The following is a 105,037-nucleotide window of genomic DNA, read 5'->3' on the forward strand; positions in this document are numbered from 1 at the left end:
GGGCTGGGTTGTGGCGGGGACAGGGGGCAGGGAGCTGCAGGGCTGGGTTGTGGGGGGTCAGCGGCAGATTAGCCCTGCTCAGGGACCACGGCCAGTTGGGGGACCCCACAAAAATGGGTGCTCCCTGCCCTGACTCCATTTCCCTAGCAGGAGCATTGCAGGCAGAAGGGGTGGGGAGGGGCCCCCACTTGCTCTGCCCCAGGACCCCACAAAGGCTTTACTCCCCCTCTGGGCAGGCAGGCCCTGGGGAGACCCAGAGCCCTGGAGGGAAGTCCTGCCATATGCAAATGATTTACTGACATGCAAATTAGCTCATTGAAATAATGTATGGAACAAGTGGCAGGTGTCTGTGGAGCCACCAGTGACACCTTGTTCCTGGCCCTCTGCTGCCCCCCTGTGGCCATCCCCAGCGCAGACAGTGCAGCTGGGTGCCCTGGGTGTGACACAAAAAGAGAAGGAGTACTTGTGGCACCTTAGAGACTAACAAATTTATTAGAGCATAAGCTTTCGTGAGCTACAGCTCACTTCATCGGATGCATCTAATAAAGCTTATGCTCTAATAAATTTGTTAGTCTCTAAGGTGCCACAAGTACTCCTTCTCTTTTTGCGAATACAGACTAACACGGCTGCTACTCTGAAACCTGGCTGTGACACTTTCTTTGGGGCAGGTGGGGGAGCAGAGTGGGGTGAGGGGTGGGACTGAGGGGACTGGCAGAGGTGGGTGAGTGGGGGGACTGGCAGAGTGAGGAAGGCAGGGGTCTGGCAGCAGGGTTGGGGGTAGCAGGGGGGCTGGGGATTGGCAGACTGAGGTAGGCAGGGGGCTAGCAGTGGGGCTGGGAACCTGGCGCAGCCAGGGCAGCTGGCAGACTGGAGGGGGCCAGGATCCCCCTCAGGTCCCCCTCAGTGGGGTCAAATGCAATGGTAGGGTCCCCTCTCCCCTCTGTGTGTGCTGCTGCCAGGCCTAGCTAGGGGGGACCAAGAGTCAGGGTATGGCAGGCTGGATGGGCCCCTTGCTCTGCCCCTGTGTGATGCGGGAGGGCTAGGCCCAGGGGCCTGCTCCAGGCAGTGGGGGGTGGGCACTGAGCTAGGACCCTGTTCTGGGCATGTCCCTTCTTGAGCCCCACTCAGCCACATTTCCTGAACCTTATAGAAATTGTATGTTTGTAGATGGTTCATTGAGCCTGACAGTCATCTGTACCCATGCTGGAGCCCTGGGCACCATCTGCCCTGCCTCAGCCCCCTGCACCTTCCGCCCCAAGCCAGCGCTGCCGGTGCCCTCCCTGGCATCTTCCTGACCAGCCCCACCCACCCTGAGCACCATCTGCCCTGTCAGAGCCCCTGCTAACTGGGGTGCATAACCTATCGCTTAAATCAGCCTCTGGACCACAGAACTGGAAGATTGACAATTTTTTAAAAGGCTCTAGAGGCAATTCTGGCAATTACAGGTCAGTGAGCCTCACTTCAGTACCGGGCAAACTGCCTGAAACTACAGTAAAGAACACATAGAAAAACACGATATGCCGGGAAGAGTCAACACAGCTTTTGTAAAGGGAAATCATGCCTCACCCATCCATTCAAATGGTCTGAGGGAGTCAACATATATGAGGACAAGGATGATCCGGTGGCTAGAATTTACTTGGACTTTCAGACAGCCTTTGACAACGTCCCTCATGAAAGGCTCATAAGCACATGGTATAAGAGGGAAGGGCCTCTCATGGATCCATAAGTGGTGAAAAGATAGGAAACAAAGGGTAGGAATAAATGGTTAATTTTTCAGAATGGAGAGAGGTAAATAGTGGTGTCCCTCACGGGTCTGTACTAGGTCCAGTCCTATTCAACATATTCATCATTGATCTGGGAAAAGGAGTGAACAGTGAGGTGGTAAAATTTGCCGATGATACAGAATTACTCCAGGTAGTTAAGTCACAGGCAGACTGAGAAGGGTTACAAAAGGATCTCTCAAATAAGTGCAAAGCGATGCCCACTGGAAAACATAATCCCAACTCTACGTCCACAGAAATGGAGTGTAAATTAGCTGTTTCCACTCAAGAAAGAGACCTTGGAGCCATAGTTTCCTGAACACATCCACTCAATGGGCAGCATCAGTCAAAACCATGAGCAGTGTTAGGAACCAGGAGGAAAGGGAGAAAATATGACAGACAGGGATGTGTTATTCATCCCTTCACATCACACAAGAACCAGGGGTCACCTGATAAAATTAGCAGGCAGCAGGTTGAAAACCAAACAAAGGGAAGTATTTCTTCACACAACACACAGTCAACCTGTGGAACTCCTTGCCAGGGGATGTTGTGAAGGCCAAAGCTATGACTGGGTTATAGAATAAGACAAGGTCATTGGGACAGAGTGGGAATTTTCATAATATTTTGGATGACTCTTGAGCGTGCCTCAGTTTCCTCTATGTGGTGCATGCTGAACTAGGTTAGAGAGGGAGGTGGTTTACTCTTTGCAGAGACCCAGAAATACAGGCATGACTGAGGCCTAGCTGCTTGGGGCCTAGGCCCCCTGCCCATGGAGAATCTCAGAAGACAATGGCCACTCCAATTGCCCGGACATTTGGCACCTAGCAACAAATGACCATGGATGGCTCACCCTCCGCAGGAAGCCAGCTGGGTGTGACCAGCTGGAAAGCAAAGGACCGGGGAGGGGTCAGGTGAGGTTGTTAAGTGTGGGCTGCTGGAGGGAAGAGAAGCTTCTGGACTGGGCCTACAGAGGGGTCAGAGGAGGGCTCTGGGTTGACCCAAATGGACGTTGCTGTAACTTTCTGTTCTCCATGTTACCTAAGGACTTTCTACGCTGTGTTCCAGACATCCAATAAACCCTCCTGCTTCTCCAGCACCGGTGGAGGGTCACTCTCAAGGCAGGGAGTCGGGGTGCTTTGCTCCCTTGGGGTGTGTAAGTCTCCCCAGGTGTCCAACTCAGGTGGACTCACCGCAGGGAGCTCAGGGCGTGAAGCGGGGGGCTGAAGGCTCTGAGGCTTGGTCCCAAGGGGCGGTGAAGCTACAGGGCTTACTCCTAAGAGGGCTGACACACTGAACGGGTCCTCCCAGGGACTGTTCCAGACCTAGACAAGAGCACCGAACCTGTGGATCCATGACAGTCATGGAGGATAGGTCCATCAATGGCCGTTAGCCAAGATGGTCAGGGAGGCAACCCGATGCTCTGGGCGTCCCTAGCCTCTGCCTGCCAGAAGCTGGGACTGGATGACAGGGGACAGATCACTCGATAATTGCCCTGGTCTGTTCATTCCCTCCGAAGCTCCTGGCATTGGCTGCTGTCAGAAGACAGGACACTGGCCAGATGGACCATTGGACTGACCCGCTGTGGCTGTCCTTATAGAATCATAGACCCACAAAGTTAGAAGAGACCGTAAGGATCTAATCCCAAGACAGATGGATCCCCAGCCTCCATGCCTGGGGGGGGGGACTTTACTCTCTCTTCTGGGGGCTGTGGGAGGCATGGTGGCAGCGTGGCCAGCAGGCCCATTGCCAGGCTTCACCAACTCCAAAATGTGATGGTCAGAAGGGTTCATTAGGATAATCTAGTGCCAGTGGCTCTCAACCTTTCCAGCCTACCTCAGGTGACAGCTTTCTTCTGTCCAGGTGGGTGCTCTACCCCTGCTCTGCTCTGAGGCCCCACCCCCACTCCTGCCCCCTCCCCCAAGGTCCCACCCCTGCCCTTCCTATTCCCACCCCTACTTCACCTGCCACTGAGCATCTGATTGGCAGTAACCGGCAGGATCCACCAAAAAACTGATCCATAGGTGGGTGGTGGGTGCTGAGCTATGGGTGGGTGCTCCAGCTATGCAGCCTACTCTCCCCCTTTCAGGAGGCTGATTTCAAGTGCGGTGAAACTTGGGGATACAAAACGACTTGCTCACAAAATCAGACATCAAAATATCAAAGTGTCACAGCCACACTGTTCCTGAGAAATCGCTGACTTACTCATTTTTACCACATCATTATAAAATAAATGAATTGGAATATAAATACTGTCCTTACATTTCAGTGTATCGTATATAGAGCAGTACAAGCAAGTCATTGTCTGTATGAAATCTTAGCCTGTACTGACTTTGCTGGTACTTTTTCTGTAGCCTGTTGTAAAACTAGGCAAATATCTAGATGAGTTGACGGACCCCCTGGAAGACCTAGGCAGACCCCAGGGCTACGCATGCCCCTGGTTGAGAACCACTGCTCTAGTCTGGCACAGCACTGGTCACAGTGAGTCCAGCATCCCACTCAGCACTTCAAGCACATCCCCCCCAGCGGGCCTTTCACAAAGAAGCCCCCAGCCTGCGTACAAAGCCCCAGGTGCTGGCAAATGCCCCAGGCGGGGGAGGGGGGCGGTCTGCTCCAGGAGCTCATTCCCATCCCTCTTAAAGCAACACCTTATTTCAAACCTAGATTTGTTTTGCACCATCAGCTCTGGGTCTGCTGCTGTCTGCAGAGCTCTCTGCTCTCCGAACCCTGCTCCCCAGGGTGGCGCTGGCAGGCCAGGAGCCTTGTGCCTCTGACCCTTCTCTGGGACAAACTACCCAGATCCAGCCCCTTCAGCCTCATCCAGCCCTCGCATCCTTCCAGTAGCTCTTCTTCAATTTATCAGTGCCTTGTCTGACATGTGGCCACCAGAGCCGGATGCAGGATCCAGTGATGGTCTCACCTGTGCTGTATCCTCCCTGCTCCTTCTCATCCACCCCTGGCTCATCCACCCATGACCCCCAAGTCTTTTGCAATGTCCCTGCTTCCCAGGACACCGCCTCCACCCTGGACGTGTGGCCAACACCCTTTTCCCTTTGATTATGACCTTGCCGTTGGCTTTTAAACCTGTTTGGTCCCAGGGCACCAATAGCCCAGGCAATCCCGATCACTCCATGAGACTGAGCTGTCCACACCACTCTGGATCGCTCTGCGTGTCCTTTGTAACCTCGCCAGCAGCCGTCAGATATTTTCTTCCAGATCATCGATAAAGTCCTGACCTGCATGGGGCCAGGAGTGGAGCCCCGCTGGACCCCACCAGACTTGCCCCAGGGGGTGACGGCTCCCCATTCCCAGATCAGGGCTGGCTCTAGGTTTTTTGCTGCCCCAAGCAAAAAATTTGCCGCTCAAAGCTCCGAGAGTGCAACTGCCAAAGCCAAAAAAATAAAAATAATTTAAAAAGGGTGGCCCCTGGAATTGCCCCAAGCACGTGCTTGCTTTGCTGGTGCCTAGAGCCAGTCCTCTCCCAGATGCTCTTTGCTCTTTCCCTGAGTCAGGGTTCGAGCCCATCCATGGGGGCAACCCTGGCTTTGCAGAGTGCAAATGCTTTCCTGGATGTGTGTGTGGGACCCAGGCTGGCTCTGTTCTGCCCACTGGCTGGCCCTGAGGTTATTCGGCCAGTGGCAAGTATCAGCCCAGGGAAGCACCGGGGCACACAATAGGCCAGTGTCTCATGGATGCCCATTATCTCCACGATGCTGCTCCGCAGCAGGAAACTAGCCAGAGGGACTTTATTTACTGCTCAGGCACTTGGCAGACAATAGCCCCAGCTGTTGGCTCGCCAGCCCCAAACAAGGGCACCAGTCAGTGGGGCATAGCTGGCCCGAGGCCAGAACAGCTCCCTGGTCCTCTGCCCTGGCTCCCAGACAGATGGACTTGCGTCGGCTGAGATGGGGGAGACGTGGCCCTGGGGAACGAAGCCACCCCTTGGCGCTGCCAGGGGCATCCTGCAGGGACAGGTGCTGCCATGGGGATCCTGCATGGGACGGGCGTTGCTGGGGGGAGGAATCCCACAGGGATGGCACCCAGGCAGCTGAGACCCGCATCTCCAGGTCCTGTAGTCACGGCGCCCTGCACCGTACAGCCTGGCCCCTTGCTGCAAATCCACTCCACTCTCTTCACCCACTGCCCCGTCATGCCTCAGGCCTGGTCTACACTACGAAGTTAGGTCAACATATGCCGCATTAGGCTGAGTTAACAACATCTGTGCCCACACTACCGCGTCCCTTCCACCAACCTAAAGCGCTTGTAAAGTCGACTTCTGTACTCCACCTCCACGAGCAGTGTAGCACTTCAGTCGACATCCACGGGTCAACATGGGGATAGCGCGGAGCCTGTAGACACTGCGTCGTATAATTCAAATGAACTGGTGTCCCACAGTGCTCTGCTGTGACCGCTCTGGAGAGCGCTTTCAATTCCACTGCACTTCAGCCAGGAACAGAGGAAACAGCCACCCCCCCATCAAAGCCCCGACTTTAATTTCCTGTTTGATGGGGCCGGGGGAGCAGCTCGTCTGCACAGAGGCCCATGGATGCTCAAGGTCGCAAACGCGGCCCAGCATGGAGCGCACAGGAGGTGCTGAATCTTATCGCTGGGTGGGGAAAAGATCCTGTGCGGGCAGAGCTCCAAACCAGCAGAAGAAACGCTGACATCTATGTGGGGCCTCACAGAAGGGGTGGAGTCGCACACCCACAGGAAAGAGGGGAAGTCGGCGCCTATGGGCCCGGGAATCCTCCCTTGGGATCTCTAAGAAGCTTTCATGGAGGAACTAGGCAATCTTTGCGGAAGGTTTCTGGGAAGGGCTGCCTTATTTCGTCCACCGCGGTAGGATACTTTCCCGCGCCACTCCAGTATTAACTCTTCTGGCATCACTGCGGCCCGCAGCATAAGGACCAGGTCTGTGTCCAGACACCTGCAGCATCTGCTCCCTTTCCGCCTCTGTTACCCTCAGGAGAGCGACATCGCATAGGGCAGGGGTGGACAAACTTTTTGGGCCGAGGGCCACATCTGGGTGGGGAAATTGTATACAGGGCTGGGGCGCGATGTGCAGGAACAGGCTCAGGGCAAGGGATTGGGGAAGAGGAGGGGTGCAGGGTGTATGATGGGGCTCAGGGAAGGGGATTGGGGTGCAGGAGGGGTGCAGGGTGTGACGGGGGCTCAGGGCAGGGAGTTGGAGTGCAGGAGGGGTGTGAGGTGCAGGCAGGGGGACTTAGGGCAGGGAGTTGGGGGGTGGGATGCAGGAGGGGTTCGGGCTCCAGCCCGGCACTGCTTACCTAAAGTGGCTCTGCCCTGACCCCCACACAGTGCCACTCCGGGAAGCGGCTGGCACCATGTCCCTGCACGGCCCCTGCGGGAGGGGTGGGGCACAGGGCTCTGTGCGCTGCCCTTACCACACCTCCAGGTGCCGCCCCCGAAGCTCCCATTGGCTGTGGTTCTCTGTTCACAGCCAATGGGAGCTGCGGGGGGTGGTGCCTGGAAGCAAGGGCAATGCACGGAGCCCTCTTCCCCCGGGACCCCAGCAACGTGGTGCCGGCCACTTCAGAGAGCAGGGCTTTGGCCCAGCACTGAGGGGCTGCATCCAGCCCGCGGGCCGTAGTTTTCCCCCCTGGCATAGGGTCACCTAGGGGAAGCTTTAAATGCTAGCCCTTAAACCGCAAGCAATTTGATAAATAATCCACCCCTGTTTGGTGAATTCTGGGTCACACAACCATGCTTTCCCAAGCATGCCCTGATTGTGGTTGGAAGGGATCACCATGTATTGCAGCCAGCATTTAAAAGGTGGGGGGGAGGGGCGGCGACGTTTCCTGTTCGTCTCCCTTCCACCCCAACATGGTGCCACTTTTGTAATAATCCACCTATTTGTGGGACTTTACACTGGTGCCTGTCCTCAAGCACCATCCCAGTTGCTATGGGAAAGGGGGTTGTGCTGATGTTGCAACCACTGATTCCCAAGGATGTCTTAACAAAAACTGCAGCACAAGACCTCCCCCCCCCCCCGCCTCATGGCCTTACTCACCGTGGCTGGAGCAGCAAACTGACTCTTGCAGTAGCCAGCGGTTCTGCTTAAGTTGTATCTTGCAGGGAAGTGCATTGAGGGGTGTTTCTTTTATAAGAAGATTTAACCTTGCACCAGACAATATATGCACTAAGAAAAGGAGTACTTGTGGCACCTTAGAAACTAACAAATTTATTTGAGCATAAGCTTCTGTGAGTTACAGATCACTGCTACCCTTGTGCTTTGTATTCTCTGCAGCTGAAACCTTGTCCATAGGTGCATCCTCCACACCAGGACAAAGACTTTCCCAGTTTAGAAGGCAGAAAATGATGCGGGAGGACACATTCAATGAGTTAGTGCGTGCCTCTGAGAGTGACAAGACGGAGCTCAGCGCACGGAGGATGTACTGTCGGAGAGCCTGCACAATGACCGTGAGCACAGAAGAGCATGCAGGAAACACAAGCATGACATGCAGGACGAGATGCTGTGGATTATGAGGGAGCAAACAGACACGTTGAGGCATCTGGCTGAGGTTCAAGAAAGGCAGCTGGACGCTAGAGTCCCGCTGCAGCCTATGCTGAACCTGCTGCCCTTGTCACCAACTTCCACAGCCTCCTCTCCCAGATGTCCTAGGATGCGAGGGGCGGGGTGGGGAAAGAGTCTGGTATCCCTTGCACTCAACTCCGGGGGCAGGTACAAGGACCAGAAGGCGCCTGTTTCCCCACCTTTGATTGTTAGTGCAGTGCAATTGTAAACATGCTGTCCTTGTTTCTCCCCCTGCAGTGTTATCTTACTTTTCTTTGCTGTCTGTCACTGTGTGCGAGCATAATAAAAATTAATGGATTGTGGAGAAAAGGCTCTTTATTCATTCAGCACACAGCAGTTAGTGGGGGTGTAGTTTACAGGGGAGTATATGCAATGAAGGAGGCAGCCAGATAAGGAACAATACACAAGTGTCACATTACTGTGGGGCTTTGATTAAACTAGTTTTCAAAGCCTCACAGAGATGCAGCGCACTTCGATGTGTTCTTCTTATTGCCCTGGTGTCTGGCTGCTCGAAATTGGCTGCTAGGCGATCTGCATTTACCCCCCCACTGGAAACTTTTCTCCCTTTGTTTCACAGATATTATGGAGCTCACAGCAACAACAATGGAGATATTGCTTTCACTGAGGTCTAACCTAGTAAGCAAACTACATCAGCAGGCTTTTAAATGTCTAAAGGCACATTTCACCACCATTCTGCACTTGCTCAGCCTATGGTTGAGCCACTCCTTACTGCTGTCCAGGGTGCCTGTGTACAGCTTCATGAGCCATGGAAACAAGGGGTAGGCTGGGTCTCCCAGGATCATGATTGGCATTTCAACATCACCAACAGTTATTCTGCAGTCTGGAAAGAAAGTCTCTGCTTGCAGCTTTCTGAACAGACCAGAGTTCCTAAAGATGTGTGCATCATGCACCTTTCCCGACCATCCCATGTTGATGTCAGTGAATCAGACCCTGTGATCCACTAGCGCTTGCAATACCATTGAGAAGTATCCCTTTTCAATTTATGTACTCTTTGGCAAGGTGGTCTCGTGCCAAGATAGGGATGTGTGTTCTGTCTATCGCCCCACCGCAGTTAGAGAACCTCATCACAGCAAACCTTACTGACGATGTCTACACTGCAAAATTAGGTCAGATTTACTTAAGTCGACATTGAGCCTCTGCTTTAATACAGTCAGTTCTGCATGTCCCCACTGTGCACATTGTGTCGGCGGAGTGCATCCTCCCTAGCAGGGCTTGAATCGACTTATGGAGCGCTGTACTGTGGGTAGCTATCCCCCAGTGCATGGAGCCAAGTGGAATGTTGGGTTGGGCTTGCAATGCCTCATGGGACCAAAACATTTCCCGGGGTGGTTATGGGGTGGTTATGGGAACATGGCATTAGCCTCCCATGGGGCACTTACCTCCCTTCCTGAAATCAATGGCAAACAAACCAAGCCTTTTTCACACCTTTTTTCCTAAACCTGGGTTACCCACGCAGACGCCATAGTGTAGCAAGCATGGACCCCGCTCAGCTGTATGCTATTGTTGTGATCATTACAAACACCTCAGTGTACAGACTCAGTGTACAGATTCCAAGTGATAGCAAATCCCATGGCCCTGGGTACCTTGTTCTCAGAGTCACTTGCCCTCCCTGCAAAATATTTGCACCTTGCTTCTCTCCTGAGCTTTTCTCACATCAGCTCCAGCCATGGAATCTGGCTCTGTGGGATTATGGAGCCCACTAAGCTCAAAAGCCTCCTCCCCAAGGTTTTGCTGGCAGACCGGACTTGGTCCTCTCCAAACCTCTTTTGGAGGATCCTAGCTCCCAAAACACAGCTGTCCCTCTGGCCTAGTAGGTCCTTCAGAGGCCTGGGGGATCCATGCCCATCAGAATGGAGCTGGCATCCTGGCAAGGGAGGCCTGTGATGGGGTGGGACTCCCCATTGCGGCACCTCCTACTGGCTGCCTTGAGAATTAGCTCTGTGCCTTCTTCTGGTGGGGTCTCACCCGCCATCACCTCTGCTCCTGGACTGCGTCACCTCAAGGACTGCAGAGTGCTCTTCAGCACACACCCTCCAGCTGTGTCACCCTCAGTTCTCCCCATTCCAGGGGAGCTGCAGTCCACTCTCCAGCCACTTCCTTCAGTGGCAACTGTGACAGAGTAGGGAGTATTAACCTGGTAATGTTGCATGCGAGGTTTACTACTTTACTATCTTCTGCTAACATGCGGCGTGCCCATTTCCCTGGGGTACCGCACCAATACTAGATGATGATGGGAAATAAGGGTGTGATGTCACTGAGGGATGATACTTGACGGCCAGCATGTAAAGAATGGCGGCTGCCCTTTGTAACCTGAGCCCAGGAGGGGGTTGGGGCCAGGTGACACCTTCTGCCTAGGAAACTGGCCAGAGGAGGGACCAGGGGTGTGGCTGCTGGAAGGGGTTTCAGTTTGGAGCTGGCTGAGGGGTCCTGTTTTCTGTACCTACAAGCTCTGTGTTAGACCATGTTCCTGTCATCTAATAAACCTTCTGTTTTACTGGCTGGCTGAGAATCACACTGAATCACAGGAAGTGGTGGTGGCAGGGGGGGAGGGGTGCAGGGCCCTGACTCCCCTAGATCTGTGACAGCAACCACAGCCAGTTGTCTGGCTATTTCCTCAGTGGCAGGGAAGGGGGAGGACCTGGGCCCACCCACTACTCCAGGTCCCAGCCCAGGAACCCTGTAGATGGCAGCCATGTGCTGTGTCCCCTCCAACCTCTCCATACCTTTCCCTGGGCCACTTCATCATGGCCCCCTACACCTTCTTCACCCTTACCTCTGGGCTTCAGCTTGCCAGTCTTAACAGCCAGCCAGGAGCTCACTCTAGCTGCCCTGGTCCCTGCTGGCAGCATGCTCTGTCCAGGGGCCTGGGACTCCTTTCTGCTGCTAGGAGTCTAGTCTTCTCCCCTCACACTCCAGTCAGCTACTGACTTCTGCTCTGCCCAGCCCTTCTTATATGAGCCTGCCGGGCCATGACTGGTGGCTCCTTGCAGCCCCTCTCTAATTGGCTGCCTATTAACCCCTTATGGGCCAGTGTGGGGCAGATGCCTCATCACAAGGCCACATGCTCTGGGGAATCCCAATGGTCTCTCCTGAGAGACCCCTGTGGTGCAGCGGAGCAGCCCGGGGCGGAGGAGGCTGTTTCGCAGGCAGAGAGCTGGCCTGGCTGGTTCCTGCTGAGGCCCCCCTGCAACACATGCTACCTGCGCTGTCTGCCACTTACATGTACCACGCACCCCCCAGGGAGCAGACCCGAACCCGGTAAACAAACACTACCCCTGCAGCTGCTTCTGCTCGTCAACCCGCTCAGAACCCATCACGGCAAGCCAGCCACTAGAGGGCAGCAACACCCACAAACACATGCACACATGCCAAGAGAAGGCAGGTTTTGCCTCAGTCAGTCGCCCCCCCCCCCCCCCGCCCAACCCCGCTGTGCTCAGCTCAGGGGGTTTGTGTGCAGCCCAGAGGCACCTGCTGGGTGCAGGGGAGCTGGGTGCCACCCCAGCCCCAGCGGGGGAGGGGAATGAAGCCAGAGTGCCCCCCTCCTCCACAGAGACATGCCAGGAATCCCCCAGCCCCAGCACGGCTCAGCAAGTGGAGGGGCAGCAGGCCTCTCATGAGAGCGGTGCCAATTGCTGGGGTTTGCAAACGTTGCATTTCCTTTGCATGGACCTCTCTGTGCGTGCGCATGGCCGCGCTTGGGTCAGCATGTGTGTGAGCATGAGTCCGTCCACCTGGGGGAAGGCACGTGTGCATGTGATTGTGCATTTGTATCAGGGGAGCGTGGGTTTGCTGGGTTACGTTTGCACAGAATTTAAAGCTAGATGGGCCCATGCGACCATCTAGCCTGGCCTCCTGCGTAGCACACGGCATTACATCTCACCTGGCCCCTCTGTATTGGGCCTTGGCTGAAGCGTCTTCCCCAAAGGAGCCAGACCTGGCAGCATCTGGAGATGGAGTCTCCACTGGGCTAATCCCCCTCCCTGGTGAACATATGGGTTTATCCCCAGTGGGAACATGTCTGACAGCAGCACCTGGCCCTGGGCTCTTGTCCTGCTTCGACCGGGTCAAAGAGCGCTGTGGTGCCCGGTGTTTTCTGCCCACACGTGTGCCCGTGCCGTGTGGCCAGTGCCACGTATGTGCCCGTTCCACATGGCCAACCACACGCGGGTGTGGGCACGTGTGTGTGTGCAGGGCACGGCCTGCAGGACTCTCCACATGCCTGCAGAGGACCCCGTTCCCCCGCTGCCAGCCGGGGGCAGCCCGAGGCCGCCCCAGGCCGCCCCGGGCTCTCAGCCCTCGCCGCCCCTCGCCGGCCGGGAGCGGAGCTACTCCCTGGCCCCCGGGCAGCGAAGGGTTAACGCCCTGCGGGGTCCCACGGGCTCGGCGCTGGCGATTGGCCGCTGCGCCAGCCAATGGCGAGCGAACAGCCCCGCCCCGGGGCTGATGGACAGGCCTTGTCTCTATGCTTCGCCACAGCCAATCGCCGCCGCGCTGGACTGCCGCCGCCAGCTCCGCCCCACATCCTTGCAGGGAGCCCCGCCCCCAGCCCCCGCCCCGGAGGGAGCCCCGTCCCAGGCCCCGCCCACCGGGACAGGAGCCCCGCCCCTAGCTCCCAGCTCCGCCCCTCTCCCTCACCCCTGGGGGCAGCCCCCACACCCAGCATCCTTCTGTGCCCCCAGCCCACTGCCCCCCACCCCAGCTCCCCATCTGTGTCCCTCAGGCCTGGCCCCCTGCTCCCTTCCCCTGGAGGGAGCTCCAGCCCCAGGGTTCCTCCACGCCCCGCCCCCCCACAGGGGGCAGGGTCTCACTGACCCCCCCTCTGAGCAGCCCCACCACAGGTGGGTGCAGCCTGGGGAGTGCAGGCCCCATCGCCTGCCCCAGGGGTCTGATACCACCCTGCTCCCTGCTGGGGGGAGAGGGGACCCAGCCCTTGGAGTATTCCAAAGAGCAGGACCCAGCCACCCAGCTCACTCAGGCCTGGGTCCCCCATTTCCTGAGAGAGAGGTGACTCTCCAGCCTGATCTCCCATCACAGTCAAGCAGTTCTCTGCCCCCCCCCTCGCTGCCTTCCCCACACAGGCATGGCCCCTTCCTCCCAGGCTGGAGCCCCGCAATCAACCCCCTCCCCCACCAGGAGCCCTGCATAGGCACCCCCCCAACGCAGGCATGGCCTTGTCCCCCACAACAGAGGCACATGCCCCCACTCCGTTTTGCTCAGCCAAGAGCAAAGAACAATATAAACTGCTCTCCCTGAGACAACCCCCAGGGTCCCAGCCTGAGCAAAGCACACCCCAAAAGGCCCCCATCTTCCCTCTCTCAGTTGGTTTCCCTGTATACCCCACCGCCTGTCACTGCGACCCCACCCCCTGCATTTATACCACACCCTTACCTCCTTGGAATCCTCAAGGTCATGGGGCAGGGAGGGGGGACACACAGCATGGGACACGGACACGTAGGGCAGCACCACAGTGGAGGCTAGCCAGCAACCAGATCTCGTGGAGCAGAGCCCTCCCCATTCACCCTGTGCCCATGGCACCTAGGGAGCTGGCAACAGGCTCTGATAGCCAAGCTGGCCATGGCCGGTTGAGCAGGGAGGCTGGAGCTCAGGCATCAGGAAGAATCGTCTGGCTGGAGCGCAGCATCATGCTGCCAGCTGTGTGGACGTCACTGCCCCTGAACCAGCGCAGGGAACTAAGGATGGGCCAACAGGCCTGGTCCCGTCCAGCAAACTGCACTCCCATGCTATATGATCAGTGGGCCTCCATCCTGCCAGGAAGGGAGATAAGGAGAGTGCTCCCCCACCTTCTCCAGTTCGTTTCCCAGCTGGACTGGAACTCAGGCCCTGGCCCCCCAAACATGCCCCCAGGAGGGAGGGCAAGCCAGGCCAGCCCCAGTTACACACAGGGCTTGCTCCAAGCTCTCATACATGGCAGCAGCTGGCAGCCCCCTCCTGAGATCACTTTCCTTTCCCCACAATCCCCAGGGCATGCCCCAGAATGCAACCCAGCTGCCAGGCCCCTGGCACAGCCCCAGCTCCAGCATCTTCTCCCTTTGAGGGGAAGCTGCAGCCCCTTGCAGGCAAACAAGGACAGATCCAGAGTCTAAGGTCAGAAGCAATCACTGTGATCCGACCATTCACCCTCCTGCGTGACACAGGCCATTGGCCTGCCTTGAAGGAATCCCAGTTTGAACTACAGAATATCCCCTCTCAATTTAAAACTTATCAGGGAAGGAGAATTCACCACGACCCCTGGTTAATTCCCCTCCCTGAGGAAAACATAGGCCTTATTTCCAACCTGAATTCGTCTGGCTTTAATTTCCAGCCGCCGGATCATGTTAGGCTGTTGTCTGCTAGACTGAAGAGCCCATTATCAAACACTTGTTCCCCTTATAGGCTGTGATCAAATCTCTCCAAAACCTGCTCTTTGTTAAAATGATAGATTGAGTTTCCTCAGTCTGTTACTATAAGGCAGGTTTTCTGATTGTTCAGTCATTCTTCTGGCTCTTCTCTGACCCCTCTCCAATGTATCAACATCCTTCTTGAATAGGGGGCACCAGAGCTGGATCCAGGATCCCAGCAGTGGTTGCACCAGTGCCAAATACAGAGGTAAAATCACCTCTCTACTCCGACTTGACACACTCTGTTTGTGCATCCCAGGATCATTTTAGCCCCTTTGGCCACAGCATTACAGGGGGAGCTCATGTTCAGTTGATTATCCACCATGGGCCCCAAGCTTTTTTCAGCATCGCAGCTTCCCCAGGATAGAGTGCCCCCTCCTGGAAGTATGGCCTGCACTGTTTGTTCCTAGATATATATTTTAAAGGGTTAAAAAAAGGTGAGACACCCTGGGGTGCAGACCCAGTAAAACAGAAAATACTCACTGGGTTGTAATGATGGGCTCGCTAGACAATAATGACGTTATTAAAACACATGTTGTTTGCTTGCGCCCAGTTTTCCAAGTGACCCAGACGGCTCTGTGTCAGTGACCTGTCTGTCCTAATCATTATTCACCTCTCCCACACGTTCTGGGCCATCTGCAAACGTTAGCAGTGGTGATTTGGTGTTTTCTTCCAGGTCATTGAGAAAAACATTAAACAGCACAGGGCCAAGAACCAATTCCTACTGCAGAACCCTGCTGGAAACAGACCCACTCGGTGATGAGTCCCTAGTTCCAGGAGCACATTGAGACCTCTCCGTTAGCCCGGTTTTAATCCATTTAACTTGTGCCATGTTAATGATACGGTCCCGTCCTGCACCAGGAGGCAAAGACTGTTTCCACCCACACCCCCGTTAGCTCGGCAGGGCTTTTCCCTCCAGAGGAGCCTCCAACCAGACCGTGCCCCTTCTTCCTCCAGGAGAGGCAAACAGTCTCATCCACTCGCCTGCTGCAAGCCGCACCCTCTTGGGGACCCAATTGATCCGTCTCCTGTGCCTGCCCCAGGGGGAGAAGAGCCTCCAGCCTGGCATGGATGCTGTGACTCTCTGACCCAGCCACCCTGGGGGGGGGCAATGTACCCTGGCACACCCTGGTTTCCGTGCCTGTGGGGGCACAGTGCTGACGCTGTCCCTGGCAGTATCAGAGAAGGCGGGGAAGGAGGGAGTGGCTGGGTCTGAGGAGGCTGCTCTGGAAAGATGCTGAACTCTCCCCCCTCTCCCCCCCCAGCAGCAGATTGGCATGTTGTGGCACTGCCCTCTGCTGCCAGGTCCCTGTAGTTGGAGCTGCACCCTGGGGAGGCCATCACAGGGAGGACTGCTTGGTGTTTGCAGCTGGCTGCACTTGGGGTGTGTGCTGTTATGATGCACATCTGTCTGTCTGTCTATCAGCATCTGTCTGTCACCAGACACACCACCCCATCCAGCTACTGCTATCTATGTATTGCCATGTGTCCTGTCTCTAACCATTCTGCTTAGAGCCCGGGATATACTCCATGCTCCTCTATACACCCCCCCATTCACCCCCAATTCCCCATCCACCCCATACACTCCAATCCATCCATCCATCCATCCATTCCTGTACACACCTTTCCATCCATCCCCACCCCTATACACTCCCATCCATCCCTGTACACACCCTTCTATCCATCCCTGTACACACCCTTCTATCCATCCATCCATCCATCCATCCATCCATCCTCCGTCCACTCCCACCTCTATACACCCCTAATCCATTCCAAATTCCCCATCCACCCCTATACATTCCCATCCATCCCTCCATCCATCCCTGTACACACCCTTCTATCCATCCATCCATCCATCCCTGTACACACTCTTCCATCCATCCATCCATCCATCCATCCATCCATCCATCCATCCATCCACTCCTACCTCTATACACCCCTCATCCATTCCAAATTCCCCATCCATCCATCCCTGTACACTCCCTTCCTTCCATCCATCCATCAATCCATCCCCACCCCTATACACTCCCATCATCCATCCATCCCTGTACACACCCTTCTAACCATCCATCAATCCATCCTCCATCCACCCCCACCTCTATACACCCCCCATCCATTCCCAATTCCCCATCCACCCCTATACACTCCCATCCATTCCCGTACACATCCCTCTATCCTCTATCCACCCTCATCTCTATACACTCCCCATCCATCCCCACCTCTATATAACCCCTATCCACCCCATCCCTCCCTCCTTCTCTCCATCCATCCCCCATGTACCCCCACCTCTATCCACCCCATCCACCCCTCCATCCACCCCCATCCACGCCTCCATCCGATCCATTCACCCACTCCCATCCATCCCCATCCATCCACCCACCCTATCCACACCCCACCCTATCCACCCCTCTACCCCATCCATCCACACACCCCTATACACCCACCATCGATCCACACCCCCACTACTATACAGGCCCATCTATCCACCCCATCCACCCCTCCATCCACCCCCATCCACGCCTCCATCCGATCCATTCACCCACCCCCATCCATCCCCATCCATCCACCCACCCTATCCACACCCCACCCTATACACCCCTCTACCCCATCCATCCACACACCCCTATACACCCCCCATCGATCCACACCCCCACTACTATACAGGCCCATCTATCCACCCCATCCACCCCTCCATCCACCCCCATCCACGCCTCCATCCGATCCATTCACCCACCCCCATCCATCCCCATCCATCCACCCACCCTATCCACACCCCACCCTATACACCCCTCTACCCCATCCATCCACACACCCCTATACACGCCCCATCGATCCACACCCCCACTACTATACAGGCCCATCTATCCACCCCATCCTCCCCTCCATCCATCACCATCCACCCCATGCACCCCCCTCCACTCTCCACCCCATCCGTGCCCCACCCCGTACACCCCACCCCAACACACCCCCATCCACACCCCATCCCTATAGACCCCACATCCATCCAGCGCATCCACCCCTATACACCCCCATCCATCCATCCACCCACCCCATCCACACCCCATTCCTAAACATCACCCATCCATCCACCCACCCCATCCACACCCCATCCCTATACACTCCCATCTATCCATCCACCCCATGCATGCCCCACCCCTATACACCTCCACGCATCCCTCCACCCTCATCCCTCTACCCCCATCCATCCATCCCCCCATCTCTATAGCCACGCTACGGACCCACACCCCACTCTGCCCCCCGTAAGCATGCCAGTACTTTGTACTGCACCCCACTCCGGGTGCCGCGCTGCCCTGCGCCCGGGGGCCCCAGTGGGAAAGGCCGGGGACACGGAGGCCCGCGGGCGCAGGGGGAGGAAGGCGGGTGGGGGGGCTCCAGCCCCCCATCAACCCCGCGGGGCGCGCCGCCTGCGCCTTTAAGAGGCGGGGGGAGGGGTAGCCCCAGCCCAGCCCCGCTCGCTCCCTGACGTCGGTTCCTTCCCTTTCTTTCGCTGTTTTGCAGCCGCCCCGGCCAGGCGGGGACCCCGCTCGCTCGCCCGCCCCGATGGTGCCGCGCTGCCCGGCCAGGGCCGTTCCCGGCAGCCGCAGCCTGGCGTGAGCCCGCGCCTGGTGAGCGCCCGGCGGGCCCGGAGCGGGAGCGGGATGGCCGGAGCCCGCGGCTGGCGCTAGGGGCTCGGGTCCTTTGCACCAGCCCCCCCAGTCTCCAGCATCCTCCCAGCGGGCGGCGCCCCGGAGCCGCGGGGGGTGCGGCCGCCCCTGCCCTTTGTGCGCCGGCGAGGGGCGCACGGAGCCGGGCTCCCCGGGAAGGGACCCGCCGGCGCCCGCCGCTGCTGCCCATCCCCCGTCCTGGGCCATGAGCGCCCCCTTCTAGCCGCGGAGCCGCGCGGGTCCCCCCCGGCCAGCCCCCGGGGAAGATGTCTTCGCGCACCGCCCTGGCGTCTGGCAACGAGCGGAACTCGGACGCGGTGAGTCCCGGGGCCTTTGTCCCCCGCGCCCTACGCTGCCCCCGGGGCTCGCTGCCCCTTCCCCTGCCCGGAGCCAGGCCCCGCGGGTGGGGCGGGCAGCGCACAATGGACGGAGCCGCCGGGCAGCGCCAGGGATCGATTCGCCTCCCACCCCCTGGCCCGAGCTCGGCTCGCTGGGGAGCCGGGTGGGGCTGGGGCCGCCCCTGCGCTGGGCTGGCCGGGGAGGGGGCAGATCGTGTGCGCGAGGGAGCGGGGCGGGCTGGGGCCGTCTCCCCAGCCCCCGCTGCAGGGAGCCGGGGTGGAGCGGGGCCCCAGCCCCCGCTGCAGGGAGCCGGGGTGGAGCGGGGCCCCAGCTGCGCCCACCTGCAGCATGGTGCTTCTGCACAGGCTGAGCCAGTGGGCCCTTGCAGGGAGGGCGAGACCAGCACTGGGGCCATTCCCCCAGCCTCGCTGGCTCCCACCCAGCCCACAGCTGGGAGCCAACAGGGTGTGGGGTCCCTGAGCCTGCCCCAGTTGAGGGGAGTTATGTTGGGCTGGGGGCACACGGGGGCTGGCAGCATATGCATCCTGGGTGGGCTAAGGTCAACAATGACATTTGCCTCGGTGAGGGGGCATGTGGTGTCTCCGTGGGAAGGGAGGGGGGCTGCCACAAGTGGGGGGGGGACGGGACTCTGCATCAGCTCAGCTTGGGCCTTAGCCTGCTGCAGCAGGGACACGCCAGGAGGCCTTTGTCGGGTGGGGGGGCTGTGAGTGGAAGCAGTGAAGGAGCCTATGGTTTGGGCCTGACTGTCCCCCTGGCTGGGGTGTGGAGCTAGAGGAGAAGGGGAACAACCTCCTAGGGCATGGTGAGACCTGCCGACCGTCAATCACACGCATGCCCACTCACCACCCCTCCCTGACACACACACACACACACACACACACACGCACCCCCAAGATGCATACCACACACCTCTTGCACGCTGGGAACTGCAGCCCCCCAGCCTCACACGCTCCTCACACCCGCAGACGCAACACTGCACTGGCATCTTCCTAGGAGCCAGGCAGGCCCTGCCCGTGGACTCCCATGTCCCCCGCCTTGCACCCTGCCTGGGGTGAGGAGAGTCCACGCGCGCCCGTGTTCCTGCTGGCACAGTGACATTGCTCCCGGATCACTTCTGTGTCCTTGCCATGGAATCTCCAGAGCCGCTGTGCCCTGCACTGGATGTACTTTAAAGGGAAAAGTAGTTCCTTAGCAACTAAGGTGGCATTTCCTGGCGCCGCGGGGGTGTGGGCCCCCTCTCTTCCTGGCTCCCTCCGCGGCTTGGCACACCAGTCTCAGACACAGGGTGGCAAATGCAAGGTTTCCCGTGGCATTGCCTGTGTGGTTGGCCTTGGTAGCACCAGGATCTCTGGGCAGGGCTGCTTCGTGGCATGGGAGCCCCAGCGGAAGGCACCCAGCGTGGCCTCCTCCCGGCTGAGATGAGCCATGTCCCTCCCTCTGCCAGCCTGGGCCAAGCCGTCTGTCTGTGGAGGCTGGTGCTCTGCTCCCACCATGGCCTCTGCTGGATGCTCCCAGCATGCACCTGGCCTGATGTGGGATGCAGATACCCTGGAGCGCGAGTCAATGAGCCTCTCGCCTCTCCTCGCCTGCATGGCTCCATTGCTCCTGCTGCTGCGTATGACACTGGGCAACCCTCTCCGAGCACGACCTGGCCTGCTGGGAGCCTGATCTCCTGCCAGCCCCCTCTCCTGGCCCTTGTGTGGTGGGACAGTTCAGTCCTGGCAGCAGCCCAGCGCGCATTGAAACCCAGACATGCCGGGGCACCCGCTCCCTGCCCCTATGGCCGCCAGAGATGGGGGTGGACAGCAAAGCCAGTGTGGGCCCCATGCTGCTGTCAGCCCTCAGGAGGGAACCTGCTTTGGGGAGATGGCTCTTGAGCCCTGCTAGTCAAAGAACCGGCTAACTAGCTTGGTCCCATTGCACCCAGCAAATGGCAGTGAAGTGGCTCTCTTGCATGGGGGAAACTGAGGCACAGAGGGGCAGTGACTCAGGGTCACCCAGTGAGGCAGACAGCTGGGGATAGGAGTCCTGACACTCTGTCTCCCCCTGCTGTAGCCCACTAGCCCCCACTCTCCTCCTAGAGCCAGGGATCGAACCCAGGTGTCTTGACTCCTCCGAGTCCCAGCTCCCCCGCTCTAGCCGCCAGACACCACTCCCCTCAGGACTCCTGGGTTCTGTTCCCAGCTCTGTGACCCACAGCTCCACCCCACTAGACCCCACTCCCCATGCAGAGCTGGGGCTAGAACCCAGGAGTCCTGGCTCCCAGCCCCCCTCTTCCCTAAAAAAGCTTTGACTACATCCTTCACTCCTGGGCTGGGCCATCTTGCATCACCAGCAAATTCCCGCGCTGAGTGAGCAGGAGTTCCTAAATCCCTTCCCCCCACCAGTGACCCCACCCGCTTCCCTGTCCCTGGGAGATGGAGCAGCTCGTCCTGCTTTGGGGAAGTGGCTTTCTGAGATTGTGACAACCTCGGTCATTTCCCTTCCTCCCCACATCTGTCCCCTGCCCAGCCAGGGCACAGGTGTCAGGGCAGCGAGGGGGTTCCCTCCAGGAAATGCCCTCACTCTGCCCCCTCTGAGCACACAGCCCTGCTGAGAAGCCGGCTCCATGGCCTGAGGACTCCAGATGACCCTTGGCCACCCAAGGTCCTGTGCTCCCCTGCGGGGGGGGAGGGGAGGGCTGGTTCTGGTGCTGCTCCTGCAGCAGCCTCCCCAGGGAGCCTGGCTGCTGCTGCTGGCCCGGCATCAACCCAGAGCACCAGGCTCCCTCCACTCCACTGAAGCTTGGGTGTCAGCACCATGCAGCATCCAATCCCTCCCTGGGGGTTGAGCAAGCCCCACCTCAGGCCTTGGGAGTGCCCTGTCCTGAAGAGCTCTCAGAAGAGGGATTTTCCAGCCCGGGGCAGGCCCTGCCCCCATTGGCGCCTGAGTCTTCCCTCCTCCTCCTCCTCCTTTTGGTCCCATTCTCCTACTTGTAGAAATATTGGGCTGGAAGGGACCTCAAGAAGTCATCAACTCCAGTCCCTGCCCTGAGGCTGGACCAAGTCACCCTAGACCACCCTGCCAGGGCTTCGTCCCTCCCATGGTGGGGATTTCCATCACCTCCCTACACAACCTGGCCCAGGGCCAGAGATTAACTCCCCTTCCACAGTAGGAAGGTTTGACCTAATCTCGAACCTAGGGCCCCCTTGCTGCAGCGTAAGCCCCGTTACTTGTCCTGCCTTCAGTGGACGTGGAGAACAGTCTATCCCCTTCCCTTTTATAAGAGCCCTGAACGTATTTTACGTCTGGTCTCAGTGTCTTCTCAGGACTAGACACGCCCAGTTTTTTACCTGTCCTCACTGCTCTGGTTTTCTAAACTTTTGATCATTTTTGTTGCTCTGTGGACTCTCTCCAGTTTGTCCCCATCTTTCCTAAAGTGCAGAGCCCAGAACTGGACCCAGCCGTGCAGCTGAACCCACCCCAGGGCCGAGCAGAGCAGGACATTTACTTCTTGTGTCTTACCTACGTCACTCCTGGTAATGCACCCAGAATGAGATTGGCCTTTTTGCAACTGCGTCCCATTGTTGACTCGTATTCAGTTTGTGATCCACTTTAACCCGGATCCTGTCCAGCAGCTTTGCCACCTAGCCAGCCAGGACCCACTTCGTATTTTGGCATTTGATTTTTCCTTCCTAAGGAAAGCATTTTGCAGTTGTCTTTAATAAACTTCAGAATTCAGACCAGTTCTCCAGTTGGTCAAGGTTGCTTTGAATTCTGATCCTGGCCTCCCAAGTGCTTCCTGCCCTCCCAGCTGGGTGGCCTCTGCAGAGTTTATAACCATTGGCTCCACGCCATTATCCAAGTCATCCCTGAAAATATTGACTGACCCTGTGGGACCCCACTAGAGACCACTGCTCAGTGATCTTTGGTCTTTCAGCCAGTTGTGCACCCTCTGGGCAGTAATTTCATCTAGACCATTGTGCCCATGACACGGTTCTCAGCCTGGGGTCCATGGAGTCTTGCAGGCTGTGCCCTTCCCTTTGAAATCTTGTAGTGGTGTGCAGATGCAAAGAGGTTGAAAACCACTGGCTTATGAGACTGGGTGAAATGTCACTTCTACTGTCCCCCATCTACTAGGCCAGCAAGCCTGTCGGAGAAGGAGATTAGGTTGGCCTACAGGTCTCCCTTCCAAGCTGTGAGCCCATCCCAGCCTGCTTAGCTCGAGCACAGGAGTGACTCTTCGCCTGAGGTGCCAGGTTCATGTGGCTGCTGTAGGAACCAGCGTGGTGATGGAATGCCCTGCAGTGATGCAGGAGGTGCCTAGCTGGAGAGCGGTCCAGCAAGGCCATGGCATCCCTAGCGCCCTTGCAGGGGCTGATCTGGGCCCCAAAGGCCTTCCCAAGCAGTCTCTGTCCAGGTCAAAGGAAGAGGAAGCTCCTGTGGGATGCTGTGGGCTTGGTGCCGAGGGCATTGGGCACCTCACTCCCCTTGCTAACATCTTGCCACCGTGGAGGCAGTGGGGTGGGAAAGGCACAAAAGCTGTTCTTCCCTGTCTAGGGGGCCATGCCCTCTCTGGGATGTGGCTCCATGCTGCCACTCCACACTCAGCCCCTGCACTGTTGACATGATGCCTGGCACAGCCCCAGGGCCTCTGCTGCCCTTGTGGTGGGACACAGGTCATTGCACAGCAATTCCAGTGCATTATGTATGGACTCAGGCCACTTGGGGTGCTGGGGTCCCTGTCCCCCTACCTGAGAGGGTATGCTTGGCATCCCAGAATGCACTGCTGCCTGCCACCCATGGGACGGGAGAAGAGGTGAAGGAGTACCGGTTCCTGCGTTGGTGCGTCACTGCCCACCTGCCAAGGGTCAGGGACTGGGCCCGGAGCCCTTGCTCCCATCGCCCTCCTGCTGGGCTCCAGGTCCCACAAGTGGGTGCGGCCGGAGCACCCTAGGGACTGGCTGGGTGATATTGCTGCCCTGGGCTGTTTCTGCAGCTCATGCCACCAGTGAAATGGAGCAGGGCATCTGTCTAGTTCCCAGTGTGGTTTTCTGACCATGTCACTAATGGGTTTGTTACCGTTGGGCATCTCTGCCTTAACTGGCCTGGCAGACTGCAGGCCTCCGGAGAGCTGTGTGGCTGGGAGAACCAGGATAGGCATAGCAGGGCGCTATGGGAAGGGGTTAAGGCAGCGGTCCCCAACTTTTCTGTTGCAATAGCATATTCATGCTTCCAGAAGAGTGTGGTGGCTGCCGGATGACCAGCTGCTGAAATGCCGCCAAGAAGGGGTGGCATTTCAGCAGCGACGCTTCTTGCTTCTGGGTGGCATTTCGGCGGCAGTTTGTCCGGCGGCTGCACTCCTCGGCGGCAGGTTGTCCAGCGGCTGCGCTCCTCGGCGGCGGGTTGTCTCCCTTGTCACTAGGCGGGTGCACATAAATGCCCCGTCGGGCGCCATGGCACCTGCGGGCACTGTGTTGGGGACACTGGGTTAAGGGATACTGGCAGAGCTGGGGGCGGGGTGGATTCCAAGGCTGGGATAGCAGGGGGCTGCTGGTCAGGGTTGCGGGGCATAAGGGGAGCTGTGGGGCTCAGTGGTCCAGGGCTAGGAGATTGTTCAGGCCAGCCAGTAGGCTCCTGAATGGCTGCTGTGGGTTGCGGGGCTGGGATGCTGCCAGGTCAGAGCAGATCCCGAGGCCAAACTCTCCAGGAAGTAGCCAGTGAGTGAGGGGCTGTTTGTGGAGTGGGCATAAGGGGTCTGGGGCCCTGCCTGCAGCAGGGTGTGGGGCTCCCAGAAACGGAGCCACCGAAGTCCGTTAACACTTCTACAAACCCTGGCCTGATGATCTGTGGCTGGGCCCTGGCCCATGAGCACCCCCTGCTGGAGGCCTGGGGTGGGACCAGCCCTGCGGAGGTGGTCGGAGTGGGGGGGACACGCTGCTGCAACCGAGGGGAAGTGCTCCCTGTGAGAGCAGCCCACAGCGTGCGGTTTGCAGGGCACAGCACAGTGTGTGCCCTCTGAGCCCCACCTGCCTGGGTCAATCCCCCAGCTCCCTGGGGCAGTGGGAGCAGACCATGCCCTGCTGTGGGCCCTGCCCCTGCTTGTCTGCTGCCCAGACTCTGGGCTCCTCTTGCCATTGGCATGGTGCCTGTCTTTCCTGTTTAAAAAGCTGACACCTCCATTGTAATGTCTGGGCCTGGCACCCCCTCCCTCCCAGCTGTGCACTGCCCCCCGCCCCCAGTTGCTTTTGGACCATGTCAGCCAGCAGGCCCTAACTAGCAGGGCCTGGAGCCCCGGGGCAGGGGAGGGAGCTGTGTTTACACGTGTTGGCTTTTCGCTCCCGCCTGGTTAAATACCATTGGGCTGTGCTAGTCTGGGCGCGCTGCTGATGCCACCTGAAAGGGCACCACTGCCCCAGCCTTGGCAGCTGGGAAGGCCCCAGGTATGGCTGGGAAACATGTGCTGCCAGGTGACCTCCCCAGCCCCGGGGCAGTGGAGTTTCAGAAGGGGAGCCCGAAGGGAATGGGCTGCATGGAACTGCAGGGATCGCCATAGCTACACCCGAGTCTGGGTGCCCACACTGCCACCATACTGCCCAGGGAAGAGAGAAGCTCTTCTGCAATGCCCACGGCTGGTCCAGCCCGACACGTGCATGCTTAGCACAGTGGGCGGGTGGCAGGCTAGGGGCAAGGCGATCTCCTTGCCAGTGAGTGTCTACCGGTGCTGGCACTTGCAGCTCCTGGCTCTTCGGTGCCACCTGGGATGGGTGCTTCCTGTCCTAGAGCATGGGTGGAGGGGATCGGGTTAGATTGGCATCAGCCCAGCTTACCTCATGGCTCGGCTCGCTAGGCCCCAGCCAGACGCTCTGCACGAGGGCCGTGTGGGCATATGAGCAGCCGGATCCAAGGCGAACGATCCTGCAGCCTCCTGTCTCCTTATCCCATTCTGAGCCGGCCGGTGTGTTGGCAATGAGCTTCCGAAAGCTCAGCCTGCTGGGCCAGGGCTCCATTCTCTGCAGCCTGGCTGCGGCCTGTCTCGCCGCCACTCAGTGACCCGCTTGCCTGGGCCAAAAGTCGGCACCCCCTCCATGGCTTCTGCAGCAGGGCAGGGTACGTTACAGCTGCGCTGCACGTGGGGCCATCCTCGGGACGTGTCGAGCTTAAAGCTGGCACTCGACCCACCGGTTCTGCACGGCGCGGCCTCCCTGCACACTGGGTGAACTCGGAGACGTGCCACTAAATCCGTTAATTAGCTTGTGAGTTTAAATTAATTTTGAAAGGGGCCTTTTAGGAAGCTTCGCCCCTGGGATCCAGAAGAGCGTGCAGACGTGGAGAGACAGCTCAGGCGCCCCTGGCCGGGAGAGCTCGTGGGAGCCTGGGCTGAGGGGCAGTGGGGACTTTTATGTCATTTCCCCGATGCTCTTCACATGGGGGGGGTCCTCCTTCCGCAGGGCCTGGCTGGGGGGGCGGGATGTGTGTTTCCCCGGGAGAGCTGCCCTCTCTCACGGTCCTTGCTTGTCCCCAGCTGTGTGGCTAGTGTGGGGAGGGCTGCTCTCACCTGCTGATCTGAGGGGAGTGAGAAAAGGGGAGCGCAGGTGGCACCAACAATCAGTGGCGTTTACATGAGATGCTAGGCTCTGGCCTTGTTGGCAGGCTCCTGCCAGGCATCCCGGCAGAGCAGCAGATAAGAGGGCTCACCCCAGCCCCTAACACAAGGGGGATTAAGGCTGACCTGAACCCTGAATGCCCTCGCTGCCTTGGCTAGGGACAGCTGCAGCATCCTGTGGTGCAGGCGACCCCCAGGACTGGTCCGGCTCTAGGCCCGAACGCCCGCCGAGCAGGGCTTGGTCTGGGGCTGATGAGGAGGGGAGCCTTCCTCAGAGGCGCAGTGGGCACTGGAGGCCGAATCCAGGCTAGCGGGCCCCAGCTCTGGCTGGCAAGATGGCAGGGTGCTTGCCGAGCTAGCCAGGAGGCAGCTGGCTGTGGGCAGAGGGGGTTGGGTTACCCTCCCTGGGCAGGGCAGTGGTGCTGCCTTCTTGGGGAGGAGCTGGGGCGCTGCATCCTCAGGAGAGCCGAGCAACTGATCTCTGAGCTATTGCAGAGTTATCTGGGGAGGGTTGGCCCCCCAGCTTTGTCATGGGGGTTTCCATGGCACCAGTGCTGGGATGGGGACCCTGAAATACTGCCTCTGCTTTGGGGATTTGGCATCTGCGGCGCCAGGATTGTGGGTTGCTGTCTCTGGGATGGGGGGGTACTGCAGCTTCAGGATGGGGGGCCCTGCAGCTCCGGAATGGAGCATACCAGCTTTCTCAGTATCACCACCCCCGCATGCGAGAGCCATGCCAAGCGTCCGTATCTTTCCCTTGCTGCACCAGGCTGGAAGCAGCTGGGGCTGGAGGCCTCAGTTTACCCATTGGAGGGTGGCAGTGCAGGCAAACTCCCCTCCCCAGCTGCCTGTTGGCCAGCTCCATGCTAGCCTTGGGGCGTGGGGCTGCGGGGGGGAGGCAGTGCTGGCGGTGAAGCCGGGGTTCCTGGGATAGGGGGCAGGCTAGAGCCCCACCCCGCTTCTCTGCCCCCCTTCCGGTGGCATGTAGCCATCTGCGTGCTGTGTGGCAGCCCCGGGCTTTGCTGGGCCGTCGCTCACTCTTGTCTCAGCGTGTCCAGGCCCAGCCAGCTGCTGAGTGTAAAACACCCAGGCTGCTGCCAGCGTCGGCTCTCTCTGAGGGGCACGCTGGCTACTTCTGGCAAACTTGGGCCCCATGAGCATCACCCCCTCCCCTCCGCTCCTGTGTGGGTCTGGGGACTCCCAGCTGTCCCGGCCTGGTGTGGTCCTGATTCAGCCCCTCCCCCTTCCCCATGGGAGTTCCATAGCCCATGGCAGGAGACACCAGCACCGGAGCTGAGCACCAGGGCAGACTGCGGGGAAGGCCCTGCTCAGAGGCTGCTGCTAGGCCAATCCAGGCTGAGATCCAGCTCCCAGGGTTGGTTGGGGCATCAGCACAGAGGCCAGCCCATTCCATGGCACTGGGGCAGCAGACAGCAGTAACTCATTCTGGCCCTGGGGCTGGCTCAGCACAGCTCTGTCTGGCGGGGCACAGGGCTGGCACAGCCATTCTCTTTGCACATGGTCCCAGGTAGGACAGACACCCTGAAACCACTCGCCTGGCTGAATCACAGGCTGGGGCTGGAGGTGGCTGGCCACTGCTCACTTGGGTTTGGCTGGTTGGCACTAGTGCCCCCGGCTAGCACGGGCTCTCCTGGCTCCATGGGCCTGGTCTCAGACCCACGCCCGCATGAGCTGCACTTCAGGGCTGGGGTTAGGTCTGCATGCAGTGGCCCTTGATTCAGTAGCTCCTCCAAGGCGGGAATGGTCTCTCCTGGAGATGGATGGACGGACAGAGCGTGATCCCTGTGCCCAGCCTCTGACCGCTCTAAAGAGCCATAGGCTTTAATGCCAGAAGGGATTATCGTGTTCTTCTTGGAGTGCTGGTCCCTATCTGAATTCCACGAAGGTTATACGCAAGCGCCATGTGCCCGGAGCCAGAGAATTTGGAAGTAGCAGCATCCATTGGTCAGTGCATGTACACTTGCTCCACCTCATGGTTTCATCCGAGGTGATAAAGGGTGGGGCGGACCGACCACGCCCTCAGTTCCATCTCACCGCCGCCTGGTCTGGGTCGGAGCCTCTCGTTTCATCTCTTACTTAACTAAAAGGTCTTTCTTGGTGTGTGTGTGTGTGCATAGTTAATTTGTTGTTTTTACTGTAGTTAGTAGCTTTAGGATTTTAAGGACTTTGGGATGCCATTTATACCAGTCCCACCCTCCCGCAAGCACCCAGGCCTGGGTACTGGGTTTTGCAGAAGATGCAGGGGTTCAAGATCTGCACCTCTTGCCTGGCTCATTCTCGATCAGTGACGAGGCAGCGCTGCCCTTACTGCTTGTCAGAAGCCCATATTGCTTCCAGGTGCCATATCCACTTCTTGTTGCCAAGCCATACCCGGGCAGGTTGGGCTCTCCGCCTCAAGAACCACCTTATGGAGGTTGCCAGGAGGCTGCAGTCAGGCCCAGGCCTGGGATTTCCCTCCCCGCCCCCCAGTACATCAGCCTGAGAAACCCAGGAGTGCGCCTCCTGCCACGGAGACCCAGTGCGGTTCGGCCAGGACCAATGCTGTGGACCCACGCTGGGGCCTAGTCGTGAGGCTGGGAAGCATGCGCATAAGCATGGCAGGGAATCTTCGTCCAGGCCCAAGAAAGAACACGCCTTCCATGAGTTCCAGCCACGGGGAAGCAGCTTGTTCCAAGGCTCACAAGCACAAGAAGTCACAGAGAGTGTCGGATCTGCCAGTTCTATCCACCGAGCCACATACGCCTTGCAGGTCGGCACCCACGTGTCAAGGGAACCTTCAGTTCCAAGGCAATGCTCAGTTCTGGCTCTGGTTCCAACTGGATCAAATACCGCTGATGCTGGGGAGGCTAGAGTCAGCACTCGGGCCTCATGAACTCTTTGCTTTGGAGGAGGCGAGATGTCCACATCTTCCACTTCAGCCGGTGCCTGGGGATGTACGCTCTCCTACCCTGGACTTACCTCCTTCGGGTTGTGTTTCCCCTATGGCTTATACAGTTCTGCCGGTACCACCATCCGACTTCTCAGCAATGGAGGATTCGGATGGAGGGCAGGGACCGCTCCTCCCCTACCGTACTTATGAATATCCGAAGGCTCCACCAACTCAGTGGCAATACCCTCTGTTTCCCCAACAAAGGAGCCACTGGTGCCCAGTTCCTTGGGGACCTCCGCACCATCCGACGGATCCATCTCCTTGGCCATACTGGGGGTCCTGGCCTCAGTATCCACCTCTGGAACCTTCCCATTCAGCAAGGGAAGAGTCCCCCTTCTCTTCTCTTCAGCCAGGGGTGCTGGAACAATTTTTACAGTGAGGGGTTTGAACCAAACTGTAAACCCTGTATATGATGGGAACTATTTCAAGCCTGGGGGTGCAGCAGCACCCCCTGCACCCATAGTTCCAGCAGCTATGGCTCCAGCTGTTATTGAGTAGGCGTTCGGAACCGGTGTTGGAGGATGAGCCACTCAGCCTGGCTCCAACAGTACTGCAGGAACAGGAGCAGTTCTCTTCGTCCTCTCCAGACACCACTGTGTCTTCAGTTCCCTCCTCACTCCCGTCTGATAACCAGTTCCAGGACTGGTTACGCAGAGTGTCCGAGGCCCTCCCCATTCCACCAAAGGAGGTACAGGACAAACAGCACCACCTTCGTGACACCTTCCATGCCTTGGTACCAACCAGAGTGCCTCTACTGATCCATGATGCCATTCTCCAACCAACCCAAACTGTCTGGCACACTCCAGCCACTTGTGTACCCACCCTCAAGGGGGCAGAGAAGAGGTACTATGTACTGGTGAAGAGGTCTGAGTTTCTGTTTTCGCACCCCACCACCCAATTCCCTCGTGATACAAGCAGGCCAGGCTATAACACCCCGCTCCCCCCAGCAGACAAGGAGGGTAAGTGACTGGACCTCTTGGGTTGCAAAGTCTTCTTGGCCAGCCTTCGATTCCGGATTTCCAATTTCCTGGTAATATTTGCTAAATATGACTTTCTAACTTATGGCAAGTTGGTGGACTTTGCAGGCAACCTTCCCCAGGAGGCTTCTGCCTGCTTACAGGCTATCTTAGAACAGTGGTTCTCAACCAGGGGTATGTGTAGCCCTGGGGGTATGCAGAGATCTTCCATGGGGTACATCAACTCATCTAGATATTTGCCTAGCTTTACAACAGGCTACATAGCGAAGTCAGTACAAACTAAAATGTTATACAATAACTTGTTTATACTGCTCTATATACAATATACTGAAATGTAAGTCCAATATTTATATTCCAATTGATTAATTTTATAATTATATAGTAAAAATGAGAAAGCCGACAATTTTTCAGAAACAGTGTGCTGAGACACTTTTGTATTTTTATGTCTGATTTTGTAAGCAAAGTAGTTTTCAAGTGAGGTGAAACTTGGGGTACACAAGACAGATCAGCCTCCTCAAAGCGGGACAGTAGCCTGGAAAGGTTGAGAACCACTGTCTTAGAGGAGGACAAATTCATTGGGAGGATGACATTCCAGGCCTCAGTGGATGTGGCAGACACCTCTTCGTGCACAGTGGCTATGGGGACGTCAGGAGGAGGAGTACCTCAAAGGATCTCCCTTTTGATGAATCTCATCTCTTCAGCTAGAAAACCGACAATTACCTCCACTCCCTCAAGGATTCCAGAGTCACACTACGATTGTTGGGTATTGACACACTAGCACCCAAGCATGAGTTCTGCCACCTGCTGCCAATGATTCAGAACACCTCAGTTCTTCCATAAACTGCCAATGAGCCTCCTCGCACATAACAGAAGACCCAACGGCCCCATTCTCCAGGCTCCCAATCACAGCCTTCCACATCTCATGCTCAGTCTTTGCAAAAGCGATATTTCGGAGGGCACCAAGAGAGCTGCCTCCCACCATGCACCTGACCCACCCCGTCTGGGGACACTTAGCATTCCTTTTACCAGCTTGGCGTGCGATAGCAATGGACACGTGGGTCCTGGATGTCAATCGACATGGCTGTACATTTGAGTTCATGATGCTACCTCACTCACGCCCCCACATCAGGGACCACTCTCACGGCAGTATCCGCGCCCTAGAGGTGGACTCTGTACCGCAGAGGGGAGCAGTAGAACCTGTTCCAATGACTTCCCAGGGTGCAGGGTTCTATTCCACGTATTTCTTTGGACCCAAGAAGAAGGGCGGATGGAGACCAATCTTGGACCTGCGTCTTCTCAATCAGTTTCTACACGAGCCCAGGTTTCGTATGCTTACCTTAGCAGCCATCATACCCTCTCTGGAAAAAGGCCAGTGGTTTACGGCTCTCAATATGCAGCGGGCCTATTTTCATATAGACTTCCACCCAACCCACAGAAGGTTCGCGAGGTTCGCGGTAGGCCATCAACGCTTCCAATCCAAGGTCTTACCATTTGGACTTATCGCTGTTATGCAGGTTTTTGGGGTTTTTTGTAGTGGAGATCCACCTCCGACGTCGGGGGCCCTGCCTCGACGATTGGCTGCTAGCAGCAGCATGCAAAAGGGAAGCTCGAGCCTCAACCTCCATGCTGCTCAGACTCCTCTCTTCCTTTAGGGTGAGCGTTAACATTGAAAAATCGACTTTGGATTCCACACAGTCACTAGAATTCATAGGAGCCCGCATGATGCAATCTCAGCACAAGCCTACCTACCAAGAGCTGATTGCCAAGATGGTCACCAGTCCTTCTGTTACATTCCAGACTTGCCTTTCCCTCCTTGGCCACGTGGTGGCTTGCATGTCCGTCACCGCCTTCGCTCACTTTGCCTTCACTGACTCTAGCTGTGGCTCCAAAGGGTCTATTCTCTCTCGCTACATAGCATGGGCCTCCTGTTGACACTTCCCCCCCAGAGTTACTCCTCTTCCTCCACTGGTGGACGGACCTGGGTCACTCTGCACCCGGGAAACTCTTCCTTCCATCCTTTCAGAGCACGACTCACCATCGTCATGGACTGTGCCACATGGGCGAACATGTGACACGGGAGTTGGGCTGCTTGAGAATCCAGGATGCTCATCAACATCCTGGAGCTTCGGGCGATGTGAAGGGCGTGCCGCGTATTTCTCGCCTCCGTTTGCTCCCGTCATGTTCTTGTCATGTCAGAAGTGACATGTCACCACCATTTATTACATCCACAAACAAGGGGCACATGGCACCAGCACTCTGTGCGGAAGCGGTTTGTCTATGGGACTGGTGCATCGCCTACTAGATCCTGTTGTCAGCCGCCTATCTTCCTGGGACTCAGAACGTGATTGCAGACTCTCTGAGCAAGAAATTCATGGCCGAACACAAATGGGCACTGCACGACACTGTAGCCAGTGACATTTTTGCCCGATGGGAGACTCCAACCAGGGACCTCTTTGTCTCCCACACCAACAGCAGATGCACCCCGTACTGCTCCAGAGTGGGCCTCCATGCCCATTCCCAAGGTGATGCCCTCGTCCTCTGCCAGTTGGACCAGACCCCGTACAACTTTCCCCCATACCTGTCCTGACTCACATCCTCCACAAGATCAGGTGGGAGAGGGCCACAGTTATTCTAATTGCCCCATTTTGGCTTCGCCAGTTCTGGTTTCTCCTGCTCCACATGTCAGCGTGTGTCGTCGTCGTCGTCCCCTCCTCCCCCCCCGCTTCCACTGCCAATGTTCCCAGAACTGCTCACACAACACAGCGGTAGGATCAGGCATCCCAATCCACAGACACTCCCCCTAAAAGCTTGGTTTTGGGGGGGCATCTTCACTAGAATGGGACTGTTCGTCGGCAGGGCAAAACATCCTCTCTAGTAGCAGGAAAGGCCATGAGGCTCCTATCAGGCCAAGTGGAAGCGTTTCCCCTCAAGGGCCCAGCAGAGGGGTCTTTCCCCTGAGGATGTGGATGTTCCCCTTCTTCTGGACTGCCCTCTGTCTCTGAAGGCGTCGGGACTCACGCTCAACTCCATATGTGCCTTCCATCCCCTGTGGAGGGGCAGTATGTCTTTATGCACCCCTTGACTGGCAGGTCTTGGAAATGCTTCCTTCAGACCTGTCCACCTGTTCAACCTATCGGCCCCAATGGGATCTCACCCTCGACCTCTCACCCTCAGTGAAATCACCCTTTGAACCTCTGGCCTCCAGCTCCCTGTCTCTCCTTTCCATGACGGCTGCCTTCCTGGTAGTTATTACTACCCATCTCACGGTAGGCAAACTGGGGGCCATGACAGCGGATCCCACATTCCTTAAGGACAAGGTTTCTCTGCATCTGCACCCAAGTTTCTGCCAAAGGTTGTATCCTGTTTTCATGTCAATCAGCCCATACGCTTACCTGCCATCTTTCCAAAGCCTCGCGCTTTGGCAGAGGAGCCTTTACTCCCTTGACCATTCAGCAAGTCCCCTAGACTGTTTATGGCGATAGCCTACAGGATTAAGGAGCAGGTGATCTCCACACAGAGGATCTCTAAGTGGGTTTCGTCGCACATTACTCTCTGCTATTGGCTGTCAGGACTGTCTCTGCCCCTTGGGGTACGAGTCCATTCCACAAGAGCACAAGCATCAGCTACGGCCATGTTTCAAGACATGCCACTTACAGACATGTGGGGTGGCCCCGTGGAGCTCGATACGAACCTTCTCTTCTCATTACACCTTGGTGTGAGACTCTGCAATGGATGCCTCGTTCAGCATGGCTGTTCTCCATTCCACAGTTCTGTCCTCTTCCTCGCACCTCCTCCTGACTGGGTGCTGCTTGTTAATCACCCTCAGGGGAACACAATAGAGACCATCACTTGAAGGAGGAGGATGTTACTTACCTGTAACTGGAGGCTCTTCAAGAGGTGTGGTCCCTATCTGAATTCCAGTCCCACCCTCCTTCCCCTCTGCTGCAGATCTGTGCCACTTGCAGTGGAGAAGGAATTGAGGGCGCAGTCAGTCCACCCTGCCCTTTATCGCCTTATATGAAACCATGAGGCAGAGCAAGGGCGCATGTGCGGACCGACCGACGCTACTGCTTCCAAAATCTCCAGCCCTGATTCATGGCACATGTGTATAACCTTCAGTGGAATACAGATAGGGACCACACATCTCAAAGATCCTCCAGTTACTGGTATGTAACCTCCTCTTCATCTAGTCTCACCTCCTGCACATCACAGGCCACAGAACCTCCCCCACCCATCCTGTAATAGACCCAGAACCTCTGGCTGAATTACTGAAGTCCTCAAATCTTGATTTAAAGAGTTCAAGTTACAGAGAATCCACTATTTACATTTGTTTAAACCTGCAAATGACCCGTGCCCCATGCTGCAGAGGAAGATGAAAAACCCGCAGGGTCTCTACTAATCTGACCTGGGAGAAAATTCCTTCCTGACTCCAAATACAGCGATCAATGGATCCTGAGCATGTTCGCAAGACCCACGAGCCAGACACCTGGGAAAGACTTCTCTGTAGTAACTCAGAGCCCTCCTCATCTCTGGCTATTGGGGGTATTTGCTACCAGCTGTCACAGATGGGCCACGTGGCATTGTAAGCAGTCTAACCAACCATCCCCTCCATAATCTTACCAAGCTCAGTCTTAAAGCCAAGTAGGACTTTTGCCCCATGCTGCTCCCCTTGGAAGGCTGCTCGAGAACTTCACTTCTCTGATGGTTAGAAACCTTTGTCTAATTTCAAGCCTAAACTTGTTGATGGCCAGTTTATATCCATTTGTTCTAGTATCCATATTGGCCCTTAACTTAAATAACTCCTCTCTCTTCCTGTATTTATCACTCCGATGTGTTTATAGAGAGGAATCACATCACCCCTCAGCCTTTGTTTGGTTAGGCTAAACAAGGCAAGCTCCTTCAGCCTTCTCTCACAAGATAGGTTTTCCGTTCCTCGGATCATCCTCGTAGCCCTTCTCTGCACGTGTTCACGTTTGAATTCATCTTTCTTGAACATGGGACACCAGAACTACACAGAAGATTCCCGATAAGGTCTCACTAGTGCCTTGTATAACACTTCCCTGTCTCTACTGGAAATACCTCGCCTGATGCATCCTATGATTGTGTTAGCATTTTTCACAGCCGCATCATACATAGTCCTCCTGTGATTAACCAATACACCCAGGTCTTTCTCCTCCTGTGTCACTTCCAACTGGTAAGTCCCCAGTTTATAGCAAAAATTCTTGTTGTTAGTCCCTAAGTACATGACTTGCACTTTGCACTATTAAATATTGTCCCATTTCTATTATTCCAGTTTTCAATGTCATCAAGATCTTCTTGTGTGATATTCCGCTCCTCCTCTGTACTGGCAATACCTCCCTTCTGCCCAGAGCCCATGGCCCCGGACACTGCCTCGGCTCATGCCCCTGAGTCATAGAATCCTAGGACTGGCAGAGACCTCAAGAGGTCATCTAGTCCGGTCCCCTGCACTCGTGGCAGGACTGAGTATTATCTAGACCGTCCCTGACAGGTGTTTGTCTAACCTGCTCCTGAAAACCTCCAGTTTTGTTGTTGTTTTTTTTCCACCAAATGCATCCGATGAAGTGAGCTGTAGCTCACGAAAGCTTATGCTCTAATAAATTTGTTAGTCTCTAAGGTGCCACAAGTCCTCCTTTTCTTTTTGTGAAAACCTCCAGTGACTGAGATTCCACAACCTCCCTAGGTAATTTATTCCAGTGCTTAACCACCCTGACAGGAAGCTTTCCTAATGTCCAACCTAAACTGTCCTTGCTGCAATTTAAACCCATGGCTTCTTGTCCTGTCCTCAGAAGTTAGAGAACAATTTTTTCCCCCTCCTCCTTGTAACAAGCCTTTTATGTACTTGAAACCTGTTATCATGTCCCCTCTCAGCCTTCTCTTCTCCAGACTGAAAGAATTAGGTTTGTACAATCTTCCCTCGTAGGTCATATTCTCTAGACCTTTCATCATTTTTGTTTCTCTGCCCTGTCTCAGGGCAGGTGGGAAGGAGGCGAGGGCCAATTTGTGTCATTTAGTAGCACTGTGAGGCCATGCTGCTGGCCAGCGCAGCGGGGCCATTGAGGTTACAGATGCCAGGCTGAGGCTGGAAGGGAGAAGCCTGAGGCCGTGCTGCGGCCATGATGCCCCCTTTGCCAGCAGGTTTGGGCTTGTGGAGTTCAGATGGGGAGCCCCTGGGGAGCAGGACCCTATCACTGTCCAGGCCTGAATGTCAGGGGAGGGCAGTCTGGCCTGCCCTTCAGGGGGCCCAGCCATTGTGAGGCTCAGGGCCTGTGGATGGCAACTACGAGGCGCTGGGCATCTCACCTTGCCAGGCCTGCGTGCTCTGTGGGCTGGGGCCAGGCTGCCCCGGGAGCTGCAGGGCGGAGGGCTCCGTAGGAGCCAGGCCCTGCAGGCGAACACCTGGGCTCGCTGTGTGACCCCGAACCCAGCCCCCAGGGGCGCCGCTCGCTCAGCTGGAGTAGAACCAGAAGCTGGGGCTACCTGGCTCTCGTGAACCCAGCAGGGGAGCAGGGCCCTGGGGTCGCCTGCCGGGGAGCCTTGGGCTGGGAGCCCTTGGTGTACTGAGCCCATGGCCGATGTGAGGCTGGGGCAGGGATGGACACACACACACACACACACACACACTTTCCAAGGAGATTGCAGTGATTGGCACGGAGCTGCAGCTGCCAGTCGCTCCCACCCTCGGGCGTGTGGCCCTCACCCAGGGAAATGGCTGGTGCGGATACAGCGTTATCATTGTGCCATGCCAAGTCCCACCCTCCTAAACTCCCTCATAGGTTTCCACCACAACTTCAGCAGCCACCACCCCATCCCCGTCCTTAAAACTCTCTCTAGAATGCTCCCACACCAGCATCAACTTCCTGAACACCACAATCTGCTTCAGCAATGGAGCCCTACAGCCAACTATACACAGGAAACCCACGGATCCCCACAGATTTCTTGGTGTTAGCTACAGCCAGGCTCTCAGATACCACAGAATATGCTGTGAAGCGAGTCCAGGATACACACCTTAACACACTCAAAACCACCTTCATCAAACAAGGACACTCCACCAGGGAAGTAGATCCCACCATGGAACAGGCCACCCAAATACCCAGAGAGAACCTTTTCAGCATAGAAATAAATCCGCTCTGACCACGTACCCCTAGTTGTCACCTACCATCCCACACTGGCACCCATATGGGGTATCATTAAATAACTACAATCTGTACTCTATGGGGATCCTACCCTGAAAGAAATCTTTCCCGAACCTCCTCTTCTGGCCTTCAAACAACCCCCCAGCCTCTCCAAGCTCATCATCAGAACAAGCTCCCCACAGAGCAGGACCCACCAACTCAAAACAGCGCCAGACCCTGCCAGAACAACAGATGCAAAACCTGCAGCCATATTTCCACCACTACAATGATCCCCACAACACACCTTTCCATATCCTTGGATCCTACACATCTATCATAACATGTGCTCTAAACACCCCAACAATTACTATGTGGGTGAAACTAGACAGTCACTGCGCTCTCGAATAAACTCACACAGGAAAATGATAAAAGACAAAAACACCCGTGGCTGTGGGTGAATGCTTTTCACAGCATGGTGACTCTTTATCTGAACTCTCCTTCCTCGTTCTCAAAGGAAACTTCAACACTTTTGAAAGACAAGCCTGGGACCTTAATTCATAACTTTACTAGACACCAAAAGTCATGGTCTTGATAAGGACACTGGGTGTATGACTTACTACAATAACCTGTAACCCACTAACCTCCCTTTTGTCCTATGGCTACATGGGTGTTAACAGGAGCGGACCGATCTGTGGGGTGCTGGGGGGTGGTGCCCAGCCTGCGGGCCTGTTGGTTGCTGTGTGCTGCCCCCCTGCCTCCCCCCACCATCACCCCATGGTGCTGGGAAAGAGATGTCGACTTGCAGGGCTGTGGGGTACTGGGAAGGAGGTGCCTGGCCTGTGGGGCTGTGGGGTGCTGAGCGCTGGTGTCACGGAGTCCCCGGGCGATGCTCTGGAACTGCTCCCTACGAAGCCAGTCAGGACTCTGGGGGGAGTCTCCTTTGTGGGAGCAGCCTGTCTGCAGGACACACAGCTCACCCGGCTTCCACCTTCCTGGGTCTGACCTCGGAGCATCCAGCATCCTCTGCCCCTCCGTGCGCTTCCCACAGCGAGTCCGCACAGGCGGGGTCTTGGGGAAGCTAGAGGGTCCTGCCCCCCAACTCCGCAGTCAGATGTGACTCTCAGCCAGCCAGTAAAACAGAGGTTTATTAGATGACAGGAACATGGTCTAACACAGAGCTTGTAGGTGCAGAGAACAGGACCCCTCAGCTGGGTCCATTTTGGGGGGCAGTGAGCCAGACAACCACGTCTGCACTTCACTCCATGTCCCCAGCCAGCCCCAAACTGAAACTCTCTCCAGCCCCTCCTCCTCTGGGCTTTGTCCCTTTCCTGGGCCGGGAGGGCACCTGATTCCTTTGTTCTCCAACCCTTTAGCTCTCACCTTGCAGGGGGGAAGGCCCCAAGCCATCAGTTGCCAGCAAACAGGGTGTTGGCCATTCTCTGTGTCCAGACCCCTGCACACACCTGCCCTCTAGGACTCTGCAATGATCATACACCCTTATCCCACCTAGAGACTTAAGAACTGCCGAGGGGAAACTGAGGCACCCCCACAATATTCAGAGGAAACATTAAGAACGGTCCCTTTCGTCACAGCTGGGTAACCCCCGGTCTGCAGGCTGTGCTGCCGATGTCCATCTGCAAGCTCTTCGTGCCAAGTTGCTCTGAGGGGTCTGAGCGGGTTAATGCGATCTGCTCCTCGGGCCCAGCCTGCCCCCCTTCGCTGGGGACAGCAGCTCTGAGAGCACAGGGACATTCAGGGCACATTGTGGGGTGGCGGGGCTGTTACGGCCTCAGGCTGGGATTTGGGGATGCCTTTACTGCACTAATATAGGGAGCTTATAGCACTGAGGGGCGAGGGCTGTGAGGGTTGGAGGGGACAGCAGCACTGTGTGGAGAGGGGCTTTGTGTTGTGTGGGGGCAGTGGCAGGTCTTGGGAGGAAGTGGGGGCCAGTGGCAGGTATGAGGGGGTGTGGGGGAAGGCAGGAGGCACTCCTGCTGTCTGGACTCTGCTGGTACTGCTCGCTGCCCCCTCCCTTCCCTGGCTGGGGGCAGCTGGGGCAGGGGACAGGAGAATCGATGGTGTCTCCTTGAAGCTGCAGATGTGGCTCTCGGGGGCTGGTGCGGGCTGCAGGACACGGCAAGGGCAGCGACTCTGAACAGGCTGGGCTCTGCGCCACCCCTGCAGGCGGCCTCCCCCCCGGGGCCTGCTGCCTCTTCCCCCCACCCACCCCCACCCCCGGCTGCCCAGCACGACCCACCCCTGCTCCTTCAGCTGGGCCAGGCCCCAGAGTTCAGCAGGAGGTTCTGGCTGCCAGGCCAGGCCTGGTACCCCGGCTGGTGCCCAACCCCAGGGCTTGGCGGCGGAGGGCAGTTCTGGCTGCTGGGCTGGGCATGGTGCCCCGAGCGGTGCCCACTGGCGTGTCCCTTGCTAGGGAGGTACTCCTGATCCCGTTCCCAGTTGGCCAGTGCCCAGGAAGGGGGCTGGAGGGGGGGGCCTGGAGGGCATCTTCCTGCCCTCCCTGTTGCCGTGTGAGGTGCCATCGTCCTGAATTAGGATCCGGTTGGTTCTGGTAGCACAGTGACTCCTCCACCTCACTGGGCTTTCCTGCTCAGCTGGGCACATGGCACTCGAGACTGGGGAAACCATGGGGCTAGGCCCTGCCCCCAAGCCCCTGTGCTGATTTATCCCAGCTGTTGAGTGGCCGCAGCATGCCTTCGAACTCAAACTGGGAGGGGAGTGAGGTCTGGTGGCTAGAGTGGGGGACTGGGAGCCAGGACTCCTGGGTTCTCTCCCCAGCTCTGGCAGGGGAGTGGGGCCTGGTGGTTATAGCAGGAGGCGGGGAGCCAGGACTCCTGGGTGGCTCTGGGAGTGGGGTCTGGTGATTAGAGCAGGAAGCTGGGAGCCAGGACTCTTTCCCCGCAGCGCCTGGTGCCTTCCTGCCCTCAGGTGATGCTGTCTCTCTCCCCTGCAGCACTCCACTCTGGCCAGCAGCCGCTCGGAGAAGGGCTCGTCGTGGTCCAGCCGGTCGCTGGGTGCACGCTGCCGGAACTCCATCGCCTCCTGCACCGACGAGCAGCCCCACATCGGCAACTACCGACTCCTCAAAACCATCGGCAAGGGCAACTTCGCCAAGGTCAAGCTGGCCCGGCACATCCTGACAGGCAGAGAGGTGAGGGTGCAGGGGCCACGGGGTAGCACTCTGTGGGGTTGGAGGCTATAGGGTTGTCATGGGGCAGCGCTCCAGTGAGGGCAGGGGCCACGGTTTAGCGCTGCAGAGGGCCATGGGGCCGTGCTCTAGGGAGGGCAGGTAGGGGATACGGAGCGGCAGGGGGCCATGGGACAGCGCTCTGGGGAGAGCAGGGGATGTGGGGAATCACGTGGCAGCACTTCACGGAGGGTGGGGGATGTAGGGGGGTTCTCTGGAGTAGTGTAAACTGAGGGGGTGCACAGGGGAGATCTCCAAGGGGGGGCACTGGGAAGAGTGGGGGAGGCTGAGGTGTCAGGTGCTGCTGGAGTATAGCACAAGTGCAGATGGGGCAGGGGAGTGGAGGAGCGTATGGGGCACAAAGAGAGAAGTGGGGGGGGCGCAGGCACTGAGTGCCCTAAACCCCACCCCCACCCCCCAGCCAGAATCTGGTTTGTTTGTAGGTGGCAATAAAAATCATCGACAAGACGCAGCTGAACCCCACGAGCCTCCAGAAGGTGAGCATGAGCGGAGGGGGGAGGGATCCCCACACCCTGCAGGTGCTCGCAGCTCCATGCCCTGGGGAGGGGGCAATGTCCCGGCAGGTGCCGCGCTGCCTGGGGGCTGGGCCTGGAGGGACAGAGGTAGCCAGGCCTGTGCCTGGCAGGACGGGCAGCAGCTCCAGGCCACCCTGGATGGGGGTTGCCCCCCACCTCCCGCTGGCTGCCCACAGTGCAGCTCCGACGCCAGCGGCTGGGTTCCCAGGCTTCACAAAGAGCCCATTGTGCTCCGGGCTGGGGGAGGTGGGGCTCTGGCCCTGGCATTTGGGTTCCCCGTGCCTGCGACTTCCTCGCTGTGCTTCCGCCGCGAGCTCGGGTCCCATCCCCAGCGCCCCACCCCGCTATCCTAGGGACCCATCCCTCCGCCTGGCAGCCCCCTGGGGCACCCGCCCTGCCTTGCGCCTCTCCGCCCAGCTGACCTGGGACACCCACCCTGCCCAGCACCTGCCCCCCTTTCCCATCCGCCCCAGGACACCTGCCCTGCTCCTGTCCCCCCACCTCAGGACACTACCAGCCCCAGCCCCCACTGGCTGCCCCAGCCCCTGGCATTGACACAGGCTCTCCTCCCTCAGATCACTGCTCTAATTAGTGCCCAGAGGCCAGGCTGGTCGCTGTGGTAACAGCTGCTCCAGAGGCATCTCCAGGGGCTGCTAATTAGCAAAGGAGCTGCCCGTAGGGAGCAGATGAGAACAAACCCCTGAGCCAGCCCATCCCCTGCCATAGGGCCAGATCAGAGCTCCCCGAGGGGAAAGAACCCGTGTCCCCTTCCCTGTCCCCCTCAGCCACTCGCCCACCGTGGGCCAGATCAGAGCCAGTGACCCCCAGAGGGGAAAGGCCCCGTGTCCCATTCTCTGTCCCCCTCAGCCACTCGCCCGCCATGGGATCAGATCGGAGCCGGCACCCCCAGAGGGGAAGGGCCCCGTGTCCCCTTCCCTGTCCCCCTCAGCCACTCGCCCGCCATGGGGTCAGATCGGAGCCAGCACCCCCAGAGGGGAAAGGCCCCGTGTCCCCTTCCCTGTCCCCCTCAGCCACTCGCCCGCCATGGGGTCAGATCGGAGCCAGCACCCCCAGAGGGGAAAGGCCCCGTGTCCCCTTCCCTGTCCCCCTCAGCCACTCGCCCGCCATGGGGTCAGATCGGAGCCGGCACCCCCAGAGGGGAAGGGCCCCGTGTCCCATTCCCTGTCCCCCTCAGCCACTCGCCCGCCATGGGGTCAGATCGGAGCCGGCACCCCCAGAGGGGAAGGGCCCCGTGTCCCCTTCCCTGTCCCCCTCAGCCACTCACCCGCCATGGGGTCAGATCGGAGCCAGCACCCCCAGAGGGGAAAGGCCCCGTGTCCCATTCCCTGTCCCCCTCAGCCACTCGCCCGCCATGGGGTCAGATCGGAGCCGGCACCCCCAGAGGGGAAGGGCCCCGTGTCCCCTTCCCTGTCCCCCTCAGCCACTCGCCCGCCATGGGGTCAGATCGGAGCCGGCACCCCCAGAGGGGAAGGGCCCCGTGTCCCCTTCCCTGTCCCCCTCAGCCACTCACCCGCCGTGGGCCAGATCAGAGCCAGTGACCCCCAGAGGGGAAAGGCCCTGTGTCCCCTTCCCTGTCCCCCTCAGCCACTCGCCCACCATGGGGTCAGATCGGAGCCGGCACCCCCAGAGGGGAAAGGCCCCATGTCCCATTCTCTGTCCCCCGTCAGCCACTCGCCCGCCGTGGGCCAGATCAGAGCCAGTGACCCCCAGAGGGGAAAGGCCCCGTGTCCCCTTCCCTGTCCCCCTCAGCCACTCGCCCGCCATGGGGTCAGATCGGAGCCGGGACCCTCAGAGGGGAAGGGCCCCGTGTCCCATTCCCTGTCCCCCTCAGCCACTCGCCCGCCATGGGGTCAGATCGGAGCCGGCACCCCCAGAGGGGAAGGGCCCCGTGTCCCCTTCCCTGTCCCCCTCAGCCACTCACCCGCCATGGGCCAGATCAGAGCCAGTGACCCCCAGAGGGGAAAGGCTCCGTGTCCCCTTCCCTGTCCCCCTCAGCCACTCGCCCGCCATGGGGTCAGATTGGAGCCGGCACCCCCAGAGGGGAAAGGTCCCGTGTCCCCTTCCCTGTACCTTTGAACCAGTTGCTCCCCTGCCGTGGGGCTGGATTGGAGCCAGTGCCCCCTAGAGGGAAAGGCCCTGGGGGCTAGAGGTGGTGGGGCAGGTGAGGAGGAGCTGTGAGGCTGTTTAACACCCCCGCCCCCCGTCTCTCTGCCCCCTGCAGCTCTTCCGGGAAGTGCGGATCATGAAGGGCCTGAACCACCCCAACATTGGTGAGCTGGGGTCCAGGGGTCTGGCTCTGGGGCTCAGCGGCACGGGGATGATGGGGCCTGAGCAAATGGCAGCCCCAAATACCCCGTCCCCCAGCCACAACTGCCTCTGCCAGTTGAAGGGATCCAGACCCTGGCACCTCTGCTCGGTGGGCACTGCCCCTGCAGGTCCCTCAACTACAGGGGTCAGAGCCCTCCTGTGTGTGTGTTGGGGGGGGTCGGGAGGGTCAGGCCCCTCCCGTGATGGTGTGTGAGTGGGGGAGGGGCAGGCCCATCCCATGAGGGGGGCAAGCTTGTCCAGTGATGGGTCTGGGGGAAGGGAGAGGCAGGCGTTGGGTGGGAGTTGGGCCGTCTTGTGGGGACATTGAGTAGGAGGGCCAGGCCTGGCCCATGAGGGTGTTTGGGAGGGAGGGTCAGGCCCATCCCAGGAGAGTGTTTGCGGGACTGTGACCCATATATTTCAGAGGAGGGTCTAGTGCAGAGGTTCTGGTCCGTGGCAGTGCAGCTGTGGGCACGTCTGCCATCTCCCGGCTGGCGCGTGGGGCTGTCTGCAGGCTCCAGGGCATCTGGGAGCGAAGCGGGCGCTGGACAGGGCAGAGCTGTGGAGGCAGCAGACAGGCAGCAGCGAGGGTTAGAGTGAAAGCTGGGGACTGTGCAAACCTTCCCCGACTATTTCCAGATATTGGGGCTGGGTCACCCCAACCCTCTTTGCCCCAGCTGCCCAAGGGCAGGAGCTCCGGAGTGCAGGGAATCGCTGCAGGGCCTGGGTAGCCCCTGGCAAAAGAGCTGAGGCGTTTGCCTGGGAATTTCCTTCTTTTTGCCATCACAGATCAGAGCTGTCTCTGCAGTGTCATGGCCCCCAGCCCCTCCCTGCGGCCCCCAGCCCTCTGGAAGGGGTCCATGCTGTGCTGCAAAGGGCGTTTTCAGAGACACCACTCCCCATCCCGCGTGGGGAGTAACAGTGCCGCCCTGTCCACACCACCAGGAGCTAGGGGCACTGGGGCTTGCACAGGGAGCGAAGAAGCTTCCAGCCTCACCATGGGAGAGACCCCGACCAGGGCCCCAGCTGCAGGCACCGTGTGGGCTGTGCGGGTGGGAGTGGGGCTCACTGGGCGATGTCGGGAGCTGGGCCCTGACCCGTGTCTCTCTGTTACAGTGAAGTTGTTTGAGGTGATAGAGACGGAGAAAACACTCTACCTGGTGATGGAGTATGCCAGCGCTGGTGAGAATGCCCCCTGCCCCGCCATCTGCTCCCCCAGGCCTGTGCCCTCTGCATGCCTGCAACCCCTGGGGGTGTCTGTGCTGCACCTGGAGCTCTAGACCCCTCTGCGTTCCCGCACCCCCTCGCTGCATGGCCCCCAGATCCCTCTGCCCGGCTCCCCTCCAGTGTTCTACAGGCTACGGCCCCACCCAGCCTGCCCTGGGGTGCAGTCTGGCTCTGGGACCCTCTGAGCCTGTGGGTAGCTATGGGAGCCAGCCTGGCCCAGCACCCCAAAGGCCTCCCCAGCAATCACAGCCTGGGGAGATAGGCAGGACCCCTGCTTGGTATGTCCCCACCCCATCCCTCCTGACCACAGGTCCTGCCTTGCATATCCCCTCTCACCCCCCACCGACCAGGGGCCCCGCCCAGTGTGACACCCCCCCCCCCCGCCCACAGCTCCTTTTGACCAGGGGCCTGTCTTGGCATGATATGCCCCCACTTCTTCCTGACGGGGGGCTCTGCCTGGTGTGACTCCCCCCACATCCCTGCCTGACCAGGGATTCTGCCTGGCATGATGCGCCCTCTTCCCTCCCACAGCCCCTCCTGATCAAAGGCCCTGCTTGGCTCCCCCCCATGCTGCTATAGTTATCCTCGCTCTGTTTAAAATAAGCCAAGTCACCAGGCCCCTGCAGGTGCCACCCACCTGGCAGCTGCCTTCCTGGCCCAGGCTGGCACTGGGAGCCAGGTGGGGGCGTACACATTCCCATCCATTCCAGTGGTTCCATGGGCGGCTCCCATCTGTGCCTGTGGGCTGGTGCCACCTGGGCTCAGCTCATCCCATCGTGGACGCTGCAGGGTGCCAGTGTCGGGTGGGAGGTATGAACCTCAGCACAACCAGCCTGGTTGGCCGCTCTTGGGGAATGTGTGGGGTCTCCATGCCCCCTATGTCCTGCTGTAATGGATCCTCTGGCAGGAAAGCTGCGTTCATGAGGCTGTGGCTGTACAGCAGGGTGGAGCGGGGGGGGCACATCTGCCAGAAGCCCCTTCACCCCAGCCTCCCTCCTGGCATCGGGTTCCCTGGCACTACCCCCTGCCACTACAGACTGCTCCTGACCGCACCCCCTCCTCGCAGGCGAAGTCTTTGACTACCTCGTGTCACATGGACGGATGAAGGAGAAGGAAGCCCGGGCAAAATTCAGACAGGTCAGGACAGAATCTGGATGGGGGGAATGGACAAGAGCCCTGACCACCCCAGCAGGCGGCGCTGTGGGGAGCAGGCAGGCACTGGCTGTGGGGGGAGCTGGCAGCAGGGATTGTGGGGAGCAGGGTGGGAGTTCTCTGCATCCCTAGCCCCTGCCCTGTTGGGCACATCACTGTAGCTCTGGTCAGCTCCAGCCTGAGGGACGCGGGCTGTATGATCTGTGTGCTCTGGGGGGGGGCTGTGCTGATGGCTCTGTGGAGGGGCTGCGTGTTCTGCGTGTGGGGGAGGCTGCTGGCTCTGCATGTGGGGGCTGCGTGTTCTGTGGAGGGGCTGTGCTGACGGCTCGGGGGGCTGCATGTTCTGCGTGTGGGGGGGCTGCTGGCTCTGCACGTGGGGGCTGCGTGTTCTGTAGGGGGTCTGCGTGTTCTGCATGTGGGGGGGCTGCTGGCTCTGCATGTGGGGGCTGCGTGTTCTGTGCGGGGGCTGTGCTGATGGCTTTGGGGGGCTGCGTGTTCTGCGTGTGTGGGGGGGGGCTGTGCTGCTGGCTCTGGGAGGGCTGTGTGCTCTGTGGGGGGAGGCTGCATTGCTGGCCCTAGTCTGTGGGGCGGAGGCTGAGTGGTGTGTGTGGAGTAGGGGGAGGGGGTGCAGTGCCAGGGGAGGGGGCAGTGGATAGTGCAAGGGCTGTGCTGCTGACCCTCTTGTGCAGGGATTCTCAAACTGGGGCTCATGACCCTTCATGGGGTCAGGAGTTATTACATAGAGGGTAATGAGCTGTCAGCCGCAGCCCCCAAACCCCACTTCACCTCCGGCATTTAGAATAGCATTAAATAGAAAAAAGTGTTTTTAATTTGTAAGGGGGGTCACACTCGGAGCCTTGATGTGTGAAAGGGGTCACCAGTACAAAAGGTGTGTGGTGGGTGAGGGGGGGGGCTAAGGGCTCCCTGCTGGGAGTCAGCCTGGAAATCCAGATGGGCGCTGCCTTCCCAGCCATCGATCCCTGGCAGCAGGGCACTCGCCTTACAGGAGTCGTTCCCCTCCTGGGGGGCAGCGGGGGTGGGGGGAGCGATGGGGGGCAGAGGATGGCATCAGTTGTTTCACTGCCAGCTCTGCCCCCAGATCGTCTCGGCCGTGCACTATTGTCACCAGAAGAACATCGTGCACCGAGACCTGAAGGTGAGTCACCCCACCCGGGTTCTGCCCCTCCCCCACCCTGGGCAGTGCTCGAGCACGTCCCCCGCCCCCGGTCACTGCCCGACCATCCCCCCAGTCCCCCATGTACTTCCCCTCCCCCACCATGGGCACTGCCCGAGCATCCCTCCAGCCCCCCCATGTACTTCCCCTCCCCCCAGACAACACCAGACCTGAAGGCTAGAGCCCCCTTTCTGCCCCAGCCCAGGCCCTCTCCCAGCACCCGCTCCCCCTTGTTCCCTCCCTCCCAGGCACTGCCCCTGTCCTCCCACCCCCTCCCCCCGGCTGTGGGGGCGTGGCCGGACCCTGCTGTGCCCCCCGTCCCCCCCCAGGCAGAGAACCTGCTGCTGGACGCCGATGCCAACATCAAGATCGCTGACTTCGGGTTCAGCAACGAGTTCACGCTGGGCTCCAAGCTGGACACGTTCTGCGGGAGCCCCCCCTACGCCGCACCCGAGCTCTTCCAGGGCAAGAAATACGATGGGCCCGAGGTCGACATCTGGAGCCTGGGCGTTATCCTCTACACCCTGGTCAGCGGCTCGCTGCCCTTCGACGGGCAGAACCTCAAGGTGAGCAGGGAGGCATGGGGGCACACAGGGATGGGGGTGTCTGGGGGACACAAGAGATGGGGGTGGTGTGTCTCAGGGGCATGGGGGTCCTGGAGGGACACGGGGCTGTGGGTGTTGGGGGGGCATGGGGGTGGGGAGATGGGGGCACAGGGGGTCCTGGAGGGACACAGGGCTGTGGGTATTGGGGGGGCATGGGGGTGGGGAGATGGGGGGAACAGGATGTCCAGGGGAGCCTGGGAGTGGGGAGATGGGGGCACAGGGGGTCCTGGAGGGACACGGGGCTGTGGGTGTTGGGGGGCATGGTGGCAGGGCCAGCGCTTAGCCCGGCGGAAAGCCAGTCTCTAGGTCGGGCTGTGTTTTCTGCAGGGCCTTGTCCCCTGCATCACAGAGGAAGCTCTGGGTCCCTATAGCCAGAGCCTAGGCACAGAGCTGGGGCCCAGGGGACCCTACAGCCCTGCTAGGCAGAGCCCAGTCCCTACCTCGCATCGGAGTTGACCCCTGCTTTGTATGGGGCAGGAACCCTTTGGGGCCAGCTCCTAGCCAAATCCCTGGGGATGGCTCAGCAGGTCCCGGGCAGGCAGGGAGGCTGGCAGGGGGAACCCTGCCTGACTTGACCCTCCCTCGTCCCCCCAGGAGCTGCGGGAGCGAGTGCTGCGAGGCAAGTACCGCGTCCCCTTCTACATGTCCACAGACTGCGAGACCATCCTGCGCCGCTTCCTGGTGCTCAATCCTGCCAAGCGCTGCACCCTGGAGGTGAGTGCCCCCGGGAGAACTGGGACCTCCCAGCATTCCCTGTGCTCAGTCCCTTGGCATTCCCCATTCCCTGTGCCCTCCATCGATCTGGGTCGGTTACGGCCTGTCCGGAACAACCTATTGGCAGCCCCCAGACAGTGCGCTGCCTCCCAGCCCCGCCTGTGCCCCTGGAGTAACTGTTTAACCCTTTACATCCTGTGTAGAGCAGTGCAAAGCCCAGAGGGAAACCGAGGCACACATAATAATATTACCAACATTCCCACTTCCTCACCCTGCCACTCCTGTGCTCTGTGGCCCCATTTACCCAGCCCCCCCAACTATGTCCGTGGAGCTGGGATGTCATCTTTGGCCTCTGCTCTGCACTGTGCCCCCCGAGTGGCAGCAATCCCCACGGGGGTGAGCTCTCATTAAGCTGGTGCTGCCTGCGCAGGGCCCTGCCTGGTGCTGTTTCCCCAATGACTGTAATTAGTGTAATTGACTCAGGGGATAATTACAGGGTGTCTGAGACCCAGGCAGGCTCCGTGCAGCCCCCACAGAGCTCAGCCCCCTGCGTGGGTGGGGCCTGCAGAGCCAGCAGGAAGTCCCTGGGGGGGTGCAGCTCCTGCAGGCCGATGGGGGCTCCCTGGGGGCCAGAATTTGGGCTGTCGGGCTCCCTAACCCACAGCATCTCTAGACACACAGCAGGGATGGGGCCCAGGTGCACTGGAAGGAGTGCGCTGAGTCCTTGTCTCCTGGTCTGCGGCCCTGCCGGGGGTGGAGGGCCTGCCCAGTGGTGGGAAGACACAGCCTGTTCCCCAGCAGGGAGATGCAGGCTGCGTCCTGAGGGGCGCCAGGCGGGGAGACTCGGCCCCTGTCCCGCTGGGGGTAGGGGTGTGATGGGTGCCTGGCAGGGAGAGACAGGCCCTGTCCTGGGGCGGGGGCAGAGTGCCGGGTGCCGGGCAGGGAGACTTCCCATGGGGTTGATGGGTGTGTGGCGGGAGGAAGACGCAGCCCTTGTTCCGGGGTGTGTGTCCGGGGCGGGGAGGTTGATGGGTAAGTGGCAGGGGACAGATGCAGCCCCTGTCCCGGTTGTGGAGGGGGGAGTGCGTAGTGACATGGCCCTTCCCCCGGTGCAGGGGCATGTGTGTATGATGGGTGTGTGGTGGGAGGCAGATGCAGCCCTTGTCCCGGTTGTGTGTGTGTGGGGGGGGGGGTGATGGGTGCGTGGCAGGGGGCAGTCATGTCCCCTGTCCCCATGGGAGGGAGGGCGAGGGGTGCTTGGTCTCGAAATGCAGCCCCCTCACCAGGGAGGCCCGAGACCTCCTAATCCATCCCTTCTCTGTCAGCAAATCATGAAGGACAAATGGATTAACATCGGCTACGAGAGTGACGAGCTGAAGCCCTACAAGGAGCCTGAGGAGGATTTTGGGGACACCAAGCGCATCGGTGAGGGTCCAGGGCTCTGCTGTGCTGAGTGGGCACCACTGTCTGGACCCCGATGACCAAGGGGGGAACGCCTATTGGGGGAGCATTTGTCCGCAGTCCCTCTGAGGTTCAAGGAGGGGCTCTGCTTGGCACCAGCTTGGGGAGGGCTCACTGAAGTGGCCTGAGCTGACTGGCTGTGGGATAGAACAAGACTACGGCCCCATGGCCTGGACCCTTGTCCGACTCCCCCCCAGGGAAGCTGCACAGGGTTCCAGGGCCAGGACATGGTCCCTTCATCCCAGCCCCGACAGGGCTCAGAAGTACCTGGGCAAATGGGCACTGCCCATGGACCTAGCATCTAGCCCAGGGGACACAGGGCTTGTGCCACCTGGCAGGGGCTGGACACTGCATGGCACCTGCCCCGGCGGGGGTGGGGGTGGTGTCTGTGCCAGAAGTGAATCCAGCCCCTCTCTTCCAGAGGTGATGGTGGGAATGGGATACACCCGCGAGGAGATCAAGGAAGCCCTGAACAGCCAAAAATACAATGAGGTCACGGCCACCTACCTCCTGCTGGGCAGGAAGAACGAGGTGAGTGCAGGCCCAGGGGAGCCTGGGGGCTGTCTGGAGGTGGGGAGGACCCATGGGGAGCCTGTGACACATTTCCCCTGGGATGCAACCTGGAACTGGGGTATCGCTGAACCCTCTGTCTCACCAGCCTGGGCTCCCTTTTAAGTGATTATAAGTAATAGCATACAGATCAAAGTACATTACCATAAAAAATAGAATCGCAATCTAAATTCTCTAAACTGGATAGGATTAAACAGTTAGATAGTACAAATTGTTCACCCAGCTTCCCTACACAGCTTCCCTTTCCTGCCTGGCACCCCCCTGTTCAGTCTTTGTTCCTAAGGTGTTTCCAGGTGTTGTGTTGAGAGGGAGTGAGGCACCACCGGTTGAACTGACTTCCCCCTTTTATAATTTATTCCATGTGGAAGGAACTTCTTTCTTTCAAGCCAAGCCCCCAACTCAGTTGTGGAAAAATAAAGGCACTAAAATGGAGTCCAGTGTCCCCTTATCTAGTCACATGCCCTTTTATGCTTCGATGAATCACTTTCTCCAGACCTCTGTCATAACTCCACAGTTCAAAGATGAACAGTCCCTGTCTTTCTAATCTCTCCTCATGCATCCGATGAAGTGAGCTGTAGCTTACGAAAGCTTATGCTCAAATTTGTTAATCTCTAAGGTGCCACAAGTCCTCCTTTTCTTTTTTCATGTAGAAGCTGTTCCATTCCCCCCTTCATCATTATTGTTGCCTTTCTCTGTATTTTTTCCAACTCTAATATATCTTTTTTTGAGATGGGGTGACCAGAGCTGCACACATTAGTCAAGGTGTGGGCGTACCATTGATTTATATAGTGGCATTGTGATATTTTCTGTCTTATTATCTATCCCTTTCCTAATGGTTCCTAGCATTCTGTTTGCTTTTTTGACTGCCGCTGCACACTGAGTGGATGTTTTCAGAGAGCTATCCAAGATCTCTTTCTTGAGTGCTAACAGCTAATTTCAATACCATCATTTTGTATGAATAGTTGGGATTATGTTTTCCAATGTACATGTGTGACGTGACAGCATTACTTTGCATTTATCAACATTAAATTTCATCTGCTAATTTGTTGTCCAGTTTAGTGAGGTCCCTGTGTTTAGTGAGGTCCCTTTGTTTCCTGTCTTTTAACCAGTTAATGATCCATGAGAGAACCTTCCCTCTTATCCCTGGACTGCTTACTTTGCTTTAGGGCCTTTAGTGAGGGAGGCTTTCTGAAAATCCAGGAACACTATATCCATGGGATCATCCTTGTCCTCATGCTTGTTGACCCCCTCAAAAAATTCTAGTAGATTGGGGAAGCATGATTTCCCTTTAGAAAACCCATGTTGACTCTTCCCCAGCATATCACGTTTATTTGTGTGTTCTTTACTATAGTTTCAACCAGTTTTGCCTGGGACTGAAGTTAGGCTCGCTGGCCTGTAATAGCCAGGATCACCTCTGGAGCCTTTTTTAAAAATTGGCATCACATTAGTTATCCTCCAGGCATCTGGTACAGAGGCTGATGTAAGCAGTAGGTTACATACCACAGTTGTTGTTCAAGTGATGGTCCCTATTCTCTTCCTCGGAGGGTTGTACACACGTGCCATGCATCCGGAGCTGGAGATTTTGAAAGTAGTAGTGTCCCTTGGTCCACACATGCATACTTGCTACACTTCATGGTTTTGTCTGAAACGATAAAGGGCAGGGCGGGCTGACGGTGCCCTCATTTCCTTCTCACTGCCGCATGGTCAGAATGTGATGTACTTTCTAAAACGCAGGGGGGAAAAGATGGTTTTCTACCTGTACATGGTTAGTATTTTTGTTGGTTTTACAGTAATTTAGTTTTTAGGATTGTTAGGGACTTCAGGATGCCATTCTACCGGTCTCCTGCTCTCCCACCTCACTCTCCCTAGCAACCAGGTCTGGGTACCGGGTTATGCCGAAGACATCGGGGTTCAGGATCTGCACCTCCTACCATCACTCATTCTTGATCAGTGACGAGCTAAACACTGCCTTTACTGCTTGGGAGAAGCCCTTGTTGCTTTCAGGTGCCATATCTGCCTCTCCTACCCAAGTTGTACCCGGGCAGGCCGGGCTCTCCGCCTCAAGAATCACCTCATGGAGGTCGCCATGAGACTGCAGTCAGACCCCAGCCAGGGACTGCCCCCATAGTACATCAGCCTGAGAAACCCAGGAGTGCACCTCCTACCATGGAGACCCAGTCCGGTTCCACTGGTACCAGTGCTATGGACCCATGCAAGGGCCAAGTTGTCAGGCTGAGACACATGTGCATAACATGGCAGGGAGTCTTCCTCCAGGCCCAAAAAGGACACTGCATCACCTACAAGTTCCAGCCATGGAGAAGCAGCATGTTCCAAGGCTCATAAGACATCACCCAGAATGCCAGCTCCACCATGCCATGCATCCTTTCCAGGTCAGTCGGTGCCACTGAAGTCAAGGAAATCCTGGGTTCTGCGGAAGTGCTCCATTCCAGCTCTGCTTCCGGTTGCGGGGCGCATGCCAGTGACGCCAGGGAGGCCGAAGTCAGCACCCGAGCCTCAAGAACTCTTTGCATTGGAGGCGGTGAGGTGCCTTCGTCTTCAGGTGCAGTTGCCACCGAAGGGGGGCTGCTTTCCTACCTTGAACTTACCTCCTTTGGGTCATGTTCCCACCTGCTCTCCTATGGCTCCTGTGGTTCCGCCAGTACCACAGGCTCTGGCTTCTCAGCATCGGAGGACTTGGACAGAGCACAGGGTCCGCCCCTCCCGTAAAGTCGCTATGACTATCCAAAGGTTCCACCGGCTCAGTGGCAGTACCCGCCCTTTCCCCAGCAACGGAGCCATTGGTGCCTCACTCATGACGATCACGTGACAAAGGGGACTTGGATCCCTCAGGAATCGAGGATGCACATCAACATCCTGGAGTTTCGGGTGGTGCAGAGGGCGTCCCGCGCCACGCATTTCTCCCATCCATTCACTCCTGTCATGTTCTCATCACCACCACCATTAATTACATCAACAAGCAAGGGACGCATGGTCACCAGCGCTCTGCAAGGAAGCAGTTCCTCTGTGGGATTGGTGCATCACCTACAAGATCCTGTTGTCAACAGCCTATCTCCCCAGGAATCAGAAAGTGACTGCAGATTCTCTGAGCCAGCAATTCATGGGCGCTCCACAACACCATGGTTGCCGACATTTCCACTTGCGGGGAGACTCCAACCACCAGAGTCCTTTTGCCTCCCATGCCAGGGGGAGGGGAGGGGGGTGGGGCTCGGCACCCGCTCCCAAGGCAATGCCCGAGTCATCCACTGGTCAGACCACATCAATTGCACCTTTCCTTCCCTACTGCTCCTGCCACATGTTCTATGCAAGATCGGACAGGAGAGAGCCACAGTCATTCTGATCGCTCTGTTCTGGCCTCGCCAGTTCTGGTTTCCCTCCTTCTCTGCACGTCAGTGCTGTGACGAAGTGGAACTGTTCTTAATGTTTTCTCTGAATATTGTGGGGGTGCCTCAGTTTCCCCTATGCAGTTCTTAAGTATCTAGGTGGTGGGATAAGGGTGTATGATCGTTGCAGAGCCCTAGAGGGCAGGTGTGTGAAGGGGTCTGGACACAGAGAAGGGCTAATACCCTGTTTCCTGGCAACTGATGGCCTGGCCCTTCCCCCTTGCAAGGTGAGAGCTAAAGGGTTGGAGAACAAAGGAATCAGGTGCCCTCCTGGCCCGGAAAAGGGACAAAGCCCAGAGGAGGAGGGGCTGAGGGTGAGTCAGTTGGGGCTGGCTGGGGAGGAGGAGTGAAGTGCAGATGTGGTTGTCTGGCTCACTGCCCCCCAAAATGGACCCAGCTGAGGGGTCCTGTTCTCTATACCTACAAGCTCTGGTTTAGGCCATGTTCCTGTCTAAAACCTCTGTTTTACTGGCTGGCTGAGAGTCACATCTGACTGCGGAGTTGGGGTGCAGGACCCTCTGGCTTCCCCAGGACCCCGCCTGTGCGGACTCGCTGTGGAAAGCAAACGGAGGGGCAGAGGATGCTGAAGGCTGTGAGGTCAGACCCAGGAAGGTGGAAGCCGTGTGAGCTGTTTGTCCTGCAGACAGAGGAGAGGAGAGGAGGACAGAGAGGAGGCTCCCGCAGAGTCCTGCCTGGCTTCATAGGGAGCAGTTCCAGAGCATCGCCCGGGGACTCTGTGACAAGTGCGTCCCCCGCTTCTGCTGCCAATGTTCCCAGAGCTGCTCATACAACATAGAGGAAGGATCAGGCATCCTGATCCATAGACGCTCCCCATAAAAGCTTGGTTTTTGGGTGGGCATCTTCACTAGAATGGGACTATTTATCGGCAGGGCAAGACATCCTCTCTAGGAGCAGGAAAGAGGCCATGAGGCTCCTAACGGGCCAAGAGGAAGCATCCTGAGGACATGGACATTCCCCTTCTTCTTGACTGCCCTCTGTCCCTGAAGGCGTCAGAACTTGCACTCAACTCCATCAAGGTGCACGTAGCGGCTATCTGTGCCTTCTATCCCCTGTGGAGGGGCACTCTGTCTTTGCACACCCCTTGACTAGCAGGCCTTGGAAGGGCCTCCTATGGACTTATCTGCCCATTCTACTCATCTCTCCCTAATAGGACCTCAACCTTGTCCTCACGACATTGATAAAATCACCCTTTGAACCTCTGGCCTCCAGCTCCCTGTCTCTCCATGAAGGCCGCCTTCCTGGTAGTTATTACTACCCATCTCACGGTAGGCAAACTGGGGGCCATGACAGCGGATCCCACTTTCCTTAAGGACAAGGTTTCCCTGCATCTGCACCCAAGTTTCTGCCAAAGGTTGTATCCTGTTTTCATGTCAACCAGTCCGTACGCTTACCTGCCATCTTTCCAAAGCCTCGCGCTTTGGCAGAGGAGCGGCGCCTTTACTCCCTTGACCGTTCAACAAGTCCCCTAGACTGTTTATGGCGATAGCTGACAGGATTAAGGGGAAGGCGATCTCCACACAGAGGATCTCTAAGTGGGTTTCGGCGCACATTACTCTCTGTTATCGGTTATCAGGACTGTCTCTCCCCTTGGGGTACAAGCCCATTCCACAAGAGCACAAGCATCAGCTACGGCCATGTTTCACGACATGCCACTTACAGACATGTAGAGGGGGGCCCCGTGGAGCTCGGTATGAATCTTCTCTTCTCATTACACTCTCTTGGTGTGAGACTCTGCAACGGCACGGCTGTTCTCCATTCCACAGTTCTGTCCTCTTCCTCGCACCACCTCCTGACTGGGTGCTGCTTGTTAATCACCCTCAAGGGAACACAATAGAGACCGTCACTTGAAGGAGGAGGTTACTTACCGGTAACTGGAAGTTCTTCAAGAGGTGTGGTCCCTATCTGAATTCCAGTCCCACCCTCCTTCCCCTCTGCTGCGGATCTGTGCCACTTGCAGTGGAGAAGGAATTGAGGGCATGGTCAGCCCGCCCCGCCCTTTTATTGCCTCATATGAAACCATGAGGCGGAGCAAGGGCGCATGTGCGGACCAACGGACACTACTGCTTCCAAAATCTCCAGCCTGGACACATGGCGCATGCGTATAACCTTCAGTGGAATACAGATAGGGAACACACCTCTCGAAGAACCTCCAGTTATAGTAAGTAACCTCTTGGCAGTTCTGCGATTTCATATTTGAGTTACTTCAGAACTCTTGGGTGATGCCGTCTGGGCCTGGTGGCTTATTACTATATAATTTATCAGTTTGTTCCCAAACCTCCTCTATTGACACCTCAATCTGGAACAGTTCCTCAGATTTGTCACCTACAAAGAATGGCTCTCAGGTGTGGAAACTTCCTCACATCCTCTGCAGTGAAGATTGATGCAAAGAATTAATTTAGCTTCTGCACAATGGCCTTGTCTTCCCGGAGTACTCCTTTAGTACCTGCATTGTCCAGCGACCCCACAGACTGTTAGCTAGGTTTCCAGCATCTGATGTGGTTTAAATTTTTTTTTGCTGTTTGTGTTTTTTGCTAGATGTTCTTCAAATTCCTTTTTTTCGCCTTCCTAGTTACACTTTTATACTTGCCTTGGCAGAGTTTAGGCTCCTTTCCGTTTCCCTCAGTAGGATTTGACTTCCAGTTTTTAAATACGTCTTTTTGTCTCTAACCATCTTTGTTATTCTGCTGGTTAACCATGGGCATGTTTTGGTCCACTTCCCGATTGGGGGTGGGGGAGGTATACATATAGTTTGAGCCTCTGTGATGGTATTTTGAGGCAGGGTGAAATGTACCAGCGATTCTGATTCTTTAGACTGTGGCTCAGCCTCCCTTCTCCAAACTGGGCCAGGCCCAGCCCTGGTGCAAGGACGAGGGGGGGGAGCAGCCCCTGCTCCTGCTAGGTAGGAGCTCCCCAGGCAGACGTGGATCGCTGGCCAGGCTGGGGGCACAGTACGGCGGGTTGGCCATGGGCACGAAGGAGCTGGCACCCTGGGATCACCTCCCACCTCTGGCCAGCATCACCCACCTGGACTCCAGCCAGTGGCTAGGTGCAGGGCAGGGGTGCCCAGGCGGGGGTAACAGGGGTCCTCTCTTGGCAGGTGGAGGGGAGTGAGTCACGCACAGGCAGCAGCCTCTCCCTGGCCCGGGTGCGGGCACCCAGCGAGGTGCCCAATGGCACCAGCAAGTCGTCCTCCCATGGCAAGAGCCAGCGCAGCTCCTCCACCTACCACCGGCAGCGACGGCATAGTGACTTCTGTGAGTGCCAGGCTGCCCCACAGCAGCGGGCCCCGGGCTCTGAGGCCCCTGCATCCTGAGGGCAGGCCACCGGCTGCGCAGAACCCCATGGGGCATCGGGGTGAAAGGGCAGCTGGGCGCCAGGTGCTGCCCAGGGGTTCTGGGGCACGAGTACGGAGGGTTGTGCGGAGTTCAGTGGAGAGCTCAGGGCTGTGGGGAGTTCGGGAGGGGAGTGGACAGTGAGTTTGGGGGAGGGGTCAGGGCTGTGGGGGGGCAGTGGGGAGTTCGAGGGAGGGGTCAGGGCAGTGAGGGGCCATGGGGAGATGGAAGTTTGGGGGAGGGGTCAGGGTAGTGGGGGGCTGTGGAGAGTTCGAGGGAGGGGTCAGGGCAGTGAGGGGCCATGGGGAGATGGAAGTTTGGGGGAGGGGTCAGGGTAGTGGGGGGCTGTGGAGAGTTCAGGGGGAGGGGTCAGGGCAGTGGGGGGCTGTGGGGAGATGGGAGTGGGGAGTTCAGGGGAGGGATCAGGGCAGTGGGGGTTGTGGGGAGTTCGGGAGGGGAGTGGACAGTGAGTTTGGGGGAGGGATCAGGGCTGTGGGGGGGCAGTGGGAAGTTCAAGGGAGGGGTCAGTGCAGTGAGGGGCCATGGGGAGATGGGAGTTTGGGGGAGGGGTCAGGGCAGTGGGGGGCCATGGAGAGTTCAGGGGGAAGGGTCAGGGCAGTGGCAGGCTGTGGGGAGATGGGAGTGGGGAGTTCAGGGGAGGGGTCAGGGCAGTGGGGGCTGTGGGGAGTTCGGGAGGGGAGGGGAAGGGAGTGAGCAATGAGTTTGGGGGAGGGGTCAGGGCTGTGGGGGGCTGTGTAGAGTTCAGGGGAGGGGTCAGGACAGTGGGGGGCCGTGGGGAGATGGGAGTTCAGGGGAGGGGTCAGGGTAGTGGGGGGCCGTGGAGAGTTCAGGAGGAGGGGTCAGGGCAGTGGGGGGCTGTCGGGAGATGGAAGTGGGGAGTTCAGGGCAGTGGGGGGCTGTGGGGAGTTCAGGGAGACTGTGACTGAGTAAAACCCTATGGGAGAGCAAGGTGGAGCCCCCAACGCCAGCCAGCCCCGCCTGCTGCCCCCTCTACCCAGGCTGGGTGGCAGCCAAGGCTGCCGTGCTCCTGGGCAGGATGTCAGAGCTATCCCCTGCCTGCAGGTGGCCCCTCTCCGGTCCCCATGCACCCCAAGAGGAGCCCCACAAGCACCGGGGAGGCAGAGCTGAAGGAGGAGCGGATGCCCTCGCGTAAGGCCAGCTGCAGCGTGGTGAGCAGCGGGCGCGGGATCCCCCCCTCCAGCCCCATGGTGAGCAGCGCCAACAACCCCAACAAATCCGAGATCCCTGACCGGCGCAAGGACAGCACCATCAACACGGTGAGGGAGTGTGCTGGGGCAGGGGGTGGGCTCCAGGATGGATAGCAGGGGTGGGGAAGTGGGGTGGAGAAGGGGACAGGCAGAGGGGCTGTCAGGAAGGGTATGGCCAGCTGGGCTGGGTGACAGGGTGGTGTGTGCCCCAGGGGATGGGCAGCTGGGCGAGGTGCCAGGGGGAGCAGCATGTGCCCCTGGGAGGGATGGAGGAGTGTTGTGTGCCCCCAGGGGGGACAGGCAGCAGGGCAGGGGGCAGCAACGTGTGCCCCTGGGAGGGATGGAGGAGTGTTGTGTGCCCCCAGGGGGGACAGGCAGCAGGGCAGGGGGCAGCGACGTGTGCCCCCGGGAGGGATGGGCAGTGGAGTGGGGGAAAGTGGCATGTGCCCTCGGCGGGGGGACGGGCAGCAGGGCAGGGTGCTGAGAGAATGGCGTGTGCCCCTCGGGGATGGCCAGGGTGCCTTGGGGAGCAGCATGTGCCACCAGGGGACCAGCACAGTGTCTTGGGGAGCGGCATGTGCCCCCGGGGGAAGGGCAGGGTACCTCAAGGGGTGGTGTGTGCCACAGGGCATGAGCGGTGGGGGGGGTGCCAGGGGAGTGGCATGTGGCCCAGAGGACGGGCCTGTCTCCCAGCCAGCTGGTGCTCCCATGTCCCTGCCCCTTCGGGTGGCGGGTAACGGGTGGGCCCCTCAGATCTTGGGCTCAGACCCGCTCGGTCCCTCGCAGAACAACATCCCGTCGAGCGTGATGACGCGGAGGAACACGTACGTGTGCACGGAGCGGCCCGGCGCCGACCGCCACTCGCTGCTGCACAACGGCAAGGAGAACAGGTAGCCGGGCTGGGACAGGGGCTGGGCTGGAGGGGCCCAGGGGTCTGATCCGGGAGGGGGCGGATGACAGGCTGGATGGGCTTAGGGGGCGGGGGGGGATACCAGGTTCTGAGATGGGGCTGCCACAGGTGGTCGCTCTCCCCTCCCTCCAGGAGGGGCTGCCGCACTGGGGCAGGCTTTCAGGCAGTGGGATGGGGCTCTTCCCCCCCCCCCCCCAGCCCAGGGGTGTGAGGGGCAGAGGCAGCTGCCCTGAGTCTAGGTAAGGTTGGGAGGGATAGAAGGGATGGGCAGTGCAAGTGGGGGAGAGGAAAGCTTTGGTGGGGGAGGAAGCTGGCCCTGCCCCTACCCCACAAGCATCAGCCATGATTGAACTGCAGCCGCCCCGACCCCCACCCCTTCCTTCCCATGGGCCCTGGCCGCCCTGGCTCCCGTCCCACTTTCCACTTGCCCTGTTCCAGTGCGCCGCGGTTAGGGCCATGACGGGTCCTAGGATAACCTCGCAGGGCCCCATTCCCCCGCCAACCCCCCAGTGCGCCGCGGTTAGGGCCATGACGGGTCCTAGGATAACCTCGCAGGGCCCCATTCCCCCGCCAACCCCCCAGTACGCTGCGGTTAGGGCCATGACAGATCCCAGGACAACTTCACAGGACCCCCTTCCCCCGCCAACCCCCCTTCCTTCGCCAACCCCCCCCCAGTTCCCCGTGGGCATCGCAAAAACAGATCCCGGAATAACCTTGCAGGGCCCCACCCCCCACGTACCCCGCAAATGCCCCATGGGCAGCGCCAGGATGGATAACCTCGCAGGGCTCCTTTCCCCTGCCAATCCCCCCCCCAGTGTCCCGCAGTTAGTGCCATGATGGATCCCAGGATAACCTTGCAGGGCTCCCTTCCCCCACCAACCCCCCAGTGCCCCACGAGCAGTGCCATGATGGATCCCAGGATAGCCTTGCAGGGCCCCCTTCCCCCACCAATCCCCCCCCCAGTTCCCCGTGGGCAGCACCATGACGGATCGGGGGATAATCTCGCAGGGCTCCCTGACCTCACTGACGCACCCCTGCCCCCCGTCCCTGTGGGCAGCACCATGATGGATCCCAGGATTACGTTGTAGGGTACCCTTCCCCTGCCAACCCACTCAGTTCCCTGCAGGCAGCACCATGACAGATCCTGGGATAATCTTGCAGGGCCCCTTCCCCCACCGACCCCCCAGTGCCCCGTGGGCAGAACCATGATGGGTCCCAGGATAACCTCAAAGGGCCCCCTTCCTCCACCAACCCCCCAGCAGTGCGCCACGGGCAGTACCATGATGGATCCCAGGATAACCTCCCAGGGCCTCCTTCCCACACCTACCCTGTGGGAATTATAGGGCAGGGGGTACATAAGCAATGTGGAAGAGAGGGGTGTGTGGGCATTGATAGAGTACTGAGTGCATGAGGTGCATAGTGGTGGGGAGGAGAGGGGTGCGTGGGGGTGATGGTGCAGGGAATACATTGGGGTGGGGAGGAGAGGGTGTGTGGGGATTTTGGGGCATGGGATGCATAGGGGGTGGGGAGAAGAGGGTGTATGGGGGTTTTGGGGCAGGGGGTGCATAGGGGTGGGGAGGAAAGGGTGCATGGGGGTTATGGGGCAGAGAATACATAAGGGGTGTACATAAGAGGCTCACCGTGGGGCTCTCTCCCCTCCCCCAAGCTCCATCGCCAACCGGGTGCCCCCCGCGTCGCCCTCCAGCCACAGCATCGCCACGTCCTCCTCGTCCTCGGACCGCACCCGCCTCTCGCGTGGCACCACCATCCGCAGCACCTTCCACGGGGGCCAGGTGCGGGACCGGCGTGGGGCCGTGCAGAACGGGCCGCCCACCTCCCCCACGCTGTCCCACGAGGCCACGCCGCTGCCCCAGAGCCGCAGCCGCGCCACCTCCAACCTCTTCAGCAAACTCACCTCCAAGCTGACGCGGAGGTGAGTGCCCCGAGCCCAGCACTCGGCGTGGGGCAGGGGTGCTGGCTGTGGGGGGGGGAGAGACACTCCCAACTCCTCCAGCCCACGTCTCTCCCAGCAGGGGGTGCTGTGGGGGGGTGGGGTGGGGGAGGTGGCTGTGGGGCCTCCCAGCTACTCTAGTCCCAGCCTCTCCCAGCAGGGGGCGGGGTGGGGGTGGTGGCTGTGGGGGGGCTCCCAGCAAATCCAGTCCCAGCCTCTCTCAGCAGGAGGCGCTGTTGGGGGACGGGGTGGGGGTGGTGGCTGTGGGGCCTCCCAGCTACTCTAGTCCCAGCCTCTCCCAGCAGGGGGTGCTGTGCGGACCCCCAGTTTGGGCCCCAGGGTCTGGGTGCCAAGTTTCCCTGCATGAGCCGTGTGCCTGGGCACCTCCTGCCTCTGGTCTCTAGCTCTCTGCTCCCCCTTCACTCCGGCCTTCTCTGTTTCAGGGTCACTCTTGACCCGTCTAAGCGGCAGAACTCTAACAGGTGCGTCTCTGGCGCCTCTGTGCCTCAAGGAGCCAAAATCAGTAAGTGCCGCTGCTTCCGCTCCCCCCTCGCTCTGTCTCCCCCTCGCTCTGTCTCCCCCTCATGTGCTCGCTCTTCGTACCTTTTTCTTTCTCATTCCAGGTCCTGTATTGGACTTCCCCAGCCTGAAAGCGGGGGATCTCCCAGTGCCCGGGAGCTCTATTCGGGGTGGGGGGTGGGATCTGGCTGGACAGCAGGGAGCTGTATGTGCACCGCAATCCACAGGTCATGCGTCTTGTGCCCAGGGGCGGTGTGGCCGGGCTGTGGCCGTGGCTCCTGTGCCCAAGGGCAGTGTGGTCCCTACCCATGCCACCATACAGACATTTAGGGCTCACATTGTGGGGGTCTGAGCATACTTGGGGTCCTCTCCAAAAGCCCCTCGTCCCTACCTGCTCCTGCGGCATGTGGGGTGACCTGTACACCCGGGCAGGGTCTTTCTGCATCGCAGCCCCAGAATTGAGCCCCCTGGTTGTGCCCATGCCCGGCTGCGTGGGGTGAGGTGCCTACGCTGGGTCCTTCTGGGCCCTAGTGCTGTGAGCAAGAAGGGGGAATGGGGGTTTCCTTCCGCAGCTCTCAGAGGAGTTCGTGATGCAGCATCCAGCTGTGGGGGTGGCTCCAGCCCCCCAAAGTGGCAGAGATGCTGCCCCTCCCTGCCCGGTTGCTCCCATCTTGCCCCATCTGCTCTGCTCAGGGCGGAGCTCAGCCGGGTCCATGGCCTAGCTACTAGCATGCGGATTCGTCTGGAGGGCTGAGGGACCCGGGGGGCAGCGCACCCCATCCGGAGCAGCCTCGGACGCCCTCCATCATTCCCCCTCTGCCCCGCTCTATGGAGAATCAACAGCCCACCAGGCCAGACCTCTTCAGTCTTAAAGGAAACCTTCACGTGGGCCCCTCGCGGCCTAGCCCACTGGCGGCTCTGGGGCTGGGAGCAGCCCCGTCTACCTGTGCCCACCACCCACCGCTGCCCCCTCTGAGTGCAGCCCAGCACCTCGGCTCTGCCACTAACTGCTCCTCTGTGCCCGCCACAGGGTCGCAGACGAACCTGAGAGAATCGGGGGATCTGCGCTCACAAGGTACGTGGTGCTCTGCCCCGCCCAGTCCTGCCCCAACCTGCCTGCTGGGGCAGCCCTGTCCTGCCCCATCCCAGCCCGCTGGGCCTGCCCTGTCACTCCCCACCCTGGGCCTTCCCTGTCCCACCTACCCCGCTTCCTCCTGTCCCACTGGGGCTGTCCTGCCCCACTCCCTCCCATCCCATTGGAACTACCCCACCCCCATCCCTCTGGGGCTGCCCTGCCCTGTCCCATCTCGCCGGGGCTTCCCAGAAGCTGCCTTGCCCTGCTGGGGCTGCACAGAACCTGGTCTCTACACACAATTGTCCCCTTGCTCTGGTGCTCTGGCAGCACCTGCCTCCACCCCATCAGCCCCCCGGCAGGGACCCAGCACAGCACCCTGCAGCCCCCTTCCTGCCCGGCTGATGCCCCATCTGCTCCTTCCGCCCACAGTTGCAATTTACCTTGGAATCAAAAGGAAGCAGAACCCCGGCTGCTCCGATGTACCTGGAATGTGAAGGTGACCAGCACCCACCCGCCCGAGGCCATGATGGCTGCCCTGCGCCAGGCCACGGACTCGGCCAGCTGCTGCTGCCACCAGCTGGAGCCCTTCCTCCTGTCCTGCACGCACGCCAAGAGCGCCAGCGAGCACTTCTGCCACTTCGAGGCGGAGGTGTGCCGGCTGCAGCGACTTGGCCTCACCGGCGTGCTCTTCCGGCGCCTGGCCGGCACCTCGCTGGCCTTCCGCACCGTGGTGACGAGTATTGCCAGCCAGCTGCAGCTCTAGAGTCCTGGATGGCTCCCCACACCCAGCGGCCTGCCCGTCCTCACTGGGGGTGGGGGGTCCCCCCAGGCTCCCTGGCCTGGAGCCAGTGCAGCCCTGGGATGGACCTGGCCAGCAGCTCGGCCTGTAGGGGAAATGCCCTGACCCCTCTGGCCTGTGAACCCGGCCTGTCGTCTGCTGGGCCTAGGTCTGGGGCCTGCCGTGCTGCTCATAGGGGCTCACAGGGAGAGCAAGGGCACCGGGCACCGTTCCCTTTTGGGGCGAGGGGCTGGGCCTGGCTCTGCTGGGCTGGGGCCAGGGCCAGGGCCAGGGCTGCCCCACACACAGTGGGGCATGCCCAGCCTAGCACAGGAGGGGGCTCCCCAGGCCAATTGTGGGGTGTCACTGAGCCACTGGCCCCAGTGTAGTGGGGGAATTCCCCATGTTGGCAGGTGTTGAGGTGATAGCATTGGCAGGGACAGGGCAGGGCCCTCTGGGAGAGGTAGGGTGGGATGCTCTGGGTGGGGGGCTCAGGGCACAGTGAGGCACTCCAGGTTTGACAGGTCACTGTGGGCTGAGGGCAGGGATGGGGGTGCTGGGCTGGCGGCGATGCAGTGGGGCCGGAGTGATAAGGGAGGCACTCAGGACAGCAGTGTAGCCAACGGGCCCACCATTTCGGCTGCCTCCAGCTCTGGGCCAGATGGGAGCCCCATCTCCCTGGGTGGCCGAGAGGTCACAAGTCTCCCTAGTAGCAGGGACGTGGCCCCCAGCACAGGGACAAGGGGCGACCTCCTCTAGGCACAGCAGTGCTGAGCAGATACCAGGCCGAGTGCTGGGTCCCCTGGGGTGGTCCCAGCCTAGACCATGGCAATGACTCGGGCCCTGGATGCCCCTTGCATGGGGGTAGAACAGTGTTGATTGAGCTCGGGGGCAGGGGGGATGGAGCTGGGAGCTGTGGGGCAAGTGCTGACCCCTGTTGCCTAGCAGCCCCGCCAGGGCAGCAAGAGGGACTATGCCCCCTCCCTAGGGGCAGCTCTGACCCCAGCCCTCCCTCCCCCCTGCTTGGCTGCCTCAGTTCAGGGCCAGTGGCTGAGAGGGGCCCTGCAGGCAGCCCCTGGGGAGGCTGGACCTCCAAGGGACTCGGCGCTACTTGGGGCACAGCCCCCTTGGTGGGCAGGGCCCCAGGTGGGCCATGGCCTCACTGGAGCTGGTACGACCTGGGGCCTGGCACAGCTGCCCCTCCCATGGATGGGCCTGACCTGCCCACGTGTGCCCAGGGCTGGGGGGGTCAGCCTGGCCTCATGCCCTGTTCCTGCAGGGGCTGCTGTGGAGGGGGGGGGTATTGCGCCAAGGGGCTGGAGGCTGGGAGGAATAAAGGAGGTTGTAAGCAAGGCAGCAGGAGTCCTGGCATGGGGCTGGAGGGTGTGTCTAGGTGGCAGGCATCCTGGCTGGGTGGGGGGGGGTCCCACTGGGGGCCTGTTGACACCTCCCCTCCCCATTTTTTAAAGAGCAGAGCAAAGCAACAGGCAGCTCCCAGGAAAGCCCTGGTGGGTCTCCCCCGACCCCAGGCTGGGCCCTCCCCTCTTGTACAGCCCCTGTAAATAGCCTTGGAGTCCCTTCGGGTTGTGTAGAGTATTGAGCCAGCTCGTAGCCTTGGGACATTTTTAAGTTATTCCAGCCCTGTGCGCCAGTCTGTATTGACCCCCAATAAACATAGTCTGGCTCCTGCTTCACCGCCACATGGGCACAGGTCTCGCCCGTCTGTCCGGGCACAGGCACAGCACAGGCCTGCCTCTGTCTCCACCTTGGGCTGCCACCCGGGAGCACACGGTGCTTTGCAAACAAACTTGTGTCGGGGGAGGCTGCCCTGGGATAGACCCCAGGCAGCCTGAGACCTGCTTCACCCCTCCGAGAGAGTGGTCCGTACCCACACCCGGGTGCTTGGGGCAGAGTGCAGGGGATTTCGCTGCAGGGACAGAGGGGTGTGTATTGAACATGCAGGTGAGTTCAAGGCCCTGTCCACCACAGGCACTGTCTGCACTGGGATGTTATAGTGGTGCCCTCAGCCCAGCAAGTCCCAGGGGCTACGGGAGTGGGACTTCCCGTCCTGTCTCCGTTCCACTAACACGTGGCAGGGCAGTGTGTGCCTGCGTGTGCAGGTGCCAGGGCTGCTGGGAAATGTGGGCAGCTCTCCCAGAGAGCCGTGGTGTGAGACACAGGTTGGCACCAGGAGTAGAGCCTGAGGAGGGGGGTTCTGTGCTGTGGGTGGGCGTTCCACTGGCCCCTGCATGAGGATGGTGGGTGCCTGGCCTCTGCCACGCAGGGTGACCCTGCTTTGCTCAAGGGTAATTGGCAGCTGGGGCTTGTTTCACATTGTGTGTCCGTCTCTTCCCCCCCCCCCCCCATGCACTATGCTTCCCTCAGAGATAATGCCACCCATGGGGCTGGCAGGAGAGCAGGTTACAGGACCATGACAAGAGGGGAGCCCCCTCCAGCAACGAGGGAGCAGAGACTGCACCTCTGCATGGGCATGACTAGGGTGGGCAGCTTGGAGGGCAGGGAGCTGGAGGGTGCTGCTGGGGTCTCCTGAAACGGGCTGGAGGGCATGGGGAGCCAGAAGGTACAGCTGAGATCTGATGTGAGGAGAAGGTTGGTAGGGTCAGGTGGACACAGCTGCGGGCTCAGGGGGGGTCAGATGGTTGGAGAGCACAGGTGTTGCTGCTGTCCACCTCCAGCTCTGCCCCATTTCTCTCTGGAGGCTCAGACCCACATTCACCAATGGTACCAGCCCCGCGGAGAGCAGCTCAGTGCATTTCACTCAAAGCCCCACTTCCCAGCGTCAGGGGATGATGGGCAGCTGACAGAGCAGAGCCTCTGTACCTCTCAGGAGTTTCAAGCTGTGCTGCAATGCTAGGGGCGGTGGGTTCTGAGACTCTATAATGCCATGGGCCAGCCCCTAGGAGAGAGCGGGGTGGGCTGCAGGCCCTGAGCAGGGCTGGAGGATGCCCCCATGCATGAGTCCTCCACCTGCTGCCAGGGCCATGGGGAGAGGACCCTGATCTCCTTGGAGCAGTGGTACCAGGGCTAGACCATTCCCAGCTGAGCCACACACCCTGGCACTGGCACAGACTAGGCTACAGCAGACCATGGGGCATATATCCTGCACCCTGCACACTACTGGGCTCCCAAGGAGCCATGCAGGCAGGGGGCCAGAGGCAGTTATGCCGAGAGTGGAGGTGGGCATTTTGCTGCACACCCTGGGGGCAGCATCCCCCAGAGCAAGCCTCACCCTGTCCACCTGGGTCCCACCACAAACGGGCAGTAGGAGCTCTGGGGCTGGCCTGGCCTCACCTGCCAGTTCGGGTGAGGTCAGGTAGAGGCCATCAAGGCTGGGGCTTGGGAAACAGCTGCCCCCTGTGGTGCACTTGGGGATGGGGGGCTAAGATGCCCATGGGGGAGGGGGCAAACAGCCAGAGGCCAATGCACAGCAGGGCAGCTCAGATTTAGCTAGGCGAGCCCTAGGTGCTCAGTGCCCCCCACCAGCCGAGCAGAGGGGCTGGCTGATGTTGCCTGCTCAGGCCAAGCATGGGACCCCCCCTCCAAGCTCAGGGCCCTCCACAGCCAGGGACTTGGCCCAGCACCCATGCACCTGGGAGTTGGGGGGGAGGGTAGTTCCTGCCCAGCCTTCCCCAGAGCAGAAGAGCTTGCCCCCCCCCCCCCGACAGCCCCTTGCCATGGAGGCCCATGGCTGGCACTGGGATGTGCTGCCTGCCAGCCCACCTGGAATTATGGGTGGTTCTCCCCGTCTATGCTCCTGCCAGGACCCCCATGAACACAGAACAGGCTGCCAGGGGGCCATCATTACTTTATTAGGTCACACGTGCCTGCTGGCAGGCGCCTACTTCTGGGCTGGGATCATGTCATCGATGGCATGGCCCTTTTCCAGCTTCTTCTCCATCTCCACCATGAGCTTGACGCCATCCACCACCATCTGCACCTGCTCCACCTCGGAGAAGCCCAGCCGGTCAGCGTTGGAGATGTCGAATACAGCACCTACGGCCTCAGTGTCCACACCACCTGGGGGGCACAGTGCCATGCAGCTGAGCCCAGACCCCACTGCAGTGGAGCCTACTGGCCCCACCACCCTAGCCTGGCTTCTCTGCCCACAGCTGCCTGGCCCCTGGAGACCCCATGCAGCAGCCATGGCCCAGCGTGTATCCTGCCCTGCCACGTCATGGCTGCCCCCCCTCCTGTTGGCCAGGCTTGGCACTCCAGGCCTTGCCCAGAGCCTCTCAGATGCCCCTCAGCACACTGCACCAGCTTGAGGGCACCCCAGGGGCTGGGGGCAACAGGACATGGCTCTGCCTGAGGGATGGGCAGGGCCACACCGCAGAGTCTCACAGCCCCTGCTGGGCTCAGCCCTGCCCTCTCCCCACCTGTAACCCCCCCCCCCCCCCACACCTGTGTCCTCATGTCCTCCTGTAAGGCTTGCCCCTAACCCTATGCCCCCACCCTCATCTGTAACCCCCATCCCTACCCAAGTGCCCCCCACACTCCTGTAGCCCCACCTTAACTCCCTACAACTTGAGCCCCTGGTAAACCCACAGCTATCTGTGCCCCCTACCCCACCCTACACCCACTTGTGGCCCCCGTCCCTCACCTGTACCACGCTTCTGCAGCCGCAGCCTCTTGAGGGTCTCCTCAAACTTGGGGTGCTTGCTGAGGTGGGGGAGCTTGACGTGGACCCCGCCCCGCAAGCCAGTGCCCAGGTTGGAGGGGCAGGTCAGCACATAGCCCAGGTGCTGGTTCCACATGAAGGGGTGGCCAGCCTTCTTAAAGATCTCCTCAATCTGCCGGGTAGGGAGAGAGCCTGTCAGCCAGTGCCCCCCAGCCAGGGTCAGGCCGCTCCCCCCCACACCCCCACCAACAACTCCCAGCCAGGGTCAGGCCAGCCCCTCCCCCAACAGCTCCCTGCCCCAGCCAGGGTCCAGCCAGCCCCCAGCCAGGGCCAGGACAGCCACAGCCCCCCCCCCCCCCCCCCCCCCAACAACCCTCCACCCAACACACCCCAGTGAGGACTAGCCCCCCCACCCCCACATGACCCCCAGCCAGGACCAGACAGACCCTCTGCTAGCCACCCCCTTCCAGCCAGAGCCTACCCCCTAATAACCCTAAGCTAGGGTCAGGGATGCCCCCACCAGCTGACACCAGAGATGGGCAGGGCAGGGGAAACAGATGCTCCAAACTCAAGGTGCCAGGGCACTAGGCATCTCTCCCAGGAAACTCTCTGCCAGCAGGGGGCAGTGCAGCAGCCACGAGCCTGGAGTGTGCCCAGCTGTGCGGCCCTCACCCCCACTCCCAGCACCAGGGTGGGCCGTGGGCCTAGGGTGTAGAATGGGGGCTGGGTGCCAGGACTCCTGGGTTCTAGCCCAGCTCTGGGAGGGGTGGGGGGGGTCTAGTGGCTTGGAGCAGGGGGCTGGGAGCCAGGACTGCTGGGCTGTCACAGGGCCCCCCCCGCTCACCTTCTGCAGCCCAACACAGAAGCGCCGGAACACCTCCTTCATGTTGCCGCCCTTCTCCATGGAGATGACGCGCAGGTGGTCCTCCTCGTTCACCCACACCAGGAAGCTCTTGTTGTCATTGTGCCTGCAACCCAGAGCGTGGTGTGATGGCACTGGCACAGCCCGAGCCCAGGCACGGCCCCTCTGCCCAGCCTGGCACTCCTTTCCAGCCCCACAGCCCTGCCCAGTTCGTGCCCCCCCCACCCAATCGCCCCCTCACAGCTGCTGCAGAGCTGGGGAAGAGGCCTCTGTCCGTCTTGTACCCACTGGGCTGCAGGGCTGCTCTGAGCTGGGCAGCCCTGTACCGGGGACGGACAGGCTACAGGGTGACCTTCCCCGACTGTCAGCCCCCCAATGCTCTGCCCTAGGGGAGCAAGGATAAGGGAAGGAGCCTGCAGCGCCAGGAGGTGAAGCTATACAACAGCGTAGCTTCCCATTACAGAGCTGGGCATCTGGCTCCCAGCCCCCACCCCTGCTCTAATCACTAGACCCCACTCTCCTCCCAGAGCCAGGGAGAGAACCCAGGAGTCCTGGCACTGAGTCCCCCCCACCCAGACTACCCCTCCAGTGGCACTGGGGGCCCTGGTGCTCACCATATGCCCCTGGCATCAGGCCAGTCACGGGCCATGCCCGAGGCCAGTAGCAGGGGCGAGATGGGCTTGTCGAACAGGAAGTGGTCGTCTATCAGCTGCTGCTGTTCCTTGTCGCTCATGTCCTTCAGGGGGTAGTACTTGCCCTTGAATTCCCCGGTCAGGCTGCTCAGGGCTGGGGAGAGAGCAGGGGTCAGCCCCGGTCCAGGCCCGCTCCCGGCCCTGCTTCCCATCCCCATGGCTCCTCTGCCCCAGAGCCCAACCCCCTCAGCACCCCACTGCCCTGCTCCCAACCCCCCCCCCCCCCCACTTCTTCACATGCACTCCCCCCACTACTCTGCACCCAGCACCCAACCCCTCCTACTCCCCTGCACCCAGCACCCTCAATGCCACACTGCCCTGCTCCCCAGCATCCTCGATGCCACACTGCCCTGCTGCCCTGCACCCAGAACCCCAAAACCCAGCCCCCTCAACACCCTCTCCGCATCCCCCCTACTCCCTGTAGTCAGGGCCCAATTCTTCCCTTCCCCCAGCCTCCAGTGCCCAACCCCCTGAGCACCCCACTGCCCTGCTCCCATCCCCCTACTCCCCTGCACTCAATGCCCAACCCCCTGCTCCCCTCTACCCAGCACCCCACTCATGGCCCCCCACAGCCCCATCTCACTAGCCCAGTGAGAACTCATCCCCCTAACCAGCAGGATCCCTCCCCCCACGTGCCCCATAAACATCTCCTCCCCCCCACCCCCAAGCTGGTGAGTGGCTCAGCCCACTGGTCACCTTCCCCGCCCCTGCAAGACATGTTCAGTTCACAGCCTGTGGGATCCCCCCAACCCAAACCTCCCGCTACCAGCGCACCCGAGTCCTGGCCTGCAGGTGCCCTGCCCCAAGCCTGTCCCATTGTCCCCTGCCCCATTCCTGCTACTTCTAGACAGGGCCTGGCCCCAGTCCCCTACCGGTGACAGAGAGCTTCTCGATGGCGCGGCGCTCCCCACGGCTGCAGTGGGGGGGCAGCGTGTACCCCTTGATGCTGCGCCCAGTGCGCACCCGGCTGCTCAGCACGTAGTTGGGGTCCAGGTCATCTCCGCCCTGTGAGAGCCAGAGGGAACCAGACCCTGTAATGCCCTGGGATGGCCCCAAGGCTTGGCCCCACCCAGAGCACCTGGTCCCCACAGGCTGGGCCCTGCCCGAGCTGCTGGCCCCCAGCTGAGTCAGGTCCCTCCCTCAACACGAGCCCTGCTCCAGCCTCCGCAACTTCCCCTCCATCCCCCATCACAGTTCCTCCATCCCCATCCTAGCCCTCCACGCCCCCCCCCCCCCCCCGCTCACACCTTCAGGTTCTCGTGGTTCAGGTCGGTCTTGTGCATGTCCGTGGGCTTGTAGCCGCCGTGCCGGTCCTGGATGATGGGGTCAAACAGGTCCTTGAAGACCTCGTAGGATTCCTCATCCCCGGCCACGCAGCCCACCGTCATGATGAAGGGGTGCCCTGCAGGCAGCATGGGGGGGTTAGACCGGGCAGGTGTGGAGGGGCTTGGGGGTGCAGGGGTTGTGGGGCCTGCCATGGGGCACAGCTGGATGGCATCCCACACTGCTGCTCCTTGGTGAGTTGGGCCCATTCCCAGCAAGGGGGCGGCCAGGCCAGGAACCAGGCCCCTGGGCAGCAGCGGGCAGCAGGAAGGGCTCAACCCCTTTGCACTAGGCTCAGGGGGTCACTTCCCGCTGCTCTGCACAGGTGGCCTATTCCTTTGCTGGTGGCTGTGGGGGAGGCCAAGGGACAACAGGGGGGAGTCTCCAGCAGACCAGGCTGGGCAGCTGCAGTGACCAGTGGGGTGGGGCAGGGCTCCCAAGATCCTGGATGCACAGGGGAGACGGGGGGGTGAGCTCACAGGAGGTGGCTCCCCTCAGTGCCCCCACCCGCTAGTGGCCAAGGGCTAAAGGCCAGGCGTCTGCAAGGCCCTAGTCCCGCTCAGTGGCAGGCACCTCCCAAGACCTAGGGGCCCCATCCTGGCTCACCCCCCGGCAGGGCCTTGCTCAGTGTCGCGGTGGGATGGCATGGGTGCCACCCCACCTTCGGGTGGGGGGGGCTGGGGACTCAGGGCTCCAGCTGCAGGGAGGCTGGGGACAGCGGCTGCCAAGCCCAGCTAGACGGGGTCCAAAGCAGCAAGAGCCAAGGGGGGCGGGGAGTGAGGGGAAGGAGGTTTCCTGGGGGCGGGGGTCAGAGCCCTGTCCCAGAGAACACACATCGGCCCTGGGAGCGGGGCCCACCTGGGTTGTCCACCCCGGTCTGGATGATGTCATCCAGGGTGAAGCCACTGCTTGTCTCCTTGTCCCGCAGTTTCTTGTAGATGTCCAGGGTGAGGGCTTTGGCCATGTGGTTGTTGTGCTTGGTGAGGTCGGGGAACTCCTCCTCCGCGGAGAAGTTCAGCTTGTACTTGTTGTGGGTGTTCCCGAAAGGCATGATGGCGGACAGGGGCGAGTCCTGCTGGAACAGAGGCCTGCTGAGTCCCAGGGGGCAGCTGCTGGCTGGAGCCCCCTCTGCCATGCCCAGGGGGCTGATCCCACCAGCCTCCCATGCCCATCTCCCCACCCGCCTGAGCCCGACAGCAGAGCAGCCTGGACAGAGGGGTATGTCCCGCTGCTCCCTCCAGGGGCCAGGCATCTTGTGTTAATTGCACCAGCCTGAGGTCTCCGGGGGGGGGGGGGGAAGAAGAGGCACCTAAGTCAGGGTGACCCCATGTGATGAAGTGGGAATGTTCTCAATGTTTTGTCTGAATAGTGTGCGCGCCTCAGTTTCCCCTGTGTTACTCTAGGTGGTGGACAAGGGTGCGTGAGCCTTGCAGAAACCCCTAGCGGGAAGGTCTGATGGCCAGCTGGCTGCTGGGGCACAGACAATGGCCGACACTCTGTAGTCTGGCAACTGATAGCCGGGGCCCATCCTCTGCCGGGGTCAGCTGGAGGTGTTGGAGAAGAAAGCGAGAGGTGGAGGCTGGGGGACCTGTTGCCCAGGAAAGCGACTGAGGAGGGCAGCTGGGCGTGACCCAGGCTCTGCTGCTGGAAGCTGCTCAGTCTGCATCTGCGGTTGGGGGAACTCGAGAGGGGAGAGCCCTGGGCCCTCCCCCCACGATGGGCTTTGCTGTAACTTCCTGCTGCCTGTGCCAACGAGCTCTGCTCCACACTAAGAGCCCCTCGATGTGACCCACTGGCTGGGGTCACTGCTGATTGTGGGGGTGGGGTGCACAGCCCTTTGGGGCAGGGGTGAGGTTTCCCCAGGTGTCCCATTCAGGGGGACTCCCTGCGGGGAGCTCAGGGCATGGAGCAAGGTGCTGAGCACCCCAAAGTCACACCCGGGAGGCTGCCCTAGACCAAGTGAGCCCAGAGGGGGTCACGCTGCATGAGGGTCCTGCCTGAACCTCATTCAGAGCAGCTCCATGACACCCCCAGCCTGAACGCTGGCATAGAGGCTGTGGGCCCTCCCTGGGCAATGGGAGCTAGGCCAGCAAGGGGCTCTCCCCCGAGGCAAGGGCTCAGGCTCCTGGAGCAGGGGAGCCAGTGTCAGCCTCAGGCAGAGCCCAGCACCCCACTATCAGGGGCACCCCAGCTGGGCAATCATCATTGAGCATCATTGTGGCTGAGCACAGGGGCAGCCATCACACCCAGGGGAACTGCCCAGGGGCTGGCAGGTGTGGGGGGGATGTCCCTGGGGTGCCAGGGACAGGCAGGCAGGGGTCAGAGGGGATGCACCAGTTGGGAGGAGCCCAAGGGTGGGACGTATCTAGTTGCTGTCAATGGAAAGTTGGTTCTTTCAGCTGCTGCTCTGGGTTGGTTATTTTTAGCCCTGCCCTTGTCCCAAGAGAGTCCCGGGCACCTGCCGGGAGCAGCCACAGCTGCCAGCAGAGCCCACATTCCAGGGGCTCTTTGCATGGATCAGGGCTCCAGAAGCAGAGGGACCCAGCAGGGTCCAATACAGGGCCCCAGCCCACAGCCTCTCCACCATCCCCCAAGGACCCAAAGACACTGCCAAGGTCAAACAGGTCACCAGTGACTCAGGGCCATCCCTGGGCATGCCCCAAGCACCAATCACTGGCCCTGCAGCCCACCAGCCACCCTGCTGGGCACACCCTCTCCCCTCAGGGGGCTTTCCCTTCCCTCAATGGGGAAGCCAATGGGGCATTGCCATTTGACACCCCATGCACACTGCACCCACAGGGCCCCCTTTCCCCATGGCCCCCAGCCTGGACACACCCAGCCTCTGCCTAGCAGCTCCTGGGCACACTCTGTTTGTCCTGCCCAAGGATGGCACAGACACCTGCCCCCACCCATGCCCCATCCCGGGCTCCATCAGCTGTTGCCTTGCAGGCCCACTCCAGGGGTTACCTGATCAGCAGCCCGACAGGACAGCACTACCTCCTCTACTCCAGTGCAACAGGTGACCCAGGACAACAGCAGGGGAGCTGCCCATATATACCTTATGCCTGGCTCCCATTGGCTGGCTCTGAGCAGCCGGCTGACCCAGATTGGACACTGCTGCTGCCAGCCCAGCACAAAATTTGGGGATGTCTCCAGCTGGCCTGGCTGGGTGCCTGAGGGCTGCAGGATCTCAGCCCGGCTGTATCCCCGTAACCAGCAAAACAGACAAATAGCACAGGGAGAAATCCCAGCTGGTGCATTATGACAGGCTGGGTCTGTCCCACCCTCCCCTGGGCCACGACCGGCTGGGTCCATCCTACCCGCCCCCTGGGCTATGACCAGCCGGGTCCGTCCCATCCTCCCCCCGGTCCCCAACTGGCCTGGGCTGTCCCATCTACCCCTAGGCCACTACCATCCGGGTCCGTCCCACCACTCCCTGGGCCTCGACCAGCCAGGTCCGTCTCATCTGCCCCCTGGACCATGACCGGGTGGGTCTATCTCACCACTCCCTGGGCCATGACCAGCCAGGTCCATCCCACCTGCATCACCGGGGCATGACCGGGCAGATCCATCCCACCACTCCCTGGGCCACGACCAGCCGGGTCCCATCCCAATCCACACTCCAGGGAAAATGCCCTAAAAGGGAGCTCTCCACCGGCAGCCCTGGCTGGAGATCCCTGCATGTGGGAGGGGCTGGTTGGCAGGCTAGAAAAATAAACTCCCTGGAGCAGGCCCTGCACTGACAAACCGGCCCCAGGCACCAGCCCCTGAAGCCCTCAGGCCCCCTGTGACAAAGTGAGGATTTTCTGTACAATATTTATGAAGCCCACACGTGCCTCAGTTTCCCCCTATACATTGCATTGCTATGGGGGGCAGGGGGTTAAAGAATTAAGTCTGCTTTTGGGGTGCCACAGAGACATGGGGGGCACCTTGCTGTCTAGGGTCCAATGAATGGGTCATTAATGCCAACTCCATAGCATTGCGGGGAGGGGCAACCCCGTCAACCCCACCCACTCAACCCCCCATACAGGAACAGGGGCTGAGTTTTTCCTGCATCTGTCCCCTCCAGACAGACTGCTCCCTGGTGCCAGCGTCCTCTCTGCCAGTCCCTGCTGCAGGCCTCAGGGAGCGGGGTGACTGGCCTCTCCAATGACCTCCTCATGGGGGCATGAACACTCCAGGCATGGGGGGCAGAGGGGAGCCCCTAGAAGGAAGGGAGGAGAGGCCCACAGAGCCCCTGGCATGAGGGATGTTAAAGGACCCTGGGATGGCAGAACGGGGGGCATAAGGGGTGCTCCCAGAGCCTCTGGTATGGGGAGCAGACAGAATTCCTGGCAGAGGCTAAGAGTGGGTGGGGGTCCCCAGGGAGGATGGAGGGATGGCGGGTGCCATGCACTTGGCCGGCACCAGCTAGGAAACAAGTGACCCTCTAGCAATGAATAATAATGAAGCCAACTAAGCCCCGCACGCTTGGAGCCCCCTGCCCATCCCCACTCCCCTCACAGCCAGTGGGAGCTGTGCAGACAGTGGCCATCCCACTGACGCACCACCCCTGGCCCCAGTGCCCCCCAGGCAGGGCAGGAAGAGGGACTTGTCCCCTCTGCACCCGCTGGCATCTGGGATCTGGACCCCGGGGCTGCTCTAGTCTGTGCTTTCTGCAGGGCCCCTGTGGGACATGGCCCCTAGCCAGAATAGCCAGAGCTCCCTGTACCCAGCCTCATCTCGCCCCCGCCCCAGCTGCACCCCAGTGTACCATAACCCCAGGGGCTGCGGAGGGGCTGGCCAGGGGCCAGTACCACTGCAAAGAGAGGCCAGTGGATCCAGCACTGGGGCCCTGCCAGTTTTGGAAAGGGTTGGGTTAGGGAGTGGGAGCCGCCCCTCGCCCTAATCTGAGCCCCAAGTGGTGGGTGCCACCTGCCCCCACCCCACCTCCTGCTCGGGCAGGCCCAGTGGGTACGTGCCCTGGACAGATGCTGTCAAATTCCTCCCCCCAAGCCACACTGTGACAGGGTCCCTATGAGAGCGGGACGTGTCCTCCCAGACTCTGAGCTCCCACCGCACCCTGCCAGGGCTCGGGGCACCCGCTGGCTGCAGGAAACCCCACCCAGGCACCAGTGCCAGCACCCTCAGCAAGACTCCAGGTGCTGCTGAGTCCCCGGGGGGGGGGAGGGGGGGCAAGGGAGGGCTTGGGGGACATAGCTGGGCAGAGTCGCCGGCAGCAACGGATGGCGGGGGGGTCATGGCCAGACATGGCTGCCTGCAAGGGGGATCAGGGGTGCCTGTGCGGGGAGACCTGGGGCCGGGTTGGAGGTCCAACTGCACCAGGCCACGTGCAGCCTGGAGGGGGTGTCCCCTTGGTCTGGGCACCCAGTGTGTTCCATGTGCCTTCTCCACACAAGGGCAGAGAGCCTGGGGAGGCCGGGGGGGCACTGTTTCTGAGTGAGCCAGCTCTGGGGGTCCCCAGCCCAGCCCCACCAGCCAGAGACCCTTAGAAATGAGGTGAAGGGCACCCAAGGACAAGTGACCCCAGTCTGCATTGTCCTGGGGCTGCCTGGGGGCCCCCAGTCTGGGGGGTCAGGGCGGGGATAGAAGGTGCTCTTGTCTTGCCCCATCCCCCACCAGCAGATCCCGTGGGGCCCTCTGGCTATGGCAATGGGGACCAGTGGTCGGGGCCTTAATTCCTTAACATGGTTCTGCTGGGGTGACCATCCCCGGACCCGCTCCACAGCCACAGTCACCAACCCCCTTCTGGGACACACTGGCCTGGGCTCAGTCCCTGTTTGTCCAGCCCCCCAGCCAGTACTACCACTGGAGTGTCCAATCCCCCAGGCCCCCTAGCCTGCCTGCCCCCCACCAGCCCCCTCAGCCACCAGGCTGGGCAGCCTCCCAGAACCCCAGGGAGCCTGTCCCCCCCAAACTCACCTGCCCCCCCAACCAGCCTGTCCCCCCAGACCTTCAGCACCTGTCCCCCCATCCCGCTTAGCCAGCCTGTCCCCCCAGCCCCTCAGCCTGCCTGTCCCCCCACATCCCGCCTAGCCAGCCTGGCCCCGCAACTCTTCAGCCTACCTGTCCACCACAGCTAGCCTGGCCCCCCAGCCCGCCTGCCCCCCAACCCCCCAGCCCACCTTCCCCCACTGCCAGCCTGCCACCTCAGCCAGCATGCCCACCCCAGCCCAGCCAGCTTCCCCCCCCAAGCCAGCTCCCCACCCTCCCAAACCCCAGCCCCGCCAGCTCCCAGCCAGCTTGGAGCCCAGGGCTAGGCCAGCTGAACTGGGCCTGTCAGCACATGGCCCCCACCCCCCGCAGGCCAGGCAGCCCAGCTCTTTATATAGGCAGCAATGCCAACCCTCTGCTTGCTCTGCAGTTGGCCTGGACCCAGAGCAGCTTGGCAGCCTCCCGCCAGCCCCACGCTCCAGGCCTGAGCCCAAAACAGCCCGGATCAGGTTTCCCGGCCCCCGACTCCTTCCTAACGTGGAGAGGGGCCGTGAGCGCCCGCAGCAGCTGCCTCTGCAGTGACTTATGGGTATGCGATCCGCAGCTGGGTCGCGGCGTGGGGAGTGGGGAGCAGGGACTCCCTGCCTGGGCCGGGCCTCACCTGTTCCCTTCCACCTGACCTGTGGCGTGGGGCCATTGCTGGGCTCACCATGGCAAAAAGGGCCGGGGCGAGGAGCCCTCCGGGACAGAAATGGGGAACGGAGATGCCAGCTAGTGCCCAGGGCCATGCCCGCCCTCCCTGCCGATGAACAGAGACCTAGCCGGCTGGGGGAAGGGGGCAGAGTGGCTGCAGCTCTGGAGGACAGCATGAGGGGAGTTTGCTCCAGCAGTGTGCCCCAGCCATCCCTTCCTACTGCCACTTCCAGAAGGCCAGGGCCTGTGCCCAAGCTCCTGAGCCATCCTGGGCCCTCATGCCACATTCATGTTGCCCAGCCCTGAGCTGCAGTTGAGGGGGTGCTGGGGGGAAGCCAGAGTGGGGAGGGGGCACTACACACTCTTTCTTCTTGCAGAGGCCTCAGTTAAACTACAAGCCATTCAATAGAGCCAAGCGATCACCAACCTGTGGAACGTGCTGCCGCAGGATGTTGTGACAAAGTGGGAATTTTTTGTATTATTTTTATGAGGCTGATGTGTGCCTCAGTTTCCCCCTTTACGTTGCATGGTTACCCTGTTGGGGGAAAAGGGATGAGGTTTGCTCTCTGGGCCCCCTAAAAGACACAAGTATGGGGGTGTCACCTCCCTGTGTGGGGGGAATGAAGAGTCCTTAAGGACCCATTTGAGAGTAGCAGCCATGTTAGTCTGTATTCTCAAAAAGAAAAGTACTTGTGGACCCTTAGAGACTAACAAATTTATTTGAGCATGAGCTTTCATGAGATACAGTTCACTTCATCAGATGCATTCAGTGCAAAATACAGTGGGGAGATTTATATACACAGAGAACATGAAACAATGGGTGTTACCATACACACTGTAACCAGAGTGATCACTTAAGGTGAGCTATTACCAGCAGGAGAGCTGGGGGGGGGGGGGGGTGACCTTTTGTAGTGATAATCAAGGTGGGCCATTTCCAGCAGTTGACAAGAACATCTGAGGAACAGTGGGGGGTGGGGGATAAACATGGGGAAATAGTTTTACTTTGTGTAATGACCCATCCACTCCCAATCTCTATTCAAGTCTAAGTTAATTGTATCCAGTTTACAAATTAATTCCAATTCAGCAGTCTCTCGTTGGAGTCTGTTTTTGAAGTTTTTTTGTTGAAGTATTGCCACTTTTAGGTCTGTAATCGAGTGACCAGAGAGATTGAAGTGTTTCTCCGACTGGTTTTTTGAATGTTATAATTCTTGACGTCTGATTTGTGTCCATTCATTCTTTTACGTAGAGACTGTCCAGTTTGGCCAATGTACATGGCAGAGGGGCATTGCTGGCACATGATGGCATATATCACATTGGTAGATGTGCAGGTGAACAAGCCATTACCCTCTGATCCCACTGAGGGTTACTAAAAGAAACTACAGCATTTGCTCAAGAAACTCCCTGAAAAAGCACAAGAACAAATCCGCACAGACACACACCTGGAACCCCGACCTGGGGTATTCTATCTGCTACCCAAGATCCATTAACCTGGAAATCCTGGGACACCCCCATCATCTCAGGCATTGGCACCCTGACAGCAGGATTGTCTGGCTATGTAGACTCCCTCCTCACTGCTACCAGCACTCCCAGCTATCTTCGAGACACCACTGACTTCCAGAGGAAACTACAATCCATCGGTGATCTTCCTGAAAACATCATCCTGGCCACTATGGCTGTAGAAGCCTCTACACCAACATTCCACACAAAGATGGACTACAAGCCGTCAGGAACAGTATCCCCGATAATGTCACGGCTAACCTGGTGGCTGAACTTTGTGACTTGTCCTCACCCATAACTATTTCACATTGGGGACAATGTATACCTTCAAATCAGCGGCATTGCTATGGGTACCCGCATGGCCCCACAATATGCCAACATTTTTATGACTGACTTAGAAGAAGGCTTCCTCAGCTCTCGTCCCCTAATGCCCCTACTCTACTTGTGCTACATTGATGACATCTTCATCATCTGGACCCATGGAAAAGAAGCCCTTGAGAAATCCACCATGATTTCAACAATTTTCCATCCCACCATCACCTCAGCTTGGACCAGTGTGGACCACACAAGAGATCCACTTCCTGGATACTACGGTGCTAATAAGGGATGGTCACATAAACACCACCCTATACCGGAAATCTACTGACCACTATTCCTACCTACATGCCTCCAGCTTTGATCCAGACCACACCACAACGATCTATTGTCTACAGCCAAGCTCTATGATACACCGCATTTGCTCCAACCCCTCAGAGACAAACACCTACAAGATCTCTATCAAGCATTCTTATAACTACGATACCCACCTGCTGAAGTGAAGAAACAGATTGACAGAGCCAGAGGATTACCCAGAAGTCACCTACTACAGGACAGGCCCAACAAAGAAAATAACAGAACGCCACTAGCCATCACCTTCAGCCCCCAACTAAAACCTCTCCAACACATCATTAAGGATCTACAACCTATCCTGAAAGACGACCCATCACTCTCACAGATCTTGGGAGACAGGCCAGTCCTTGCTTACAGACAGCCCCCCAACCTGAAGCAAATACTCACCAGCAACCACACATCACACAACAGAACCACTAACCCAGGAACCTATCTTTGCAACAAAGCCCGTTGCCAACTGTGTCCACATATCTATTCAGCGGACACCATCATAGGGCCTAATCACATCAGCTACAATATCAGAGGCTCATTCACCTGCACATCTACCAATGTGATATATGCCACCATGTGCCAGCAATGCCCCTCTGCCATGTACATTGGTCAAACTGGACAGTCTCTACATAAAGAATAAATGGACACAAATCAGACGTCAAGAACTATAACATTCAAACACTAGTCGGAGAACACTTCAATCTCTCTGGTTACTCGATTACTGACCTGTAAGTGGCAATACTTCAACAAAAAAACTTCAAAAACAGATTCCAATGAGAGACTGCTGAATTTGAATTAATTTGCAAACTGGATACAATTAACTTAGGCTTGAATAGAGATTGGGAGTGGACGGGTCATTACACAAAGTAAAATTATTTCCCCATGTTTATCCCCTCCCCACCCCCCACTGTTCCTCAGATGTTCTTGTCAACTGCTGGAAATGGCCCACCTTGATAATCACTACAAAAGGTTCCCTCCCCTGCCCTGCTCTCCTGCTGGTAATAGCTCACCTTAAGTGATCACTCTGGTTACAGTGTGTATGGTAACACCCATTGTTTCATGTTCTCTATGTATATAAATCTCCCCACTGTATTTTCCACTGAATGCATCCAATGAAGTGAGCTGTAGCTCATGAAAGCTTATGCTCAAATAAATTTGTTAGTCTCTAAGGTGCCACACGTACTCCTTTCTTAAGGACCCAGATCAACAAGGGGCCAGAGAGACACTAGCGCCAGTGATCCCTGGATGGACAACACCTTGCAGGGAGTTGAGGAGAGCCCCCAGCTCAAGAACGAAGGATGGGAGCAGGAGGTGGGGTGGTAAGAGCTGGCTCTGGAAGGAGCGGGGGCTCTCATCTGGGAACTGACCAAGGAGATCAGATGGGGAAGATACACAGAGCCCAGCCATTGGAGTCACTCCAGTTTAGCTGGGCTTAGGGCTGACCAGGCTGGATGATGCTTTAACCTCCGTGTCCTCGTTCTAACCTGGGGCCATCCCGTGCTGGGCATCCAGGGAACATTAAACCCAGCTGGTCTGACCGTGGTGCTGAGCTTCCCTTCAAGTGCTGCTGGGGCATCAGTCCCTGCAGGGGGGTGGCTCCCAGGAGCTTGGCTGCCCCACTGGGGCAGAGGTTGTGGAGCGTGGCAGGAGGGCTGGAGCCTGGGGGTTCAGTCTCGGAGTTGGGGAGCCCGCATGGCCGGCCCTGGAGGATGAGTGAGACCCCTGGGGGGCCTGGTCCACTGAGGGGTTCCTCCAAGAGGCTGTTCCAAAGCTGTGGCATAGCCCCAATCCTGGGGCTCCGTGACAGCTGTTACACAGGCCAATAGCTCTACTAATGCCAATGAAGGGGCACGAGTGCCCGGGAACAGCCTCTGCAGAGATTCCGCCATGGAGAAAGGGGCCGCAGGGCCTGAGCTGATCCCTTGCTGGAGCTGGAGGAACCGGCTCTCCATCTAGGGACAGGGACAGGAAATGCCACCCGCCCCCAGCCCCCAGCCATCACTGCTAGGGTCAGGGGCCACCCCCCCTACAGCTGGTGCTGCAGGCTTCTGGCAGAGCCCTGGGGATCCTGTGGCACTGCAGGATCTGGCTCCCGCATCCCCCCGCCCCGATCAGGCTCCCTACTGGCTGCGAGGAGGCCCTTGGGGGGGCATGGGGGGGAGTGGCCTGGAACCAAGGTTGTGGCAGCTGCCTGAGTCTGCAGAGAGCCTGGCACTGACACCCAAAGGCACAGCTACTTCGGACTGGCTTCATGAAGGGCTGAGGCCCAGCTGTGCTGAGGGTGCCTGGAAAACCACAGGAACAAGAGTGGGGTTCATGAGGCTGGAGCCAGGACCTGGGCCCTGTCAGTGGCTGGGGAGAGGCTGCTGGGAGCGCCCGCAAACCCACCGCCTGGCGTCAGGCAGCACTAGGTGCCTCTGTCAATTCTTGCAGGACTGAGCAAGGGGCCTGCCTCGCGCCACACAGCCCAGCCACCGGCCTTCTTCCCCGAGCGCTGGGGCCGGCTCCCTCAGCTGGGATGGGGAGACCCACGTTCAAACCCTCCTCTGCTTGAGCAGGAGAAAGGATGTGAGCAGGGGCTCACACCATGCAGGGGTATAACCCAGGGCTCTGGGAGCAGGGTGGGGCTCTGCAGGGGGCGCTGTGGGGCAGGGAGTGGGACGGGGGCTCAGCAGGGGGCGCTGTGGGGCAGGGAGCAGGGTGGGGGGCTCAGCGGGGGGCGCTGTGGGGCAGGGAGCATGGGGGCTCAGCAGGGGGCTGTGGGGCAGGGAGCAGGGTGGGGCTCAGCAGGGGCACTGCTGTGCAGAAGGAGCAGAGTGGGGGCTCAGCAGGGGGTGCTGTGCGGCAAGGAGCGGGACGGGGTCAGCAGGGGCGCTGTGCAGAAGGAAGCCAGATGGGGGCTCAGCAGGGGCGCTGTGAGGCAGGGAGCGGGACGGGGGCTCAGCAGGGGGCGCTGTGGGGCAGGGAGCAGGGTGGGGGCTCAGCAGGGGGCGCTGTGCGGCAGGGAGCGTGACGGGGCTCAGCAGGGGGTGCTGTGGGGCAGGGAGCAGGTGGGGACTCAGCAGGGCGCACTGTGCAGAAGGGAGCAGAGTGGGGGCTCCGCGGGGGTGCTGTGGGGCAGGGAGCAGAGTGGGGGGTCAGCAGGGAGTGCTGTGCGGCAGGGAGGGATGGGGCTCAGCAGGGGGGGCGCTGTGGGGCAGCAGGGAGCTGGGCATGGGCTGGCTTGGAGGTGCGTTGCCACAGTTGTCTCCCTGCCATGGGGCAGCTGGTTGATTAACTGTTCCCTCTTTCTTTGCCTGAGTCACGGGGGTTCATCCCCAGCCCTAGCAGCTTGGGGAATACGTCTGCTTTGGAGTTGGGGTGTGATGCCCATGCTGGCGCGCGGGTGAGTCCGCACTATGCAGAGGACCCAGGCTAGCTGCCCAGGTACCTACCCACAGGGTTCAGGTGTGTACCTGAGCCTCCGGCCACTGCCCCTGCTACATTGCTCTTTGCACTGTGCTTGCTCAGATGAGAGCTTGTGCGAGCTGACTGGAAGAGCTGGGCATCTCCCCCTAATTCGTGGCGCTGGGGCAGAGCGAGGGGTGTTCGAATAGCTTTAGCTCTCCTTGCTGAAGCCAGCCATGCCTGGCCCCCGTACACACCATGGCGCCTGAGGCCACAGAGGGGCTGCGTGTGACTCAGAATTGAGCCTGGGATTTTCTACCTCCCTGGCTCAAGAAGAAGCCGCTTTCCAGCTGTGCCCTAAGATCTCTGCAGTCTGGGGCTGAGAAGGCACCGCGCAGACCAGCACTGGACGCTCATGTTGCTTTACCAGAATACAGCCACTTCTGGGGTGGGGCAGGGCAGGAGACACAGCCAGGACACTGCATCCCAGTGCTCAGGGCTGGCAGGGGAATGAGGAGGTACCAGTGCCACTCGAGCAGCCACGTCATGGGCCGACTCGTTGTTTACCTTCTACATGGGAAGAGAGTTACACATGTATGCTGCACTTTCCGCACATGGCATGGCTGGACACTGCATGCACACTCAGCTGCAGTATGCTCTTTCTACCCCATGGAAACAGCATTTCAAATACCCTGGTCACACCAGCATGCACCTTAATCCACACTACAAACAGGATGCTTGCACAGGCATACTGCACCCGGCACACTGCATGCCCACTCTGCACACTGCATGCCATATATTGCACAGCACACTTGCACCTGGAACACTGCATGCTCTGCACACTCTTCTCAGGCACTGCAATCCGCATGTTAGGAAACCCAATGCCCTGAACCCAGCCGGCCTCTGGGAGGTGTTGCCAAGCATGAAGGCCAACAGGTTATACAGCAGGGGAACCAGGTGCCCTAGCCCAGATGCCCCTCATGTCTGCACACACTGGATCCCAGAGCCAGCCGAGTGCGGAGACTGGCTTTTCGCAGAAATGCCCCTGGTTCCCGTGTGGATGGCACCATGACTGCGACAGACCCAAGAGATGGAGCTCACGCGTGGCCAGCGAGAGACACACTGCCGTGTATAACTGCAGCCGGCGTGAGACACCTGGCCGACCCAGCCGGCCTGCTACATGACCACCCGGGCCCAGTGGTGAGCTGGAGCGTTCGCACCTGTTCGCTCGAACAGTTGTTAAATTTTGCAGCCAGTTTAGAACCGGTTGTTAAAGGGGTTCGGCAAACTGCAGCCCGCGGACAGTCCTGTCCATCCCGCCTGAGCTCTCAGCTGGGGAGGCTCCCCTGAGGATTTCTACTCACCCGGCAGCCCGGCGGTCCTTCGGCGGTGGGTCCTTCAGTTGCTCCGGGTCTTCGGTAGCACTTCGGCCAAAGATCCGGAGCGACTGAAGGAACCAGTTCTTCAGCTTTCTGGCAGCTCATCACTGCCTGGGCCCATCTGGGGCTGGGCTGCTGCGGGGCCCGTGGGACAGTCGCCTGGCCCAGCTGCATCACCACCCTGGGTGAGAGCCCCAGAATGAGCAATGTTCCTAGCCCCCACCAGCTAAATCTTGGCGCAGCCCTGAAGCAGGAGGGCTCAGAGCCAGAGCTCAGTGGAGCCTGGGCTGCCCCATAGCCTACTGCCCGTCCAGCCGTCCCCACAGTCTCCTTCTATGCTCACATGACGGGCCCAGGCCTTGCCAGGGTATAAAAAGAAACAGCCGGGGATGAGGGGGGTGCTGGGCCAAGATTGCTGCCGGTGCCAGCAGTGCCAGCCTGCGCCATAGGCACGACCCATCCAGTCTCACACATTCCACCGTCAACACGCTGCACAGGCAGGATCGCCCACCCTCCACCCCCAGACACTGCACAGGAAAGATCGGGCCCCCCCCACCCAGACACTGCATAGGATCGGAATACACCTTCCCTCCCCCCACCAGACACTGGACAGGAAATCGCCCTCGCCCAGACACTGCATAGGATCAGGACACCGCCCCCCAGACACTGCACAGGATCGGGACACACCTTCCCTCCCCCCCCGACACTGGACTGAAAAGATGTGGGCCCCCCCCCGCCCAGACACTGCACAGGATCGGGACACACCTTCCCCCCCCCAGATACTGGACAGGAAAGATTGCCCCCCCCCCACCCAGACACTGCACAGGATTGGGACACACCTTCCCCCCCCCGCAGACACTGGACAAGAAAGATTGGGCCCCCCCGCCCAGACACTGCATAGGATCGGAACCCCCACCCAGACACTGCACAGGATCGGGACACACACGCACACACACCAGACACTGCACAGGCAGGATTGGACCCTCATGTCCAACACACTGCATGGGCAGGATCAGGCCCTCAAGCCCAGCACACTGCACAGGCAGGATCAGGCCCCGAGCCCGGACACTGTACCGACAGGAATGGGACCCCCCAAGACGCTGCACAGGCAGGATTGGACCCTCATGTCCAACACACTGCATGGGCAGGATCAGGCCCTCACATGCTACACTGGCAGGATTGGGTCCTCAAGCCACGCACACAAACCTGCAGGCAGTGCCCCCCCGCCCCCATGAGGGCCCATGCGTCCACTCAGCCCCTGCATGGAGTAATGGTTGCAGTAATTTTACGACACCAGCCAAGGATCACTCTGAGACAGCCAAAAGAACAGGAGGACTTGTGGCACCTTAGAGACTAACACATTTATTAGAGCATAAGCTTTTGTGGGCTAAAACCCACTTCATCGGATCGTGAGCTGTAGCGCATGAAAGCTTATGCTCTAATAAATGTGTTAGTCTCTACGGTGCCACAAGTCCTCCTGTTCTTTTTACGGAGACAGACTAACTCGGCTGCGACTCTGAAACCTGAGACCGCCAGCGGCATGTCCCAGGCTGGATTCATTTGAACTTCAGTCCCAATGTGGGGTCTTTTCCCCCCCAGCCGTTCAGTCCTTTTGGAGTCTTGCAGAAAAAAGAGTCTCACGAAGGCATTACGTTTGTGGCGTTTTAAAGCCGTTTGAAGAGTCTGCAGCTCGTACTAGCGCTAGTTGGAGTCGATGGCCTCAGGTGGGCAAAGGACGGCCCGCGATGCCCCGCGGGACCCTCCTGCCCGGCCCCTGAGCTCCTGGCCCGACAGGCCCGCCCCCAGCCCCTCCCCTGCTGTTCCCCCTCCCCCGCAGCCTCAGCTCACTGGGGGCCAGCACAACGCTCTGGGCGGGGGGGTTGCGAGCTCCTGGGGTGCAGAGCCTGGCCTGACCCAGTGCTCCAGGCAGCGCGGTAAGGGGGCAGGGAGCAGGGCAGGTTGGATAGAGAGCAGGGCAGTTTGGGGGTGGTGGTTGGGGTGGGGCGGTCAGAGGGTGGGGAACAGGAGGGTTGAATGGGGGCAGGGGTCCCGGGGGGAGTCAGGAAGGAGAGGGGTGTTGGTTGGGGCAGCTGAGGGCAGTCAGGGGTGGGGTATCCGGGGGCAGTCAGGGGAAAGGGAGCAGGGAGGTTGGATGGGGCAGGGGTCCTGGGGGTGTCTGTCAGGAAGGAGGGGGGTTGGATGGGGCAGCCGGGGGCAGTCAGGGGTGGGGGTTCCAGGGGCAGTCAGGGGAAAGGGAGCAGAGGGGTTGGATGGGGCAGGGGTCCCGGGGGTATCTGTCAGGAAGGAGAGGGGGGTTGGATGGGGCAGCCGGGGGCAATCAGGGGTGGGGATTCCAGGGTAAGTCAGGGGTCAGGGAGCGGGGGCTTGGATGTGGCAGGGGTCCTGGAGGGGCCATCAGGGAACAAGGGGTGTTGGATGGGGCAGGAGTCCTAGGGGTTGGACGGGGGGCTGGGAGGCCGGGCCATGCTCCCCTCCCCTAACCGGTCCTCCATACAATTTCCGAAACCGGACGCAGCCCTCAGGCCAAAAAGTCCCCCCCCCCCCCCCCGCCGCCCTATGGCCTCTGCAGTGTGGCTAGGAGAGATGAGGGCTACACGTTTCTCTGCGCCAGGCTTGTATCCACCAGGTCTTCCAGAGAAGTTTTTAGCTCCATCAAAATGCACAAGCAGCCATCTGGGGTCCCACTGACAAGCACTGAACCCTCCTAAGATGTCACAGATGCAGCCCATGTGTCTTCTGTGATCTGAACAGCCAGAAACGCATCTACTGGCCCACCACAGACTCCCCCAGCATCCTGACATGGCCCTTGGGGCCCACTGTGGGGCATGGGGCAGAGAGCCGCCATGGGCACAGGGTGGGCTCTGGGGTAGGGATCACAGGTTGGGCTGTTGTCCCAAACCCCCAGTTGCCCCCTGACATTGCAGGATTGTCCAGCCGGTGCCTCCCGGCCTGCCCCAGCCCAGCCCCGGACTTCCTTATCCCACGGTAGGGCGGTAGGAACTGCGGGGGCTGGGCGGGAGGTGGGATTGGGAAGGGGCTGGGTGGCAGGGGGAGGGGGGACAGTGGGGAATGAGTGGAAAGGAGGATGGGAAGGGGCTGGGTGGGAGGGGTAGGGGGGACTGTGGGGGATGGGTGGGAAAGGGGATTGGGATGGGGCTGGGTGGCGGAGGCGGGGACTGTGGAGATTGGGCAGGGGCTGGGTGGGAGGGGGTGGGATAATGTGGGGGCTGGGTGGGAAGGGGCCTGTGGGGGATGGGTGGAAAGGGGCTTGGTGGGAGGGGCAGGGCCAGTATCTCAGACACTAGGGTGATCAGACAGCAACTGTGTAAAAACGGGATGGGGGTGGGGGGTAATAGGCACCTATATTAAAAAAAGTCCCAAAAAATGGGACTGTCCCTTTAAAAACAGGACATCTGGTCACCCAGTCAGAGACCTCCCGCCTGGGCAGGGCTGGTGTCACAGAGCCCTCCCGCCCCAGCCAGGGCCAGCTTTGCAGAGACTTCCCACCCTGGGTCAGGGCTGGCATGGCAGAGACCTCCCGCTCTGGGACAGGGCTAATATCTCAGAGACTCCCGCCCCGGGCAGGGCTGGTGTCGCAGAGATCTCCCACCACAGGGCAGGGCTGGCATAGCAGAGACCTCCCGCCCCGGGCAGGGCCAGCTTTGCAGAGACCTCCCACCTTGGGTCAGGGCTGGCATGGCAGAGACCTCCCGCTCTGGGACAGGGCTAATATCTCAGAGACCTCCCGCCCCGGGCAGGGCTGGTGTCGCAGAGATCTCCCACCACAGGGCAGGGCTGGCATAGCAGAGACCTCCCGCCCCGGGCAGGGCCAGCTTTGCAGAGACCTCCCACCTTGGGTCAGGGCCCTCCCTACTGCATCATCTCTACTTCCCTGTGATGGGCAGGTGGCACAAAGATGCCTGCGACAGATGCCCCAGGAGGCAGAGCTGGCAAAGACCCATGGAGACCCCACTGTCTCCCGCGGCTGGGGGTGGAGCTGGGCTTCTCCCAGGACACTGCTAGTGCTTCAGCCCTGCTGTGTCCCAAGTGCGGGGCTCCATCCTCTTCCCTTGGGGGGGGCGCGTCCATCTCCCACACAGGGGGGTTTCCTGTTGGCTCTCCAAAGCATTCTGCCTTACTGCTCCCTATTGCTTGTGCTGTCCCAGGAGCCTCCGTGTCATTAATACCCCCCCAGCTTCCCACGCCAGGCACGCACCCATGGGCAGTGGTGGGGGGGGTCACCCAGGGAGTGGGGTTGCCCGGCTCTCACCATGTTGCTGGGGGTGAAACAGGCTGCAGGAGAAGCAGATTAGCCAGCTCCCGGCGTCCCCAGGATGCTGTCCGGAGCAGGGGGAAGGAGGCTGTTGTCCAGCACGTGGGACAGCGAGGCCCCTTGGCCCAGGAATCCAGCCAGCAGGGTCCTGCTCAGGGGTGAGACTCCCGGATGCAGGATAACACACTGTTAGCAGCTGGTAGTGACTGGCAATGAATGGGGTGGAGGGGGGCTCTGCCTGGCTCCCTTTTGGGGGACTCACTGGGCAGACGTGCCAGGACAAGCCTTGTGCAATGAGTGGAAGGAGGGGATGCAGAGGGGAGGCCTTAACCCCATTTGGTGTGTGATGGAGTGAGAACTTTCTGCAGCATTTGTACAAGGCCTGTTTGTGCCTCAGTTTCCCCTGAGTGCTGAGTGGTTACCCAATGGGCAGAAAAGGGCTGCTTGCTCTCAGGGCAGCCGAAGAGACATAACTATGGGTACCACCCAGCTGTCTGTGGTGTGGGCCCCCTATCAACCCAAGCTTTCCAAAGACAATGGCAAATCCAATTGTTCAGACACTGAAACCTAGCAATAGACCCCTGCTTCTCCGCAGGGTGGGAACAGCGTCTCCCCAGCTCAGGACGGAGTGACCAAGTCTCCCAGAGTCCTGGCGCTCTAATGGGAGACCCCCTCGATCAGGGGTTCTCAAACTGGGGGGTCGGGACCCCTCGGGGTCTCATGAGGATATTACATGGGGGTTCGCGAGCTGTCAGCCTGCACCCCAAACCCTGCATTGCCTCCAGCATTTATAATGGAGTTAAATATATAAAAGAGTGCTTTTAATTTACAAATTTCAGAGTAGCAGCCGTGTTAGTCTGTATTCGCAAAAAGAAAAGGAGTACTTGTGGCACCTTAGAGACTAACAAATTTATTAGAGCATAAGCTTTCCAAATGCATCCGATGAAGTGAGCTGTAGCTCACGAAAGCTTATGCTCAAATAAATTTGTTAGTCTCTAAGGTGCCACAAGTACCCCTTTTCTTTTAATTTACAAAGGGGGTCTCACTCAGACGCTTGCTATGTGAAAGGGGTCCTACCAGTACAAAAGCTTGAGAACCACTGCCCTAGACGTTGTTCCAAAGCTGGGGCCCACTCACCGATCCTGTGGATCTGTGACAAGTAGCAGGGTCCCGTTTGTAATGCCACTGGCAGGGACCCTGTCATGGAGTCCCCGGGCGATGCTCTGGAACTGCTCCCTACGAAGCCAGGCAGGACTCTGGGGGGAGTCTCCGCTCTGGGAGCCACTGTCTGCAGGGCAAAAAAGCTCACACGGCTTCCACCTTCCTGGGTCTGACCTCGGAGCATCCAGCATCCTCTGCCCCTCCGTGCGCTTCCCACAGCGAGTCCGCCCAGGCGGGGTCCTAGGGGGCCAGAGGGTCCTGCCCCCCAACTCCGCAGTCAGACGTGACTCTCAGCCAGCCAATAAAACAGAAGGTTTATTAGATGACAGGAACATGGTCTAACACAGAGCTTGTAGGTGCAGAGAACAGGACCCCTCAGCTGGGTCCATTTTGGGGGGCAGTGAGCCAGACAACCACGTCTGCACTTCACTCCACGTCCCCAACCAGCCCCAAACTGAAACTCTCTCCAGTCCCCCTCCATCCTCTGGGCTTTGTCCCTTTCCCAGGCCAGGAGGTCACCTGAGTCCCTTGTTCTCCAACCCTTTAGCTCTCACCTTGCAGGGGGGAAGGGCCCAGGCCATCAGCTGCCAGGAGACAGAGTGTCGCCATTTACGTACACTGGCCTTTTGCTCTGCAACAATTACGCCCCCTTATCCCTCCACCTAGAGACTTAAGAAATGCATTGGGGAAACTGAGGCACCCCTACATTCAGAGGAAACATTAAGAACAGTCCCACTTTGTCACAGACCTGTCGGGCAACAGTGGTGGGGGTGCAGGGATCGCACTGCAGATATTAGGGGGCATGTGCCAGGCCCTCCTGCTGGGTGACAGGGAAATTCGCAGGGTGTCACCACTGTGTGGATCCTCTGGCTTACGGGAATTAGATCCCCGAACGTCAGACACCCGGGCACAAGGGCTATATATAGAGCCCTAGTGAGACAGAGCTGCTCAGATGTCCCGTCCGGCTGGGAAATATGACTTGCCACCCTGCAACAGGGAGACCCCACGGGGATGCCACGAGCACAGGGGCCCACCCCCAGCTATGAACCCTGCCATCCCATACCAACCTCCAGCTGCCTCCCCGCCCACTACCATGCTCACATAGCCCATCCCCCACCTGGGACCCTCCCCACATTCACACAGCCCATCCCACACCTGAGACCCACCCACACTCAGACCGCCCATCCCCCACATGGGACTGTCCCTGCTGTCATGCAGCCCATCCCCCCTTTGGACCCTCCCTGCACACATGCAGCCCATCCCCCACCTGGGACCCTCCCCACACTCACACAGCCCATCGCCCACATGGGACCCACCCTGCACTCATGCAGCCCATCCCCCAACTGGGACACTCCCCACACTCACACAGACCATCCCCCATCTGGGACCCTCCTCGCACTCACACAGCCCATCCCCCACATGGGACCGTCCCCACACTCACACCGCCCATCCCCCCCGGGACCTTCCCCACATTCACACAGCCCCTCCCCTACCTGGGACCCAGCCTGCACTCATGCAGCCCATCCCCCAACTGGGACACCCCCACACTCACACAGACCATCCCCCATCTGGGACCCTCCTCGCACTCACACAGCCCATCCCCCACATGGGACCGTCCCCACACTCACACCGCCCATCCCCCCCGGGACCTTCCCCACATTCACACAGCCCCTCCCCTACCTGGGACCATCCCCATACTCACACCGCCCATCCCCGACCTGGGACCCTCCTCACACTCACACAGCACATCCCCCACCTGCGACCCTCCCCTGGCTCACACAACCCATCCCCAGCTGGGACCCTCCCCAAACTCACATAGCCCATCCCCCACATGGGACCCTCCCCATACTCACACAATCTATCCCCCACCTGGGACCCACACTCACACAGCCCATCCTGCCCCGGCACCTTCCCCGAACTCAAACAGCCCCATCCCCCACCTGGGACCCTCTGTGATGTTCCCCTCTGGTATTATCTGGATCAGTGATAATAAGCTCACTCCAATCCTTGACTCTGGGAGCCAGCCTTACCCTGCTCTGCTGTGAGAACCCCCACTCCCGGGCTGTTCATGCACAGCTTCTGGCATGTGAGCTGCTCCTTAGATTGTGCAACCGAAAGACACTAGCCAACATCTCCGGTCCCAGACACAACCCTAGGAACCTCCGTCTTGCAGTGTCCAATTATGCCCGCTGGATGCTGCAAGCTATCTGAGTTTATTAATTTAACAAAGAAATTGACAGGCACCAGGCTTGTTATCCCAAAGGGAGTCTCTGACACGCTTCAGACCAAACACATTGCTTCAGGTAGAATAAACAAACAGATTTATTAACTACAAAGATCGATTTTAAGCGATTATAAGTCAAAGCATAAAAAGTTTGGATTTGGTCAAATGAAATAAAAGCAAAACGCATTCTAAACTGATCTTAACCCTTTCAGTGCCCTTACAAACTTAGATGCATCTCACCGCAGGCCGGCTGGTTGCCCTTCATCCGGGCTCTCCCCTTTGATCACCACTTCAGTCGCTTGGTGTGATATCTGTAGATGGAGGTGGAAGAGAGAGGAAGAGCATGGCAAATGTCTCTCCCTTTTATCATGTTCTTTCTTCCCTCTTGGCTTTGCCCCCCGCCCCGCTTCAGAGTCAGGTGAGCATTACCTCATCGCAGGTCCAAACTTAGTCCCAAACTGACCAAAGGAAGGGGGGTGACTCAGGAGAGTCCAACTGATCTTTTGCTGTTTCCTAGGCCAGTGTCCTTTGTTCCTGTGAGGCTGGGCTGGGTTTGTCCCATCCATGCCCTGATGAGGTGTGAACTTCTCCTCTGCTCTTGGAGAGTTTTGTCTGGGCTTGTTTTAAGCCACGGGGACACATTTTCAGCCTCATAACTATATACATGAAATTACAACCTATAACATCACTATAACAACCAAGCTCAGTGCATCCTGAGCCTTCTGAAGACACCCAACATGACAAACTTTGCATTGGATCCCACACAATCATATTATAAGGATGAACATGGGGGTGCAGGACATTCCCACGAGGTACAGGACGTCACACCCTTCCCTGGCTCACACAGCCTATCCCCCACCTGGGACGATCCCTGGCTCACATGGCCCATTGCCCCCGGGAACCTCCCTGAACTCACACAGCCCATCCTCCACATGGGACCCTCCCCACACTCAAACAGCCCATTCCCCATCTAGCACCCTCCACACACACACACACACACACACACACAGCCCATTCCCCAGCCTGGACCCTCCCTGCACTCACACAGCCCATCCCCTACCTCAGACCCTCCCCACACTTACAGAGCCCATCCCCCACCTGGGACCCTCCCCTAGGTCACAGAGCCCATTCCCCATCTACCACCTTTCCAACACTCACAGAGACAAACCCCCACCCAGGACCCTCCCCACACTCACACAGCCCATTCCCCATCTGGCATCCGCCACACACACACAGCCCATCCCCCACCCGGGACCCTCCCTGCACTCACACAGCCCATCCCCCACATGGGACCCTCCCCATACTCACACAGCCCATCCCCCACCTGGGACCATGTCATAAACATACAGCTAAGGGTAGTATAAAATCCCTTCTTTACCTGTAAGGGGTTAAAAAGCTCAAATAACCTGGTTGGCACCTGACCAAAAGGACCAATAAGGGAAGAAGATCCTTTCAAATCGGGGGGGGGGCAGGTTTTTTTTGTGCTCTCTTTGTTGTGTTCTCTCGGGACAGAGAGAGGGACCAGGCAGGAAAAAACCTCTACTAAAATCCTACCTGAAATCAGCATCTAAGATTACAAAAATTGTAAGTAAAGCAAGGAAATGTGTTAGATCATCTTTTGTTTTAGCTTGTGAATTTTCCCTATGCTAAGAGGGAGGTTTATTCCTGTGTTTTGTAACTTTAAAGTTTTGCCTAGAGGGGAATTCTCTGAGTTTTAAATCTTATTACCCTGTAAATTTACCTTCCATCCTGATTTTACAGAGATGCTTCTTTTACTTTTTTCTTTATAATAAAGTTCTGCTTTTAAGAACCTGATTGGTTTTTAGTGTCCTAAAAACTCAAAGGTCTGGTCTGTGCTCAGCTAGGTTAAGTAATTAGTTGGTATATTATTCTCAAGCCTCCCCAGGAAAGGGGGTGCAGGGGCTTGAGGGGATATTTTGGGGAAACAGGAACTCCAAGTGGTCCTTTTCCTGAATCTTTGTCTAACTTACTTGGTGGTGGTAGCAGTACTGTCCAAGGACAAGGAAGAATTTGTGCTTTGGGGAAGTTTTCAACCTAAGCTGGTAGAAATAAGATTAGGGGGTCTTTCATGTGGGTCCCCACTTCTTACCCCAGAGTTCAGAGTGGGGAGGGAACCCTGACAGACCCTCCCTGCACTCACACAGCCCATCCCCTACCTGGGACACTCCCCACATGCACATAGCCCAGTCCCCATCTGGCACCCTATCCACACGCACACAGCCCAGTCCCCAATCAGGACCTCACATGCACACAGCCCACCCCACCCTGAATCCTCCCCATACTGACAGAGCCCTTCCCTCACCTGGGACCCTCCCCACACATCCCTTCCCCCACCTGGAATCCTCCCCACACACACAGCCCATTCCCCAGTCCAGATCCCCACCCTACACACACAGCCCACCCTCAGCCCAGACCCTCCCTGCATTCACACAGGCCACCCCCCTAAGACAGGACATTCCCCATACTCATATGCAGCCTATGCCCCCACCAGAACACCCTCCCTGGGCTCAAACAGCCCATTACCCAGCCAGGACCTCTTCTCCCCCCCCTGGGGTCACCCAGCCCATCCACCCAGTAAGTACCCCCTCCCCGAGATCACCTAGCCCATCCCTGAGCCGGGACCCCCTCCCAACTCTCACACAGCCCATCCCTCACCTGGGGCCCTCCCCCAACTCATGCAGATCATCCCCTAGCTGGGACCCTTCCCACAGTCACACAGCCCATCCCACAACTGGGACCACCCCCCTTCTCAGCTCACACGGCCCATCCCCCACATGGGACCCTCCCCCCACTCACAGGGCCCATCCCCCACCTGGGCTCTCCCCCCACTCACACAGCCCATCCCCCACATGGGACCCTCCCCACACTCACAGGGCCCATCCCCCACCTGGGCTCTCCCCACACTCACCCGGCCCATCCCACATCTGGGACCCCCCCGCGGCTCACACAGCCCATCCCCCACATGGGACCCTCCCCACACTCACAGGGCCCATCCCCCAGCCAGGACTCCCCAGTCACACAGCCCATCCCCCTGGCTGCCCCTCTCCCTGCCTTTGCAGAGCCCATACCCCAGCTGGGAGCCTGCCCCCCATGCTCACACAGCCCATCCCCTAGCCAGAACCACGTCCTGCCACCCTCCTCCTCATTCCTTGACTGGAGACCCCATTTGTAAATCATACGACTTAGCATTCCTTCCTGAAGCACCCCCTACTGCCAGCCCCCCTGCACAGATCCTGTGGGGAGCACCCCTCTGCCAGCACCCTGCCCCGCTCCCTCAGTGCCCCCTGCTGGGAGAGGCCAGGGCTGGAGTAGCAGGGGATGCCCCCTGGCCAGTGCCCTGCCCCGCTCCCACAGCGCCCCCTGCTGGGAGAGGCTGCCCTGGCCATAAGCAGCCGGCAGTCTCTGGTTTCGTGTCTCCAGCGGGTCCCAGGACAGGTGCTCTTTGCTGTGAGCCCTGACTGGGTCACCCCTGCTGCCAGCGCCTGTCGCTTTGCTCTGATTCGCTCTGGCAGTGCTGGCTGCCTGGACACTGACAGGACAGCTTGGCTGCCAGTCAAGGGCCCTGCTGAGACCCCGCTGGCATTCATGGGCCATCCGGGGGCTCCATCCAGGAGCAGCCAGGCTGAAGCCAGCAAAGGGGCCCACGAGGGTGGCACAGGGCTAACTGATGTCACCAGCGTGACCCTGATGTCGCCTCCTACAGACAGGCCCTGTGCTCGGAGCGCCCGGCTGTGACTCGGTGCTGGGAGCCTCTGCCCAAGCAAAGATGCCCGGCATTGCAGGGCAGGGCGGGACAGGGAGGCAGCATCTTACCCAGGAGCATGGGGGGCAGTGTCTGAATGGCCGGTAAGTTCCCTTCCAGGGTGAGCGTCTCACAAGCCAGTGGGTACATTCCTGGGCCATAGAGCTGGCATAGGAGAGTCCTGGCTGAGCGTCCCTGAGCAGCCTCTGGATGCCACCCCAAGGTCAGGCACTCACAGCCATATACAGCATTCTACTGGAGTGTCCCAGGGATAGCAGAGGGGGCTGGGAGCCAGGACTCCTGGGTTCTGTCCCAGCACAGGGAGAGGAGTGGGGCTGGGAGCCAGGACTCCTGGGTTCTGTCCCAGCTCTGTGTGTAATGCTGACCTGGTCTCTTCCCCTCTCTGTGCCACAGGTCCTCTGCCTGTACCAACCTGGGGCAAATGCCGGTGAGCAGCTCTCAGGCCTAGAGGTGTCATGCCGAGGACCCGCTCTCGGGGATCCTCCAGCATGCGGCATCCTTGGGATCCCCAACCCCCCGCCCCAGCTGTGGGCGCTGAGCCCTCCTGGAGATTCAGGCCCCGGAGCCTCCCCTGCAGGGCACAGGGTGACTCCCTCTCTGCCGCACAGACCCCACATCAGCTGCTGGTAGGGCTGCCCACCTTCCATGATTCACAGGCTAGCACATCTCCAGGAATGAGAGATTGTTTCATGTGATGAAACCTCCAGGAACACGTTCAACCAAAACTGGCAACCCTGAGCCTGCTGGCTGTGCCCCTCCCCCGTCTGCCAGCCCAAGCATTGCCCCCCGATGCTGGAACTTCCCCCCACCCCCCCTGAGTGTGTGGGTGCCAAGGCATGGGGTGGGGGGAGTGAAATGCAGCCCAGGGGCAGGGCCCAGCTGTGCCCCCTGCAGGGAGGAGCAGAAGCTGAGCGCTAATTACCTTGGTGCCCGTTATTAACGCCACGCACTGTAATCACCGCTGGGTCCCTCGCGGCCCTTCCTCCCCCCCGCACCAGCCATGGCTCACTTTCCGCACACAAGCCTGAAGCTGAGCGTTCGTTAGCCTAGACCCCCGAAGCGCCGCGCCCGCTGCCTGCTGCTCCAGAGCAGGGGACAAGGCCCGGCCCCCAGGGCAGCAGGGCAGGACTCCCCCATCCCCGCTTCAGAGAGGCCCCGGGCGCATCTCCAGCTAAGACCAGAAAGGGCAAAGTGAGCCAAAGCCACTGGGGTGGGCCGAGATACGGCCAGGTATGTGTGTGGTGCTGGGCCCTGCCAGCCCCTCGGGGATGGCACCAGCCCGGGGCACAGTGTCGGGGGAGGACACTGTGGGCAGCGCCCACACCTCCCTGACCCCACACCCCCGCCACCTGCCCCATGCCTGGCTGCTTGGAGCTGAGCTGTGGTCACGTCCCTGGCCTGGGTCCAGCACTGGGGGGCCTGAGTGGTTGTCTCACTCCTGGGGTCGCTCTGCCTTTCCTGGTGGGATCTGCCCCACCCCTGCCTCTGTGGCTCCTTAGTAGCGCACCTAGTGTCCCCCTCCATTCAGCTGCTCCCTGCATCCACCCAGATCCTGTGCTGGCCCAATGTCCCCATGGCGGGGGGTGTCCCCGGGGCCTTGGGCCTGGGTGAGGGGGGATTTCAGGGACTAACTCAGTGTAAAGACCGTTTGTCTGTGGAAAGCAGCCCTGGCCTGCCCATGGCCTCGCCCTGCAGCTGGGCACCCACCCAACCTGGGCCAGGACTAGGAAGTTCCCTGTCCTGTAACGCCAGCAGAGACACCTGGGCCTGGCCCTTTCCAGCGCTTATAGGGCCCAGCTGGGAGCTGCAGCACCTCATAAATCAGCTGGTGCTGAGAATCTAGGCGGGCTGCGCTCAGGCGGGTGACTCCTCCAGGAGACCTGGGCCCTGCCCTCCCTGCCAGCTCCGCACTGCTACCCGCTGTCCCAAGGAGCTGCTTCCTCTGTGTCTGGGTGACGGGCTGGGCTCCTCCGAGCTCTGTAGAGGCACTCCCTCCTCTTCGGCCCCCCCAGCACACCCAGGGCCAGCTCCTCAACCCCGCTCCAGCCAGCGTGGGACTCTGCAGAGGTAGCCCGCAGGGTATGGGGTGTGGCCCCAGGGGCAGAACACCAATGCGTTCGCGTCATTCCCAGCTGCTGAGGTGGCTCTCTGGGGCTACGCTCAGCCAGGTTTAACCTCTAGCTCGCACCAGGGTCCCAACGCCTCCGGCCGGCACCAGGACTGGAGGCCCAAGGCATAGCTGGGCTCGACACTGGGGCTGTGAGCTGCCGTTTCCCAAGACACGTCACTGCAGCTAGGGAGCAATGAGCCAGACGCCCCTGCTGCCCGTCCAGCTGGGACCCAAGAGCCCGTGTGGCTGGGAACTGGGCAGGATGCCGGGCCACAGTTTAGGAGCCCTCTAGTGGCCACCATGGCATTTGATGGTTCTGAAGCCACCAGAGCAGCCATGCATGGAGCTGGAGCTGGGCCTGGCCCGCCGGGTGCAATGAGTCCCCACGGTTATTCAGCACCCCAAGGTTCCTTGATCCAAAAGGAAACCACTGGTCAGTGGTCTGAGCCTGTGAACTTTTGATGGAGGGCAGCACTAGGACTTCTGCCAGAGATTTCTCTCTGCTCCTAAGCAGTTCCTCTCCCCTTGGGGACAGCAGGCTGAGCTGTAGCTAATACTGTCACCTGTCCTTGTTATGTCCTTTTTTTACAAAACATCTGCTTGGTCCAACTAAGGGCTTTTGCAGCAGCATCTGCCCTCAACCTATTCAGTTTCCCCCTAATATTAGTTAATTAGTTAATTGTTGTTGCTTTAGTGAGCCTGTGTTTTTATGAATGTCTTGTAACTTTTTCATCTCTTGTTCTCATTGGTTTTTTTCTTGTGCTCTCTTTTTCCAGTGGCGAGGCTCTGTTCATCAAAAACCAGCAGGGAATATCCTTCCACACAGACTCTTGGTCTCAGCTGGAAATGTTTTTCAAGAGGGGGACTGGAACTATAAAAAGGAGGGGCAAACACCCTAAGCCCCCCCTCCCACCTTCCTGCCCGGCACATTCACTGCACTGAAGAAACAAAGGAAGCAGCCCTTGGACTCTGAGGGATGGGTCCTGACCTGAGGGCTTGGTCTGTCGGACGGCTGGAAGCATGTGGTGAGAAAACCCTGCTTCGACTCGAAAGCAGTTGGTTCACTTAGGCACCAGGAAGCATTTTATCTTTATTTTTCTTGTAACCATTTCTGGCTTTTATGCCTCATTTCTTGTACTCACATCATACCTCTCTTTGTCAGGAATAAACCCATTTTCCTATTTTCTCTTCTCCAGTGTGGTCAGGTTGAAGTGTATGGGTAACTCCATTGGGATCACAAGTCATGTGCATATTATTCCCTTAATGGAGTAACAGACTCAATGTATTTGCACTGGCCAGGACAGGGCTGGGCAGAACAGGACATATGTTTCTGGGGGAAAACCCAGGGCTGGGAGTGTGTTGGGGTAACCCCGCAGTATAACAAAGGCTGGTAGGAGCCAGGGTGTGGCTGGCCGGCTGTAGCACACACACATAACAGTGAGTGACTTCAGTGTTGGAGGCTGTTCGGGAGCAGTCCTGGCTGGAGGCTACAGCAGCCATGCATTGCAAAGGGCTCCCCAGGTTAGAGGGCAGGGGTGACACAGCTGCGCATTAGTGTGGACTGTGCCCTGGTAGGTCCCAGGGTATCGTTTATTGGAAGGTGTCGAACAACACCCTGTTTAATTGCTGTGATCCCATCTTTGTCACAGAGAAGCAAGAGGGTCATTTTCCAAAGACATGATCTTTGGGGCCCACCCCAGCTCTATTACTTCCATGGTGTGTGCTGACCCACCTTCTAAATCCAACCTGCCCCCACCCTTTGCCAATCCACCTCACAGCAACCTCTCCGGTCCCCTCTTCACCCCTGTCATGGACTCACAGGACTCGTGCTCTCTCTCGGCCTCGTATGGTCCTTGGGAGGAACTCCTTTCAGTGAGACAGCCCTTCTCGGGGGTCCACTCTGTCTCAGGGGTTAAGCCGTAGGCCTGTCCACCTCCTGGAACTGCACCTCTCTGAGCCGAAGCATGCCAGTCTCTGCTATGGGCCCCCTCAGGGAGTCCACTTGCTCTGGACCCCGAAGCCTCCACTCCCAGAGGGAATAATGCCACCCTGATCTCTAGACCGGAGTGAGACTCAGCCAGTGTAAAACAGAAAGGTTATTGAGCGTCTGAACACAGCATAGGAAACTCTCAGAGCCTCAGCCTGGCCTCCCTCAGCACAGGACATCTAAGTCTCTCCAGCCTCCTGGTGGGTTCTGGTTGCTCTCCCCTGCCAGCCCAGGATCGCCTCCTTCCAGTTGGGCATCTGATATCACTGCTTCCCAAGTCCTGCCTCTGTCCTATGTTTTCTGTCCCAGGTAAACAGGCCACCTGGGCTTCCACTCCTCCCAGCCTCTCCTCTCATCCATCCTTTGTTTCCCCTCTGGCTGGAACCGACTGGTCAGGTAACCGGGGTCCTCTCTCCGCAACCCATTGTCCTCTCACTGACCAGAACCGGCTGTGACCAGGCCTCCCTGTCACCAGGTCACCAGTTGCTGGGGTATCCATTCTCTAGGCCATTCGCTGGCCCTCTGTAACAACAAACTCCCTCTCCCATCACCTCCTATACCAGTAACACCCAGGGAAACTGAGTCCCACCCCCTCTGCATGGTTTCAGAGTAGCAGCTGTGTTAGTCTGTATTCGCAAAAAGAAAAGGAGTACTTGTGGCACCTTGGAGACTAACAAATTTATTTGAGCATAAGCTTTCACCATTGAAAACTGCTTCGTCACAACCCCCAATCCTCCCCTGTCCTCCCTGATCCCCCTCAGTTACATGTGGGGAAATGGGGTAGGGTCTCTCCCTCTCCTCCATCTCCTTTGCTCTGGCCCAGCGGCCCCCTCCCCTAGACCCTGTGCAGGGGGGAGGGAAGGCCCCACAGCTGCACTGAGCTAGATGTGACATTCATTGCCTGCTCCAGACACCACAGCCTCTTGGATGGGGGTGAGCTGGGCTCTGACTGCCCTGTGCATTGGGGCACTGCACTGTCAGACATCACTGAGTGGGGGACGCTGCCTGGTAGCACTGGGGTCCCCTACCCAGATCTCCCAGTCCTGGAGCAGCGCTGTGCCCCATGCAGGGTTCCCTGGCCTTGTGGGCTAAGCCCTGGTTCTCCTATGGGCAGATCGGCTAAGCGAGGCTGGCAGGGCAGTGCATGATGTGCTGGCATGGGGTGTTGCCTGCTGCGCCCCTCTCTTTTGTCAGCACAAAACCCCACACCAGGGCTTTGACAAAACAAAGCTGATGGTTACGTGCAAATATGCAGATTAGCCCATTAAATAATTTGCATGGCATGTGCATGCAGCAGTGAGGAAGTGCCCTAATTAGTGTGTCACACACACACACACAGACACACACAGAGGGAATGTTGCATTATTGCCTGGCAGGTGCCGTTCCACTGATAAACAGCGCCATCGTCTGGCTTGTGGGGGAACTACACACATCTCAAGCACCCAGCTATATGTCCTGACCTGCGTGTGTGTGTGAGTGTGAGCGAGAGAGCGTATCCAGGGGACAGGGGGTTGCGGGAACAGTGGGCGAGGATCTCCCAAAAGGATGGGTGGACACAATAACAGGATGAGCAGCTCCGTGGGGTGGGGGGATGCAGGTGGCACTGGGGGTGCAGGGAGGGGCTTTGAGCTAAGACACCCGCACCACTCCCATGGTATCGCCCAGATGTGGGGGTGGGGGGGGAGCTGATGTTGCCAGAGCTGACTGGAGCCATCCCACAGTGCAGGAGCCCAGACCCGTTTCAGAACCAGCTGCCTGATGGGCCCTGAGCCTCTGCCCACAGCAGCCAAATCAAGCAGCTGGCCAGCAGCATGGGAACAGCAGGGCCTGGCACAGGGGCAGGCTGGGGCATGGCACGGCACCTGCCAGGCCAGCAGAAGGGAAATTCCCCACTGGCTTATGACCCACCAGCGTCTGGATTCTCCACACTGCACCCCACGCTACACTTCACACTCACCCTGCAGAGCTCACAGCCACCGGGATCGCTGGGGTGGCATTCAGAAATGGGTCAGATGGTTGCATTGAACCCATACAAAGCTCCATGGAGCTGCCATCCCAACACCACTGAGGGTGGGAAGACTGGGTGTCCCCAGGGGAGAACAGTCTCCCCACAGCTTTCCCCTGGGGTTCAACGCAGGGAGGCCTCCAAACTACCCTGGGGAGGAAAAATGCCAAAGCCAGAGCCATGAATAGAGAAAGCAGCCTCCAGTAAGTATCATCCAGCCCGGCCCCAATGCCTGGATTACTTTTAAACAGGATCCTGGGAAAACCCCTTGTAAGTGCCAGGCCCAAGGGCCAGGAACCTCTGTGCCAAACAATTCCAAGTTTGCACCACTACCCCCACCCCAGACCTCCAGGGGGGCCAGAAGTTTTCAAGACAATCTGAGTCAACAGATTGATTTTAGAGCATTTGGGGAAAAAATACCTTTTAAATACCAAGCTCATCTCAGTCTTAACTCTGGATGCTCCATCACCATGGCCTCTGGGCACCTCACAATCATCAGTGGCTGTTATGTTCACAGCAGAAAGTAAAGCGCTACCTTCATTTGGAATGATGGGGAAACTGAGGCAGAGGAGAGCTAAAGAGGGTTACCCAGAGGTCTCTGGATGAGCTAGGAAGCGAACCCACCTCCCTGGAAGTGGTGGTCAGTGCCAGTGCCAGCCCCACTGGCCTATTCCTCTGTCCTCAGCTCAGGGGCTGTTTATTTCTAATGTTAAGGTGAGAGCCCTTTTCCCTCGCAAAGCTCCCTTTTAGCAGCTGACAGCTTTGGCCTGAGGTGGGGGTTAGGTCTGGAAGCGGGCAGCTTTCCCCTGAGGGTGACAGAGAATATTTCTGCTAAGTCTGAAGCAATTCCATCCTCTGGTTTCTGAGTTACAGGTTGCTGGAGAATGAGCCTGTCCAGGAAGATCAGAGCCTGGGTGTGCGGGAAGGAGTGGCACCTCATCGCCCTCTCGATAACACCCAATAGGGCTCTTCAGCCGCTAGCTGGGTGGGTTCCCTGAGCTCAGCCAAGGAGGGCCCAGCCCAAGTGTGCCTGGACCCTCAGGCAGAGGCAACCAACCCCCATCGCTCAGCCTAAAGGCAGGCCATCCCACCCTGCACTGTGCCCAAATGTGCCCAATGAACAAGGGAAGCCCCCTTGAAATGAGAGGGAAAACGCGTCATTGTGCGGGATATTTCAGGACAGCACCACGGCCCTTGGTACCTCATGCCTTCTTCTCATCCATGCATGAGTCTGCTGTGCTCAGTTCCACCAGCCAATGAGCCCACGCTTCAGCTGAATGCTTAAAATGGTACGTAACAGTCATAATACACATCTCTGCATCTTCAACCGGGGGGCACATGGTCACCCCAAGGGAAAGTCCCTTTGTGATGGGTTCCCAGGGTACAGACTGGAACTGGAGAACCGCTCAGCCCTCTGTCTTACCCGCCTGGGCTCCCTCTCACACTGTGCTACTGTTGCTAAAGCCACAAGCCTCTGTCAGGTCCTGCCATCCACAGGCAGGGACATGCCCAGCGGAGTTACATGAATGCTTTTCCCAGTTCACTCAGGAACTGACAATAGGGAGGGTCCAGCCAATTCCCACCCAGCTCCCCAGCCTAGGACGCCAGAACTGTACCCTCCTGCCTTGATCAGAAGCCTGGCCAATGTACGTTTATGACCCAGTCCACCCCTTCTGCAAAGGAAAGTGGACATGCACCCGCTCTTGCAACATGAGCAGATTTCCCAAGCACTTCAAGCCAAATGTGCTGTGTTAGGTAAAACATAAAGCAGGTTAATTAGCTACAGCCAGAGAGATTGTAAGTAGTCAGCGCACAGATCAAAGTTGGTCACCTAAAAAATTAAAGTAAAATCGCAATCTGAGTTCTAGAAAAGAGACAGGATTTGAATCAAGCAGCGTCTTACCTGAAGGCATTGCTTCTGAATACACAGCCTGGGATTCTCCTTCCCACCTGGGATCACCTGCCCCATTCAGTCTTTGTCCTCCAGAGGGGTCTGGTCCAGGTGTTGAGTTGTGCGGGGAGAGAAGCCAAGTGATGATGTCACTTCCCCCTGGAAAGATCCTTTGCTATGACATGGATCAAACAGTCTCCATTGTCTATGTGCTCTCTCTGAGAAGTTTCCATTGTATACGGTTCCTGGGATAGTCCTTGGGAGTGTGGGTTCCTTTAATGGGCCATCAGCACATCTGGGCCCTCCACTGTTGTACCTGACAGGCTGGTTGTGGGTGTTCCCAACCTCACAGCGTATTTCAGTAACACACACAGAGCACAACTTCATAACTTCCCATCCAATGACAGCACATACAATCCAACAGGATATGAATGGTCAACAGATCAAGACTTTTAAAATGCTACCTCACAAGGCAGACTTTATACACAACATAGCATAATTGTACGACGGGGGGAATATGGGGGTTCCAGGGTACTGTTTTGAGGCATAGCATGCCACACCCTTACACTACAGGGTGCATGGTCACCCTGAGGGACAATCAAAGAACAGGGGCCATCGCTTACGCTATGGGGCACATGGTCACCCTGAGGGACAATCAAAGAACAGGGGACAGTCCCTGAGGTGCAGGGATGTGGCTGGGGAATGCCAGGGCTCAGTGGACATGCTGGCTCATGAGGATGGTGATCGCTCTTGGATCTGATGCAGCCACTTCCACGTTCTCACAGTGATGGGATTGGCTGGGGCTGGAGCCCAACAGGCCATGATGCCAGAAGCTTCAGCTTCCCTGCCTGGGGGGGCCTCTACTTGGCTGCCCTCCCCACTTTCCCATCTCCTGGGGTCAGCAACCAGGCAGCACTCACTCCCC

At 59.2% G+C, this 105,037-nt stretch overlaps 2 protein-coding genes across 3 annotated transcripts; one reads left to right on the forward strand and one right to left on the reverse strand.

The window, feature by feature from the left end:
- Nucleotides 1–18,229: 18,229 nt before the first annotated feature.
- MARK4 (microtubule affinity regulating kinase 4) lies at nucleotides 18,230–66,011 on the forward strand. Of its 2 annotated transcripts, XM_038382306.2 has the most exons (18): nucleotides 18,230–18,714; nucleotides 40,374–40,571; nucleotides 41,051–41,104; nucleotides 43,386–43,434; nucleotides 44,588–44,653; nucleotides 45,765–45,835; nucleotides 46,950–47,006; nucleotides 47,354–47,590; nucleotides 48,224–48,343; nucleotides 49,669–49,768; nucleotides 50,226–50,335; nucleotides 56,894–57,050; nucleotides 58,212–58,426; nucleotides 59,144–59,247; nucleotides 60,934–61,200; nucleotides 61,662–61,741; nucleotides 62,768–62,812; nucleotides 63,242–65,295. In XM_038382306.2, exons 1-18 carry the CDS (start codon nucleotides 18,664–18,666, stop codon nucleotides 63,304–63,306), a joined length of 2,046 nt encoding a protein of 681 aa, XP_038238234.1. In that variant the 5' UTR covers nucleotides 18,230–18,663; the 3' UTR covers nucleotides 63,307–65,295. The 2 variants fall into 2 exon arrangements, with proteins under 2 accessions (XP_038238234.1, XP_038238233.1); XM_038382305.2 differs by lacking the exon at nucleotides 61,662–61,741 and having other exon boundaries at nucleotides 63,242–66,011.
- A 1,388-nt stretch (nucleotides 66,012–67,399) lies between these two features.
- Nucleotides 67,400–74,152, reverse strand: CKM (creatine kinase, M-type). The gene is made up of 8 exons (XM_038382316.2): nucleotides 74,074–74,152; nucleotides 71,965–72,178; nucleotides 71,031–71,185; nucleotides 70,656–70,788; nucleotides 69,706–69,877; nucleotides 69,074–69,197; nucleotides 68,212–68,401; nucleotides 67,400–67,628 (listed from the first exon to the last, which is right to left on the reverse strand). Exons 2-8 carry the CDS (start codon nucleotides 72,155–72,157, stop codon nucleotides 67,450–67,452), a joined length of 1,146 nt encoding a protein of 381 aa, XP_038238244.1. The 5' UTR covers nucleotides 72,158–72,178; nucleotides 74,074–74,152; the 3' UTR covers nucleotides 67,400–67,449.
- Nucleotides 74,153–105,037: the final 30,885 nt, after the last annotated feature.

Source organism: Dermochelys coriacea, chromosome 23 (genome assembly GCF_009764565.3).
Source record: "Dermochelys coriacea isolate rDerCor1 chromosome 23, rDerCor1.pri.v4, whole genome shotgun sequence".
NCBI lineage: Eukaryota > Metazoa > Chordata > Testudines > Dermochelyidae > Dermochelys > Dermochelys coriacea.

Bases quoted from the DNA above. Each gene is read 5' to 3' on its own strand.
- CKM (XM_038382316.2), bottom strand. From the start codon at position 72,157: ATGCCTTTCGGGAACACCCACAACAAGTACAAGCTGAACTTCTCCGCG. The intron at 70,789-71,030 runs GTGTGAGCGGGG...TGGCTCTCACAG, and splicing joins TGAACCACGAGAACCTGAAG to GGCGGAGATGACCTGGACCC. The intron at 69,878-70,655 runs GTAGGGGACTGG...CTCTCTCCCCAG, and splicing joins CGAGAAGCTCTCTGTCACCG to CCCTGAGCAGCCTGACCGGG.
- MARK4 (XM_038382305.2), top strand. From the start codon at position 18,664: ATGTCTTCGCGCACCGCCCTGGCGTCTGGCAACGAGCGGAACTCGGAC. The intron at 48,344-49,668 runs GTGAGTGCCCCC...CTTCTCTGTCAG, and splicing joins CCAAGCGCTGCACCCTGGAG to CAAATCATGAAGGACAAATG. The intron at 58,427-59,143 runs GTGAGGGAGTGT...GGTCCCTCGCAG, and splicing joins AGGACAGCACCATCAACACG to AACAACATCCCGTCGAGCGT.